We start from the raw sequence: 144,179 nt of genomic DNA on the forward strand, positions 1-144,179 counted from the left end.
CAACAAAGTCTTCATTCCATCAATTCCTAAGTGTCCGAGTCTAGCATGCCATTTAGAGGTGTCACTGAGTGTTTTGATCTGTAAGCATCTAGTAGTTTCAACCTCCATAGCTACTTTGTACAACCTGTTCTTTGATCTATTAGCTCTTACCAACAATCTTCCATCTCTATCATGTAAGATCAAATAATCTTTTCTCATTCTGACATCACAACCGGATTCTGTTGCTTGACCGAGACTAATGATATTACTTTTCAAATCTGGTATATAGTAAACTTCACTTAAGATCTTCTTTTCTCCATTAGCACACACAAACAGAATTGACCCTTTTCCCTTGATATCAATCCGCGAATCATCACCGAATCTAACCTTACCTGTGACAGTTTCATCAAGCTTGAAGAAGTAGCTATGATGTCCGCTCATGTGATTGCTCGCACCATTGTCCAAGTACCATATGTTATCTTCTGCAGGATGCTTCTCCAGCTGACTAGGTTTTATATTTCGCTCATTCAGATACACTACTTCGTGCATCATTAACTGGTCAGCTTCTTGAGTGTTGTCTTCGTTCTCCTCTGCTTCTTGAAGTTTTAACAATCTATCTGGACAATTCGATGCATAGTGGCCAGTTTTGTCACATCGATAGCATACAATCTTTGATTTATCCTTCTGTTGATAACCAAACCGACCTCGTCCCCTTCCTCTACCAAATCTGCCACCAAATCTTCCACCGCCTTGTCCTCGTCCTCTGTTATCACCGGAGTAACCTTGGACAGATTGAGAGTCCATGTTAGTATACATTAGCTTCCCTTGATCCTCTTCTTGCTGCTCATCTTCATCACATATTCTCTCCTCATAAACTTTGAGTCTACCGACAATTTCTCCAAAACTAGTTCTGTTGAGGTCTAAAACTTGTTCAAGAGCAGCGACAATATGTATATAACGTCTTCGGGGTAAGCTTTTGAGAAACTTCTTTACTAACTTCGGTTCTTCGATATCCTCTCCTAAAGCTGCAGATTGTGTAGAGATTTCAGATAATTTTCCAACAAAATCATCAATCTTGTCATTATCTTTCATCTTTAATCTATCAAAGTTGGCCATTAAAGTCTGTAGGCGTGCCTCTCGAACCCTATCCGCACCAACATGTCTTGATTTTACAGCTTCCCAAACATCTTTTGCAGAGGTAAGCTTTCCTACTTGAAGAATTAAAGCCTCCGGTATTGACTGAAACAACAAACCTTTGGCCATATCATTCTTTTCTTCATTCGCTGAACCTGGTTCTATAGCTTCCCAAACTTTGTGAATTCTTAGAGCAATCTCCATCCTCATGGACCAGACGGTGTAGTTTGTGGCGTTGAGCATCGGACATTGGATTGAGGAGGAGCCACTTTCTCGTACTGTATGTGGTATAGTGACTATAGCTCCTGCATCTTTCTCCGTATCTCCCATGGCTTAGATTGTAACAAACTAAGAACAACTTCTCTTGTATTCGTGTGAAAGAAACTTTGTTTGAAAAGAAACCGGATTCTCTCTTATGTTCGAAAGATACTAAATTTGCAAAATTCAATAATGCTCTGATACCAAATATTGAATTTAGACAACAAGAATCTTAAGAACACAACTCTCTCAAGAACACCTTTATTGCTTTAGAAACTAACTCAAAACTAAAGCCTTTCTCAAACTCTCTTATCTCTCACAAGTTGTGTCACACATTGACACCTCCTTATATATAGATAGAGAGCTTATAAAACCAAGTCCTAAACTGACTAGGAATACATTATTCAGATAACTCCTAAATAACTTTAGACTAATCCTATTCCATATCTCGGTAGGATTATCCTTGAGCCTTCTTGTCTTTACTTATCCCTCAAGCTTAAGCCAACAGATACAACTAACATCTAAAGAGGTTTTTGATCGTAGGTTGCTTCTGTAACTTCGCGAGCATGTTCGAAGAACATCAATTTCTCAATTTCACTCTGCTGCATATATCCATGGCTTCTCGAGAAAACTTTGATTCTTCTCCAAACAAATCACGAAATCAAAAAAGAGATGAAAGCAACAGATGGCTTAATGGGCCTCATGGGCTTATTTTAATGTTAGCCCAGTAAACATTACAAATGTAACAAGAACACAAATACTTTTTTTTTTCTGAAACTGAACATAAAATACTTTACGTCCATAAAATACTTTATTGATGACAAAATACTTTATTGAACATAAGATACTTTATTGAACATAACTCAATACTTTATGGAACATAAAATACTTTATTGATGATAAAACCAAATAAACGGGGGATACACAAACGTTTACGTCCAAACCACACCCAAGACGTAAACCAAGAAAAGATAAATCAAAATGCAAACAACTTATAGCATAAAAATCTATGCAAACATAACACAACAGTTACGAATGAAATGGTCGAACTGAACGTTGCCACTAGTAAAAAAAATATGTATAGCCACCAATATATTCGTGGCTGAGCCTAAATATTCGTGGCTATAAGTAAAAACTGTCACGAATAGTCACGAAAAAAAATCGTAGATATAGCTTCGTAACAAAATTATTGGCGTTGCATTTCGTGGCTGTTTAGTCACGAATTTGTCACTCCCCTTCGTGACTACATATAGCTACGAAATGATCACTCTTAATTCGTGGCTAAAGCTAGCTACGAAGGTATCACTGTTTGTCCGTGGCTAACATTAGCTACGAAATACTATGTAACGATGGTAACTTGTTTCGTAGCTGATTATTTGCCAAAAAAACAATAATATTAATTACTAAAAATAAAAACCTATAACAAAAAGCCAAATTCTCAAAACATGAAATCCAAATACCGATATTTTTCATTACCAGAAGTAGTTTGATGTTTACATATTACCAAAAAGTCTTGCTAAACAACAATTACTCTTATCTTACATACCAAAAAGAGTTACTAAATAACAATAAGTAGTAAACATCAAACTACTTACATTCTACCAAAAGATTTGCTAAATAACAGTCTATCCGTTAGAAAGTTTTAACAAAAAATGCTTAACAATCTTTGAAAGTTAAATACCAAATGATGCACACCAAGCATCTAAGTTGCCTTGGTGTGAAGCTGGAACATGAGTTGTAGAAGCTGGAGCAGGAGAAGCAGTAGCTGGAGAAGGAGCAGGAAAAGCAGTAGCTGGAGAAGAAGCAGGAGTTGTAGAAGCTGGAGCATGAGCAGCAGCAGAAGTTGTAGCAGGAGCAGCAACAGCAGCAGAGGGTTGTCTAATTCCAAGAGACTGCATGAACAGATTAAGTGCTTGTCGTGATGCAACCAGCTCTTCCATCACCGTTCCCAGTAGTAGTGTTGCTACAAAAAAAAAGGGAGAAGAGAGATTAGTAGTTTGTAAGTTAGTTGGAAAATATTGTTGACTTAGGGTATAGAAACATTAATTACCACAAAAGTTTGCCACCAAAGATCTGTCCTCTCATCAGGAACGTCTATTTGCTTTCCATGTTGTTCGAACAAACTTGTAGACAGAAGGGTCAACACCAAACCTGAGAGAAGAGAGAGTAAAATTAGATTCAGCCCATGAACAAACAAACACAATTGTAGTTCTTACAAACTAACCATAAAGCTCCATTGAGTTTACTTGGGTGGAGGTGTGGCTGGGATTCTCTTTCAGGAGCACTCAGCAATGCATCGAGAGCTTTGCTGGCTGTAGTAGTGTTGCCTGTGAAGATGCTGCGCTTGTAGAACGTGTGGCTCCTGGCGGTATGGCACTTAGTGGCATCCATCTTCGTTGCAGCTCTGCAGTTAGAAGCACAAAACAAACAAAAATAGCTGATGTTAATAACAAGTCAAGTAAACAAATCCACAAAATCTAGTTAAGTTTAAACATAGAACAAAGCCAAGTTTAGAATTCAAATCTACAAATCCTGTCCATCTAAAACATGTTCTTAAGAGAGTGAAATGAGTAAAAGTTAAGATTATAGACTCAAATTCAACAATCCCCGAAGACTTTTCTCAAAAACATTTCCAGGGAAGCAAAATAATTAAAAAAAAAAAAAGGATGAGTTGAATCTACCAGCTCAGTTCATTAATCTTTACTTCTTCCTTTTCCTTGTTTACAATAATCAATCAATTTTGTTGAATTGTTCCCTTTTTATGGCAGTAACCGAAGAACAACTCTCAATTATAAATCAATTTCGTTTGATATGTTGTAGAGTTACACACGATTAAAGCAAATACACAAGCTAACAAGAATAAAAAAAACCTCAATTGAACGCTTACTCAAAATCAAAATCAAAACAGTAAAGAACAATATGAACAAATCTAATCCTGAAAACCCTAAACAGAAACAAAAATAAAAGATCTAAACAACCTTATAGAAAAATAGAATAGAGCATGGAGACAAAGAGAGAAAGAGATAGAACAAGTAAGGAATGAAAGAAGAAGAAAAAGCAGAAGAAGAAGACAGATACCTGCTGGACCTGAATCGGAGGGCCCTGGGCGACGGTGGCTGAAGAGACTCTTTCTGTGGGTCAAGGAAGAGATCGATCAAATCGGATTTTGAGTTCGGCGACAGCAGCTTCAACGGAGGACAAGAAGAGGAGGGCTTTAGGTTTTTTTTTTTGCTTTTTTTCTCTGAGTGTCGATGATATGAACGAAGAAGCGGATAAGAAAAGGGTATATAATTAAAATTAAAATTACTATTTAGCAAAAATATTTCATTTTACCGGGAATTAACATTTGGGAAATTATTTAGTGGGATTGGTGGGAAAAATTATGGGTTTAGCCGCCTAAACCAAAAAAAATTGATGTAAAAAAATTATTTAATTTGGTGTAGTATAAATATAACAAACTAGATTAGGACCCGCCCGATGTGCGGGTTTAGATTTTTTAAAATGAAATCAAATTTAACAAAGAATTTAAAATAAATATTTTTAGTAAGTAAAAATTATCTATAAAAGTCAATAGATACACCGAAGTGTCCAATGCGATATTTGGTGTAAAAAGTGTGATTATGTGGTTGAGACTATTAATCACGTTTTGTTTGAATGTCCTCGCTCTTGTGAAGTTTGTGTTTTATCTCCGACTTCTGTCTCGTCAGAGGGTTTTCCAAATGAGTCGGTGTACTCGAATTTGAATTTTATTTTCTGGAGCGATAAGTTAGTCTGGGAAGAGGCGCTCTCTTTTATGGCGGTCATGTCAGCTCCATCTCTGTCTTCGGATGTCCAGATTTCTTCACCTTGTTGTCAGATTGATGGTTCTTTGAAAGCAACCAATATGCATTCAGGATTGGACTGGTGGTGTTGCGTTGGTGAAGAGCGAGCCTTGTTGTTGGGGGCCAAGTCTCTTAGATGGAGCCCCTCCCCCTGCATTCAGAGTTAGAAGCGTTGTATTGGACCATGGAGTGGATACGTGCTGAAGGGATCGCTTGTCAACATTTCGAGACTGATTGTGCTGAGTTACTCACTATGGTTCAGTCCCCTAAAGATTGGCCGTCCTTCTCCAACATGCTCGATGAGTTCAACTCGCTGGAATCCTTCCAACTATTCTCCATCTCTTGGTTTCCGCATGCGTCAAATACGAAGGTGAATTGTCTTGTCCGTGTTTCGCGTTCTCTTATCTCAGAAGTTTCTTTTGTAAACCCCTTCCCTCTGGCTTGGGCAACTAACCAAATAATTTTCTTTTAATTTATTGTTTGCATGAAAAAAAAGTAAACCTATACACTTTTAGTTAAGAAAATAGTTGTAGATGAGTTCAAATTTATTAAAATTAAATTAAATTTAACAAAGAATATATATTTATTTAATTATTCTCGTAAGTAAAAACAATGTATAAAAGTAAAGAGATAAACTTTTAGTTATAGAAAAAAGTTGTTTTTTCTTTCTATAATACAATAATGTATATCCATTTACAGAATCTACATTACCACTTGAAGTGTTTTTGTACACACAAATATATTTTACTGTTAAAATAGACTCATTATTCTTTACTACTACCAACAAATTGTCTTTATGAACATATTAAATAATCTATTGTATGTCTCTTCACTTTAACATTTTTATAGTTACAAAAATGCATACGTTAATCTTACATACTCCTATCTTATATGTTACAATAGCAGTCGTTTTAAATAAATTATTTGATTGGTGAAAAAAATATGAAACGATATATTTTTATTTTAAATCTTTTACTTCAAAAAACTCTTTCTTTATGTAAAGGTAATTTATTTACATTTTTCTAGAAACAGTAGTTAGTTGTATAATTTTTACAATCATATTTTTTTATCTTATATAAAAAATAATCATTTTTCTTGTAAAATTAACAACTTAAAATTAAAATAAGTAAACAATATTATAATTTCGAATTTATTTGATATATATATATATATATATATATATATATATATATATATAATTTCCTTATAATGATCTTTTTTTATGGTAGGTTTTGAATCAAATTGATTGACATATTTAAACAAAAAGACGTGGCCAATATCAAATTAAATAGGACTTACATATCTCCTACGGTTAGATATTAAAATTGCAAAATATCTCCTACTGTTAGATATTGAAATTGCAAAATCCAGTAAAAGTTTAGTAAAGATTTTGTTAGGTTTAGTACAGATTTTGTTTCTAATTCACGTAAATTAGTGAAATAGTAAAAATCAAATTTGTTTTTAATTCTTGTAGATTAGTAAAATAGTAAAAATCTACATGAATTTCAAACAATATTACAATTTCGAATTTTTTGATATATATATATATAATTTCCTTATAATGATTTTTTTTTATGGTAGGTTTTGAATCAAATTAATTGACATATTTAAACAAAAAGACGTGGCCAATATCAAATTAAATAGGACTTACATATCTCCTACGGTTAGATATTGAAATTGTAAAATATCTCCTACGGTTAGATATTGAAATTGCAAAATCCAGTAAAGGTTTAGTAAAGATTTTGTTTCTAATTCACGTAGATTAGTGAAATAGTAAAAATCAAATTTGTTTCTATATTTATTTTTGACACGTGTCAACATCTTATCAATATTTTTGACACGTGTCACGATCTCGTTAATAAGAAATTTTTTCATTGAACTTTATATAATAAGATATATATATGTAGATATTCATAACAAAAATATATACATATGTGTAAATATACGCATTACATCTGTATCATATTCATAAATATGAAGACTATTAATTTCAAATTAATATAATAGTGACAAAGTGTAAAATAAAAAATAAAGAAATTAACTTAATATATTATGAATAATCTATTATTCCAAATTTATAAAATAAAATTAATATAAACTACCAAATCTGCAATTCAACAAACAACCAATTCCACAATTCAACTAAAACAATGGAAAAGGCTCTCAAACTTCATTATAAATCAATATCATAAAACATTAATACTATTAAAAACATGCAAAAGAAAAAAAAAAATTGTATAAAGAAAAGAACTCATACATCTCATTCTTTGGAGAAGTCACGAATTTGTCACGGATTGATTCAGTGGCAACAATGTGTAGTCACGATTTTGTCACGAACCTTCTTCGTGGCAGAGTATTAGTCACGAGTTAGCTACCCGCATGATATCGTGGCTATAGAGTCTTCTTATTTTTCCATAGTACAGTGTGATGGGATGGATAGTTCTGTGGAATAACCACAAAACAGCCACGAAGTTATTCGTGTCTACTTAGCCACGAATTTTTTTGTGACATATCAGTGACAATATATTGTCACGTCGTTTATACGTGATTATTTCGTAGCTAACTTGTCACGAAGTTGTTACGAAATTTTTTCGTGGTTTATTCGTGGCAAATAAATTTTTAGTCACGATGCTGGGTGACGAAAACGTGGCTATACGGTTTTCTTTTACTAGTGTGCCATAGTTGGTATTTAGCTCTTCCCAAACTAGCTCATCCACGTCTGGAGACGGACGACGGCACGTGAAAGCTCTCATTTTCGCACACGAAGAATGAGGAGACGAGTTTCCAATCAACAAAAGCCTATTTCCAATTGACTTAAACGCCACGCCCCAACCTAAGCCCGCATTTGATATCACAGGTGCAACACCAAGTATCTTCCAACTGTTTGCGTTTACATCATAAACCCTCAGCTCGTTTGAGTATGCTTCAAGCGAGTAAAGGTTGTTGTTGGCCCCTGCGATGAGTGGCGGCGACTGGGAAGGCACGAACGTCATGCTTCCAAGCATGTCTAGGATGAGCGTCCAAGAATTTGTCACCTCATCGTAGCGTTCTCCACAAGTTAGGTATTCATTATACTCATTTCTACCGCCGATCACATAAAACTTGCCGCGCAAGAAACATCCTGAGCTGAATTTTCTTCTCTTGTGCATATCCGGGATCCGAGACCAGGTTTTGGTCTGAGCATTGTATTTCTCCACACTTCTCAAAACCTCGGGATTCCAGCTTCCATTTACTTTTAGACCACTGGCAAAATAAGCATCGAACCCACAGCTCGCCGAAGCGTACATGCAACGAGGTGTGATCATTGAAGGACCTTTTACCCACTCATGAATCCCTAGCTCGTAACGCCACACTGCCATACCTCCCAGCTCTTTTCCAATGACCATCAAATGTGTTCCCGCACAAACTGTTTCTTTATCACTTAGATAGAAGTAAACGTCAGAGGGAATTCTCGGAAGTGTCTCAAAATTCTCAAAAGTTTTTATCAAACATCGTCCAGCAAGCTTCACCGCTCGTAAGCATAAACACGTATGGTTCCACGATCCCGCATTCTCGCCTCATCTTAAAAACATCATACCTTTTTAGCAGCTGTAAGAACTGGCTATTGAGACCTTGCGTTTTCCAGTATGTCGAACACAAAACTCCGACAAAAATCTCAACCTCGAGCTTGTACAAAACCTGAGAAACGTCAGACTCGTCATCTTGAGGTTTAAGACTTGTCTGCTTTTCAAATTTCTGAATGATTTCTCCTTTTCTTGCTCCCAATTCCGAGTCAACAATCAAAAGCCTCCTTGTCGGAGACTGGCTCAAGCTTGCTCTGAGTCTTGAAATCCTTTCTTTTCCTAGCGATAGGATTGACATCTTCCTGAAAAAATAATTTAGAACAATTAATGAGCACGCAATTTATTTGTAAAATGTATTATAACATTTTCAAATACAAAGAAATCCTACTTTATATAGTTATAATGTTGGTTAGTCGATGTGTTATATAAAAACTAGATTGATATCCTTGTAAATGTTAGACGTGCTAGAAAAATTAAAGACCAAAAAGATATGGAGGGGGCCTAGGATTATAACATACTCCCTCTGTTTCAAAATGTAAGTTGTTTTGGTTGAATGCACACATATTAAGATAAATTTTGCTTTTTGTAGTCTCTAAAAAACCTCATGATTTTATCTCACCATTTAATTAAAAAAAAGAAAGATAAATAGTTTAAAAAAAGATAAACTTTACTTTTAGTTTGCTTTTTGTCTTGATAGTTGGAAAACAACTTATATTTTGAAACAAAACAAAATCTCCAAAACAACTTACATTTTGAAACAGAGGGAGTAATAACTAGATTAAGACCCGTGGTAGAGCACGGGTTGAAATTCATTTTATTTATTTTGTAATTTTTATATAAAATATAATTTATGTGATTGTTTTTAAAAGTTTTTTGGATAAAATATTTTACAATAAAATCATGTGTTAAATATAATGGCTTGAAAAAAGATACATATTTTGTAAGTTTTATATTGTTAATGATTCTAGATAAGTCTTTGTGCTATATCACTAGTTAAATTTTATTTCATACAAAATTTTGTATATTTTATATTTTAAAATTAAATCTTAATATGTTGTATTAGTTTATGTATATGAAGTTATTTCAACAATGTATGTTCTACATCATGACTTGAATGTCATTTATAAGACATAATTTTGTAAATTTGGTTTTTAAAAAGCAAGTTATTATATTATGAGTACTTTAATATATTATTATACTTTTTGTCTTAATATACTTGGTGCCTTGAAATTCTTTCATATTATAGTGACATATTATTGACATTGCTATAACAAATCAATTTAGAGTGTTTATAGTTTCTAACTTTTATATCAAGTTTCAATATTTTAAAAATACCTCAAAATACATTAAATTTTTTATATTATAAAATTATAAAATTCAACAAAAAATATGAAATTGAATTTAAATATTCAAATTTTGACCCGTTACTCAATAAATTTTTAATACAATAGATATTATTTTTACAGAATAATATTACTAAAGCTTGAAAGTTTTATAGATTGAACAATTTATATTTGTTTTTAAAAATTCAACTTATAGTATATCCGAAAATAAACTATTTTTTAATTATAATAAATAATATGATAATTTATTTGTTTCACAAAATGGACTCATATATAAAAATGAGAGGTGAAGTATAATAATAATTAACAAATTAATATGTTAAGTTAGATATCAAAAGATTTTATTTGATGAATAATTTAATAAAAGAAATTAATATGGTAAGTTAGATGATATCAAATGATTATTTGGAATATTTTCTTTTAAGATTTTTGGAAACTACGTGCTCTAGTAATAAAATCTTCCAAAAATAAATTAAGGTTGTACCAACTATCTAACTTGTAACCAATTAATCTATCAATTAATCTATAATCTATTTGTAACCAATTTATCAAAATTATGTAGTCTATAAAACAAAGTTGTGTACTTCTGTTTTATTATAAAGGGGATTTTTTTCTACATTTCTACTATGAATTATTGAGGCAGTAAAAATCATATTTTGACCCTGTAATCAACATACCATAGTAGTCACCAAAATAGCAATTTATTTTTTTTTTCTTCTAATAATATGGTAACAAGAGCATGTGCCGTGAGAGTCTCTCACCACCAAAAATAATAAAAACATAATTTTAAGAGAAATAAGTGAAAATCAATTTTCATATGAGAGACTTTCATAACTCATGAGAATCTCCCATGTCTGTCCCATGTATCTTTATAAATTGGTTTTATGATAAATCAATCTCGAATAGTTTTAAAAGTTAATTAAATAGTTTATATGTTATTATTTTATTTTTCTATAAATCATAAAATAAAAGTGTTTACATTATAAGTTCTATCATGCATAAGTTTAATTTAGATATTAATATTAGTTTTAGTTAATATTAATTAAATTAAAATAATTAATGAAATCATATTATGATTATTATGATTATTATTACTATTATATATTGTATAGAATATAACTAATTAATCCACATTTAAATATATTTAAAATGTAATTTGATTTGATTTAAAATATATCAACTAGAAGTATTTTAATTTATAACAAAATTAAAATAAGTATTTAGGTTATATTATATTATAAATATTAATCTACATTTAAAATACACTATTTTTAATGAGAGACTCAATCAGTCTCTCACCAGTGGAGGTATAAAAATGTCAAAACGATCTAAATCTAAAATATATTAAAAATAATTATATTATATTAGTGAAAGACCCATTGAATCTCTCACCACTACATATGCTCTAACAAAATATGATTGCTGAATTCAAAATAATCAATTATAAATTAAACTAGAGGATATGATGTGTGTATATTACCTTGAAACTTGAAAGGTATGACAGATGTCAACCTTGAAACTTAATATTGCAAAACAAGATTTGTTATCACAATTACAAAATAGGCAATATATATAGGTAAGATCTTACAGTTTCATTTGCCAGAACATCGCAAATCTCTTTGGCTTCAACTAAAAACTGACGTTTCCCTGGCTCGTCAGACTGTTGAACAACAACTTGTTTACCCAATTGTCGTAGTAGACAGTGCATCATTATCCACCCATTAGTAGATATATACACAAGAGATTTAGCGGCTAAGGTATTCAACCCATTTTTGACATCCAAAGTACTGTCAGCGAGCATGGCTGTCACATAATCAACACTTTTATGGTTGAAAAAGCATGCAATATGAAGAAACAGAGATTGATGTTTCTCTAACAATTTGTCATACCCCACTCTCAAGACATCCACAAGTTTTCTATCAAGATTAGTTTCTATCCCATATAATTGAAGCCTCCACTCATCCTCGCTCTCCCTATATAAAGAAGAACCCACAACCCTAAGGGCCAATGGAAGATTACCGCAAAGCTTTATTACTTTTCTTGCAAGCTCTTCGAAACCATCTTGTGGAGAATTCTGTTTGAAAGTAGATAGACATAACATCTCAAGAGCTTCTTCTTCGGATGGAAAATCCACATGGTAGATATCGTTGATCCCATGTGCCTTCAAAATCTTCTTATCTTTTAAGGTAACAATGATCCGACTTCCAGAACCAAACCAAGAAGTTTCTTTAGCCAAAACCTCTAATTGCTCTAGATCATCTACATCGTCAAGAATGATGAGCACTCGTTGGTTATGTAGCCACTCTTTTATTGCGCCTAACTGATGTATCTTTATATCCTTTTGGTTCAAAATTTTGGACAGAAGCTTATTTTGCAAATACAACTTCGAATCCCAGTCATCAACACCCTTGAGGTTCCTCATAAAACAACTAAGCCGAAAATTGGAAGAGAGTTGGTTAAATAAAGCTCTAGCAATGGTAGTCTTACCAATGCCCCCAGGACCCCAAATTCCAATCATCATCACATCATCACTTTCCAGGCATAACAAAGTGTTGAGTTCCGTCAGGTGAGCTTCAAGTCCCACCATCCCTTCAAAATCCCTTGAAGGTGTAACATTCAGTTTGTTTGAAATATCTATAGCAATCTTCTGGATCATCTCAGCTTCATTAGCCCTAACAAAAGGAAACAAAATCATGTTGTTGGGTCTTGTTTAAATGATAGAAACTCCTTCGCTAAAGCATGAATTAAGAAACATAAAACATTCTACCTCATAGAGCCAAGAGAAAAGACAAACCAGTTTAGAGAGTGTCTCCCAGCTACGGTTGCTATATATGCCAAAGCATTGCTCCATCTCTGCTTCACTTCATCGGTTTTCCCTTCACAAGTTTTCTTGAAAGTATTTCCAAAGTCTCCCCGCTGTTTCCGTACATCAGAAGGATCAACTTTGTAAAAAATAGTCAACACAGCCTGCCCTGAAGCTTCTTTGCACTTCAAGATTTCCACCAACTCATCTAAGCACCAGCCTGAAGAAGCGTACTTCTTCGAGAGCACCACAATCGAGACTCTAGATTCTTTAATCACTTGCACGAGCCCAGGCCCGATCGTATGGCCTCTCTCCATCTCTTGATCGTTGAACGTTGTGATCCCTTTGCTTGCAAAATAATTGTGTAAATGACTGAGAAATCCACTACGGACGTCTGGTCCATGGAAACTCGAAAAGACATGGTATCTCTTAAAGTCAGGCGACGAAGAAGAAGAAGAAGCAGCCATGAGAGATAGAGTAAAAATGAGGCTTGAGCCATGCAAATCAATATTAACCGCTTACCGTTAGCTCTCTAACTTCTAAGTTGATCATCGTGTCCATTTCTTAGAAATCTCCTCCTGCACAGCGCATTGTGCTTCTTTGGACTGATTAACACCGCCTCTCCCAGCTTCGAAATGACATCTACGCAAAAGTCATATATTATTAGTTACCAGTTTCAGTAATAAAATGTACATCTTAAATGGTAACAAAATAAACTATCCATTTTCCACAAAAGTATGCAATTTTAAAACCGTATAAGAAAAGATATAAGGCATCATAAATGAAGTAACACAAGCAGGCAAGCATGAGTTCCACTTTATGGCAATCTTGTGCAAGGGATCCTTCTTCCATCATTATCAGGATCCGCAATACACTTTGAGACAATGTGACAAAAAAAAGCAGTCTGGCCGTACTGTGATGCAACATGTGTTGGCTAGGATACAAGTGCAAAGTTTAGGGCACATAGAAGTTCCTAGAACAAATCTCAATATCTCCTGATTCAGAATAAAGGATACCAATGTTCTAGCCTACTCAAATATCAAATGCGATGCAGATAAAAGTTACTTGGAAAAGTTTAAAGCTTCTACAAAAAAAAACTGAATAAGATCAAACGTAGATGAAACTTGCATCTGTTTAGACGTGGGTCTGTTGTAGCTGATCTCACGTGGACCAAGAATGATTAACTAGACGGTCATTGTCCAAATATATAACACCAGAGGCAAAGAATGCAAAGCTAATTACCAACATTTTTACCTCAAAACACATCCCTCTTACTAAAACTGCAACACATGAAAAGGGGCACTACTACGTTTGAAATGAAGCAAGGTAAAAAGTGACATTATATACATAAAGACTATACTCTTTTTTTCCAAGTCACTGGAATTTTGAAAATTCTACCATAAGTGTTCACATTTCCAGGCAGGATCAATGACAGTTATGTTAGTAAATCGAATTTGAAAATTATCCAAGGAACCCAATTCGAATTCCGCAATGAAATCACTAGTTCATCATCAGATCTCGCATAAATTCTCCAAAAACAAACTATATAAATCAAAACACGAAATTAATGAACCAAGACAGAAAGAAACAACTAACATCTAAAGGGGCTTTTGACGTAGGTTGCTTCTGCTACTTCGCGAGCAAGTTCGGAGAACATCAATTTCACTCTGCTGCATATATCCATGGCATCTGGAGAAAACTTTGGGATTCTTCCCAAAACAAATCACGAAATCAAAAAAGAGATGAAAGCAACAGATGGCTTAATGGGCCTTATGGGCTTATTGCTAATATTAGCACAGTAAACATTACAAATGTAACAAGAACACACATACTGTTGTGAAACACTTAGTGGACTCACTAGACCGGCCCGTATCTTATCCATGGAGTCTCGGTCCATTGGTTATACTCAGTCCATATACCTTCGGCCCATTAGCCGAAGCCTTACTCGGCCATACTCTCTTTGTCGGTTTATACTAAGACTTGTAATCCACTATATATATACATGTAACATCAATGATAATCAATAAGAATCACAAGAGCTTTATCCCTAAACTCTCTATTCATAGCACGTTATCAGCACGATAGCCTCTAACCCTAAACCCTAAGGCAGCCGCCGATTTCTCCTTCTTCCCTAAAACCCTAAACCGCCTCTTGTTCTTCATCTCCTTCGAGATTCTCTCTTGATCTCGAAGTTCTTTCTGTTGATACACGAGCATCCTTAGCTCGTGATCGAGTTTTCTAAAAACCCTATCGAGGTTTGTGGTTACTTGGCTCGGGGGTGAGTTCGCGCGCAAGGAGCTGTTCGCGTGGAGGCTGTTCGTGGTTCGTGGAAGCTGTTCAAGGTTCGAGGTTCGTGAGATATCTGAGGTCTTTAGCTCCCAGATCCATACCGGTCAGACCCTAATTGGTGTTAAGGTAAACAAAGTTCGAACCTCCTCAAAACCCTATGATCGAACTTGAACTTAAAAATATTAAACCCTAAAACATCCAAGTACACAATCTAACAAAGTTTAAATTCCTTAAATCCTAAGACTTAAAATCGGATTGCTAGGTTGTTAGATTGATTGATTAATTGCACCATATTACATCAAGCTTAAAATCCGAATTGGTTGAGAAATTGTTTATGCTTGCTTGATTGTTTATGTTGCATAAAGAACCTAGAATTGTAATTGCTAGAATCATAAGAAAGAATTTGATTAAGCTGTTCTAGGATGATTATAAACTTTGATTGTTCATGCATATAGAAATCGAAAATTGTTTAAGGATGATTAAAATCGGCTGCATGAATTAGTCTTGTTCTAGGATTGAATCCGATCAAGAGGAATAATTTTGTTAAATTTCCATAATCATGAAAACATGAATTCGGAATTAAAAATATTGATTAGGATAAACATCTAAAATTATAGCAATTATCCAAAAGTTTTAAGAGATTAAATCCTAGGTTAAATAGGAAACTTAAGAAAAAGGAAATCCTATCTAAAATTGTTGCATGCATTAGCCTATTTGCTTTTGTTGTCTTGCATGCATGAATTTAAACCAAAAACCAAATATGGCAAGGCATGGTTCGATCTTAAATATCGCATGGCCTAAGGCATGGTTCGATCTCAAATATCGCATGTCCTATTGATTGAGTGCATGGGTCGATCTCAAATATCGCATGCTAATATTCGGATGTCTATTTCTGTGATATGCAGATGGCAAGACTTAAGAGCTTAGAATATGCTAGCCTGAAAGACTCTGGTGATAACTACTTGCAATGGGCATTGGACACCGAGATTAACCTGAAAGCAAAAGATCTTTTCAGATGCATTGAGAGTGAGAATGAGTGTTCCGAAAGGAGCAAGGCTACGACGTGTTTTTACATGCGTCGTCATATGGATGAAAGCCTCAAAGTGCAGTACCTCCATGTCGAAGATCCTCTTGAACTTTGGACAGAGTTGAAAGACAGATTTGGGTACAAAGAGATTGTACTACCAAAGGCTCAAGAGGATTGGAGAACAATAAGGATCCAAGATTTTGAATCCTTGTATGAATACCACTTGGAGCTATTTAAGATAGCAACAAATTTAAAGATATGTGGTCTCGAGGTTACTGAAGAGGACTTGATAGAGAAGACACTCTCAACCTTTCACACTAATGACGAACTGCTCCAGCAGCAAATTCGTGAAAGGAACTTCAAAACATATGTATGTATGTTTGAATGGCTATCTGAGCAAGAAATCTTGAAGAAAAACGCAGAAACAAACACGGTGCATCTCGATGATGAAGATAATGAGAATGATGACTCCCTAGAGACTTCCGATCTCCTTGAAGAGGATGAATGAATTTTTCGGTTTTTATTTTGGTTTAAGACTATGCTTTTTATGCTTTGATTGATTTCTATGTATTGGATAATTGATTTGGTTTAAATTCAAGGATTTATTTTATAAATCATTTGCCTTATTGAGTTAAAACACAAATGTTGTTTTATATAGAAATGGCTGAGGATATGAGTGAACTAGTGGTGGACAGTGGATCCAGCCACACTATTTTAATAGATAAAAGATATTTTATAAACCTCACCATGAAAAATGCCAATGTTAGTACAATTGCGGGTATAGCAAATCTTATAAAGGGCTACGGCCAGGCTCACGTGTTGTTGCCTAAGGGAACACACATTGAATTAAGTGATGCCTTATATTCACCCAGCTCCAAAAAAAATTTGTTGAGCTTTAAAGATATAAGATTGAATGGTTATCATGTGGAAACCAAGGGTGAAGGAACTAGAGAGTTCCCATACATTACAGAAAATGTAAATGGACAAAAGAAGGTCCTAGAGACTATACCTGCACTAGCCACTGGTTTATACCATGCTAAGATTAATATGATAGAGGCTAACTTGGCAAAGCATAGAATGTTTAATGAAGAGTTCACTTTATGACATGACCGGCTAGGCCACCTGGGTTCGAACATGATGCGTAAACTGATTAAGAGTTCGAATGGGCACAACCTAAGTGAAAGGAAAGTTATCCCTAAACATCTCACGTGTGTAGCATGCGCACAAGGGAAACTTGTTATAAGGCCTTCACCAGTAAAAGTCACAAGAGACACTTTAAACTTTCTGGAAAGGATACAAGGTGATATTTGCGGACCAATACACCCATTTAGTGGGTCGTTTAGATATTTTATGGTGATGATAGATGCATCAACCAGATGGTCGCATGTTTGCTTGTTATCTACAAGAAACCTTGCCTTTGCAAAGATGTTGGCTCAAATTATAAGGCTAAGAGCACACTTTCCAGACTTTCCACTTAAGACTATACGTCTAGATAATGCTGGTGAATTCACATCCCAAGCGTTTAATGATTATTGTATGTCCATGGGGGTGAGTGTGGAACATCCTGTGGCACATGTCCATACACAAAACGGACTGGCTGAGTCCTTCATTAAACGAATACAAATGATAGCTCGACCATTGTTAATGAGATCGAAGCTCCCTGTGTCGGCTTGGGGACATGCAGTATTGCATGCAGCAGAGCTCATACGCATCAGGCCATCTAGTGAACATAAGTATTCACCATCCCAACTATTAACGGGTCATGAGCCAGACATATCCCATCTCAAGACATTCGGTTGTGCCGTTTATGTACCGATTGCTCCACCACAGAGAACTAAGATGGGACCTCAGAGGAGGATGGGAATATATGTTGGATATGAGTCTCCCACCATCATAAAGTATCTCGAGCCACTGACAGGAGACCTGTTCAAGGCCAGATACACGGACTGTCAATTTATTGAGTCCGAATTCCCTATAATGGGTGGTGAGACTAGCAAGCTGGTCAAGGAATTAACATGGAATCAAACATACTTAAATTGGCAAGATCCTCGAACTCTAGCATGTGATGCAGAGGTTCAAAAGATTATACATTTACAGCAGCTAGCTAATCAATTTCCAGATTCCTTTGCTGACCCAAAGAGAGTGACAAAATCGTACATACCAGCTTGCAATGCACCAGTACGAATTGATGTTCAGAAGGTGTAACAACCCGTCCTGTGGACCCCGCTAGCCTCACTGCTAGCCCACTAGCCTCACTGCTAGCCGCCCAAACGGACCCCAAGCTGGCCCTGCAGGGCATCGATCCTAACCCATCACTGTGGATATCCCAATCCACCAGTAGGTTATTGGTGCGCCAGGCGTTCCTCGAACCCTGGTCCTCACCCTTTAACAACCTTCCCACAGGACAAGTTGCCACCAATTGACCTGCAGATCAATTGGTGGCAACTTGTCCTGTGGGAAGGTTGTTAAAGGGTGGGGACCAGGGTTCGAGGAACGCCTGGTACACCAATAACCTACTGTGGATTTGGATGAATATTTCCATTTGCCCAGTGAGGGGTTAGGATCGATGCCCTGCAGGGCCAGCTTGGAGTCTGTTGGGACGGCTAGCGGTGGGTTAGTGGGGTCCACGGATGGTCCGTTGGGGCAGCTAGCGGTGGGCTAGTGGGTTCCGCGGGACGGGTTGTCACAGAAGGAACACAATATTCAAGTTGCTACAGATTCTAAAACCCGTTTGAAACGAGGTAGACCATTAGGATCCAAAGATAAGAATCCTCGAAAGTCTAAGGGTGCAAAACAGACCGAGGTTCAGGGAACTACCGAGAGAACAGACATGGCCGCGGCAAATGATAAGGAGCCGGATGGGGTTCAGGACGCTGAACCTCTAGGTCCTGAGAATATTGATAATAATGAGATTTCAATAAATTAGATCATGTCTGGAATTACTTGGAACCGTAAGGATATCGACGTCGATGATATTTTCGCATACAAGTTAGCACTTGAACTAAATGAGGATCTAGAGCCCACATCTATATTAGAGTGCACTCAAAGAAAAGATTGGCTTATATGGAAAGAAGCTATTGATGTGGAGCTAAACTCTTTGAAGAATAGAAGTGTGTTTGGTCCGATCTTAAGGATAACACCTGAAATTAAACCAGTTGGACATAAGTGGGTCTTTGTAAGAAAGAGAAATGAGAAGAATGAAATCGTGAGATACAAAGCACGGCTTGTAACACAAGGATTCTCTCAAAGACCCGGCATAGATTATGAGGAGACATATTCCCCTGTGATGGATGCAACGACTTTTAGATATCTAATAAGTCTGGCTGTAAGGGAAAAACTGGATTTGCGGTTAATGGATGTTGTAACTGCTTACTTATATGGTCCAATGGATAATGAAATCTATATGAGATTACCAGAGGGAATAGAACTCAAAGATAAGAGTGGTTCTCGAGAACAGTACTGCATAAGGCTAGACAAATCGCTTTATGGACTGAAACAAAGTGGTCGAATGTGGTATAATAGACTTGGCTAGCCACACTAGACCAGACATAAGTTTTGCCGTGAACCTCCTAGCAAGATATAGTTCTTGTCCGACCATAAGGCACTGGAATGGTATAAAACATGTTCTGCGATACCTACAGGGTACGACAGACTATGGTCTATATTATACTAACTATAACAAAGATGGTTTAGTTGGTTTTGCTGATGCAGGTTATCTATCCGATCCACACAATGGGAAATCACAAACAGGCTATGTGTTTACACACGGTGGTACAGCAATCTCTTGGCGTTCTATGAAGCAAACTCTTGTAGCAACATCATCAAATCACGCAGAGATACTAGCAATGCACGAAGCCAGCCGAGAGTGTGTTTGGTTGCGGTCCATGACTCAGCATATTCGGACAGACAGTGGATTGGAGGACAGCAAAGAAGCAACCGTAATCTATGAAGATAACACAGCATGCATCGCACAGCTCAAGGAAGGTTACATCAAGGGAGATCGGACGAAGCACATATTACCAAAGTTCTTCCATACACATGATCTACAAAAGGCCGGAGAAGTTCTTATAGTGCAAGTTCAGTCAAGTGAAAATTCAGCCGATCTCTTCACCAAATCGCTACCGACAACAACGTTCAAGAAGCTCGCGCACCAGATTGGGATGCGGAGACTTAGGGACTTGGAGTGATGTTTGGAACAGGGGGAGCAATGTGTGCTGTACTCTTTTTCCTTCACCAAGGTTTTGTCCCAATGGGTTTTCCTGGTAAGGTTTTAATGAGGCAGCATCCCCTAAGCACATTGCAGCGATCCCATCCAACATAGGCACGGTCGTTCGTCCAAGGGGGAGTGTTGTGAAACACTTAGTGGACTCACTAGACCGGCCCGTATTTTATCCATGGAGTCTCGGTCCATTGGTTATACTCAGTCCATATACCTTCGGCCCATTAGCCAAAGCCTTACTCGGCCATACTCTCTTTGTCGGTTTATACTAAGACTTGTAATCCACTATATATATACATGTAACCTCAATGATAATCAATAAGAATCACAAGAGCTTTATCCCTAAACTCTCTATTCATAACACATACTTTTTTTTCCGAAACAGAACATAAAATACTTTATTGATGATAAAACCAAACAAACGGGGGATACACAAACGTTTACGTCCAAACCACCCAAGGCCAAGACGTAAACCAAGAAAACAGGAGAATTAATCAAAATGCAGACAACAGTTTTTGTTTTAAAAAAACTCTAAGCAAACATAACACAACAATTACGAATGAAATGGTCGAACTGAACATTGCCATAGTTGGTATTTAGCTCTTCCCAAACTAGCTCTTCCACGTCTGGAGACGGACGACGGCATGTGAAAGCTCTCATTTTTGCACACGAAGAATGAGGAGACGAGTTTCCAATCAACAAAAGCCTATCTCCAATTGACTTAAACGCCACGCCCCAACCTAAGCCCGCATTTGATATCACAGGTGCAACACCAAGTATCTTCCAACTGTTTGCGTTTACATCATAAACCCTCAGCTCGTTTGAGTATGCTTCAAGCGAGTAAAGGTTGTTGTTGGCCACTGCGATGAGGGGAGGCGACTGGGAAGGCATGAACGTCATGCTTCCAAGCATGTCTGGGACGAGCGTCCAAGAATTTGTCACCTCATCATAGCGTTCTCCACAAGTTAGGTATTCATTATACTCATTTCTACCGCCGATCACATAAAACTTGCCGCGCAAGAAACATCCTGAGCTGAATTTTCTTCTCTTATGCATCTCCGGAATCGTTGACCAGGTTTTGGTCTGAGCATTGTACTTCTCCACACTTCTCAAAACCTCGGGATGCCGATTTCCATTTACTTTTAGACCACCGGCAAAATAAGCATCGAACCCACAGCTCGCCGAAGCGTACATGCAACGAGGTGTGATCATTGAAGGATCTTTTACCCACTCATGCATCCCTAGCTCGTAACGCCACACTGCCATGCCTCCCAGCTCTCTTCCAATGACCATCAAATGTGTTCCCGCACAAACTGTTTCTTTATCACTTAGATAGAAGCAAACGTCAGAGGGAATTCTCGGAAGTGTCTCAAAATTCTCAAAGTTTTTATCAAACATCGTCCAGCAAGCTTCACCGCTCGTAAGCATAAACACGTATGGTTCCACGATCCCGCATTCTCGCCTCATCTTAAAAACATCATACCTTTTTAGCAGCTGTAAGAACTGGCTATTGAGACCTTGCGTTTTCCAGTATGTCGAACACAAAACTCCGACAAAAATCTCAACCTCGAGCTTGTACAAAACCTGAGAAACGTCAGACAACTCGTCATCTTGAGGTTTAAGACTTGTATGCTTTTGAAATTTCTGTATGATTTCTCCTTTTCTTTCTCCCAATTCCGAGTCAACAATCAAAAGCCTCCTTGCCGGAGACTGGCTCAAGCTTGCTCTGAGTCTTGAAATCCTTTCTTTTCCTAGCGATAGGATTGACATCTTCCTGAAAAAATAATTTAGATCAATCATGATGAGCACGCAACTTATTTGTAAAAATGTATTATAACATTTTCAAATACAAAGAATCCTACTTTATATAGTTAAAATGTTGGTTAGTCCATGAGTTTTTTAAAAACTAAATTGATATTATGGTAAATCATGTTAGACATGCTAGAAAACTTAAATTTTTTTTAGCATGTCATAGGATTATAACATATAAGAGCAAAAAGATATGGAAGGGGCAGCGCTGGGAGGGAGCCATAGGATTATAACATAATAATTTTTTTCCACTTTTCTACTATGAATTATTGAGGCAGTGAAAAACATATTTTGATCCTATAATCAACATACCACAATCACCAATATAACAATTGAATTTTTTTTATATAATAATACAGTAGTAAAAGCATGTACAGTCGGAGTCTTTCACCACTAAAAATAATAAAAACATAATTTTAAGAGAAAATAAGTGAGAATCTATTTTCATATGAGAAACTTTGAGAACCCTTGAGAATCTCTCATGTGTGTCCCAAATACAACACATGCATGTCTCTTTATAATTAGTTTAATGATTAGTGAAATCAAAACTAATGATTAAATAATCAATTATAAATTTAACTAGAGGATATAATGTGTGTATATACCTTGAAACCTGAAAGGTATGGCACATGTCAACCTTGAAACTTGAAAGGTATGACGCGTGTCAATCTTAAAACTTGAAAGAAAATATTTTGCTAGATCATACACTAGAATGCGGCGCTGCCAATAGATTAGAAAACGACTAAAGGTAGCTCTGGTATATATAACATTTCCTATGTTCAATTATCTGTACCATAGTAATGAAATGTTTATATTTAATCAACTACCATAGTATGTTACAAGTTTGACTATTTTTGTTTTTTTTGGTAATTTAATAACAAAAATTTATGATATATAATTGAACAAAATGTTTTGACTATCTATGTAATCAATAATTTATTATACATTATTTAAGAAGTAAAATTATTAGCATTTAATGATGTGCTTCCTTCACCATATTCAACTTAAGCATGTGATTTTATTTCTTGGATATGCACTTTTTATTTTACCAAATTAAAGAGAAAATCCCAAAAAAGAAAAAAAATACTAACTTTCAGTTTATGTAAAAAAAAAATAATTTATGTCCAAAGGAAAAATACTTGACTAAAAAAAAAAATACTTGAAATAGAACTAATTATTTAACATTTAAAGATATTTAAAATGTTAGTTAATTTGATTTAAAATATATTAATTATAAGTATTTTAATTTATAACAAAATTAAAATAAATATTTAGGTTATATTATTACAAATATTAATCTATATTTAAAATAAATTATTTTAATGAGAGACTCAGTCGGTCTCTAACTAATGGAGGTATAAAAATATTAATAATAATTTAAATCTTAAATACATAAAAGATAATAATATTATATTAGTGAGAGATCCATTGAGTCTCTCACCACTGCATATGCTCTAACAAAATATGATTGCTGAAAACAAAATTAAAGGTTAAATAATCAGTTAGAAATTTAACTAGAGGATACGATGTATGTATATTACCTTGAAATTTGAAAGGTATGACTGGTGTCAACCTTTAAACTTGATAGGTATGACGTGTGTCAATCTTTAAAACTTGAAAGAAAAGATTTTGTTAGATCTATAATAGAATGCGGCGCCGCCAATCGATTAGAAAACGACTAAAGCTCTGGTATGTATATATAACATTTTCTATTTTTAATTATCTACCATAGTGGTGAAATGTAATCAACTATCATAGTATGTTACAAGTTTGACTGATTCTTTTTTTTTTGACTATTTTTTGGTAATTTAGTAAAGAAATTTATTAATTTATAATTAACAAAACTGTTTTGACTATGAATCTAATCAGTAACTTATTATACATTATTTAAGAAGTAAAATTGATAGCATTTAATGATATGTTTCACTATATTCAACTTAAGCAAGTGATTTTCTTTATTGGATATGCACTTTTATTTTACCTAAATGAAAGAGAAAAAATCCCCAAGAAAAAAGAATTAAAAAAAATATTAGCTTTCAATTTTCGTCCAAAGAAAATATACTTGACTTAAAAAAAAAAAAAATACTTGACTACACTAATTGTCTTTCGATCTTATTAGGAAGTAAACAATCTTTGTCCAAATGAACGTTGTGTTTCCTTGTGTAATTTGGGCGGCGATTTTAAAATTAATCTTACTTGCGTATACATGACTTTTATGTACATTGGAAAAACCAAAAGAGTAAAATACATAAAAGTAGTTGTGTTGTGACAAAAGAAATCGATTTCTATTTCCACACGTAAGTTAAAACCAAGTTCTTCTCCACACGTTAGTTCTTTCTTCAACATTAACAACAGTCAGAAAGGAATCCATTTTGTTACATGTATGTACTATATATGATGAGAATGTCAAAGAATCAAGAACATTGAGGAATGAGTTAACAAACTTATTACCAATTGATAGTGTCTTCTTCCCAAGCAAATCGAACATTAACATGTGATGTTTTCATCCTTAGAGAGTTGAACAGCTTCAGCAGGCTCATAGTCCCCTCATGAAGATTCTCAAGTTTCATAATAACTGGATCCTGAGAGTGGTCTTGAACTACGCTACGCTCTGTCACTTTATTCATTTAAATCTTCTTCTTCCCTAGACGAAGCTTCCTAAGCCAACTCCAGTGACCCGTATGTTTGCTGTTTTGGATGTTTACAACTTGACAGACCTTAAAAGCTTCTGCGTCTCCATCTATGTGGTCGCCTCCAGTTTCAGAGTAGCCTACTTCGATTCTACTACTACCATGTCCTTCTTCTGCCAAGATCTTTACACCACATTCCATAATCTCGACATCACTGGAGCTGAAATCAAACAAAATCTCGTCCATAAGGCATCTGCTTCCTTTAGGAAATAAGTCGCCACAAAACATAAACAGATGTTCTGATAAAGATCCAAGTGGCATAAATGAATATCGGCACACACTAGTTTTGTTTATTTCGACACCTTCTTTGCTTCTTACAAGACATTTTATCCTGTCATTATATATGAAATTCTTGATTGGTGAAAGCAAAAGGCAAGCCTTAAATCTTGAGAACGCGGAAAAAACCTTCTCACAACCTGGAGCCAGAGAGATGGTTATGGACTTCCCTGTAGTTTGGTGAGTGAACTCTCCAGGGATTTCTTTACCTGGCAAGAATATATACCTGTAAACCAATTGTTGAATGATTCCTCTTTTTGATTCTTTATCGAGTTTCAGACAGTTGTAGAAATTCAAATCCGAGATTGGTCCGAGGAAAGAGCAGCATACACTCTTAAGTGATATACAGTGGTCTGCATACAGAGCGACCAACGAACGAAAATGACCACGAATTGACACGAGGTTTCTGCAGTTTTCAATGGATAGATATAGTAGACGCGGGAGACCAATGACGTAATCTGGATTCATCTTTATATCATTGTTGGTTAGGACTAGACGTGTTACACTCTGTGGGACATGTGTTAATCTCTTGAGGCTTCTGCTGCCTATCTGAAGAATATCAAGATGAGACCAGTGTCCAACAATGGACGCAGGAAATTCTTTAATCTTTGTGCCTGCTACAGAGAGATGCTCGATGTTTCTAGAAATATATGGAAAACTTCTTAGTCGTTAGCAATTATTCATGTCGACCACCTCAAGAGATGCTAAGTTGATGTTGGTGGGAATAACTTGTAGCTTAGAGCACCTTGATGCATACAACTTCTTCAGTCTGTGTAGATAACTAATAGACGAGGGAAGCACTACCAAACTCTCACAACATGTAAGTGTCAACGACTCGAGATTAGTGGCTTTCGAAAGATTTGAGATTTCTATCAAATTCAAGGAATCACTCAAATCTATTTTCTTCAGATTTGTAAGGGGCTGCATGCCAAACAAAAAACGATGAGGAACATCATACTTAGGTTAAATCAATCATTAGTAACATATCCAAAAAAATATCAAATACCAACCTGGATTCCTCCCCATAGCTTCTCCAACTTGCTAGATCGCATTTGGAGTTCGACAAGACATTCTGGCTGAAATGTAGTAACCTTAGACGAGGTAGATATTCCATGTCCTCTAGCAAGCTAACATGTCCATACTTGAATCTTAAGTATTTGAGATTACGCAATCTTTTAAAGGCGCGGTTACTCATCGAGAACGCCCAATCTTGGACATATCAAATGATATACCTATGACGGATCCAATACCCTACCAAATATTGCAAAACAAGATTTGTTATCACAATTACAAAATAGGCAATACATATAGGTAAGATCTTACAGTTTCATTTGCCAGAACATCGCAAATCTCTTTGGCTTTAACTAAAAACTGACGTTTCCCTGGCTCGTCAGACTGTTGAACAACAAATTGTCTACCCAATTGTTGTAGTAGACAGTGCATCGTTATCGGCTAAGGAATTGAACCCATTTTTGACATCCAAAGTACTGTCAGCGAGCATGGCTGTCACATAATCAACACTTTTATGGTTGTAAAAGCATGCAATATGAAGAAACAGAGATTGATGTTTCTCTAACAATTTGTCATACCCCACTCTCAAGACATCCTCAAGTTTCTATCCCATATAATTGAAGCCTCCACTCATCCTCGCTCTCCCTATATAAAGAAGAACCCACAACCCTAAGTGTAACGCCCCCGAACCGTCCTATGACCACCCGTCGGACAGCCACGGGACGCCACTTGCGGAATTGCGCCGAGGTGATCCGGTCGAGGGACGGAAGCTGCAGACTTCCCGACCGGTCCTCCCTAGCACAATCCCACCTGCAGCCGAGGTTACCTAGGCTTTGCAACCCTCACAGCCTGGTGCGTTGTGTTAGCCCGGACAAGGCCGAGTATCGTTTGCAACTTGCCATGTTTTCCTGAAAACCGAATATATTACTTTAACAAAATATTACATCGTAAATAAGTTATTAAAGCAATATATAAAGATAGTCGGAAAACTTTACGCTTATTTGTTTGAGAAAATATAGGGTTTTACAAGAAACACAAGAAAATCCTATCCGGTACCCTAACGTTTGCTCCGGCTCTAGACTCAATTAGGCTTCCCTGCAAGACCACCACAAATAAAACATGAGTAATCTAAGATTACTCAGTGAGCCTGGGTACCCCATTATCCTAAACAGGATTCTACTTTCCCTCGACCCGACTACCCCGTCCACAAGAAAACAAGCAAGTAAACAAACTTGACAAGCTATCAAAGCAACGCAACAAAAGCTTAGCGGAAGCAATTTCAAACAATAAACTTGCAAGAGAGGTTAGATCACTACGACTTAATTCGTACGACCCAAACTTGCTACCTTTCGAGAAAGATAACCTAAGGAAACAAGGGATTACTTGAACCTTAGACTCTTACCTCCCACACACCACTTACTATGACGTCTAGCGTATGACAAGGAAACTTGAAATACCATAGACTCTTCGACAACACGCAACATGCAAAGACGACTAGACATAAACAAGGGACGCTTGAATACTCTAGACTCTTTACACCTAGGGCCCTTCGACAATCTGTTCCGTTCCAACACCTCCCATGCTGAGACCACAAAGGTCACCAACATGCACCTACAAATAAGCTACATCGTCATGTAGCGGTCACGGTAGTAGCTAGATAGCCGTGACAGTGTCCCCGCGTGAGTGGTCGTCGGGAACTCACGCGTGACAACCGCTTTTGGAACAGAGAGGTCGACTCACTATTCTAGCTAAGACTCGAGAAACAAAATTCAAGAGACTAAGCTAAAATAAACACACAACTATAATTCAAGCCTTGATGAATCAAGCACCATAGCAAGAAATCAAGCAAGAATACCGCACTGATTAATCAACAAGAAGCAAGAAATATGTTTCAAGCAACTTAAGATTATTTTACATGCATGCAACGGAATTAAGAGACTTAAGCAAAAGAATGCAACAAGTCTTAATATCCATGCAACCGTTTGATTTAACCATTTAAATCCTTCAGTCCAAATTATGCATGCAACGCCATTTAATCTGTTAAATTCTCAAGTTCGATTAAGCATGCATGTTCATTTGAGTTAACCCCTTTTAATCCTTTAAAATTCGTTTAAGCATTTAAGCTAACCTCACACGAATTTATTCAATAACATTTCAAATGAACTTTATCAATCATGCATGCAATCCTTTTTTTCAACCACATTTTAAGTGTTCTTCTTACTTAAAATGCATCCAAATTCATTCGCATGGTGATTCATGTTAGATGTGCATTTAAACATTTCACTAGCATGAATCCTACCAAAACTACGCATGCAACCAATTTAAACCACAATTTTTCATGCGTATATCCTACATGCATTACCACAGAACTCACCTCCTTCACGCGCCGATGGCTACGGGATCTCACTGCACCACTTGATCAGACAGTCTTCACGTCGATCAGCTTCCCGCCTCTTCGACCGCAACCGCTTATCTCCTCAATCTCTCTTCGACACAGCCGTCGACCTTCCTTGGTCTTTTCTAGACGCAACGTCGATGATTTCTCCTCTTGATCTCCCTCTCGATCGTTCTTGATCCTTCTCTCGATCTTCCTCGACAACTCCCTCTTTTCCGCCTCTTTCTTTCTCTCAAAAAGCTTAAGTGTTTTGAGTGTTTTTGAGCTAAACACAAAAATGAGGTTGAGTATCCTCTATTTATAGGCTCCAAGAGTTCCTTCTTTCCCTTAGTGCTTCTTGACAAATGGCTCTCTCCCTCCTTGCATGTTGAGCGTGCATCTCACCCCCAATGGCTGCTCGCCATTAAGCCACTAATTTCTCTTGTATTAGTGCATGTAAACCCTTCCATTAGTGCATGTCAATTAACACTTAATTGTGTTTAACTTTGGCCAATAGGATTCCGCTATCCTCCTTAATCTCCTTGATTAAGTTAATCCTCCACTATCTCTCTTAATCTTCTTGAATTTTTAATTCTTCCACTAACTCCTCCTTAATTAAATTAATCCTCCCACTTTCCTTGATTCCTATTGGTCGAACTTTTGAGAGAGTGATAATTTTCCCAAAATACTCAATCCTTCGACTGGCAACTTCAATGTTCCTTCTGGCAATTCTCGTCCCATTCAGACCATTTTCTCGATCGTTCGGACGCTCCGTTCGGCAACACTCGGCAATCTTTCGGGCAATACGGACAGTACGCCTCGGCGATACGGCTCGGACAACTTCGACTACTTTCTCGGGTACTCGGCAACTTCCTCGGGCTCTCGACCATTTTCTCGAGTACTCGGCAACTTCCTCGGGCTCTCGACCATTTTCTCGAGTACTCGGCAACTTTCCTCGGGCTCTCGACAATTCTTTCGAGTACTCGGCAACTTTCCTCGAGTCCTCGACAATTCTCTCGAGTACTCGGCCACTTTCCTCGAGTCCTCGACAATTCTCTCGAGTACTTGGCAACTTTCCTCGAGTCCTCGACAATTCTCTCGAGTCTCCTCAACAGCTTCCCTCGACGAGTTTTCTCGACCTTCTCGACAATTTCTTCGACCAATTTTTCTCGACACTCTTGACGAATTTTAGGGTCTCGACCGTGCATCCGGTACTCCTGCCTTGGCTTGGTCATCCTCCGACTCACAAATATTTCCTCGGACTTCCTTGGGTCATTCTTCTTTATTTTCCTTCCTCTTCTTTCTTAGGTCTTTTCCGGTTCGTTTCCTCGATCTTTTATTTTGAGATTTCTACTCTTGGTGAGGGTCATTACATTCTCTTCCCCTTATAAGAATTTGTCCCCGAATTCTCACGCCTTCCTTTCTCTTTGGGTGACGTCGACACTCCTTGAAAAAGGTTTCATTGCCTTGTGATTACTATCACGTCAACATCTTTAACGAATTCTTCCTTCCCTTGGCTGCTTCCTCCCGTCATCTCACTTCCCCATTTATACCACCGTTTCTCTTAAACACTCGAACATCGATTGCTGATGCTTCTTGGAAAGCTTCTTCATCTCCAGCATACACTTGGCTCCTCTTAATCCTTATGTTCTTCAAACACTAAGGTTTTTGCCTCGTTGCACCACCGCTTGCTCACTACTTTAACTTTTTAATTCAATGCTTCTCTTTCTTCAGCTTGTTCCTGACTCTTTTTTTTTCCTCCAATTATAGCTCGATCCTCTCCAATGTCTTGATAACTTCATTGTACAACCTCATACTCTCCTTAACTCATTAATCGCTGTGCTTTGCTCCTCTGGCTCCTCCAGCTTCTTTAACAACGATCTTCTTTCTATCCTCTCCAATTCTTTTACTCCACACTCCTTAGGATTTTAACTTCTCCAATACCTTTAGCTTCGCGCTCCTTTGGATTTTAACTTCTCCGATGCCTTTAGCTCCATATAACCTCTTCCCCAGATTACTTTGAACTCCACTACAAACTTCTTCTTCAACTCCCATAATTTTGATTTAATACTCTTGCCCATATCTCGCCTCTTAGCATAGAAATGCTGCTTCTTTTGCCGCCTATTATTTTCTTGCACCTTCTTTGTCCATTCATAGACCACTCTCTTCTTTCACATATTATCTTCTTGCATCCTCTTTGTCCTACTCCTTGGACCATGCACTATTTTCTCTCACTTTCTTGGTCATATTTATTTTGACCTCTTTAGTTTGCCATTGTCAATTGGTTTGCACTACTCTTTCTCTCTTTGATTTCTTTGCGTTCGCCTCAACCTTCCTCATCATTCCTCTTCTTTTCTCTTCTCCATCTTTTTAAGTCATTATCCCAAACTGACTATCTTATCTTGGTCGAATTTTCTTGAGCTTTCTTGAGCTTCTTTTCTTCTGTCTGATTGCGCTTTGTGGTGACTTATGTGAATCCTCATCGACCGTGTTGAAATATTGCAAGGTAATTATGCAATATAATTAACTATGCAACCTATAAAACTCAAGCAACAATCAAGGCAAGTAATAAAACAAGCAAAGATTAGCAAGGAGTTATATAGCAACAAACACCACAAACACGGCTAGAGAACATAAGGTACTTTTACAAACCGATTGAAAAAGCTACACAAGTTCTACACCAACCTAGCCGAAAATACCAAGGGTTCGGATCCTAGACAACACAACAAGGTTAGGTCTAGAAGCAACCAAAAAGAAATTATCCAACCTTTACACATATTCCCAAAAGAACTTCCCTTACTCCCAAAGTCCTACTGGTTCTTGAGCCTAGTACACATTTCGCACGTGCACACCCACTCCCTAGCTGGCTCATCAGGTGGCGGTTTGGCGGGAGACTCGGTTGAGGTAGAGGCAGCAGACATCGAGGTTCCAGCTTGGTTTGTCGGGCTTACTTCAACTCTGTCGATTCGGCCTAACGGGTTCTCTCCCGTTTCCTCCATTCGACTGATTGGGCTCATCCTTTCTCGCACCATTCGATATGGACAACTATGGACATAGTGTCCTCTTCCACCACACACGGTACACACAACCCACTCAGGGTCCGGAAAATGCTGAGGTCTTGTCCTCCAGCAATGATTGTTCGGATGCCCTGGTTCTCCACACGCCTCACACCGCCTCCAGTATCTCATGCGGTCTGGGTTTGGGAAGCGATAGGCAAAGTGCCCTCGCACTCCGCACCATTCACAATCTTCGTTCGTCGGGTCACATATGCGTCTCAACGCCGGCCTCCAACAGTTTCTCGTCCAATGCCCGATGCCTTCACACAGCTCGCAATAGAGCGTGTTTCTCATGTGAACCTGGTTCGGGTAGACTACCCTCTTCCGGGCAGTTCCTCTCACTCTCAGCTGGCCTCTCTGTTGAAAAGTCACGGAACACACTTCAAACTCCCCTTTCGCCTGTAACTCTTGGTAGTACTCTCTCGATCTCTTCAAACTCGAACTACTTTCTCCAATCTCGAACCTTATTTGCTCTCGGTTCTGCCTTCTTAACTCATACGTCTTAGCAAGCATCTCCAAATCTCGGTCCATCGGTTCCTCTTCTTGTTCTGGTAATACCATCCGCAATGGTACAGCTCGAATGGGACTATTGCGCCTTAGCACAATTTGATTCGGTTCCGCTTGATCTGGTACAACTTGGTCTGGCATTAGGAGATCTGGCTCCCCTCGGTTTCGTGCAACTTGGCTCGAACTAGCTCTTGTTCTCGCATCATCCCTCGGTTCCACACTCGTATCAGCTTCTCGGTCTCAGTCTCTCGGCGTCAGGTCTCGGTCATTCCTTGGTTCCACTATAAAAGTCGAAATCCTTCATCGTCACTTGACACAAGGTCGATCACCTCTACTTCCCTGGTCGTTGTTTCCCCAATCTTAGAGTCTCCATCGATCGGATTCTCTTCTTCCTCGACTTCCGGTACAATAACTTCTCCGTTACCCTCATTTACTGGCTCCGGCGAGCGCATCTCGTCGAGCGTTAATAAAATCCTCGCAACCGTCTCGGGTCTCTCCTCTGCGGGTTGCTCTGCACCGCTAGTGCCTCCGGTCTCGGGCACCACTCCCGCACCACTAGCATTGCCTCCTTCCTCCGGCACATACACGTCGGTCAAGAAATTTATAATCTTTTCAACGGCCTCCGGGTATTCCCTCAAGTAATCCTCGGGACTAACATCGTCGGACTGATCCTCCACTAGGTTTAATAGCAATTTCTGTAGCCTATCGGCTAACTCCACCTCCGCCTCTCCATGGTCTCCAACAGGTAGAGTTTCAAACTTTCCTTGTGCGTCCATTCGAACCTGTAGACGACTTGGTTCTCCAATCTCCAACACAATAGTCTGGTCATCTCGATCAGTCTCCACTTCCTCCGTCTCCACTAAACACTCGGACGGATCGGTCTCGATAGACCAGTTGGTGTCATCGGCGTCAAACACCCCGTCCTCATCCCAGTCATTCGAATCACTCGGCCCTTGACTGTTTTCTGATTCTGTCGACAAATACCCATTATGATGCCCACAATCCTCATGTCTCGGCCCCTCATCCCCTGAACCATCCCCGCAACCTGAATCACCTGAATACATCTAAAACCCACAAGAAACAAGGTTAGATGCTTAATTCATTCTAAGGTTCCACTTAGACTAGACAAGTAAACGGCCGGATAAAATTTCATGTTCTTGCAACACATTACTCGATAAAACTTTGAAATGCACAAGTGCTCGCGGGTTCGAAAACACCGCTCTGATACCACCGTTGTAACGCCCCCGAACCGTCCTATGACCACAGAGGCCGTCGGACAGCCACGGGATGCCACTTGCAGAATTGTGCCGAGGTGATCCGGTCCCGACCGGTCCTCCCTAGCACAATCCCACCCGCAGCCGAGGTTACTTAGGCTTTGCAACCCTCGCAGCCTGGTGCGTTGTGTTAGCCCGGACAAGGCCGAGTATCGTTTGCAACTTGCCATGTTTTCCTGAAAACCGAATATATTACTTTAACAAAATATTACATCGTAAATAAGTTATTAAAGCAATATATAAAGATAGTCGGAAAACTTTACGCTTATTTGTTTGAGAAAAATATAGGGTTTTACAAGAAACACAAGAAAACCCTATCCGGTACCCTAACGTTTGCTCCGGCTCTAGACTCACTTAGGCTTCCCTGCAAGACCACCACAAATAAAACATGAGTAATCTAAGATTACTTAGTGAGCCTGGGTACCCCATTATCCTAAACAGGATTCTACTTTCCCTCGACCCGACTACCCCGTCCACAAGAAAACAAGCAAGTAAACAAACTTGACAAGCTATCAAAGCAACGCAACAAAAGCTTAGCGGAAGCAATTTCAAACAATAAACTTGCAAGAGAGGTTAGATCACTACGACTTAATTCGTACGACCCAAACTTGCTACCTTTCGAGAAAGACAACCTAAGGAAACAAGGGATTACTTGAACCTTAGACTCTTACCTCCCACACACCACTTACTATGACGTCTAGTGTATGACAAGGAAACTTGAAATACCATAGACTCTTTGACAACACGCAACACGCAAAGACGACTAGACATAAACAAGGGACGCTTGAATACTCTAGACTCTTTACACCTAGGGCCCTTCGACAATCTGTTCCGTTCCAACACCTCCCATGTTGAGACCACAAAGGTCACCAACATGCACCCACAAATAAGCTACATCGTCATGTAGCGGTCACGCTAGTAGCTAGCTAGCCGTGACAGTGTCCCCGCGTGAGTGGTCGTCGGGAACTCACGCGTGACAACCGCTTTTGGAACAGAGAGGTCGACTCACTATTCTAGCTAAGACTCGAGAAACGAAATTCAAGAGACTAAGCTAAAATAAACACACAACCATAATTCAAGCCTTGATGAATCAAGCACCATAGCAAGAAATCAAGCAAGAATACCGCACTGATTAATCAACAAGAAGCAAGAAATATGTTTCAAGCAACTTAAGATTATTTTACATGCATGCAACCGAATTAAGAGACTTAAGCAAAAGAATGCAACAAGTCTTAATATCCATGCAACCGTTTGATTTAACCATTTAAATCCTTCAGTCCAAATTATGCATGCAACGCCATTTAATCTCTTAAATTCTCAAGTTCGATTAAGCATGCAAGTTCATTTGAGTTAACCCCTTTTAATCCTTTAAAATTCGTTTAAGCATTTAAGCTAACCTCACACGAATTTATTCAATAACATTTCAAATGAACTTTATCAATTTAATCATGCATGCAATCCTTTTTTTCAACCACATTTTAAGTGTTCTTCTTACTTAAAATGCATCCAAATTCATTCGCATGGTGATTCATGTTAGATGTGCATTTAAACATTTCACTAGCATGAATCCTACCAAACTACGCATGCAACCAATTTAAACCACAATTTTTCATGCGTATATCCTACATGCATTACCACAGAACTACCCTCCTTCACGCGTTGATGGCTACGGGATCTCACTGCACCACTTGATCAGACAGTCTTCACGTTGATCAGCTTCCCGCCTCTTCAACCGCAACCGCTTATCTCCTCAATCACTCTTCGACACAGCCGTCGACCTTTCTTGGTCTTTTCTAGACGCAACGTTGATGATTTCTCCTCTTGATCTCCCTCTCGATCGTTCTTGATCCTTCTCTCGATCTTCCTCGACAACTACCTCTTTTCCGCCTCTTTCTTTCTCTCAAAAAGCTTAAGTGTTTTGAGTGTTTTTGAGCTAAACACAAAAATGAGGTTGAGTATCCTCTATTTATAGGCTCCAAGAGTTCCTTCTTTCCCTTAGTGCTTCTTGACAAATGGCTCTCTCCCTCCTTGCATGTTGAGCGTGCATCTCACCCCCAATGGCTGCTCGCCATTAAGCCACTAATTTCTCTTGTATTAGTGCATGTAAACCCTTCCATTAGTGCATGTCAATTAACACTTAATTGTGTTTAACTTTGGCCAATAGGATTCCGCTATCCTCCTTAATCTCCTTGATTAAGTTAATCCTCCACTATCTCTCTTAATCTTCTTGAATTTTTAATTCTTCCACTAACTCCTCCTTAATTAAATTAATCCTCCCACTTTCCTTGATTCCTATTGGTCGAACTTTTGAGAAAGTGATAATTTTCCCAAAATACCCAATCCTTCGACTGGCAACTTCAATGTTCCTTCTGGCAATTCTCGTCCCATTCAGACCATTTTCTCGATCGTTCGGACGCTCCGTTCGGCAACACTCGGCAATCTTTCGGGCAATACGGACAGTATGCCTCGGCGATACGGCTCGGACAACTTCGACTACTTTCTCGGGTACTCGGCAACTTCCTCGGGCTCTTGACCATTTTCTCGAGTACTCAGCAACTTCCTCGGGCTCTCGACCATTTTCTCGAGTACTCGGCAACTTTCCTCGGGCTCTCGACAATTCTTTCGAGTACTCGGCAACTTTCCTCGAGTCCTCGACAATTCTCTCGAGTACTCGGCCACTTTCCTCGAGTCCTCGACAATTCTCTCGAGTACTTGGCAACTTTCCTCGAGTCCTCAACAATTCTCTCGAGTCTCCTCGACAGCTTCCCTCGACGAGTTTTCTCGACCTTCTCGACAATTTCTTCGACCAATTTTTCTCGACACTCTTGACAAATTTTAGGGTCTCGACCGTGCATCCGGTACTCTTGCCTTGGCTTGGTCATCCTCCGACTCACAAATATTACCTCGGACTTCCTTGGGTCATTCTTCTTTATTTTCCTTCCTCTTCTTTCTTAGGTCTTTTCCGGTTCGTTTCCTCGATCTTTTATTTTGAGATTTCTACTCTTGGTGAGGGTCATTACACTAAGGGCCAATGGAAGATTACCGCAAAGCTTTATTACTTTTCTTGCAATCTCTTCGAAACCATCTTGTGGAGAATTCTGTTTGAAAGCAGATAGACATAGCATCTCAAGAGCTTCTTCTTCGGATGGAAAATCCACATGGTAGATATCGTTAATCCCATGTGCCTTCAAAATCTTTGTATCTTTTAAGGTATCCGACTTCCGGAACCAAACCAAGAAGTTTCTTTAGCCTAAATCTCTAACTGCTTTAGGTCATCTACATCGTCAAGAATGATGAGCACTCGTTAGTTATGTAGCCACTCTTTTATTGCGCCTAAATGATGTATCATTACATCCTTTTGGTTCAAATTTTGGACATAAGTTTATTCTGCAAATACAACTTCGAATCCCAGTCATCAACACCCTTAAGGTTCCTCATAAAACAACTAAGCTGAAAAATTGTAGAGAGTTGGTTAAATAAAGCTCTAGCAATGGTAGTCTTACCAATGCCCCCAAGACCCCAAACGCCAATCATCTTCACATCATCACTTTCCAGGCATAACAAAGTGTTGAGTTCCGTCAGGTGAGCTTCAAGTCCCACCATCCATTCAAAATCCCTTGAAGGTGTAACATTCAATTTGTTTGAAACATCTATAGTAATCTTCTGGATCATCTCAGCTTCATTAGCCCTAACTAAAGCAAACAAAATCGTCTTGTTGGGTCTTGTTTAGATGATAGAAACTCCTTCGCTAAAGCATGGATTAAGAAACATAAAACATTCTAACTCATAGATCCAAGAGAAAAAAAAACAAACCAGTTTAGAGAGTGTTCTCCAGCTATGGTTGCTACATCACTCAACGCATTGCTCCATCTCTGCTTCACTTCTTCGGTTTTCCCTTCACAAATTTTCTTGAAAGTATTTCCGAAATCTCCCCGCTGTTTCCACAAAAGTATGCAATTTTAAAACCGTATAAGAAAAGATATAAGGCATCATAAATGAAGTAACAGAAGCAGACAAGCATGAGTTCCACTTTATGGCAACCTTGTGCAAGGGATCCTTCTTCCATCATTATCAGGATCCGCAATACACTTTGAGACAATGTGACAGAAAAAAGCAGTCTGGCCGTACTGTGCTGCAACATGTGTTGGCTAGGATACAAGTGCAAAGTCTAGGGCACAGAGAAGGTCGTAGAACAAATCTCAATATCTCCTGATTCAGAATAAAGGATACCAATGTTCTAACCTACTCAAATATCAAATGCGGTGCAGATAAAAGTTACTTGGAAAAGTTTAAAGCTTCTATAAAAAAACTGAATAAGATCAAACGTAGATGAAACTTGCATCTGTTTAGACGTGGGTCTGTTGTAGCTGATCTCACATGGACCAAGAATGATTAACTAGACGGTCATTGTCCAAATATATAACACCAGTGGCAAAGAATGCAAAGCTAATTACCAACATTTTTACCACAAAACACATTCCTCTTACTAAAACTGCAACACAAAAGTGGCACTACTACGTTTGAAATGAAGCAAGGTACAAAGTGACACTAGACCAGACATAAGTTTTGCCGTGAACCTCCTAGCAAGATATAGTTATTGTCCGACCATAAGGCACTGGAATGGTATAAAACATGTTCTGCGATACCTACAGGGTACGACAGACTATGGTCTATATTATACTAACTATAACAAAGATGGTTTAGTTGGTTTTGCTGATGCAGGTTATCTATCCGATCCACACAATGGGAAATCACAAACAGGCTATGTGATTACACACGGTGGTACAGCAATCTCTTGGCGTTCTATGAAGCAAACTCTTGTAGCAACATCATCAAATCACGCAGAGATTCTAGCAATGTACGAAGCCAGCCGTGAGTGTGTTTGGTTGCGGTCCATGACTCAGCATATTCGGACAGACAGTGGATTGGAGGACAGCAAAGAAGCAACCGTAATCTATGAAGATAACACAGCATGCATCGCACAGCTCAAGGAAGGTTACATCAAGGGAGATCGGATGAAGCACATATTACCAAAGTTCTTCCATACACATGATCTACAAAAGGCCGGAGAAGTTCTTATAGTGCAAGTTCAGTGAAGTGAAAATTCAGCCGATCTCTTCCACAAATCGCTACCGACAACAACGTTCAAGAAGCTCGCGCACCAGATTGGGATGCGGAGACTTAGGAACTTGGAGTGATGTTTGGAACAGGGGGAGCAATGTGTGCTGTACTCTTTTTCCTTCACCAAGGTTTTGTCCCAATGGGTTTTCCTGGTAAGGTTTTAATGAGGCAGCATCCCCTAAGCACATTCCAGCGATCCCATCCAACATAGGCACGGTCGTTCGTCCAAGGGGGAGTGTTGTGAAACACTTAGTGGACTCACTAGACCGGCCCATATCTTATCCATGGAGTCTCGGTCCATTAGTTATACTCAGTCCATATACCTTCGGCCCATTAGCCGAAGCCTTACTCGGCCATACTCTCTTTGTCGGTTTATACTAAGACTTGTAATCCACTATATATATACATGTAACCTCAATGATAATCAATAAGAATCACAAGAGCTTTATCCCTAAACTCTCTATTCATAACACATATTTTTTTTTCTGAAACAGAACATAAAATACTTTATTGATGATAAAACCAAACAAACGGGGGATACACAAATGTTTACGTCCAAACCACCCAAGGCCAAGACGTAAACCAAGAAAACAGGAGAATTAATCAAAATGCAGACAACAGTTTTTGTTTTAAAAAAACTCTAAGCAAACATAACACAGCAATTACGAATGAAATGGTCGAACTGAACATTGCCATAGTTGGTATTTAGCTCTTCCACGTCTGGAGACGGACGACGGCATGTGAAAGCTCTCATTTTTGCACACGAAGAATGAGGAGACGAGTTTCCAATCAACAAAAGCCTATCTCCAATTGACTTAAACGCCACGCCCCAACCTAAGCCCGCATTTGATATCACAGGTGCAACACCAAGTATCTTCCAACTGTTTGCGTTTACATCATAAACCCTCAGCTCGTTTGAGTATGCTTCAAGCGAGTAAAGGTTGTTGTTGGCCACTGCGATGAGGGGAGGCGACTGGGAAGGCATGAACGTCATGCTTCCAAGCATGTCTGGGACGAGCGTCCAAGAATTTGTCACCTCATCGTAGCGTTCTCCACAAGTTAGGTATTCATTATACTCATTTCTACCGCCGATCACATAAAACTTGCCGCGCAAGAAACATCCTGAGCTGAATTTTCTTCTCTTATGCATCTCCGGAAGGGTTGACCAGGTTTTGGTCTGAGCATTGTACTTCTCCACACTTCTCAAAACCTCGGGATACCGATTTCCATTTACTTTTAGACCACCGGCAAAATAAGCATCGAACCCACAGCTCGCCGAAGCGTACATGCAACGAGGTGTGATCATTGAAGGACCTTTTACCCACTCATGCATCCCTAGCTCGTAACGCCACACTGCCATGCCTCCCAGCTCTCTTCCAATGACCATCAAATGTGTTCCCGCACAAACTGTTTCTTTATCACTTAGATAGAAGCAAACGTCAGAGGGAATTCTCGGAAGTGTCTCAAAATTCTCAAAGTTTTTATCAAACATCGTCCAGCAAGCTTCACCGCTCGTAAGCATAAACACGTATGGTTCCACGATCCCGCATTCTCGCCTCATCTTAAAAACATCATACCTTTCTAGCAGCTGTAAGAACTGGCTATTGAGACCTTGCGTTTTCCAGTATGTCGAACACAAAACTCCGACAAAAATCTCAACCTCGAGCTTGTACAAAACCTGAGAAACGTCAGACAACTCGTCATCTTGAGGTTTAAGACTTGTATGCTTTTGAAATTTCTGTATGATTTCTCCTTTTCTTTCTCCCAATTCCGAGTCAACAATCAAAAGCCTCCTTGCCGGAGACTGGCTCAAGCTTGCTCTGAGTCTTGAAATCCTTTCTTTTCCTAGCGATAGGATTGACATCTTCCTGAAAAAATAATTTAGATAAATCATGATGAGCACGCAACTTATTTGTAAAAATGTATTATAACATTTTCAAATACAAAGAATCCTACTTTATATAGTTAAAATGTTGGTTAGTCCATGAGTTTTTTAAAAACTAAATTGATATTATGGTAAATCATGTTAGACATGCTAGAAAACTTAATTTTTTTTTAGCATGTCATAGGTTTATAACATATAAGAGAAAAAAGATATGGAAGGGGCAGCGCTGGGAGGGAGCCATAGGATTATAACATAATAATTTTTTTCCACATTTCTACTATAAATTATTGAGGCAGTGAAAAACATATTTTGATCCTATAATCAACATACCACAATCACCAATATAACAATTGAATTTTTTTTAATATAATAATACAGTAGTAAAAGCATGTACTCGGAGTCTTTCACCACTAAAAATAATAAAAATATAATTTTAAGAGAAAATAAATGAGAATCTATTTTCATATGACATATTTTGAGAACCCTTGAGAATCTCTCATGTGTGTCCCAAATACAACACATGCATGTCTCTTTATAATTAGTTTAATGATTAGTGAGATCAAAACTAATGATTAAATAATCAGTTATAAATTTAACTAGAGGATATAATGTGTGTATATACCTTGAAACCTGAAAGGTATGGCACGTGTCAACCTTGAAACTTGAAAGGTATGACGTGTGTCAATCTTAAAACTTGAAAGAAAATTTTTTGTTAGATTATACACTAGAATGCGGCGCCGCCAATAGATTAGAAAACGACTAAAGGTAGCTATGGTATATATAACATTTCCTATGTTTAATTATCTGTACCATAGTAATAAAATGTTTATATTTAATCAACTACCATAGTGTGTTACAAGTTTGACTATTTTTGTTTTTTTGGTAATTTAATAACGAAAATTTATGATATATAATTGAACAAAATGTGTTGACTATCTATGTAATCAATAATTTATTATACATTATTTAAGAAGTAAAATTGTTAGCATTTAATGATGTGCTTCCTTCACCATATTCAACTTAAGCATGTGATTTTATTTCTTGGATATGCACTTTTTATTTTACCAAATTAAAGAGAAAATCCCAAAAAAGAAAAAAAAAAAATACTAACTTTCAGTTTATGTAAAAAAGAAAATTATGTCCAAAGGAAAAATACTTGACTAAAAAAAAATAAAAAAATACTTGAAATAGAACTAATTATTTAATATTTAAAGATATTTAAAATGTTAGTTAATTTGATTTAAAATATATTAATTATAAGTATTTTAATTTATAAAAAATTAAAATAAATATTTAGGTTATATTATTACAAATATTAATCTATATTTAAAATAAATTATTTTAATGAGAGACTCAGTCGGTCTCTAACTAATGGAGGTATAAAAATATTATATTAGTGAGAGATCCATTGAGTCTCTCACCACTGCATATGCTCTAACAAAATATAATTGCTGAAAACAAAATTAAAGGTTAAATAATCAGTTAGAAATTTAACTAGAGGATACGATGTATGTATATTACCTTGAAATTTAAAAGGTATGACTGGTGTCAACCTTGAAACTTGATAGGTATGACGTGTGTCAATCTTAAAACTTGAAAGATAAGATTTTGTTAGATCTATAATAGAATGCGGCGCCACCAATCGATTAGAAAACGACTAAAGCTATGGTATGTATATATAATATTTTCTATTTTTAATTATCTACCATAGTGGTGAAATGTAATCAACTATCATAGTATGTTACAAGTTTGACTGATTTTGTTTTGACTATTTTTTGGTAATTTAATAAAGAAATTTATTGATATATAATTAACAAAACTGTTTTGACTATGTATCTAATCAGTAATTTATTATACATTATTTAAGAAGTAAAATTGATAGCATTTAATGATATGTTCACTATATTCAACTTAAACATGTGATTTTTTTAATTGGATATGCACTTTTATTTTACCTAAATGAAAGAGAAAAAAATCCCCAATAAAAAAGAATGAAAAAAAATATTAGCTTTCAATTTATGTCCAAAAGAAATATACTTGACTTTAAAAAAAAATACTTGACTACATCACTAATTGTCTTTCGATCTTATTAGGGAGTAAACAATCTTTGTTCAAATGAACGTTGTGTTTCCTTGTGTAATTTGGGCGGCGATTTTAAAATTAATCTTACTTGCGTATACATGACTTTTATGTACATTGGAAAGACCAAAAGAGTAAAATACATAAAAGTAGTTATGTTGTGACAAAAGAAATCGATTTCTATTTCCACACGTAAGTTAAAACCAAGTTCATCTGATCATCTCTACACGTTAGTTTACTTTCTCCAACATTAACAACAATCAGAAAGAAATCCATTTTGTTACATGTATGTACTATATATGATGAGAATGTCAAAGAATCAAGAACTTTGAGGAATGAGTTAACAAACTTATTACCAATTGATAGTGTATTCTTCCCAAGCAAAATCCTACATTAACATGTGACGTTTTCATCTTTCGAGAGCTGAACAGCTTCAGGTTTACCCAATTGTCTGACAGTGCATCGTTATGAAGATTGTCAGGTATCACCATCACTCGTCTTGAACTACGCTCTGTCACTTATTCATCTAAATCTTCTTCTTCCACGGACGAAGCTTCCTAAGCCAACTCCAATGACCTGTATGTTTGCTGTTTTTGATGTTTTCAACTTGAGATACCTTAAAAGCTTCTGCGTCTCCATCTATGACGTTGCCTTCCAGTTTCAGAGTAGCCTACTTCGATTCTACTACTACCATGTCCTTCTTCTGCCAAGATCTTTACACCACATTCCATAATCTCGACATCACTGGAGCTAAAATCAAACAGAATCTCGTCCATAAGGCATTTGTTTCCTTTTAGGAAATAAGTTGCCACAAAACATAAACAGATGTTCTGATAAAGATCCAAGTGGCATAAATATATATCGGGACACTCTAGTTTTGTTTATTTCGACACCTTCTTTGCTTCTTACAAGACATTTTATCCTGTCATTATATCTGAAATTCTTGATTGGTGAAAGCAAAAGGCAAGCCATAAATCTTGAGAACGCGGAAAAAGGCTTCTCACAACCTCGAGCCAGAGAGATGGTTATAGAGTACCCTGTAATTTGGTGCAGGGATTTCTTTACCTGGCAAGAATTTATACCTGTAAACCGATTGTTGAATGATTCCTCTTTTTGATTCTTTATCGAGTTTCATACAATTGTAGAAATTCAAATCCGAGATTGGTCCGTGGAAAGAGCAGCATACACTCTTAAGTGATATACAGTGGTCTACATATAGAGCGACCAGCGAACAGGAATGACCATGAATTGAGACGAGGTTTCAGCAGTTTTCGATGGATAGATATAGTAGATGCGAGAGACCAATAATGTAATCTGGAATCATCTTTATATCACTGTTGGTTAGGACTAGACGTGTTACACTCTGTGGGACATGTGCTAATCTCTTGAGGCTTCTGCTGCCTATCTGAAGAATATCAAGATGAGACCAATGTCCAACAATGGACGCAGAAAATTCTTTAACCTTTGTGCCTGCTACAGAGATATGCTCGATGTTTCTGGAAATATTTGGAAAACTTCTCAGTCGTGAGCAATAATTCATGTCGACCACCTCAAGAGATGCTAAGTTGATGTTGGTGGGAATAACTTGTAGCTTAGAGCACCTTGACGCATACAGCTTCTTTAGTTTGTGTAGATATCTAATAGACGAGGGAAGCACTACCAAACTCTCACAACAGGTAAGTGTCAACGACTCGAGATTAGTGGCTTTCGAAAGATTTGGGATTTCTTTCAAATTCAAGGAATCACCCAAATCTATTTTCTTGAGATTTGTAAGGGGCTGCATGCCAAACACAAAACGATGAGGAACATCATACTTAGGTTAAATCAATCATTAGTAACGTATCCACAAAATATCAAATACCAACCTGGATTCCTCCCCATAGCTTCTCCAACTTGCTAGATCGCATTTGGAGTTCGACGAGACATTCTAGCTGAAATGTCAGAGGAAGACTTTTTCTTGGGTATGAATCCCAATGTAGTAACTGTAGAAACTGAGGTTTCTCACAATGAATTTGTTTAGAAGAGAAACAAATTCAGTAACAATCTCTCAAAGGATTTGGATCAAAGTAAGCAAGAAAATAAGAAATGAAATCTCTTGAGGAACAAGTTAGGTTTTGCTCAAGAACAGGGAAGAATTTAGGGTTTTGTATTAATGATTGGATGATTTTACAATGAGAGAATCGGCCTCTATTTATAGGTATTCGAAGATCTACAGAATATCTTCGAATATATTGGATATATTGACTTTCCTAACTGGATGGCGAGCTAATAAGGAAAGTCTTCCTCTTTTTTGCTAGGTCAGCCGCTGGGCGAGTTGAAGTGCCGAATTCGTCACCTCGTCCATGGGCTTTTCAGTGTTATTGGGCCTTCAGGGATGAAATCCAAACCTAGGCCGAATTCCCGGTTTAGATAACCTGTTCTTTAGCGGGCCTAGATCGGTATGCTGGGGGTGCTAATTCCCGCACCAACAATTAGTCCCCCCTCAGTTCGGTTCATTCAGAAGTTAATTCGAATGACCGGACTTAAAGAGAGAATATCCGATTTAGTCCGCAAAGAGATCCGAATCTAGATACTCCTGGATCGTCGCGCCGCTTCGCCCTCCTCTAGTCAGGCGACACGTGTCCGATACGTCACATCTGTCAACCCGGATTCCGAAGCGTCGCGTAGGCTACGGTAGGTAATTATGACTCCGCGTATGGTTGCCGCCCACTGCCGTCTATAAATACTTAATATCCACCAAGTGATTTCACTTTTCGCCGTTTCGTCCAAAAAGGTAATTGCTTTACTCTTTCTCTCTTCGCCTTTCATTACTTTGTTATTCATCAGTTTTCCTACACTCTTCGGCGATCTGCATCGTTTTTCACCTCGGTCATGGTTTCTTCATCGGCTACCACAAGCGAACCGTTGATTCGCAAGAACGTCAGCAGGAAATCTCCGAACGTTGTCAGATCGGTCCGAGGCGAGATGTCGAATAGACCAGAAGAAGCCGAATGCTCTTCAAGGCGCAGATCCAACGAGATTCCGATCCCATTCTTGATCGACGAAGATGATCGTGAAGGTCACGGAAATGCTACACCAGATTCCGATCTCCCCCCTGACAACCTGGGTGGCGAAACGGCGCGACTTGCTCCCGACAACGTTATGATCAACGACCTCTCACCTCTTCGAGATCACCGAGGTGACATCGGGGGCGAGAAGACGACCAGTTCTAGTGATACGGTTGGCGAGTTGTTGAACTCGTGTGGCCTGTCCAATTCTGGTGTGCATATTATTATTCCCGGAGAGCACCAGCGTCCGTGGACTCCGCCTCTCGGTTATATTTGCCTATATGAGGGATTCTTTTCCCAATGCCGGTTGTTCTTCCCTCTTCCTAACTTGCTCACCCAGTACGCCCATCGCCGAAAAATTCCGATATGTCAACTCACCCCGGGAAGTATCTGCAACTTCGTCGCCGCCCTCACTCTCGCGGCCAAAGCTGAGGTGTTCCTCGAAGTCGAATGCTTCGAGCAGTTGACAAACTTCAAGAACAGCCAGGGCAGCAAATTGTGGATGGTTAATGCAAAGCCAGCTCATAACTTCCTTCCGGGGGAAAAAGTTAGTAACTTCAAAAAGTTGAGGGCTCGCTACTTCTTCGTCCGAGTTGACGACAGCTCTTTTGAAAATCCGAAACGCGGTCGTCGAAGAGTGTGGAACGATTCGCCGGGTATCATCTCGTTCCTTATTCTGTTAAATCGGACAATATCGTGCTGACCTGATTTCATATTTTCATATGTGTTGCAGACCGTAGCTGGGCTCAAATCTCACGACGCCGCGTGGAAGCAGCGATGGGTAAGGCAAGAACACAGTTCGCCAGTTTTGCAAGTTCACTGGGTCAAACTTCCGAGGTCCCGCCAACCACAATTGTCGCTGACGAGATGCTCCGATCCATGGATCGAAACGATGAATCGACCGTCAACCCCGAGCCAGAGCTGACGGAGAATGAATTCGTCGATATTGAAGACGAGGACGAGCTCCCGGCTGCTGAAGAAGACGAGGACGAGCTCCCGGCTGCTGATGAAGAAGACGAAGACGTGGCTCCCAATGACTCATCTCTTCCTCCACCGACTGAACCGATCGTCTCAGTGCGGATTGCTGCCGAACAAGGTGACGGTTCGAAGAAGAAGAAGTCCAAGAAGGACAAAAACAAAGAGAAAGGTAAAGGAAAAGCCTCCGCCCAAGGGAAAGGTCGGAAACGCTCCGCGGAAGAGGCTGGTTTCGAATCACATGACCGCTTCCGGGTTGAACGTGCGGCTGGTCGAACTGACCGATTTCCTTATGACTATTTCGGGGAGACGCCTCTTGTGTGCAACAGAGAAGCCGCCGCGGAGTTGTGCAGGCAACTTACGCTATCTTCGGTCATGTTACCGCCGGTCGAGAAGCTTGAATTCAGAGACCAGTACATCCAAGCCGGCCAATCTGCTCTTCAGGTTTGAATCGCATCGCCCTCCTTATTACTGATTTACAAAACTCGATTCTCATTTCACCTTGTTCCGAAACGCAGACCGCCGCCTATATGTCGTCACTCACTCTGATGTACGATAGGCGCGTCAAATCGATGACCTCGGTAGAGGCCGAATTTGACAAGATGAAGGAGTGTTTGGAGAACCTCCGAGAAGCGGACAAGTCGAAGAACGAGAGGATCAAGGAGCTAAAGGATCTTCTTGCAAAGAAAGAGCAGGACTGCGAAAATTTGGAAGGCAGGGTTGCTGAACTGGAGTTGCAGGGAAAGACTCTGGGGGAAGAGAAAACCAAGCTGACAAGGCAGTTCGATGATCTTGGGGCGAAACTCGAGTCCGAGATGAGACGGCTTCGCCTAGATCGCCAAGCCAAGGTCGATGGCACCACGAAGAAAGCGCAGCACCGTCTTGACAAGGTAAAGGACTATCTGCGTGACCAGGAGATGGCCCGCCCGAAAGAAGATGTTCTCAACCAGGCGAACGGATTTGGGCAGATTATGGACTATCTTCTGAAGAATGGTGCATCCATCCAGGACAACCTTGTCGCCGAGATCAAAGAAAAGCGGGAAGTCGCCCAGGCTGAAGTGGAAGCGCTTGATCTCGTAGAGCTCGAGGAAGGCGATCTCGACATGTCTCCAGATCAGCTCGGCTTCGGACTGCTTCAGTCTGGGGATGCGGCTCCAGACTCCGTTCCGCATCCGTACGGCTCCAACGTTGGGCTTCTCCAGGCCGGTCTACCCGAAAACGTCCTCTAAGAACACTCCCTGTTATCTCTTCTTTTAGTTCTTTTTGTATTGTCCTTGTTAAAGTTCTGTGACATTGCTACCCGACCGACTTCTATTTTTTGGAAATTTCCCTTTGTTTTGCATGGAATATCGCCTTTTTTATCCATCAGCGGAAATGGTAGTTTTCTAATATCGAAATTGGAAATATTTCGTCCAAGATTAGTATAAATATGATTGCTCCATGTATGATTTTACCGTAACTTCGGCGAAATAACTCCAAGATGCCGAGTTCTGTTGGCAGCACCGCGTCCTTAGTCGAAGTTAAGAGCGATGTCCCGACGTTTTCAAACACGGAAGCCATTGAGCGGGGGATGCAGTTCTACCCACATATCCGAGCTCCCTGGATGTTAATGTTTCGTGTTAGTCCGGAAAAGAGGTTGGAATTAGAGATTTTTTTCTCCCGCATTGAAGAACGCCATTCCGAGTATCGCGAGCGATTAGCTGTAATAGAGCAGTCGCGAAGTGAACTGCTTTTCAAACTTAAGTTGCTTGAATCTCACCCAAGGTTCTGGATCGGGAATGGTCTGGACAGAGTGGCGGACATGCCGCAGTGCTTGATCGATTACTGCAACGAGTGCTACCAATCGAAGAACTCGACTCCCAACGAGCCAAGTTTTTCTTTGAGCGGCGAGTTCATGCCTTCCAAGGTGAAGACGTTTTATGTGAGCAATCGCGCCAACAATATCGAGGCTGCTGCTGCTCATGCCTTCGTTCGTCAGGTAACAAACTTTAGCTACGTCCGTGCAAAATTATTATAGCAACTTGTTTATTGACCGATGACCTTGTGCGTAGGTTGAATATGTGCATCGCGAACAATGCCACAAGCTGTTTTATCACCGCATGAAGGCGAATGAGATCGACGACCGTCTGGCGACACTGGATGCCGAGATCAGCTCTTTAAAGGCGAAGAGAGGGAAAAACATCGCTCGTATGGATGAGGCCGAGCAGAAGATCAGGGCATTGGAGTCGCATCCTGCTGATTGGGAGAAAACGGGACTTCAACTCCTATGGCCCATGCCGAAGCGTCTTCAAGCTGACACCAGGAAGGTCGCCGCCGGTCTCGATCTTTGACGGATGACGTGCTTTGGCGATCTGATCCCTTCGTTTTATTTCTTAATTCTCTGTCGAATTTATCTTGTGATGACAATTCAACCATGCAATAAAGCTTCTTTTTTGTTTTAATTGGAAATTGAAATGAGGCGAGACGTCTCTCGGCTTACACTGAATAATCTTTTGTGAGGGTAGTTTACCCCAAGCGTAAATGTGCGAAGGGCGAGGTATGGTGCCTCGGCTTACTTTCTTTGCCCCATTTCGGAAAACGGAAAAGCGAAATTTACAACTCTGGGTTCGGCTTACATTCGTCCGACCTGGGACTTACGAAACAATTCAAAAGAATTCTCTGAGTTCGGTTTATCTCTCGTCAAAGAGTTATCGAGACAATTCTGAAAGAATTCTCTGGGCTCGATGTGTCTCGCATTGGAGACTTAGAATCGAAACAATTCCGACGGAATTTTCTGGGTCCGATTTATCTCCCGCTGGAGAGTAGGTCGATCACCTGGCCGAGATGTCGAGTAGTTCGGTTCCGAACTGGGTAGACGTAGTAGTCCCCTTTTTTTTTTTTTTTTTTTTTTTTTTTTTTTCTTTGCTCATTCCCGAGGCGTAACCGCTGCATTAAATACAGACGCGGTTTCATACTGGAATTTGATTGGCGGAAGAGTCTCGGGACGCAGCGCGTATCTTCCCTCGATCTGATTAGTGCGAGATTTTCGGGACGCAGCATTTATCTCCCCCGTCCCCGCCTATAAATAGGTGAAGAGAAGGTTTGCTGAGCATCTCTCATCCAAACTTCAGAAAGATCAACTGCAAAGTATGCCTACCACGACACAATCTGCATGGTTAAGGCGAGCTCGAGAGTTGACCGCTGCCGGGGTTAGCGGATTCGACTCGGAAGCGTCGAATATCGCCCTTCCCATAGAAGAGGCGATTCCGTCTCCGTCTCACGAGCTCACCGTGGGGACTGAGGAGGATCCCCTACAAAGAGTGATACTTATCTACCGAGCTCGTTGTCAGCGGATGAGTTCGTATATCAAGGCGTTTCGTCTGAAAAGCGACCTCGTCTATCAGCTCTGCCGCTTGGAAGGAACCATCGCGGTTCTCGACGAGCTCATTGCCGGAGGCCTCTATTTGGCGGGCTGGCGCATGACCCGACTACTCGCCGACCGCGATCGATGCGAAGGGGAGGTCGTCAGGACCTTGTTACCCGACCTGCCGGAGAGTGATTACGAGCCGCTGGGCAAATCGGAGAATCTGCATGTTGCGGAAATCCCGATCTACAGGGGCCGTATAGAGAGGTTACGTCGGTACATCCTCCACCTGGAGGCCACAGATCGTTATTTTCGAGAGAGTCATACCGTGGAGGGTCCGCTTGCGTTCCTGGAGGAAATGGCGAACAGGGGGGCAGAGATGCCAGCAGGCCGGCTAGAAGGGCTGAGGCGGGAGTGTCAACAGTGGCGGGCATATCTGGAAGGTATAGCTGTCGAGGAGCCATTGGAGTCTGACCTCTCGAGCTCTGCGCCTGTGAATCGCCGAGGAGGTTGAGATCACAGGAGGGAGGTCGCACTTCGCATCTGCTTCCCGGGACTAGAGACCTATCGTAGCATTAGATCGCCACCCCTTTTTTATTGCTTGTAGTTCCTTCTCTTTGTTTTATGCTCCATCTTTCTTAGGCGATACGCCGATGTCGAATACTCTTTGTATGTGGCGAGATGGCAGGAATGAAATGGAATAAAGGAATCATATTATTTTTTCTAGCTGTGCCCTCGAAATCTCGTGAGAGAAACCAAGGGCTGCCTACGTACCCGAAATCCGGGATCAAGCCAGTCGTAGTTCGTAGTGTACATACTTTCATAACCAGATTTTAAGCAAAAGGTCTAATAGTAGTAACGTTTGAGGTGAGCCGCATTCCAAGAATTTTTGATCTACTTGCCTTCCATGGTCAGGAGCTCGTACACTCCTGGGTGAATTACCTTGGAAATGAGATACGGCTCCTCCCAGCGAGCACCAAGTTTGCCAGCGTTGACCTCCTTTGTATGCTTCGAGCAGTTGACAAACTTCAAGAACAGCCAGGGCAGCAAATTGTGGATGGTTAATGCAAAGCCAGCTCATAACTTCCTTCCGGGGGAAAAAGTTAGTAACTTCAAAAAGTTGAGGGCTCGCTACTTCTTCGTCCGAGTTGACGACCGCTCTTTTGAAAATCCGAAACGCGGTCGTCGAAGAGTGTGGAACGATTCGCCGGGTATCATCTCGTTCCTTATTCTGTTAAATCGGACAATATCGTGCTGACCTGATTTCATATTTTCATATGTTTTGCAGATCGCCCTTCCTCAGTTCGGAAATTATCTTCCAGATTCGAACGCATCAAGAACGCTCTCCTCGGTGTTGCAGACCGTAGCTGGGCTCAAATCTCACGACGCCGCGTGGAAGCAGCGATGGGTAAGGCAAGAACACAGTTCGCCAGTTTTGCAAGTTCACTGGGTCAAACTTCCGAGGTCCCGCCAACCACAATTGTCGCTGACGAGATGCTCCGATCCACGGATCGAAACAATGAATCGACCGTCAACCCCGAGCCAGAGCTGACGGAGAATGAATTCGTCGATATTGAAGACGAGGACGAGCTCCCGGCTGCTGAAGAAGACGAGGACGAGCTCCCGGCTGCTGATGAAGAAGACGAAGACGTGGCTCCCAATGACTCATCTCTTCCTCCACCGACTGAACCGATCGTCTCAGTGCGGATTGCTGCCGAACAAGGTGACGGTTCGAAGAAGAAGAAGTCCAAGAAGGACAAAAACAAAGAGAAAGGTAAAGGAAAAGCCTCCGCCCAAGGGAAAGGTCGGAAACGCTCCGCGGAAGAGGCTGGTTTCGAATCACATGACCGCTTCCGGGTTGAACGTGCGGCTGGTCGAACTGACCGATTTCGTTATGACTATTTCGGGGAGACGCCTCTTGTGTGCAACAGAGAAGCCGCCGCGGAGTTGTGCAGGCAACTTACGCTATCTTCGGTCATGTTACCGCCGGTCGAGAAGCTTGAATTCAGAGACCAGTACATCCAAGCCGGCCAATCTGCCCTTCAGGTTTGAATCGCATCGCCCTCCTTATTACTGATTTACAAAACTCGATTCTCATTTCACCTTGTTCCGAAACGCAGACCGCCGCCTATATGTCGTCACTCACTCTGATGTACGATAGGCGCGTCAAATCGATGACCTCGGCAGAGGCCGAATTTGACAAGATGAAGGAGTGTTTGGAGAACCTCCGAGAAGCGGACAAGTCGAAGAACGAGAGGATCAAGGAGCTAAAGGATCTTCTTGCAAAGAAAGAGCAGGACTGCGAAAATTTGGAAGGCAGGGTTGCTGAACTGGAGTTGCAGGGAAAGACTCTGGGGGAAGAGAAAACCAAGCTGACAAGGCAGTTCGATGATCTTGGGGCGAAACTCGAGTCCGAGATGAGACGACTTCGCCTAGATCACCAAGCCAAGGTCGGTGGCACCACGAAGAAAGCGCAGCACCGTCTTGACAAGGTAAAGGACTATCTGCGTGACCAGGAGATGGCCCGCCCGAAAGAAGATGTTCTCAACCAGGCAAACGGATTTGGGCAGATTATGGACTATCTTCTGAAGAATGGTGCATCCATCCAGGACAACCTTGTCGCCGAGATCAAAGAAAAGCGGGAAGTCGCCCAGGCTGAAGTGGAAGCGCTTGATCTCGTAGAGCTCGAGGAAGGCGATCTCGACATGTCTCCAGATCAGCTCGGCTTCGGACTGCTTCAGTCTGGGGATGCGGCTCCAGACTCCGTTCCGCATCCGTACGGCTCCAACGTTGGGCTTCTCCAGGCCGGTCTACCCGAAAACGTCCTCTAAGAACACTCCCTATTATCTCTTCTTTTAGTTCTTTTTGTATTGTCCTTGTTAAAGTTCTGTGACATTGCTACCCGACCGACTTCTATTTTTTGGAAATTTCCCTTTGTTTTGCATGGAATATCGCCTTTTTTATCCATCAGCGGAAATGGTGGTTTTCTAATATCGAAATTGGAAATATTTCGTCCAAGATTAGTATAAATATGATTGCTCCATGTATGATTTTACCGTAACTTCGACGAAATAACTCCAAGATGCCGAGTTCTGTTGGCAGCACCGCGTCCTTAGTCGAAGTTAAGAGCGATGTCCCGACGTTTTCAAACGCGGAAGCCATTGAGCGGGGGATGCAGTTCTACCCACATATCCGAGCTCCCTGGATGTTAATGTTTCGTGTTAGTCCGGAAAAGAGGTTGGAATTAGAGATTTTTTTCTCCCGCATTGAAGAACGCCATTCTGAGTATCGCGAGCGATTAGCTGTAATAGAGCAGTCGCGAAGTGAACTGCTTTTCAAACTTAAGTTGCTTGAATCTCACCCAAGGTTCTGGATCGGGAATGGTCTGGACAGAGTGGCGGACATGCCGCAGTGCTTGATCGATTACTGCAACGAGTGCTACCAATCGGAGAACTCGACTCCCAACGAGCCAAGTTTTTCTTTGAGCGGCGAGTTCATGCCTTCCAAGGTGAAGACGTTTTATGTGAGCAATCGCGCCAACAATATCGAGGCTGCTGCTGCTCATGCCTTCGTTCGTCAGGTAACAAACTTTAGCTACGTCCGTGCAAAATTATTATAGCAACTTGTTTATTGACCGATGACCTTGTGCGTAGGTTGAATATGTGCATCGCGAACAATGCCACAAGCTGTTTTATCACCGCATGAAGGCGAATGAGATCGACGACCGTCTGGCGACACTGGATGCCGAGATCAGCTCTTTAAAGGCGAAGAGAGGGAAAACCATCGCTCGTATGGATGAGGCCGAGCAGAAGATCAGGGCATTGGAGTCGCATCCTGCTGATTGGGAGAAAACGGGACTTCAACTCCTATGGCCCATGCCGAAGCGTCTTCAAGCTGACACCAGGAAGGTCGCCGCCGGTCTCGATCTTTGACGGATGACGTGCTTTGGCGATCTGATCCCTTCGTTTTATTTCTTAATTCTCTGTCGAATTTATCTTGTGATGACAATTCAACCATGCAATAAAGCTTCTTTTTTGTTTTAATTGGAAATTGAAATGAGGCGAGACGTCTCTCGGCTTACACTGAATAATCTTTTGTGAGGGTAGTTTACCCCAAGCGTAAATGTGCGAAGGGCGAGGTATGGTGCCTCGGCTTACTTTCTTTGCCCCATTTCGGAAAACGGAAAAGCGAAATTTACAACTCTGGGTTCGGCTTACATTCGTCCGACCTGGGACTTACGAAACAATTCAAAAGAATTCTCTGAGTTCGGTTTATCTCTCGTCAAAGAGTTATCGAGACAATTCTGAAAGAATTCTCTGGGCTCGATGTGTCTCGCATTGGAGACTTAGAATCGAAACAATTCCGACGGAATTTTCTGGGTCCAATTTATCTCCCGCTGGAGAGTAGGTCGATCACCTGGCCGAGATGTCTTTGCCCCCTTTTTTTTTTTTTTTTTTTTTTTTTTTTTTTGCTCATTCCCGAGGCGTAACCGCTGCATTAAATACAGACGCGGTTTCATACTGGAATTAGATTGGCGGAAGAGTCTCGGGACGCAGCGCGTATCTTCCCTCGATCTGATTGGTGCGAGATTTTCGGGACGCAGCATTTATCTCCCCCGTCCCCGCCTATAAATAGGTGAAGAGAAGGTTTGCTGAGCATCTCTCATCCAAACTTCAGAAAGAGCAACTGCAAAGTATGCCTACCACGACACAATCTGCATGGTTAAGGCGAGCTCGAGAGTTGACCGCTGCCGGGGTTAGCGGATTCGACTCGGAAGCGTCGAATATCGCCCTTCCCATAGAAGAGGCGATTCCGTCTCCGTCTCACGAGCTCACCGTGGGGACTGAGGAGGATCCCCTACAAAGAGTGATACTTATCTACCGAGCTCGTTGTCAGCGGATGAGTTCGTATATCAAGGCGTTTCGTCTGAAAAGCGACCTCGTCTATCAGCTCTGCCGCTTGGAAGGAACCATCGCGGTTCTCGACGAGCTCATTGCCGGAGGCCTCTATTTGGCGGGCTGGCGCATGACCCGACTACTCGCCGACCGCGATCGATGCGAAGGGGAGGTCGTCAGGACCTTGTTACCCGACCTGCCGGAGAGTGATTACGAGCCGCTGGGCAAATCGGAGAATCTGCATGTTGCGGAAATCCCGATCTACAGGGGCCGTATAGAGAGGTTACGTCGGTACATCCTCCACCTGGAGGCCACGGATCGTTATTTTCGAGAGAGTCATACCGTGGAGGGTCCGCTTGCGTTCCTGGAGGAAATGGCGAACAGGGGGGCAGAGATGCCAGCAGGCCGGCTAGAAGGGCTGAGGCGGGAGTGTCAACAGTGGCGGGCATATCTGGAAGGTATAGCTGTCGAGGAGCCGTTGGAGTCTGACCTCTCGAGCTCTGCGCCTGTGAATCGCCGAGGAGGTTGAGATCACAGGAGGGAGGTCGCACTTCGCATCTGCTTCCCGGGACTAGAGACCTATCGTAGCATTAGATCGCCACCCCTTTTTTATTGCTTGTAGTTCCTTCTCTTTGTTTTATGCTCCATCTTTCTTAGGCGATACGCCGATGTCGAATACTCTTTGTATGTGGCGAGATGGCAGGAATGAAATGGAATAAAGGAATCATATTATTTTTTCTAGCTGTGCCCTCGAAATCTCGTGAGAGAAACCAAGGGCTGCCTACGTACCCGAAATCCGGGATCAAGCCAGTCGTAGTTCGTAGTGTACATACTTTCATAACCAGATTTTAAGCAAAAGGTCTAATAGTAGTAACGTTTGAGGTGAGCCGCATTCCAAGAATTTTTGATCTACTTGCCTTCCATGGTCAGGAGCTCGTACACTCCTGGGTGAATTACCTTGGAAATGAGATACGGCCCCTCCCAGCGAGCACCAAGTTTGCCAGCGTTGACCTCCTTTGTATTCTCGTACACTTCACGTAATACCAGGTCGCCCTCATTAAACCTACGCTGGCGGACAGCTTTGTTGTAGTATTTAGATGCAGCATTTTGGTAGTTCTGGATCCGGACGAGAGCTTGGTCGCGCAGCTCCTCGGCGAAATCGATGTTATCTAGCATCATGCTGTCGTTGAGCGCGGAATCGTTGACTAGCATAGCGCGGCGCAAAGTAGGCACTCCGGCCTTGGCTGGAGCCAGGGCTTCGATGCCGTATGCTAACGAAAACGGGGACTGCCCCGTGGCCCTGCGAGGTGTAGTCCGGTAGGACCACAGCACGCCGTCGAGTTGGTCTGCCCACGCTCCTTTCTTGAGTCCGAGACGTTTTTTCAGCCCGTCTATGATGGTTTTGTTGGTCGCCACGGCTTGGCCGTTTCCCTGGGGATATCGGGGGGTCGAGGTGCTCAAGCGTATTCCCCATTTGCCTAAGAAGCGTCTGGTGATCATCGAGGTGAACTGTGTCCCGTTGTCGGTGACGATCTCGTAAGGGAGCCCATGACGACAGATAATGTTTTTCCAGATGAAATTGGTGACGTCGAGCGATTGTATCTTGCTGAACGACTCCGCTTCCACCCATTTGGTGAAGTAATCGGTCAAGACCAAGAGGAACTTCTTTGACCTCGATGGGGGTAATGGGCTGACGAGATCCATCGCCCAACGCATAAAGGGGTACGGCGCGGTGACTGTGTTTAGCAGCTCGGGTGGTACATGTTTCATCTGCCCATGGCGCTGGCAAGGCTCGCATTTCGCCGAAAATGCCTCACAATCGGTGACCATGGTTGGCCAGTAATGACCATCCTTCTTGATTTTCAGTGCGAGTGCACGCCCTCCGGAGTGGTTTCCGCCATCGCCTTCGTGGACCTCCATCATTATTCGTTCTGCTTCCTCTCGATCGACGCAGGTGAGAAGGACTCCGGACGAACTGCATCGAAAGAGGCTTCCTCCCATCATGGCGTAGTGTGCGCATCGAGCTTTCAAACGGCGAGCTTGCCATCGATCCTCTGGGACCTTGCCGTCTTCGATGTATTTCTTTATTTCGAGCTGCCAATCGTCTCGTGGTTGCACCGCTTCCACGGGCTCCTGGACGGGTGGATCGACTGCCATTGGGTCCATGGCGGTGATGATGGCGTATGTCATCTCGGAGTGGTCGATGCTAGGAGCTTCGATACACTCGATCGGGATTGTCCGTCGTAGACTTGGGTCGGGACAATTTGCCAGGGCGGCGAGAGCGTCTGCTGACGCGTTTTCGCTCCTCGGAACTTTGGTTAACGCGAACGAGGCGAACTGTGCGGAGAGAGTCCAGAGTAACTGGCGATATGCCTCCATGCGCCCGTTCTTAGCGCCGTACTCCCCGCTAAACTGGCTAACCACTAACTGGGAGTCGGAGAACACTTGGATGCTAGTTACCCCCATGCCCTGAGCTAACCGTAGTCCAGCCAGGACGGCTTCATACTCGGTCTCGTTGTTTGATGCCTTGAAGCCAAGTTTTATTGCTTGCTCGAGGACTTCGCCCGTCGGAGATCGGAGTATAATCCCGACGCCAGATCCTTGGTTGGAGGAGGAGCCGTCAGTGAACAAAGTCCAGGGTTCCTCCTTTGGTATGGTCTCCTCGAGGTCGGGGGACAGTTCGGTGATGAAGTCCGCAAGCACTTGCGACTTTAGGCTCGGGTGAGAACGATATTCGATATCGTACTCGCTTAGTTCAACCGCCCACTTCGCCATTCGCCCGGACTGAAGGGGACTATGAAGGACCGTTCGGAGCGGCTGGTCGGTTAACACGACAACGGAGTGTGACTGGAAGTAAGGTCGTAGCTTCCGTGCGGCGACGATCAAGGCGAGGGCGAGCTTTTCCAAGGTTGGGTAGCGCGTTTCCGCGTCATTGAGGGCTTTGCTTGTGTAGAATATTGGGCGCTGATCACCGCGGTCATCTCGGACTAGCACCCCACTTACCGCCGAGCTGGACACTGAGACGTAGAGGTATAGCGTTTCGCCTTCTTCGGGCTTCACGAGCACTGGCTGATTGGTCAGGTACTGCTTAAGCTGTCCGAAGGCAGCTTCACAGGCGTCGTCCCAAGGAAAGTCTTTATTGCCCCGAAGAAGCTGATAAAATGGGAGACACTTGTCCGTCGACCGGGCGATGAAACGGTTTAGCGCGGCAACCCGACCTGTTAAGCGCTGTACCTTTCGTTTATTGGTTGGCGATGGAAGTCCCAGCACTGCTTCGATCTGTTTTGGATTCGCCTCGATTCCGCGCTCTGTGACGATATATCCCAAGAATTCGCCCGAGGTAACCTCGAAAGTGCACTTGGTGGGATTCAACTTCATCTGGAATCGGTCCAGGATGTCGAAGCATTCGGCGAGGTGCTGGATGTGTTGGTCTGCTATAAGGGATTTGACCAGCATGTCGTCGATGTAGACTTCCATTGTTTTCCCTAACAGGTCAGCGAACATCGTGTTGACCAGGCGCTTGTAGGTCGCCCCTTCGTTTTTCAGGCCGAATGGCATCACCTTGTAGCAGTAGGTTCCTCTATCCGTGATGAATGCGGTTTTCTCGCGATCTGCTGGGCTTATTGCGATCTGGTTATATCCGGAGAATGCGTCCATGAGCGAGAGGAGTTGGTTGCCTGCTGTGGCCTCCACGAGTCGATCAATATGAGGTAACGGGAAGCAGTCCTTGGGACATGCCTTATTGAGGTCGGTGAAGTCGACACAAACTCGCCATTTGCCGTTCTTTTTCTTGACCACCACCGGATTGGCTAGCCAGTCGGGGTACTGTACCTCCATTATCTGATCGGCCTTCAAGAGTCGCTCGACTTCGTCCTGCACCGCTTTTGCTCGTTCGTTGCCGAGACGTCGTCGTTTCTGCCGAACTGGTTTGAAGGTGGGATCGATATTCAGTTTATGGCATGTGACTGAAGGATCGATGCCTACCATATCCTTAGTGGACCAGGCGAACGTTGAGGATCGCGATTTCAGAAACGCGACTAGTTCGGTCTTGAGTTTTTCATCGAGTTCAGCCCCGATCCCGACCGTCCGAGAGGGGTCTACTCCGTCAATGTTGACTTGTATGATCTGTCACCCTGTGGCCTTTAGCCGATCTCGCTCTGGTTTGTGAGGATCAACGATGTGATCCTCAGCCTATAATTGCTAGGCGTCGTCCTTCCGCCTTTGCTTCTTCTCGAGGACGGAGCAGGTCCTGGCCATCTTCTGGTCGTCATACAGCGTATAAATTCCCGCGGCCGTTGGGAATTTCAGGCAGAGATGGTAGGTGGAAGGAACTGCTTGCATAGAGTAGATCCAGGGCGAACCCAAGATGGCATTGTAGATTGGTGGGGCGTCTATGACCACGAACTTGGTCTTGCGCGCTACGCCACCGGCTTGGACTTGTAGTTTCACGTCGCCCATCGATGCTTTAGCGATGCCGTCGTACCCGGTCAGCGTTCTGCCTCCTGGTTTGACTTGCTCTGGTGTGACGCCCATCTTCTCCAATGTTTGCGAGAACAGGACGTTAACCGTGCTACCGGTGTCCACTTTAGACGAGGTAGATATTCCATGTCCTCTAGCAAGCTAACATGTCCATACTTGAATCTTAAGTATATGAGATTAAGCAATCTTTTAAAGGCGCGCTTACTCATCGAGAACGTCCCAATATTGGACATATCAAATGATATACCTATGACGGATCCAGTACCCTACCAAATATTGCAAAATAAGATTTGTTATCACAATTACAAAAAATAGGCAATATATATAGGTAAGATCTTACAGTTTCATTTGCCAGAACATCGCAAATCTCTTTGGCTTCAACTAAAAACTGACGTTTCCCTGGCTCGTCAGACTGTTGAACAACAACTTGTTTACCCAATTGTTGTAGTAGACAGTGCATCATTATCCACCCATTAGTAGATATATACACAAGAGATTTAGCGGCTAAGGTATTCAACCCATTTTTGACATCCAAAGTACTGTCAGCGAGCATGGCTATCACATAATCAACACTTTTATGGTTGAAAAAGCATTCAATATGAAGAAACAGAGTTTGATGTTTCTCTAAGAATTTGTCATACCCCACTCTCAAGACATCCACAAGTTTTCTATTAAGATTAGTTTCTATCCCATATAATTGAAGCCTCCACTCATCCTCGCTCTTCCTATATAAAGAAGAACCCACAACCCTAAGGGCCAATGGAAGATTACCGCAAAGCTTTATTACTTTTCTTGCAAGCTCTTCGAAACCATCTTGTAGAGAATTCTGTTTGAAAGCAGATAGACATAACATCTCAAGAGCTTCTTCTTCGGATGGAAAATCCACATGGTAGATATCGTTGATCCCATGTGCCTTCAAAATCTTCTTATCTTTTAAGGTAACAATGATCCGACTTCCAGAACCAAACCAAGAAGTTTCTTTAGCCAAGACCTCTAATTGCTCTAGATCATCTACATCGTCAAGAATGATGAGCACTCGTTGGTTATGTAGCCACTCTTTTATTGCGCCTGAGTGATGTATCTTTATATCCTTTTGGTTCAAAATTTTGGACAGAAGCTTATTTTGCAAATACAACTTCGAATCCCAGTCATCAACACCCTTGAGGTTCCTCATAAAACAACTAAGCCGAAAATTGGTAGAGAGTTAGTTAAATAAAGCTCTAGCAATGGTAGTCTTACCAATGCCCCCAGGATCCCAAATTCCAATCATCATCACATCATCACTTTCCAGGCATAACAAAGTGTTGAGTTCCGTCAGGTGAGCTTCAAGTCCCACCATCCCTTCAAAATCCCTTGAAGGTGTAACATTCTGTTTGTTTGAAACATCTATAGCAATCTTCTGGATCATCTCAGCTTCATTAGCCCTAACAAAAGTAAACAAAATCATGTTGTTGGGTCTTGTTTAAATGATAGAAACTCCTTCGCTAAAGCATGAATTAAGAAACATAAAACATTCTACCTCATAGAGCCAAGAGAAAAGACAAATCAGTTTAGAGAGTGTCTCCCAGCTACGGTTGCTATATATGCCAAAGCTTTGCTCCATCTCTGCTTCACTTCATCGGTTTTCCCTTCACAAGTTTTCTTGAAAGTATTTCCAAAGTCTCCCCGCTGTTTCCGTACATCCGAAGGATCAACTTTGTAAAAAATAGTCAACACAGCCTGCCCTGAAGCTTCTTTGCACTTCAAGATTTCCACCAACTCATCTAAGCACCAGCCTGAAGAAGCGTACTTCTTTGAGAGCACCACAATCGAGACTCTAGATTCTTTAATCGCTTGCACGAGCTCAGGCCCGATCGTATGGCCTCTCTCCATCTCTTGATCGTTGAACGTTGTGATCCCTTTGCTTGCGAAATAATTGTGTAAATGACTGAGAAATCCACTACGGACGTCTGGTCCATGGTATCTCTTAAAGTCAGGCGACGAAGAAGAAGAAGAAGCAGCCATGAGAGATAGAGTAAAAATGAGGCTAGAGCCATGCAAATTAATATTAACCGCTTACCGTTAGCTCTTTAACTTCTAAGTTGATCATCGTGTCCATTTCTTAGAAATCTCCTCCTGCACAGCGCATTGTGCTTCTTTGGACTGATTAACACCGCCTCTCCCAGCTTCGAAATGGCATCCACGCAAAAGTCATATATTATTAGTTACCAGTTTCAGTAATAAAATGTACATCTTAAATGGTAACAAAATAAACTATCCATTTTCCACAAAAGTATGCAATTTTAAAACCGTATAAGAAAAGATATAAGGCATCATAAATGAAGTAACACAAGCAGGCAAGCATGAGTTCCACTTTATGGCAATCTCGTGCAAGGGATCCTTCTTCCATCATTATCAGGATCCGTAATACACTTTGAGACAATGTGACAGAAAAAAGCAGTCTGGCCATACTGTGCTGCAACATGTGTTGGCTAGGATACAAGTTTAAAGTCTAGGGCACAGAGAAGTTCCTAGAACAAATCTCAATATCTCCTGATTCAGAATAAAGGATACCAATGTTCTAACCTACTCAAATATCAAATGCGGTGCAGATAAAAGTTACTTGGAAAAGTTTAAAGCTTCTACAAAAAAAACTGAATAAGATCAAACGTAGATGAAACTTGCATCTGTTTAGACGTGGGTCTGTTGTAGCTGATCTCACGTGGACCAAGAATGATTAACTAGACGGTCATTGTCCAAATATATAACACTAGTGGCAAAGAATGCAAAGCTAATTACCAACATTTTTACCTCAAAACACATCCCTCTTACTAAAACTGCAACACATGAAAAGTGGCACTACTACGTTTGAAATGAAGCAAGGTAAAAAGTGACACTATATACATAAAGACTACACTCTCTTTTTCCAAGTCACTGGAATTTTGAAAATTCTACCATAAGTGTTCACATTTCCAGGCAGAATCAATGACAGTTTTGTTCGTAAATCGAATTTGAAAATTATCCATGGAACCCAATTCGAATTCCGCAATGAAATCACTAGTTCATCATCAGATCTCGCATAAATTCTCCAAAAACAAACTATATAAATCAAAACACGAAATTAATGAACCAGGACAGAAAGAAACAACTAACATCTAAAGGGGCTTTTGACGTAGGTTGGTTCTGCTACTTCGCGAGCAAGTTCGGAGAACATCAATTGTACTCTGCTTCATATATCCATGGCATCTCGAGAAAACTTTGGGATTCTTCCCAAAACAAATCACGAAATAAAAAAAGAGATGAAAGCAACAGATGGCTTAATGGGTCTTATGGGCTTATTGCTAATATTAGCACAGTAAACATTACAAATGTAACAAGAACACACATACTTTTTTTTTCCGAAACAGAACATAAAATACTTTATTGATGATAAAACCAAACAAACGGGGGATACACAAACGTTTACGTCCAAACCACCCAAGGCCAAGACGTAAACCAAGAAAAGAGGAGAATTAATCAAAATGCAGACAACAGTTTTTGTTTTAAAAAAATTCTAAGCAAACATAACACAACAATTACGAATGAAATGGTCGAACTGAACATTGCCATAGTTGGTATTTAGCTCTTCCCAAACTAGCTCTTCCACGTCTGGAGACGGACGACGGCATGTGAAAGCTCTCATCTTTGCACGCGAAGAATGAGGAGACGAGTTTCCAATCAACAAAAGCCTATCTCCAATTGACTTAAACGCCACGCCCCAACCTAAGCCCGCATTTGATATCACAGGTGCAACACCAAGTATCTTCCAACTGTTTGCGTTTACATCATAAACCCTCAGCTCGTTTGAGTATGCTTCAAGCGAGTAAAGGTTGCTGTTGGCCACTGCGATGAGGGGAGGCGACTGGGAAGGCATGAACGTCATGCTTCCAAGCATGTCTGGGACGAGCGTCCAAGAATTTGTCACCTCATCGTAGCGTTCTCCACAAGTTAGGTATTCATTATACTCATTTCTACCGCCGATCACATAAAACTTGCCGCGCAAGAAACATCCTGAGCTGAATTTTCTTCTCTTATGCATCTCCGGAATCGTTGACCAGGTTTTGGTCTGAGCATTGTACTTCTCCACACTTCTCAAAACCTCGGGATACCGATTTCCATTTACTTTTAGACCACCGGCAAAATAAGCATCGAACCCACAGCTCGCCGAAGCGTACATGCAACGAGGTGTGATCATTGAAGGACCTTTTACCCACTCATGCAGCCCTAGCTCGTAACGCCACACTGCCATGCCTCCCAGCTCTCTTCCAATGACCATCAAATGTGTTCCCGCACAAACTGTTTCTTTATCACTTAGATAGAAGCAAACGTCAGAGGGAATTCTCGGAAGTGTCTCAAAATTCTCAAAGATTTTGTCAAACATCGTCCAGCAAGCTTCACCGCTCGTAAGCATAAACACGTATGGTTCCACGATCCCGCATTCTCGCCTCATCTTAAAAACATCATACCTTTTTAGCAGCTGTAAGAACTGGCTATTGAGACCTTGCGGGATCGTGGTATGGCAACTGAAAGGTATGGCACGTGTCAACCTTGAAACTTGAAAGGTGTGACGTGTGTCAATCTTAAAACTTGAAAGAAAATATTTTGTTAGATCATGCACTAGAATGCGGCGCCGCCAATAGATTAGAAAACGACTAAAGGTAGCTCTGGTATATATAACACTAGGTGCTTCCCCACGCAACGCGTGGGTTGTGGTGTAGTTGGCACTTTCTTGTTTTTTTTTTGGTCTTTTTTGTTTTCTCTTTTTTTTTTATTTCGTTTTAATTAGGCATATACGGGCTTTGCCGTCACTTTTATTAATACACTATATGTTTATATCATTTCGTTCAGATGTGTATAATTGTGGCGTTTACTTTTTATGAATTATGAAGATGTTGTTTCTTGCTTTTGAGGATCCAATCTTATCATTGACTGATATTGTTTCCAATACATTTATTGTATTATAGATTTTCTAATTAACTGCTTATGTACATCCTTCATACGTTGATGTTGCAATAATAAGTTATTTTTTAAAAATATCTTCCGTGTAAGTGATTATGTTTGTATGCTCATGTTTTGGTCTAATATCAGTAATATCGTTTCTGTTTTTCTTTAGTTCGCTTTGAAACCATTATTGAGTTAAACAAATAATGGGTCGAATTATGGTGTTAATAAGTAATATAAATTCTTATGTATATATATTGTATATATGTGACTATAAATTTAGCTAACTAAAAAATTATGTAATATTTAAATACAATCTTGAACATATATTTGTGGGAGTAATGTATGAAATTATTGGATAGAAGTTATTTTTGAGTTAAATGACCTTTAATGTCTTTAAAGTGAGTTAAATATTAATTAATTTTTATATGTGTCTTGACTTTTTTAAAAAGGAATACCAAGTGTTTCCTTCCAAATTTGAAGTGATATAGTATTTTAGTTTTCTTATATGATTTTATTAACTTCAATGTAAAAGTTTTTCAAAGTAATAAGTACACTCACTGATTGAATTATAAAATTTGGAGAAATGTTTATTTCGTTTAATTTCTGCTCTTTTAAATAAATTAAATAAGTATGTTGTTATTCCTACAAATAGGACAACATATATTATAGTTTAACCATGGAGTTAAGCAATGGAAATGGAACTTGTGATTGCAAGACAAAATGCTTATATGTTACACATTGATCGTTTAAAAATGAATAGGAACATCTAATTCTCAAATAGAGTTGATTGTTTTGTTAAAACCAACATATGTGAATTTAAATTTAACTATGCAAATTAAAAAAATAAATATGAATAGATTAGAAAGGCAAGAAATATAAAAGAAATATTTTTTATATAAATAAAATAAAAATTGAAAACAATGTTAAATATATATAATACTTTCTACATTAAAATATAGAATCAAACTCTTACAAGTTACAACACATATGAGATATAACAACATTTGATATTGGTAGGAGAGGAGGAGAGAATGTTTACTATAAGATGGTAATCCAAATTAGATAATGGAGATGAATCTTTAAAAAATAGAACAATGTAATATCTATATATATACAATACTTTCTAAATTAAAATATAGAATCAAACTCTTACAACACATATGAGATATAACAACATTTGATATTGGTGGGAGAGGAAGAGAGAATGATTACTTATAAGATAATAATCCAAATTAGATAAAAGAGATAAATCTTTTAAAATAAAAACAATGTAAAATATATATCATGTAGTCTCTAAAATTAAAATTTAGCATTAACAATTTACAATGATATTTCATTTTTTTTTTGCAACCCATACAACAAAAATAAGAAATCAAAAATAACAAAAAAAAAAACGAAAAATGATTTGAGGTATTGTAGAAGAGAATGAGAGAATGTGAAAATGAGATAGTAAAAGAATGTCAATATGAGAGAATGATAGATTGTAAGAATGCTTATTTATATGATAAGAAATGATGGAAGTTATATTTAGAACTATGGAGTTACAATAGTAATTTATTGTGTTTGAATAGAATTGAGTGGTAGAATATGATTAATGCATAATTTATTTTATTTTCAGTTATAATTTTATTTTAATGAGTGAGTTAAATGTATTGTGTTTATTGGATCTTAAATATTGTTTAAAGCAATTAGAAAACAAATAAAAAAATTTAAAAAAATTAGAAAACATTAAATGAAAATCAACCAATAAGGAGAGACCAAAACCTTACTTTTATATATATGATATATTGCTTTAAACTTTGAAATGAGAAATATATTATAAACAATAATTTTACATGAGAAATATATTAATTTAGCCAACCAAAATATGAATATAAGTTTAACCAACCAAAATAAATAAAAAATATTAAAATTTAACCAAAAATAATTTCTCTTGAAAGATAATAAGTTAGTAGGAGGAATGAATTAATGTACAATTATTGGATAGGAGTTACATTTGAGTTAAATGGAGTTACATGTCTTTAATTATAAATAAATATTTTAATTTTTTATAACCTAAAATAAAAAGAATACCAAGTGGCTGAATCAAAATTCACATGATTTGGTTGTTTGTTGATATAAACTCAACACTTACACATAATATTTCAAAATAAAAAATATTACTTTTTAAGTGACAAACTAAATTAGTTTTCTTATAAAATTATATGAATTCTTCAATCTCAATAATTTTTAAAATCCCAAGGATAACTTATATATTTTTTTGTTTTCACTCATCAATTTAATTTATAGTGCTAGATTTCATACTAATGGTTTCATCTTTAGAGAATTTAGTGAAATGATATTTTTAAAATTATATTTTATTTTTATATTTAAGTTCCAGTTGAATATGTTTTGTTTTTTGGATCATTTTTTATTTTGATTAAAGACACAAAAAACCAATTGTTTAATTATGTTCTTTTTGTTTTCAAAAACCTCAAATCATAAAAAAAATATATATCTTATATTGATCTCTGCAGATTTAACAATTGGATCACAAAATAAAATAGTCTTTATAAATGGATAAATGGATAATTATATTGATCTTTAAATATTATATTGATCTTTATAAATTTATTTAAAATGATACAAGAATATGTGAGATAACCAGAGACATAATAGATAATTACATATGGATCATTTCAACTTTATGATCTTATTGTGTGATGAATATTGTAAGGAAGTATGAAAATAATGACTTATAAGATGTTAATATAAAATAGAAAATGGAGATAAACATTTTTAAAGATTAAAATAAATATATAAGATATACATATCATACAAACTCTAAAACTAAGCTTTTACAATGATATTTGATTTGATTTTTTTTAACCCATACAACAACAACAACAAAAAAAAATACAAAACAAAACAAAACAAAACAAAAAAGAGATTTGAGAGTAGTGGAAGAAGATGAGAGAATGAAAGAGTGATAGATTAAGAGAATAAGATAATGAGTATTTATAGGAAGAGAAATGATGAAAAATTACATTTAGAAAAATGAGAGTTACAATTCTAATTTATTGTTTTCTTTTAATACAATTGATTAATACAACTTAGTGGAGAAATAAAGTTAATGCATAATTTATAGGGAGAAGCTATAAAGATTTCAGTTTTATATTATGTGAGTTAAATGTGAAAATTAATTGTTTTAAATTTATGTTTTAATATAATTTTTTTTTGTTAAAATTGCATTTCCAAGTGGACCAATAAGGAGAGACTGAAACTCTACTTTTATATATATGATTTCCTATGTGTAATTATCTGTACCATAGTGATGAAATGTTTATATTTAATCAACTACCATAGTATGTTACAAGTTTGACTATTTTTGTTTTTTTTGGTAATTTAATAACGAAAATTTATGATATATAATTGAACAAAATGTTTTGACTATCTATGTAATCAATAATTTATTATACATTATTTAAGAAGTAAAATTATTAGCATTTAATGATGTGCTTCCTTCACCATATTCAACTTTTTTTTTTTCAACCAAACATTAATAATTAATTAAAAGAGAACTCCAAGATTGGTTGCCCAAACAGGAGGATAAGAGTTTACAAATAATGATTCGGACGGTAAAGATCTTGAAGACCGAGCAAGACAATCTGCTCTTACGTTGACGTCGCGGAGAATCTTGACGAGGGAGAAGGATGGATAGAAGGAGCGAAGCTGCGAGAAATCCTCCAATAAATTCGTGAAAGCGGGCCAATCATCTGGCGACTGCACCATCGCAACAAGCTCTGCACAATCCGTCTCGAAGGCCTGACAACTCACTCCAGCCGCCAGTAAAGACTCCATAGCCCAGATCAGCGCTTGCAATTCTGTATGTAGGGGACAAAGGCCACGTCTGAGGCTCCGAGCTCCTAAAAGAAGCGTAATATCATCACCATTACAGCACCACCAACTCAAACCCTGAAAAGGGTCGGTCCCTTTCCATGAACCATCAACCTGACAGAAAATAGAAAAATCCCTCACCTCCACTATGGGTGGAGGGAGGGGATTGTTCACTGAATAAGATTTGGCATCCTCCCAAATTAGCTTATCAGTTGCCGCTTGATTTATAATCTCAATTGGCTCTAGTTCAATACCCGGGAAAACCTTTTTATTCCTGTCTTTCCAAAGTGACCATAAAATCCAGGGGAGAGAAGAGATGATATCAGAAGCCCCGCCTTGAGAAGACGCCCTCCAAAATATGAAATCTAAATTCGCATAAATCGAGGCAAATGGGAAACCTCCCGGTTCCAACAGCATCGGGACCAACTCCCAAATACTGCGCGACCGGGAGCAAACAAACAGTGCGTGGTTAATAGTTTCCATTTCCGTCGCCAAACCGCACCGCTTACACAAAACATCACAACGAACACCCCGATACGCGAGCCGTTCTAACACTGGAAGAGTACCCGAGGCAATTTGCCAGAAAAAATGTTGAATCTTCGGAGGTACATCTAATTTCCAGGACTGAGCCCGCAGAGAACTGCACGATGGCCCATACTCCACTTCCGCTATTAATTCCCGGGCTAACCGATAACCTGACTTTACCGAATACCTGCCTGACTTAGTATAATGCCATAACAATCTATCGGGTTGAAAAGTTTTACTAACTGGCAAACTCCGAATAAGTGGTATATCCACCGGATCAAAGAACTCCTCTAGAATAGGCAAATGCCAATCCTTTGTAACTGGATTAATTAAATGATTAACCATCAAACTCGGGAGCAAAAACCTCCCCCTACCATTTGCAGATCTTGGATGAATATCCGGTAACCATGGATCCCGCCAAACCGAAATGGAACAACCAGAACCTACAGCCCATCGCGCACCCTGTTCCACCAATCCCTTAGTTTAAAAAATGCTCCGCCAGGCAAAAGAAGGATTATTCGGTTTCTTTGCCATAAGAGGATGTTTGTTCCTGAAATACCGTCCTCTCATCACCCGGGCCATTAAAGATGATGGATTGTGAATTAATCGCCAAAACTGTTTGGCCAGCATAGTGTCATTAAATTGTTCCAAAGCTCGGAAATCCAAACCCCCTTCACTTTTATCTTTGCATAGTTTGTCCCATGCAACCCAGTGCAAACCTCGAGCCTTATCATTAGATTTCCACCAAAAAGTGGAGATAGCACTCGTTAATTTAGATGTCAACTCCTGTGGTAATTTATAACATGACATAACATGTGTTGGAAGTGCCAAAGCCACTGATTTAATCATAATTTCCTTACCACATTTCGATAAATGCTTTGCAGACCAGCCATTTACTCGATCATCCAATCGATCCTTGACATAACTAAAAACCTTAGTTTTTGAACCCTGCAGGTTTTCAGGAATACCCAAATAGGAGCCCATACCGCCCTCCTTCGAAATACCAATAACGGATTTCAATTGAGATCGTATATCCTCCGGGACCTTCTTCCCAAACATGATAGATGACTTTTCCAGATTAACTTCTTGACCTGAGGCTCTACCATAATTACCTATTATATCCATTACCGTCCTACATTCCGTTGCCTCTGCCTTACAAAAGAACAAACTATCATCAGCGAACAACAGGTGCGAGATAGTAGGACTACTATGGGCAATGGAAATACCCGTTAATTTCTGCTCCCTCTCAGCCTTTTTGATATTAGCTATCAATACCTCTGTACAAAGTATAAATAGATAAGGCGACAGAGGATCTCCTTGCCGTAATCCTCTCTGTGGCATAATAAAACCCCGGGGTTGACCATTCAGGAGAACTTGGTACGACACTGACGAGACACACCACATAATCCATGAAATCTATTTTCTATCAAATCCTAATTGGACCATAACCGCCTCCAAAAAATCCCACTCAACCCGATCATATGCCTTACTCATATCCGTTTTGAAAGCCAAAAACTCCGAATTACACCGACGATTAGTATTTAGCCCATGGAACATCTCCTGAGCTACCAAAATATTATCTGTAATTAAACGACCAGAAACAAAGGCTGATTGTGTTTCTGAAACCAAGGCGGGCAATAAACGCTTCAGCCGAAAACACAAAACTTTGGAAATAATTTTGTAGCTCACGTTGCAAAGGCTAATTGGCCTAAACTCAGCCATCCGCTGCGTCGATCCACTTTTGGAATGAGACATATATTAGTCTCATTAAGAAGCAGATCAAAATTACCAGTTCGAAAAAATTCTCTAACCAGGGCCACCAAATCCCCTTTAAGAGAGGACCAGAACCGTTGGAAGAACAGTGCCGCCATCCCGTCCGGTCTTGGGGTTTTTTCCGGGTGCATGGCGAATAAAGCTTTTCGGACTTCCGCTTCCGAAATATCCCGAGTCAGAGCTATATTCATACTATCCGTAATAGTCGGAGTAACTGCTTGAAGCATCTCTGAAATACCCCTACTATCCGATTTCTTAAAAAGATCCTCAAAATATGATGTAGCAATCCTCTCCATACCGGAACTTGATTCATTCCAAACGTTATTGGCATCAAATAAGCCAACAATCCTATTACGCACTCGCCGTTGTTTGGTAGATGCGTGAAAATATGATGTATTTTTGTCCCCCACCCTTAGCCAGAATTTTCTACTTTTCTGTTGCCAATAAATTTCCTCATCACGATACGCCTCTTTTAGTTTCCTCTCAATGTCCCTAATTTCCGCCTGTGGAATCGAATCATCCATTTTCGCCTCTTGAAGCGCCGTCTTCAAGGAAGCAATGACAGACGGACCAGAACTAACATTATTTTTCTGCCACCAGGAGATCGAATTCCTACAATTCCTTATCTTATCGATGAAACCCGGAATCCGAAAGTTCCTTGTCCGGTTCCACCCTGACTCAACCGCCCCAACTAAGCCTTCCTTGCCCAACCATCGTTTATCAAACCTAAACTGCCTTTGCCGTCTCCGAATCGTCGTCAAACAGGTTGCTAAAATGGGACTATGATCCGACCCAATCATCTCCAGATAGTCCACTTTCGAATTTGTAAAAAACCCATGCCAATCCTCATTACCCAAGGCTCGATCCAATCGACATCTAACCACTTGATTATTACAACGGTTCCCTCGCCAGGATAATTGTTCTCCATAACAAGGAAATTCAAGCATCCCGCAATGCCGAAGCATTGAAATAAAAGGCTGAAATGAAGATGCTGGTCGCAAGGCACCACCCTGCTTCTCGTGGTTTCCAACTAACTCATTAAAATCACCAATAATAAACCAGGGATCAATTCGAAAAGACCCAATATCTATTAATTTATCCCAAACTTTTTCGCGATGTTGAGGGACTGGATCCCCATAAACAAAAGACAAAAATATCAATTGTTGCCCAACCAAGGCTTGTGTGTCAATAATACGATCATTATCAAAGAGAATAGATAAATTTAACTCATTTTTAAAAAATAAAGCCAAACCACCACTTGCCCCTCGGGGTTCAACAGTATACAATTTTTCATAACCAAATTTATTCTGAAATTTTTGTAAATAAGAAAAACATTATTCACTTAAGCATGTGATTTTATTCAACTTAAGCATGTGATTTTATTCAACTTAAGCATGTGATTTTATTTCTTGGATATGCACTTTTTATTTTACCAAATTAAAGAGAAAATCCCAAAAAAGAAAAAAAAAACTAGCTTTCAGTTTATGTAAAAAAAAATAATTTATGTCGAAAGGAAAAATACTTGACTAAAAAAAATAAAAAAAAAATACTTGAAATAGAACTAATTATTTAACATTTGAAGATATTTAAAATGTTAGTTAATTTGATTTAAAATATATTAATTATAAGTATTTTAATTTATAACAAAATTAAAATAAATATTTAGGTTATATTATTACAAATATTAATCTATATTTAAAATAAATTATTTTAATGAGAGACTCAGTCGGTCTCTAACTAATCGAGGTATAAAAATATTAATAATAATTTAAATCTTAAATACATAAAAAATAATAATATTATATTAGTGAGAGATCCATTGAGTCTCTCACCACTGCATATGCTCTAACAAAATATGATTGCTGAAAAAAAAATTAAAGGTTAAATAATCAGTTAGAAATTTAACTAGAGGATACGATGTATGTATATTACCTTGAAATTTGAAAGGTATGAATGGTGTCAACCTTGAAACTTGATAGGTATGACGTGTGTCAATCTTAGAAAGAAAAGATTTTGTTAGATCTATAATAGAATGCGGCGCCGCCAATCGATTAGAAAACGACTAAAGCTATGGTATGTATATATAATATTTTCTATTTTTAATTATCTACCATAGTGGTGAAATGTAATCAACTATCATAGTATGTTACAAGTTTGACTGATTTTTTTTGACTATTTTTTGGTAATTTAATAAAGAAATTTATTTATATGTAATTAACAAAACTGTTTTGACTATGTATCTAATCAGTAATTTATTATACATTATTTAAGAAGTAAAATTGATAGCACTTAATGATATGTTTCACTATATTCAACTTAAGCATGTGATTTTTTTTATTGGATATGCACTTTTATTTTACCTAAATGAAAGAGAAAAAATCCCCAAGAAAAAAGAATGAAAAAAAATATTAGCTTTCAATTTATGTCCAAAGGAAATATACTTGACTTAAAAAAATAAAAATACTTGACTACATCACTAATTTTCTTTCGATCTTATTAGGGAGTAAACAATCTTTGTTCAAATGAACGTTGTGTTTCCTTGTGTAATTTGGGCGGCGATTTTAAAATTAATCTTACTTGCGTATACATGACTTTTATGTACATTGGAAAGAACAAAAGAGTAAAATACATAAAAGTAGTTGTGTTGTGACAAAAGAAATCGATTTTTATTTCCACACGTAAGTTAAAACCAAGTTCATCTCTACACGTTAGTTTACTTTCTCCAACATTAACAACAATCAGAAAGAAATCCATTTTGTTACATGTATGTACTATATATGATGAGAATGTCAAAGAATCAAGAACTTTGAGGAATGAGTTAACAAACTTATTACCAATTGATAGTGTCTTCTTCCCAAGCAAAATCCTACATTAACATGTGACGTTTTCATCTTTAGAGAGCTGAACAGCTTCAGGTTTACCCAATTATCTGACAGTGCATCGTTATGAAGATTCTCAGGTATCACCATCACTCGTCTTGAACTACGCTCTGTCACTTATTCATCTAAATCTTCTTCTTCCACAGACGAAGCTTCCTAAGCCAACTCCAGTGACCTGTATGTTTGTTGTTTTTGATGTTTTCAACTTAAGATACCTTAAAAGCTTCTGCGTCTCCATCTATGACGTTGCCTTCCTGTTTCGGAGTAGCCTACTTCGATTCTACTACTACCATGTCCTTCTTCTGCCAAGATCTTTACACCACATTCCATAATCTCGACATCACTGGAGCTAAAATCAAACAGAATCTCGTCCATAAGGCATCTGTTTCCTTTAGGAAATAAGTCGCCACAAAACATAAACATATGTTCTGATAAAGATCCAAGTGGCATAAATGAATATCGGGACACTCTAGTTTTGTTTATTTCGACACCTTCTTTGCTTCTTACAAGACATTTTATCCTGTCATAATATCTGAAATTCTTAATTGGTGAAAGCAAAAGGCAAGCCTTAAATCTTGAGAACGCGGAAAAAGGCTTCTCACAACCTGGAGCCAGAGAGATGGTTATAGAGTTCCCTGTAATTTGGTGCAGGGATTTCTTTACCTGGCAAGAATATATACTTGTACACCGATTGTTGAATGATTCCTCTTTTTGATTCTTTATCGAGTTTCATACAGTTGTAGAAATTCAAATCCGAGATTGGTCCGTGGAAAGAGCAGCATACACTTGTAACATCCGCGAACCAATTTTTAAGATTTTGGTGTGGGTGTCGATCGACACCCTTGGTGTATCAATCGACACCTTTGGTGTATCGATCGGCACCCTTGGTGTATCGATCGACACCATGTTTTCCGGTTTGGTACGGTTTGTTTTAATTGATGTTTGGTTCGGTTTGGTTCAATTAAAATCCCTAATCGTGTTTATAAGTGCTAAACGACAAATTGAGGGTTTTGGGAAAGAGTTGTGTCGCCGTTGAAGTGAGAAAAGAGAGAAAAAGGAGAGAAATTGTTTCTGTGAATTCCTGGGCTTGTTCTTGGTGTTTTGGGAGAGATCTGAGGCTGTAGAAGGGATAGCTGTTGCTGGGAACGAAGAAGAAGCTCCTTGAGGTGTTGTTCCATCGATTCCTCAACCCCAATCTTCTGTTCTTGAGGTGAGTGCTTGACCATGGTTGATCTAAGCATAAGATCTCTCTTGTTTTGGCTGTTTTCTTGTCTTTTGTGGTGTTTGTTTGCTTGGGTTCGTTGTATTTGTGTTTCCCAGTGATTTCCGAGGTGTTTGGATGTGTTTGGGGTCAAAATCGTGTTGATTGGAGTCGGAGTTCGTCGCTCGTTTTCGCGCAGATCGTGTCTGCAGAAGAGGCATCGATCGACACCATGTGTCATCGGTCGGCACCATATTGAGTAGCATCGATCGGCACCTTTCAGCATCGGTCGACACCAGTCCCTGCAGCATCGATCGAAACCGGTTTAAGCGTCGGTCGACACCAGTCTCAACCGAGACTTGGTTTCCTGGTTTGATGTATTGCTTGTGTTCTGTTTGCTTGCTTAACTTGAGGGTCTCATATGCTTGTGTGTATAACCTAGTAGATGGGAGGACGGCCTCACTAAGTATTTATGATAATACTTACGCATCTCAATTGTCGTTTGTGGTGTGCAGGTAAAGGAAAAGTGTGATCGTGGAATCAAAAGCGATGAGGAGGAGGATGTTCTAGAGGCTTGATTGACTGTGGTCTAGCTATTGTTAGGTTGCTAGAATTAGGTTGATAGAGCATTGTAGGATGTTGGAACTTTGCTATTCATTGTTGGTTTGGATTATTGCATTATTGGTTATTGGTTCATTTATGTTGGAATTTTATTGGATTAATGGAATGTTTTCTTTGGTTATCCGCGGTCGTTGATTGTTGCTAGAATGTTAGTGGGTATGGGACCACTAGCGAATTATATGTTATATAAAAAAAAAAAGGGTTGTTTCATTTTGGTATCAGAGCTCTTACGGTTCTAGGTCTAGGGTTCATTGTGCTTTTGCTGTTGATGTTTAGGATTCCATGCTATGGTTGATTGTGTGAGTTGGTCAATTGTGTGTGGCATGAAGTCCTAGAACATCCTCTTCGAGGCTGTTTTGTGATTCCACGGTAAGTTGTGTTCTTGTTTTATTAGAACTATTGGTTGCTTAGCCTTCTGTTCTTGTTGATACAGATGGTTAGAGGTGAGGATGATGTTGGCCGCGGTCGTGGTCGTGGTCGTGGGCGTGGTCGTAGTCATGGTCGGGGACGAGGTCAGGTTCCTGAGGCCAGTGTGAGTGTGACCCAGAGCATGGCCAGTGAGGAGGTGGCGGAGTCACAGGTTCATCCTAGTCTGTCTGGAGACCAGGCTGGTTTGGGTGACGGCAGGGCAGATGGGCCCGGTGTCGGTCACAGTGTTGCCCCGGGTGTGAGGGTTGCAGCTGAGGGTGCTCCGGGCAGGGAGGATGTCTTGATGGACTTGCTAGCTCGCGTTTTGCAGTGACTTCCAGCAGTAGCGCCGCCAGTGGTTGGTGGGCAGGATCCAGTAGTGCCGCCAGTGGTTGGTGGGCAGGATCCAGTAGTGCCGCCAGTGGGTGGTGGGCAGGTTCCAGCGGTGCAGCCTGTGGCGGGTTTGCAGGCAGGTGTGCAGCCGGGGGCCGAGGTAGTGGATGCTCAGTATGTATAGATGATGGTGCAGCTGCAGCGAGTGGGAGCGGGGTATTTCTCAGGAGGTACCGATCCGAGTGTAGCGGATGAGTGGAGAGAGCGGATGGAGGATCTTTTCCTTTCGCTTAGGTGTCCCGACCAGTTCAGGGTGGATCTGGCAGTGTATTACTTGTCAGGAGATGCCCGTGTGTGGTGGAGGTCGGTGACAGCTCGGAGGGTGCAGCGGGGTATGTCTTGGGGAGATTTTGTGAGGGAGTTTAACTCCAAGTATTTTCCTCAGGAGGCTCTTGATCGTATGGAGGCACGATTCTTGGGGTTGACTCAGGGGGACCGTACAGTGCGGGAGATGGATGAAGAGTTCAGTCGGCTTGTGGGGTATGCAGGCCGGGCATGGGAGCCAGAGTCGGCTCAGCTGCGGAGGTTCTTGTTGGCTCTGCGGGATGATCTGAGGACTCGGTGCAGAGTGAGGAGCTATGCTATGAGAGCGGAGCTGGTTGAGGTTGCAGCTGGGATAGAGGATGACTTGAGGTCATAGGTGGTTATGGTCAGTTCTTCGGTGCAGCCACAGCGGTCTCAGCCGCATTCTGTTCCTAGCAAGGGCGGCAAGCCTGCGCATGGGCAGAAGCGGAAGTTTGATGATATGCAGAGATCGAGGCATGGAGGTGCGAGATGCTTTGGGTGTGGTAGCAGGGACCACAAGGTGACCAACTATCCTCAGAGAGGTGAGCAGCGGGCAGTGACTGAGCAGCGGGCGGTGATGGAGCCGCGGACAGATACTCGGGTGTGTTACTACTGTTGAGAGACGGGGCATATCAAGCCTCGTTGTCCCAAGTTGCAGCAGATGGCAGTAGCAGCGGTGCAGGCTGGTGGTCAGTCAGGAGTGCAGCAGGGTGTGCAGCCGGTGGGTTGGATCGAGCCGACATCAAAGGTGTACTCGACTAGGGAGCCCGGTGGCACTAGTGCAGGAGCGATCACAGGTATAACTTCTGAGATTCAAACTTGGTCAATTCAATAATTCATATTATTTTTGTTTTTGCTTGTGGTCAAGTGTTAGGTTCTCAACACATGAGGTTTATGTAGGGACCTTGTTGGTGGGCGGGTTTAAGTCCCATGTCATGTTTGATTCTAAAGCTTATCATAGCTTCATTACTCCGGAGTGTGCTGAGAGTGCGGGGATCAGAGGGGATCCTGGAGAGCGTACAGGAGTTGTCAGAGTTGCGGGAGGCAAGTTCCTGAGAGTCAGTGGACGAGCTGGAGGGGTTGATATCCAGATCGTAGGAGAGTCGTGGCCAGCGGATTTTCTTATCAGTCCAGTGGAGTTGTATGATGTTATTCTCGGGATGGATTGGTTGCATCGGCATAGGGTGCATTTGGATTGCTATCGGGGTAGAGTGGAGTTTGAGCGTCCAGGAGGGAAATTGGTTTTTCAGGGTATTAGACCAACTTCGGGGAGTCTCGTGATCTCAGCCGTTCAGGCTGGGAAAATGATCGAGAAGGGCCGTGAGGCTTATCTGGTTACTATATCTATGCAAGAGTCAGTGGGGAAGTCTACGGTTAGCGGTATTCCAGTTGTGGAGGACTTTGAAGATGTGTTCCAGTCATTGCAGGGATTACCACCATCTCGGTCGGATCCTTTTACTATTGAGCTGGAACCGGGGACGATGCCGTTATCCAAGACCCCTTACAGGATGGCTCCAGCAGAGATGGCAGAGCTGAAGAAGCAGCTGGAGGATTTGTTGAGTAAGGGTTTTATCCGTCCTAGTTGTTCACCGTGGGGAGCTCCGGTGCTGTTTGTTAAGAAGAAGGATGGGAGTTTTCGGTTGTGTATTGACTATCGGGGTTTGAACCGAGTTACTGTGAAGAACAAGTACCCTCTCCCGAGGATTGATGAGTTGTTGGATCAGTTGAGGGGTGCTACTTGGTTCTCCAAGATCGACTTAGCATCAGGTTATCATCAGATTCCGATACATGAGGCAGGTGTGAGGAAGACGGCTTTCAGGACGAGATATGGGCATTATGAGTTTGTAGTGATGCCTTTCGGGTTGACTAACGCACCAGCTGCGTTTATGAGATTGATGAACAGCGTGTTTCAGGAGTTTCTGGACGAGTCAGTCATCATTTTCATCGACAACATCCTGGTATTTTCCAAGAGTTCTGAGAAGCATGCAGTACATCTGAGAGCAGTTTTTGGAGAAGCTGCGGGAGCAGAAGTTGTTTGCTAAGCTGAGTAAGTGCAGTTTCTGGCAGCGTGAGGTGGGATTCTTGGGTCATATTGTTTCAGCTGAGGGAGTTTCAGTGGATCCAGAGAAGATTCAGTCCATCAGGGAGTGGCCGAGGCCGCAGAGTGCCACTGAGATTCGGAGTTTCCTGGGTTCCTACAGGAGGTTTGTTCGGGGTTTTGCGAGTATGGCACAGCCAATGACTAAGCTTACAGGGAAGGATGTTCCATTTGTATGGTCACCGGAGTGTGAGGCGAGTTTTGCTAGCCTCAAGCAGATGTTGACTACCATGCCGGTGTTAGCACTGCCTGAGCAGGACGAGCCTTATGTTGTGTATACAGATGCTTCTGGAGTGGGGTTGGGTTGTGTGCTTATGCAGCAGGGGAAGGTTATAGCCTATGCTTCGCAGCAGTTGCGGAAGCACGAAGCTAATTATCCTACTCATGATTTGGAGATGGCAGCAGTGATTTTTGCTCTGAAGATTTGGAGATCTTATCTGTATGGTGGGAAGGTACAGGTATTTACAGATCACAAGAGTCTGAAGTACATTTTTACTCAGCCTGAGCTGAATTTGAGGCAGAGGCGTTGGATGGAGCTAGTAGCGGATTATGATCTGGACATAGCTTACCATCCTGGTAAAGCTAACCTAGTTGCAGATGCCTTGAGTCGGAAGCGGGCGGCTTCGGCTTAGGAGCAGGATATGGAGGCGTTGGTAGGTGAGATTAGTGCATTGAGTTTGTGTGCTATCTCACAGGAGCCTTTGGGTTTGGAGGCAGCTGATCGAGCAGATCTGTTGAGTAGAGTGCGGTTAGCTCAGGAGAGCGATGAGGGGCTGGTGAATGCCTCTAAGGCTGCGGGTTCAGAGTATCAGGTTTCTGCTAATGGTACTATCCTTGTGCATGGTGGGGTTTGTGTGCCCAAGGGTGAGGAGTTGAGGCAGGAGATACTGAGGGAGGCTCATTCGAGCAAGTTCTCTATTCATCCAGGGGCGACCAAGATGTACCGTGACCTCAAGCGGTATTATCACTGGGTCGGGATGAAGAAGGACGTAGCTGACTGGGTGGCGAAGTGTGATACTTGCCAGCTGGTGAAGGCGGAGCATCAAGTTCCTCGTGGTTTATTACAGAGTTTGCCCATTCCAGAGTGGAAGTGGGATTTGATCATGATGGACTTCGTGGTGGGTTTGCCTGTGTTGAGGACGTTTGATGCGATATGGGTCATTGTGGACCGTTTGTGTTTTTGGCCATCAAGAAAACTGATGGAGCAGCGGTTTTGGCCAGGAAGTACGTCAGGGAGATAGTCAGATTGCATGGGGTACCTGCTAGTATTGTGTCTGATAGAGATTCCAAGTTCACTTCAGTGTTCTGGAGGGCGTTTCAGGCAGAGATGGGCACGAAGGTGCATATGAGTACAGCCTATCATCCTCAGACGGACGGTCAGTCAGAGAGGACGATCCAGATTTTGGAGGATTTGCTGAGGATGTGCGTGTTAGACTGGGGTGGTCATTGGGCAGATCATTTGAGCTTGGTGGAGTTTGCTTACAACAAGAGCTACCAGGCTAGTATTGGGATGGCTCCTTATGAGGCTTTGTATGGGAGGCCGTGTCGTACACCGTTATGTTGGACTCAGGTGGGGGAGAGGAGCATATATGGTGCGGATTTTGTTCAGGAGACCTCGGAGAAGATTCGGGTTCTGAGGTCGAACATGAGGGAGGCTCAGGATCGGCAGAAGAGCTATGCTGATAAGAGGAGGAAGGATCTTGAGTTTCAGGTTGGTGATAGAGTGTATCTCAAGATGGCCATGTTGCGGGGTCCGAACAGGTCATTGACAGAGACTAAGTTGAGTCCGAGGTACATGGGTCCGTTCAGAGTGGTTGAGCGGGTGGGACCAGTGGCATATCGGCTGGAGTTGCCTGAGGTTATGCGTGCGTTCCACAAGGTATTTCATGTGTCGATGCTGAGGAAGTGTCTTCACGAGGGTGACCGGTTGTTGCCTAAGATTCCTGAGGATCTTCAGCCCAACATGACGTTGGAGGCGAGACCATTGAGGGTACTCGGGAGGAGAGTCAAGGAACTTCAGAAGAAGAAGATTCCTTTGATGAGAGTCCTGTGGGACTGTGATGGAGTAGAGGAGCAGACTTGGGAGCCCGAGGCGAGGATGAAGGCAAGGTTTAAGAAGTGGTTTGAGAAGCAGGCCGCGACTTGAGCTTGTCTAGCCGGGTCCGAGTTGTAGTCCGTGGCTAGAGCGGGTACGGAGTATTCCAGCCCATCTCTCTTGATACTTGGTCGCTTAGGGGTGGTTGGTTGCGTGACTAAGTACCAAGATGAGGTGGTGCTCGGGATGCGGGTTGATGAATTGGATTGTTGTATCTTATTTTACTGTTGTATTTTCGTTGAGGTTGTAACGATTATGACATTTTTGAGATTAATAAGATGAGTATTTTTTTCTTTATGTTGACTGTTGTTGTCATGGGAAGAAGAGAAATAGCTCGGGTTTCTATTTTTGGAAGTTTTCATAAATATGAAGTTTCCACAAAAGGAAGGTTTCCAGAATTAAAAAGTTTCTAAAAAGGGAATTTTTGTGGGAAGTGTTGAGGTAGATCTAGCCGGGAGATACTCGATGGCATCAGATTTGTTTTGCTCAAGGCCGTGTGGGCCCAACTCATGTGATACCGATAGCTCGATGGACTTTGTGGCCAGAGAGTGGGAGTGGTATGAGGCTTCGGATGACTATCCGAGAGCGCGCTCGAGGGTGACAACCCAAGAGCGGGATATTTGAGACTCCCTGGATACCGTAGCTGTGAGCCGCGGCTTGGCAGTGAGTCAGTATGTCTCGAGGGTTACAACCCGAGAGTGGGTGACTTCCTGGATGCCGTAGCTTAAGGCGGATGGCCTGATAGCGAGCCGGCATGATTCGTTGGTTGCGACCACGGACGGGGGAAGCACTGAGTTGTGAGCAAATAGTGTTTTTGATGCGAGTATATTGGCTAGAGGGAGACCTCATGGTTCAGTCGGCGGTGTGCGGGCTGTTACAACAGTGCACGGAAAACCTTGGCTGACGGTATTTAGTCCGGTCGGGGACGTGCGGGCCATGTTGACGGTGGCACGGAGGTCCTTGACGGATGGACGGTGTGGCGGGATTGGAGGACGAATCCTTGTTGGTGGGGGAGAATTGTAACATCCGCGAACCAATTTTTAAGGTTTTGGTGTGGGTGTCGATTGACACCCTTGGTGTATCGATCGACACCATGTTTTCCGGTTTGGTCCGGTTTGTTTTAATTGTTGTTTGGTTCGGTTTGGTTCAGTTCAAATCCCTAATCGTGTTTATAAGTGCTAAACGACAAATTGAGGGTTTTGGGAAAGAGTTGTGTCGCCGTTGAAGTGAGAAAAGAGAGAAAAAGGAGAGAAATTGTTTTTGTGAATTCCTGGGCTTGTTCTTGGTGTTTTGGGAGAGATCTGCGGCTGTAGAAGGGATAGCTGTTGCTAGGAACGAAGAAGAAGCTCCTGGAGGTGTTGTTCCATTGATTTCTCAACCCCAATCTTCTGTTTTTGAGGTGAGTGCTTGACCATGGTTGATCTAAGCATGAGATCTCTCTTGTTTTGGCTGTTTTCTTGTCTTTTGTGGTGTTTGTTTGCTTGGGTTCGTTGTATTTGTGTTTCCCAGTGATTTCCGAGGTGTTTGGATGTGTTTGGGGTCGAAATCGTGTTGATTGGAGTCGGAGTTCATCGCTCATTTTCGCGCAGATCGTGTCTGCAGAAGAGGCATCGATCGACACCATGTGTCATCGGTCGGCACCATATTGAGTAGCATCGATCGGCACCTTTCAGCATCGGTCGACACCAGTCCCTGCAGCATCGATCGACACCGGTTTAAGCGTCGGTCGACACCAGTCTCAACCGAGACTTGTTTTCCCTGTTTGATGTATTGCTTGTGTTCTGGGAGGACGACCTCACTAAGTATTTATGATAATACTTACGCATCTCAATTGTTGTTTGTGGTGTGCAGGTAAAGGAAAAGTGTGATCGTAGAATCAAAGGCGATGAGGAGGAGGATGTTCTAGAGGCTTGATTGACTGTGGTCTAGCTATTGTTAGGTTGCTAGAATTAGGTTGATAGAGCATTGTAGGATGTTGGAACTTTGCTATTCATTGTTGGTTTGGATTATTGCATTATTGGTTATTGGTTCATTTATGTTTGAATTTTATTGGATTAATGGAATGTTTTCTTTGGTTATCCGCGGTCGTTGTTTGTTGCTAGAATGTTAGTGGGTATGGGACCACTAGCGAATTATATGTTATATAAAAAAAAAGAGAAGGGTTGTTTCAACACTCTTAAGTGATATATAGTGGTCTGCATATAGAGCGACCAGCGAACGGGAATGACCATGAATTGAGACGAGGTTTCAGCAGTTTTCGATGGATAGATATAGTAGATGCAAGAGAACAATGACGTAATCTGGAATCATCTTTATATCACTGTTGGTTAGGACTAGACGTGTTACACTCTGTGGGACATGTGCTAATCTCTTGAGGCTTCTGCTGCCTATCTGAAGCATATCAAGATGAGACCTGTGTCCAACAATGGACGCAGGAAATTCTTTAACCTTTGTGCCTGCTACAGAGAGATGCTCGATGTTTCTGGAAATATCTGGAAAACTTCTCAGTCGTGAGCAATAATTCATGTCGACCACCTCAAGAGATGCTAAGTTGATGTTGGTGGGAATAACTTGTAGCTTAGAGCACCTTGACGCATACATCTTCTTTAGTTTGTGTAGATATCTAATAGACGAGGGAAGCACTACCAAACTCTCACAACAGGTAAGTGTCAACGACTCGAGATGAGTGGCTTTTGAAAGATTTGGGATTTCTTTCAAATTCAAGGAATCACCCAAATCTATTTTCTTGAGATTTGTAAGGGGCTGCATGCCAAACACAAAACGATGAGGAACATCATACTTAGGTTAAATCAATCATTAGTAACGTATCCACAAAATATCAAATACCAACCTGGATTCCTCCCCATAGCTTCTCCAACTTGCTAGATCGCATTTGGAGTTCGACGAGACATTCTAGCTGAAATGTCAGAGGAAGACTTTTTCTTGGGTATAAATCCCAATGTAGTAACCTTAGACGAGGTAGATATTCCATGTCCTCTAGCAAGCTTACATGTCCATACTTGAATCTTAAGTATTTGCGATTACGCAATCTTTTAAAGGCGCGCTTACTCATCGAGAACGTCCCAATCTTGGACATATCAAATGATATACCTATGACGGATCCAGTACCCTACCAAATATTGCAAAACAAGATTTGTTATCACAATTACAAAATAGGCAATATATATAGGTAAGATCTTACAGTTTCATTTGCCAGAACATCGCAAATCTCTTTGGCTTCAACTAAAAACTGACGTTTCCCTGGCTCGTCAGACTGTTGAACAACAACTTGTTTACCCAATTGTTGTAGTAGACAGTGCATTGTTATCCACCCATTAGTAGATATATACACAAGAGATTTAGCGGCTAAGGTATTCAACCCATTTTTGACATCCAAAGTACTGTCAGCGAGCATGGCTGTCACATAATCAACACTTTTATGGTTGAAAAAGCATGCAATATGAAGAAACAGAGATTGATGTTTCTCTAACAATTTGTCATACCCCACTCTCAAGACATCCACAAGTTTTCTATCAAGATTAGTTTCTATCCCATATAATTGAAGCCTCCACTCATCCTCGCTCTTCCTATATAAAGAAGAACCCACAACCCTAAGGGCCAATGGAAGATTACCGCAAAGCTTTATTACTTTTCTTGCAAGCTCTTCGAAACCATCTTGTAGAGAATTCTGTTTGAAAGCAGATAGACATAACATCTCAAGAGCTTCTTCTTCGGATGGAAAATCCACATGGTAGATATCGTTGATCCCATGTGCCTTCAAAATCTTCTTATCTTTTAAGGTAACAATGATCCGACTTCCAGAACCAAACCAAGAAGTTTCTTTAGCCAAGACCTCTAATTGCTCTAGATCATCTACATCATCAAGAATGATGAGCACTCGTTGGTTATGTAGCCACTCTTTTATTGCGCCTAACTGATGTATCTTTATATCCTTTTGGTTCAAAATTTTGGACAGAAGCTTATTTTGCAAATACAACTTCGAATCCCAGTCATCAACACCCTTGACGTTCCTCATAAAACAACTAAGCCGAAAATTGGTAGAGAGCTGGTTAAATAAAGCTCTAGCAATGGTAGTCTTACCAATGCCCCCAGGACCCCAAATTCCAATCATCATCACATCATCACTTTCCAGGCATAACAAAGTGTTGAATTCCGTCAGGTGAGCTTCAAGTCCCACCATCCCTTCAAAATCCCTTGAAGGTGTAACATTCAGTTTGTTTGAAATATCTATAGCAATCTTCTGGATCATCTCAGCTTCATTAGCCCTAACAAGAGGAAACAAAATCATGTTGTTGGGTCTTGTTTAAATGATAGAAACTCCTTCGCTAAAGCATGAATTAAGAAACATAAAACATTCTACCTCATAGAGCCAAGAGAAAAGACAAACCAGTTTAGAGAGTGTCTCCCAGCTACGGTTGTTACTTCTTCGAGAGCACCACAATCGAGACTCTAGATTCTTTAATCGCTTACACGAGCTTAGGCCCTATCGTATGGCCTCTCTCCATCTCTTGATCGTTGAACGTTGTGATCCCTTTGCTTGCAAAATAATTGTGTAAATGACTAAGAAATCCACTACGGATGTCTGGTCCATGGAAACTCGAAAAGACATGGTATCTCTTAAAGTCAGGCGACGAAGAAGAAGAAGAAGCAGCCATGAGAGATAGAGTAAAAATGAGGCTTGAGCCATGCAAATCAATATTAACCGCTTACCGTTAGCTCTTTAACTTCTAAGTTGATCATCGTGTCCATTTCTTAGAAATCTCCTCCTGCACAGCGCATTGTGCTTCTTTGGACTGATTAACACCGCCTCTCCCAGCTTCGAAATGGCATCTACGCAAAAGTCATATATTATTAGTTACCAGTTTCAGTAATAAAATGTACATCTTAAATGGTAACAAAATAAACTATCCATTTTTCACAAAAGTATGCAATTTTAAAACCGTATAAGAAAAGATATAAGGCATCATAAATGAAGTAACACAAGCAAGCAAGCATGAGTTCCACTTTATAGCAACCTTGTGCAAGGGATCCTTCTTCCATCATTATCAGGATCCGCAATACACTTTGAGACAATGTGACAGAAAAAAGCAGTCTGGCCGTACTGTGCTGCAACATGTGTTGGCTAGGATACAAGTGCAAACTCTAAGGCACAGAGAAGTTCCTAGAACAAATCTCAATATCTCCTGATTCAGAATAAAGGATACCAATGTTCTAACCTACTCAAATATCAAATGCGGTGCAGATAAAAGTTACTTGGAAACGTTTAAAGCTTCTACAAAAAAAAACTGTATAAGATCAAACGTAGATGAAACTTGCATCTGTTTAGACGTGGGTCTGTCGTAGCTGATCTCACGTGAACCAAGAATGATTAACTAGACGGTCATTGTCCAAATATATAACACCAGTGGCAAAGAATTCAAAGCTAATTACCAACATTTTTACATCAAAACACATCCCTCTTACTAAAACTGCAACACATGAAAAGTGGCACTACTACGTTTGAAATGAAGCAAGGTAAAAAGTGACACTATATACATAAAGACTACACTCTCTTTTTCCAAGTCACTGGAATTTTGAAAATTCTACCATAAGTGTTCATATTTCCAGGCAGAATCAATGACAGTTTTGTTCGTAAATCGAATTTGAAAATTATCCAAGGAACCCAATTCGAATTCCGCAATGAAATCACTAGTTCATCATCAGATCTCGCATAAATTCTCCAAAAACAAACTGTATAAATCAAAACACAAAATTAATGACAGAAAGAAACAACTAACATCTAAAGGGGGTTTTGACGTAGGTTGCTTATGCTACTTCGCGAGCAAGTTCGGAGAACATCAATTTCACTCTGCTGCATATATCCATGGCATCTCGAGAAAACTTTGGGATTCTTCCCAAAAAAAATCACGAAATAAAAAAAGAGATGAAAGCAACAGATGGCTTAATGAGCCTTATGGGCTTATTGCTAATATTAGCACAGTAAACATTACAAATGTAACAAAAACACACATACTTTTTTTTCCGGAACAGAACATAAAATACTTTATTGATGATAAAACCAAACAAACGGGGGATACACAAACGTTTACGTCCAAACCACCCAAGGCCAAGACGTAAACCAAGAAAACAGGAGAATTAATCAAAATGCAGACAACAGTTTTTGTTTTAAGAAAACTCTAAGCAAACATAACACAACAATTACGAATGAAATGGTCGAACTGAACATTGCCATAGTTGGTATTTAGCTCTTCCCAAACTAGCTCTTCCACGTCTGGAGACGGACGACGGCATGTGAAAGCTCTCATTTTTGCACACGAAGAATGAGGAGACGAGTTTCCAATCAACAGAAGCCTATCTCCAATTGACTTAAACGCCACGCCCCAACCTAAGCCCGCATTTGATATCACAGGTGCAACACCAAGTATCTTCCAACTGTTTGCGTTTACATCATAAACCCTCAGCTCGTTTGAGTATGCTTCAAGCGAGTAAAGGTTGTTGTTGGCCACTGCGATGAGGGGAGGCGACTGGGAAGGCATGAACGTCATGCTTCCAAGCATGTCTGGGACGAGCGTCCAAGAATTTGTCACCTCATCGTAGCGTTCTCCACAAGTTAGGTATTCATTATACTCATTTCTACCGCCGATCACATAAAACTTGCCGCGCAAGAAACATCCTGAGCTGAATTTTCTTCTCTTATGCATCTCCGGAATCGTTGACCAGGTTTTGGTCTGAGCATTGTACTTCTCCACACTTCTCAAAACCTCGGGATGCCGATTTCCATTTACTTTTAGACCACCGGCAAAATAAGCATCGAACCCACAGCTCGCCGAAGCGTACATGCAACGAGGTGTGATCATTGAAGGATCTTTTACCCACTCATGCATCCCTAGCTCGTAACGCCACACTGCCATGCCTCCCAGCTCTCTTCCAATGACCATCAAATGTGTTCCCGCACAAACTGTTTCTTTATCACTTAGATAGAAGCAAACGTCAGAGGGAATTCTCGGAAGTGTCTCAAAATTCTCAAAGATTTTGTCAAACATCGTCCAGCAAGCTTCACCGCTCGTAAGCATAAACACGTATGGTTCCACGATCCCGCATTCTCGCCTCATCTTAAAAACATCATACCTTTTTAGCAGCTGTAAGAACTGGCTATTGAGACCTTGCATTTTCCAGTATGTCGAACACAAAACTCCGACAAAAATCTCAACCTCGAGCTTGTACAAAACCTGAGAAACGTCAGACAACTCGTCATCTTGAGGTTTAAGACTTGTATGCTTTTGAAATTTCTGTATGATTTCTCCTTTTCTTTCTCCCAATTCCGAGTCAACAATCAAAAGCCTCCTTGCCGGAGACTGGCTCAAGCTTGCTCTGAGTCTTGAAATCCTTTCTTTTCCTAGCGATAGGATTGACATCTTCCTGAAAAAATAATTTAGATCAATCATGATGAGCACGCAACTTATTTGTAAAAATGTATTATAACATTTTCAAATACAAAGAATCCTACTTTATATCGTTAAAATGTTGGTTAGTCCATGAGTTTTTTAAAAACTAAATTGATATTATGGTAAATCATGTTAGACATGCTAGAAAACTTAAATTTTTTTTAGCATGTCATAGGATTATAACATATAAGAGCAAAAAGATATGGAAGGGGCAGCGCTGGGAGGGAGCCATAGGATTATAACATAATAATTTTTTTCCACTTTTCTACTATGAATTATTGAGGCAGTGAAAAACATATTTTGATCCTATAATCAACATACCACAATCACCAATATAACAATTGAATTCTTTCACCACTAAAAATAATAAAAACATAATTTTAAGAGAAAATAAGTGAGAATCTATTTTCATATGAGAAACTTTGAGAACCCTTGAGAATCTCTCATGTGTGTCCCAAATACAACACATGCATGTCTCTTTATAATTAGTTTAATGATTAGTGAAATCAAAACTAATGATTAAATAATCAGTTATAAATTTAACTAGAGGATATAATTTGTGTATATACCTTGAAACCTGAAAGGTATGGCACGTGTCAACCTTGAAACTTGAAAGGTATGACGTGTATAAATCTTAAAACTTGAAAGAAAATAGATTGTTAGATCATACACTAGAATGCGGCGCCGCCAATAGATTAGAAAACGACTAAAGGTAGCTCTGGTATATATAACATTTTCTATGTGTAATTATCTGTACCATAATGATGAAATGTTTAGATTTAATCAATTACCATAGTATGTTACAAGATTGACTATTTTTGTTTTTTTTGGTAATTTAATAACGAAAATTTATGATATATAATTGAACAAAATGTTTTGACTATCTATGTAATCAATAATTTATTATACATTATTTAAGAAGTAAAATTATTAGCATTTAATGATGTGCTTCCTTCACCATATTCAACTTAAGCATGTGATTTTATTTCTTGGATATGCACTTTTTATTTTACCAAATTAAAGAGAAAATCCCAAAAAAGAAAAACCAAATACTAACTTTCAGTTTATGTAAAAAAAAAATAATTTATGTCCAAAGGAAAAATACTTGACTAAAAAAAAATAAAAAAAAAATACTTAAAATAGAACTAATTATTTAACATTTAAAGATATTTAAAAAGTTAGTTAATTTTATTTAAAATATATTAATTATAAGTATTTTAATTTATAACAAAACTAAAATAAATATTTAGGTTATATTATTACAAATATTAATCTATATTTAATATAAATTATTTTAATGAGAGACTCAGTCGGTCTCTAACTAATCGAGATATAAAAATATTAATAATAATTTAAATCTTAAATACATAAAAAATAATAATATTATATTAGTGAGAGATCCATTGAGTCTCTCACCACTACATATGCTCTAACAAAATATGATTGCTGAAAAAAAAATTAAAGGTTAAATAATCAGTTAGAAATTTAACTAGAGGATACGATGTATGTATATTACCTTGAAATTTGAAAGGTATGACTGGTGTCAACCTTGAAACTTGATAGGTATGCCGTGTGTCAATCTTAAAACTTGAAAAAAAAGATTTTGTTAGATCTATAATAGAATGCGGCGCCGCCAATCGATTAGAAAACGACTAAAGCTATGGTATGTATATATAATATTTTCTATTTTTAATTATCTACCATAGTAGTGAAATGTAATCAACTATCATAGTATGTTACAAGTTTGACTGATTTTTTTGACTATTTTTTGGTAATTTAATAAAGAAATTTATTGATATATAATTAACAAAACTGTTTTGACTATGTATCTAATCAGTAATTTATTATACATTATTTAAGAAGTAAAATTGATAGCATTTAATGATATGTTTCACTATATTCAACTTAAGCATGTGATTTTTTTTATTGGATATGCACTTTTATTTTACCTAAATGAAAGAGAAAAAATCCCCAAGAAAAAAGAATGAAAAAAAATATTAGCTTTCAATTTATGTCCAAAGGAAATATAATTGACTTTAAAAAAAAAAAAAAATACTTGACTACATCACTAATTGTCTTTCGATCTTATTAGGGAGTAAACAATCTTTGTTCAAATGAACGTTGTGTTTCCTTGTGTAATTTGGGCGGCGATTTTAAAATTAATCTTACTTGCGTATACATGACTTTTATGTACATTGGAAAGACCAAAAGAGTAAAATACATAAAAGTAGTTGTGTTGTGACAAAAGAAATCGATTTCTATTTCCACACGTAAGTTAAAACCAAGTTCATCTCTACACGTTAGTTTACTTTCTCCAACATTAACAACAATCAGAAAGAAATCCATTTTGTTACATGTATGTACTATATATGATGAGAATGTCAAAGAATCAAGAACTTTGAGGAATGAGTTAACAAACTTATTACCAATTGATAGTGTCTTCTTCCCAAGCAAAATCCTACATTAACATGTGACGTTTTCATCTTTCGAGAGCTGAACAGCTTCAGGTTTACCCAATTGTCTGACAGTGCATCGTTATGAAGATTGTCAGGTATCACCATCACTCGTCTTGAACTACGCTCTGTCACTTATTCATCTAAATCTTCTTCTTCCACAGACGAAGCTTCCTAAGCCAACTCCAGTGACCTGTATGTTTGCTGTTTTTGATGTTTTCAACTTGAGATACCTTAAAAGCTTCTGCGTCTCCATCTATGACGTTGCCTTCCAGTTTCGGAGTAGCCTACTTCGATTCTACTACTACCATGTCCTTCTTCTGCCAAGATCTTTACAACACATTCCATAATCTCGACATCACTAGAGCTAAAATCAAACAGAATCTCGTCCATAAGGCATATGTTTCCTTTAGGAAATAAGTTGCCACAAAACATAAACAGATGTTCTGATAAAGATCCAAGTGGCATAAATGAATATCGGGACACTCTAGTTTTGTTTATTTCGACACCTTCTTTGCTTCTTACAAGACATTTTATCCTGTCATTATATCTGAAACTCTTGATTGGTGAAAGCAAAAGGCAAGCCTTAAATCTTGAGAACGCGGAAAAAGGCTTCTCACAACCTGGAGCCAGAGAGATGGTTATAGAGTTCCCTGTAATTTGGTGCAGGGATTTCTTTACCTGGCAAGAATATATACCTGTAAACCGATTGTTGAATGATTCCTCTTTTTGATTCTTTATCGAGTTTCATACAAAGAGCAGCATACACTCTTAAGTGATATACAGTGGTGTGCATATAGAGCGACCAGCGAACATGAATGACCATGAATTGAGACGAGGTTTCAGCAGTTTTCGATGGATAGATATAGTAGATGCGAGAGACCAATGACGTAATCTGGAATCATCTTTATATCACTGTTGGTTAGGACTAGACGTGTTACACTCTGTGGGACATGTGCTAATCTCTTGAGGCTTCTGCTGCCTATCTGAAGAATATCAAGATGAGACCAGTGTCCAACAATGGACGCAGGAAATTCTTTAACCTTTGTGCCTGCTACAGAGAGATGCTCGATGTTTCTGGAAATATCTGGAAAACTTCTCAGTCGTGAGCAATAATTCATGTCGACCACCTCAAGAGATGCTAAGTTGATGTTGGTGGGAATAACTTGTAGCTTAGAGCACCTTGACGCATACATCTTCTTTAGTTTGTGTAGATATCTAATAGACGAGGGAAGCACTACCAAACTCTCACTACAGGTAAGTGTCAACGACTCGAGATTAGTGGCTTTCGAAAGATTTGGGATTTCTTTCAAATTCAAGGAATCATCCAAATCTATTTTCTTGAGATTTGTAAGGGGCTGCATGCCAAACACAAAACGATGAGGAACATCATACTTAGGTTAAATCAATCATTAGTAACGTATCCACAAAATATCAAATACCAACCTGGATTCCTCCCCATAGCTTCTCCAACTTGCTAGATCGCATTTGGAGTTCGACGAGACATTCTAGCTGAAATGTCAGTGGAAGACTTTTTCTTGGGTATGAATCCCAATGTAGTAACCTTAGACGAGGTAGATATTCCATGTCCTCTAGCAAACTAACATGTCCATACTTGAATCTTAAGTATTTGAGATTACGCAATCTTTTAAAGGCGCGCTTACTCATCAAGAACGTCCCAATCTTGGACATATCAAATGATATACCTATGACGGATCCAGTACCCTACCAAATATTGCAAAGCAAGATTTGTCATCACAATTACAAAATAGGCAATATATATAGGTAAGATCTTACAGTTTCATTTGCCAGAACATCGCAAATCTCTTTGGCTTCAACTAAAAACTGACGTTTCCCTGGCTCGTCAGACTGTTGAACAACAACTTGTTTACCCAATTGTTGTAGTAGACAGTGCATCGTAATCCACCCATTAGTAGATATATACACAAGAGATTTAGCGGCTAAGGTATTCAACCCATTTTTGACATCCAAAGTACTGTCAGCGAGCATGGCTGTCATATAATCAACACTTTTATGGTTGAAAAAGCATGCAATATGAAGAAACAGAGATTGATGTTTCTCTAACAATTTGTCATACCCCACTCTCAAGACATCCACAAGTTTTCTATCAAGATTAGTTTCTATCCCATATAATTGAAGCCTCCACTCATCCTCGCTCTCCCTATATAAAGAAGAACCCACAACCCTAAGGGCCAATGGAAGATTACCGCAAAGCTTTATTACTTTTCTTGCAAGCTCTTCGAAACCATCTTGTGGAGAATTCTGTTTGAAAGCAGATAGACATAACATCTCAAGAGCTTCTTCTTCGGATGGAAAATCCACATGGTAGATATCATTGATCCCATGTGCCTTCAAAATCTTCTTATCTTTTAAGGTAACAATGATCCGACTTCCAGAACCAAACCAAGAAGTTTCTTTAGCCAAAACCTCTAATTGCTCTAGATCATCTACATCGTCAAGAATGATGAGCACTCGTTGGTTATGTAGCCACTCTTTTATTGCGCCTAAGTGATGTATCTTTATATCCTTTTGGTTCAAAATTTTGGACAGAAGCTTATTTTGCAAATACAACTTCGAATCCCAATCATTAACACCGTTGAGGTTCCTCATAAAAAAACTAAGCCGAAAATTGGTAGAGAGTTGGTTAAATAAAGCTCTAGCAATGGTAGTCTTACCAATGCCCCCAGGACCCCAAATTCCAATCATCATCACATCATCACTTTCCAGGCATAACAAAGTGTTGAGTTCCGTCAGGTGAGCTTCAAGTCCCACCATCCCTTCAAAATCCCTTGAAGGTGTAACATTCTGTTTGTTTGAAATATCTATAGCAATCTTCTGGATCATCTCAGCTTCATTAGCCCTAACAAAAGGAAACAAAATCATGTTGTTGGGTCTTGTTTAAATGATAGAAACTCCTTCGCTAAAGCATGAATTAAGAAACATAAAACATTCTACCTCATAGAGCCAAGAGAAAAGACAAACCAGTTTAGAGAGTGTCTCCCAGCTACGGTTGCTATATATGCCAAAGCTTTGCTCCATCTCTGCTTCACTTCATCGGTTTTCCCTTCACAAGTTTTCTTGAAAGTATTTCCAAAGTCTCCCCGCTGTTTCCGTACATCAGAAGGATCAACTATGTAAAAAATAGTCAACACAGCCTGCCCTAAAGCTTCTTTGCACTTCAAGATTTCCACCAACTCATCTAAGCACCAGCCTGAAGAAGCGTACTTCTTCGAGAGCACCACAATCGAGACTCTAGATTCTTTAATCGCTCGCACGAGCTCAGACCCTATCGTATGGCCTCTCTCCATCTCTTGATCGTTGAACGTTGTGATCCCTTTGCTTGCAAAATAATTGTGTAAATGACTGAGAAATCCACTACGGACGTCTGGTCCATGGAAACACGAAAAGACATGGTATCTCTTAAAGTCAGGCGACGAAGAAGAAGAAGAAGCAGCCATGAGAGATAGAGTAAAAATGAGGCTTGAGCCATGCAAATCAATATTAACCGCTTACCGTTAGCTCTTTAACTTCTGAGTTGATCATCGTGTCCATTTCTTAGAAATCTCCTCCTGCACAGCACATTGTGCTTCTTTGGACTGATTAACACCGCCTCTCCCAGCTTCGAAATGGCATCTACGCAAAAGTCATATATTATTAGTTACCAGTTTCAGTAATAAAATGTACATCTGAAATGGTAACAAAATAAACTATCCATTTTCCACAAAAGTATGCAATTTTAAAACCGTATAAGAAAAGATATAAGGCATCAAAAATGAAGTAACACAAGCAGGCAAGCATGAGTTCCACTTTATGGCAACCTTGTGCAAGGGATCCTTCTTCCATCATTATCAGGATCAGCAATACACTTTGAGACAATGTGACAGAAAGAAGCAGTCTGGCCGTACTGTGCTGCAACATGTGTTGGCTAGGATACAAGTTCAAAGTCTAGGGCACAGAGAAGTTCCTAGAACAAATCTCAATATCTCCTGATTCAGAATAAAGGATACCAATGTTCTAACCTACTCAAATATCAAATGCGGTGCAGATAAAAGTTACTTGGAAAAGTTTAAAGCTTCTATAAAAAAAACTAAATAAGATCAAACGTAGATGAAACTTGCATCTGTTTAGACGTGGGTCTGTTGTAGCTGCTCTCACGTGGACCAAGAATGATTAACTAGACGGTCATTGTCCAATATATAACACCAGTGGCAAAGAATGCAAAGCTAATTACCAACATTTTTACCTCAAAACACATCCTTCTTATTAAAACTGCAACACATGAAAAGTGGCACTACTACGTTTGAAATGAAGCAAGGTAAAAAGTGACACTATATACATAAAGACTACACTCTCTTTTTCCAAGTCACTAGAATTTTGAAAATTCTATCATAAGTGTTCACATTTCCAGGCAGGATCAATGACAGTTTTGTTCGTAAATCGAATTTGAAAATTATCCAAGGAACCCAATTCAAATTCCGCAATGAAATCACTAGTTCATCATCAGATCTCGCATAAATTCTCCAAAAACAAACTATATAAATCAAAACACGAAATTAATGAACCAGGACAGAAAGAAACAACTAACATCTAAAGGGGCCTTTGACGTAGGTTGCTTCTGCTACTTCGCAAGCAAGTTCGGAGAACATCAATTTCACTCTGCTGCATATATCCATGGCATCTGGAGAAAACTTTGGGATTCTTCCCAAAACAAATCACGAAATAAAAAAAGAGATGAAAGCAACAGATGGCTTAATGGGCCTTATGGGCTTATTGCTAATATTAGCACAGTAAACATTAGACTATCCTCATCGGCACAATTATGTTGTTTCTTAGTTTGTTTCTTAGGGGTAGATAATATTAATTATTGAAACCTAAGCTAAGAAATGCAAGATTCGTTTCTTATTTTAGGATTGCAAGAAACGTCTCTTGCTGGACAAGTGTCACAAAATCAGTGGGTCGAGTTTTATTTGGGACGAAGGGGTTTAATTTTTTTTTTCATCTCTCTTTCACTTTCCTTTTTTCTCTTTTCTCTCTCTCTCTCTCTCTCGAGACTTTTCGCGATTTCAGCTTGAATCTCTTCTTCCTTCGATTCCGGAAACTGATTGCTTCTCTTCCAGTTGATTCCCACGGCTATTGGACTAGGATTTGGCCGCGATTTGGTTCCGGTGAAGCAGGGGGCATGTGATTCCGGTGGTGAGCGATCCGTCGAAACCCTAATATTTGGGGAAGATTCAAGCCATTCGATTTGTTCAGGTAATTGTTCTTGCATGTCTAGTAATTGTTATTTGTTTATTTGAAAATTGTCTCAATTTTAATTTAATTATGTCTTTTGTTTGTGAGACAATTTCGGTTGATCTGGGAAACTTAGATTAATTTTCGGTGAAGTGTTTGTAACACTTCTTAATCTCCTCATCTTATTATTCACTGATGAAGTTGTTGTTGGTGAATTTTGATTAATCTCTTTGTTAGATTCTCATAATAGGTTGAATTGGGTTTGTGTATCTGAAACCGATTGAATCAAAGTTTCTTCCTTTACGTTTTGGATGCCAAGGAGTTTTTCCCTTCTTACTACAACCCTAAGAAGAACAATCAGGTTGGGAAACCTAATCAATTTCTCTCTGCTGACGATTTTGCTACAGCCAAGAAGCAATCAGGTGAAGAATTTGAATCTGATGCCAAGAAGGATGATAATACCAGGAAGGTAAAAATAATTCTGTTTGTTGTTAAAGCTTTAAACTTTGGTTAAATGTGCTTGCTTTATATTCTGTTTTATTGATGTTTTTGTTATTACAGAGAAGAAACAATTATAGCCAAGGGAGGAGGAGGTTGACTGGGAGGATTTCTAAGGCTCAAAGATAGGATAGTATTAGAAGAACAGTGTATGTTTCTGACATTGACCAGAGTGTAAGTTTTTATTAGTACTCTCTGTTAAGGTTGTGTGGAACGGATTCTAGTTAAGTTGCATCAATGTATAACAAATCTGTTTTGTGATTTTAGGTGACTGAGGAGGGTCTTGCTGCCTTGTTTAGTAACTGTGGACAAGTAAGCTTTAAATTAATGTTTGTTATATATCTTTCAACTTAAAATATAGTATTTTTTAGGTTGTGTGACAAAAAGCTCTATAGGGATACTGATCAGAAGTTATACTAATCATTTTGGTTTCAGTTTTGAGTTTTGAATTTTACTTTGGATATCTACTGTGTTTTGGTTAATTCAGTCAGAAGATGAAAGGGAGATGTGCACAAGGACAATCTACTGCACAAATATCGACAAGAAGGTAAATGCTGAACTATCTACATAGAATGTATACATAATTTTATTACTGTCTCCTGTTTAAAGATTTTTTCCTACGAGTGCAGGTTTCTCAAGCTGATGTGAGAACCTTCTTTGAGTCTGCATGTGGTGAGGTCAGAACAGAACCTATACTACCTCATCTCTCTCTCTTATTTGTATAATTAACCTGAAATTTTCTTCTAAGGAGTGAATGTGATGATTAACTTGTTAGATTCTCATAATAGGTTGAATTGGGTTTGTGTATCTGAAACCGATTGAATCAACTCTTTTCTCTCCTATCACATTGTAAGTTGGTTGTTGGTTGTTGTGTCTTTAATGAATCTTTACACAGTTGGTATTAGTTAAGACTCATGTACTTGTAGTTATGCTTTAATGGATGTCATGTCTTTACATAGTTACTAAAACCATTTCTTGTTTCTTGTTTTGTGAGTTTCTTTTAGTTGAGCTCAAACCAATCACAATTAAGGCGACAAGGAAACAACATTTCAACCAAATCTCCGAAAGAGGTAAATATACACCTAACTTGTTTATATTTAAATTGATTGCTTTGTTTGTTTGGTAGTTTCTTTTTTCGGATAGTGAGTTATAGCATGTCATATCAGATTTGTGCTCCTATGTGTACTTCTTTGTGACTAGGTAGTAATTATTCTTAATTGGTGGTTGTTCTTTCATTAATGGAAGTGACTAGGTTGTGTATTCATTGTGTGTTTGGTGTCGAGAATTAATTGTAACTCCAATATGCTTCACTTTAAAAACTAAGCTTTTCTTGATCTTAAACCACAAACCCGAGTATCTTCCAACCATAAACCATTCTTCGTTTCTACACCTCTCAAGCATAAACCACTCTTCTTTTCTTCTTTGCTACTATGGAGTCAGACCATGAGCTAAACCAGTCCACAAATTTTGTGGGACTTATGAATAGTCAAACCATTTCTTTTGATTCCCTCTACCCAAATATACCTACTCTGTCGTCTCCACTTCCTCTCTTTAGTTCCCAAGTCAGTTCCGCAGCTTCCCCAAGTGAAGACACAACACCTTCCCCAAGTCAGTTCCGTAGGGAGAGAAGGAAATGGACACCTTCTGATGACCGGATTCTCATTAGCGGGTGGTTAAACACCAGCAAGGATGCTGTGAAAGGCAATGATCAGAAGGGCAAGACCTTCTGGAATAGGGTTGCTAAGTATTTTTCAGATAGTCCTCTTTCTGATGGCAATGAGAAGATAGGGCCAGTTCAGTGTAAACAGAGATGGTCTAAGATCCAAGATACGGTGGGGAAGTTTTGTGGAACATATGCTGCTGCGGTAAGGGCTAAAACTAGTGGTCAGAATGAAGATGATATACTGAGGACAGCATATGATATGTACTATAACATTTATCAGAAAAAATTCGTTCTTGAGCATTGTTGGTTAGAGTTACGCTACGACCAGAAATGGTGTGAGAGTGTTAATGGTAAAGCACCTGAAGTAACCAACAGGAAAAGACTCTTTGATGATCCTACACAAGCTTCAGCTTCTCAGACCGGCGGTAATATAGATGAGCCAACAAACACAAGGCCTATTGGCAGAGACGCAAGTAAGGCCAAACAGAGGAAGACTCATACAGAAGCGAAAGAAGAGAAGGCTTTGAAGGAGTACCAAGGCATGTGGGAAATCAAGAGGGAAGAATTGCTGCTGAAAGAGAGATTGTCAAAAATGCAAATTCTTGACAGTTTGCTGGCCAAAACTGGACCGCTTACTCCGAAAGAAGAAGCTATGAAAGAGAAGCTGCTTGACTTAGTGGATGATTAGTATTGTTGAGTCTTGTTGAGTCTTGTTGTGTCTTCTTGAGTCTTGTTGTGTCTTGTTGTGTCTTGTTGAGTCTTGTTGAGTATTGTTGAGTCTTGTTGAGTCTTGTTGTGTCTTCTTGAGTCTTGTTGTGTCTTCTTGAGTCTTGTTGTGTCTTGTTGAGTCTTGTTGTGTCTTGTTGAGTCTTGTTGTGTCTTGTTGTGTAACGGATGTCTAATTATAATTATAAGTTGATGTTTTATGTGTACTGCTTATCTGTCTATTAATTTCTTAATTATAATTTGCTTTTGTTAACAGAACAAGGAACACATGGGGCGATATAGGAACAGTGGAGTTGTCAATTTCTTTGGCGATGAATATCTAAGAAGACCCACACCAGAGGATCTTCAGAGATTACTATATGTTGCAGAAGAACGTGGATTTCCCGGGATGGTTGGAAGCATCGACTGTATGCATTGGGTTTGGAAGAATTGCCCAACAGCTTGGAAAGGCATGTATACACGAGGATCCGGCAAACCAACAATTGTTTTAGAGGCGGTCGCGTCGTATGATCTCTGGATATGGCACGCGTTTTTTGGGTCTCCAGGTACTTTTAACGATATCAATGTTCTTGATCGATCTCCTGTCTTTGATGATATACTTTATGGTCAAGCTCCACAAGTTACTTACTACGTTAACGGCAGAGAGTACAATTTGACTTACTATCTGACAGACGGTATTTATCCAAAATGGCCAACGTTTATTCAATCCATACCACTACCACAGACTCCAAAAGCATCTTTATTTGCTGACCGCCAAGAAAGCTACCGAAAAGATGTTGAGCGTGCGTTCGGTGTCCTACAAGCTAGATTCGCGGTCATTAAAAATCCATGTCTTTTATGGGATAAAGACCAAGTGGGATTGATTATGAGGGCGTGTATCATACTCCACAATACGATTGTCGAAAATGAACGAGATGGATACAGTCAAGCTGAGGTTTCTGATTTCCCACAAGCAGAGGGTGTGGATCTTTCATATTCTATCAATATGAATTCAAATATTAGCAACGTGTTGAATGGTCAAATAATAATCCGTGATAGAGAAGTGCATGACCAATTGAAACTTGATTTAATTGAACATTTGTGGACTAAATTTGGATATTAATTATGTTTCATGTTTTAATTAAATATGTTTCTATATTTTATTTCATGGTGTGTTTTATGTTTTTGTTTTTTAATGTTTTGTGTAATAATTTAAAATGTTGTATGTTATTTTATGTTTTTCTTAATAAAATATGTTTCTTTGATATATAAAATAATTTTGAATATTTTAAGATATTAATTATTATTTTACTATATTTATTATTAAGAAACCCTTAAATTTGGTTCTACCAATAATCAACAAAATTTTCCTTAACTCTTAGCAAAGTTTCTTCTCTTTTTTTTTTCTTATTAAATATGCCTTAAGAAACAACTAAGAAACTAAACCAATGAGGATAGTCTTACAAATGTAACAAGAACACACATACTTTTTTTTCCGAAACAGAACATAAAATACTTTATTGATGATAAAACCAAACAAACGGGGGATACACAAACGTTTACTCCAAACCACCCAAGGCCAAGACGTAAACCAAGAAAACAGCGGAGAATTAATCAAAATGCAGACAACAGTTTTTGTTTTAAAAAAACTCTAAGCAAACATAACACAACAATTACGAATGAAATGGTCGAACTGAACATTGCCATAGTTGGTATTTAGCTCTTCCCAAACTAGCTCTTCCACGTCTGGAGACGGACGACGGCATTTGAAAGCTCTCATTTTTGCACACGAAGAATGAGGAGACGAGTTTCCAATCAACAAAAGCCTATCTCCAATTGACTTAAACGCCACGCCCCAACCTAAGCCCGCATTTGATATCACAGGTGCAACACCAAGTATCTTCCAACTGTTTGCGTTTACATCATAAACCCTCAGCTCGTTTGAGTATGCTTCAAGCGAGTAAAGGTTGTTGTTGGCCACTGCGATGAGGGGAGGCGACTGGGAAGGCATGAACGTCATGCTTCCAAGCATGTCTGGGACGAGCGTCCAAGAATTTGTCACCTCATCGTAGCGTTCTCCACAAGTTAGGTATTCATTATACTCATTTCTACCGCCGATCACATAAAACTTGCCGCGCAAGAAACATCCTGAGCTGAATTTTCTTCTCTTATGCATCTCCGGAATCGTTGACCAGGTTTTGGTCTGAGCATTGTACTTCTCCACACTTCTCAAAACCTCGGGATACCGATTTCCATTTACTTTTAGACCACCGGCAAAATAAGCATCGAACCCACAGCTCGCCGAAGCGTACATGCAACGAGGTGTGATCATTGAAGGACCTTTTACCCACTCATGCATCCCTAGCTCGTAACGCCACACTGCCATGCCTCCCAGCTCTCTTCCAATGACCATCAAATGTGTTCCCGCACAAACTGTTTCTTTATCACTTAGATAGAAGCAAACGTCAGAGGGAATTCTCGGAAGTGTCTCAAAATTCTCAAAGTTTTTATCAAACATCGTCCAGCAAGCTTCACCGCTCGTAAGCATAAACACGTATGGTTCCACGATCCCGCATTCTCGCCTCATCTTAAAAACATCATACCTTTTTAGCAGCTGTAAGAACTGGCTATTGCGACCTTGCGTTTTCCAGTATGTCGAACACAAAACTCCGACAAAAATCTAAACCTCGAGCTTGTACAAAACCTGAGAAACGTCAGACTCATCATCTTGAGGTTTAAGACTTGTCTGCTTTTGAAATTTCTGAATGATTTCTCCTTTTCTTGCTCCCAATTCCGAGTCAACAATCAAAAGCCTACTTGCCGGAGACTGGCTCAAGCTTGCTCTGAGTCTTGAAATCCTTTCTTTTCCTAGCGATAGGATTGACATCTTCCTGAAAAAATAATTTAGAACAATTAATGAGCACGCAATTTATTTGTAAAATGTATTATACCATTTTCAAATACAAAGAAATCCTACTGTATATTGTTATAATGTTGGTTAGTCGATGTGTTATATAAAAATTAGATTGATATTATGGTAAATCATGTTAGACATGCTAGAAAAATTAACAGCAAAAAGATATCGAGGGAGCCACAGGATGGAAAAAGTATCATAGCATTTTTTTTTTCACATTTCTACTATGAATGATTGAGGCAGTGAAAATCATATTTTGACCCTATAATCAACATACAATAATAAGAGCACGTGGAGTGGAGTCTCTCACCACCAAATATAATAAAAGGACCATGAAAATTATTTTTCAGAGAAAATAAGGGAGAATCGATTTTCATATGAGAGAAAATCCATGAATTGAAAATAATATTATATACCTTGAAACTTTTTTTCGATTTGAAAATATTATGATGGTGAAAAATCGATTTTCATAGGATACAATGTGTATATACCTTGAAACTTGAAAGTTATGGCACTTGTCAAGCACGTCAATCTTTAAACTTGAAAGCAAAGATTTTGTTAGATTTAAACTAGAATGCGGCGCCGCCAGTCGATTAGAAAACGATTAAAGCTCTAGCATGTATATATAACATTTCTTATTTTTAATTATCTTCCATAGTGATGAATGCTTATATTTAATCAACTATTATAGTATGTTACAAGTTTGACTGATTTTTGTTTTTTTTTGACTATTTTTTGGTAGTTTAATAAAGAGATTTATTGATATACAGTTAATAAAAACTGTTTTGACTATGTATGTAATCAATAATCTATTATACATTATTTTAGTAAGTAAAATTAATAGCATTTAATAATGTGCTTCACTATATTCAACTTAAGCATGTGGTTTTCTTTATTGGATATGGAATTTTAATTTACCTAAATAAAAGAAAAAATCCTAAAAAAAAAAACTATTCTTGGGTTCAGCCCTAGGGCGAACCCCTTCGTTCACCTCTATTTTAATTATCCAACTAGGGGATAACCCGTGCTACAGCACGGGGTTAAATATTTTTTAACCTTTTTCTTGTCTAAGTTAGGTTATCTATCTTATTTTCGAAGTTAAAATATAAACGTAATCGGTAATAAACTAATTCAGTTGCTTTATATAATCTCATACTTTGCATAATATAGCTGCTTACAAAATCAGACAGACAAAGAGTATATTGAATAGTAGCTATGTAAGAGGGTATATATTCGACAATATCGGATCGTAGGTTCGTAATCGATTATGCACAAAGCAATATTGGACTATAGTTTTGTTGGTTTGTGTTCTAAGATTCTAATGAATAATAATAATTTGTGTTTTATGAATGTTTAATATCCAAAGTAAACAATAATAAAATAAAATAAAAATAATAGTAACAGTAGAAATGACTCATATAGTCATGAAAATACCATATTCCTTCATTAACCCATTCAACCGTGTCGTGTATTTTTCCTGTAGACCAAATTAGAAGAAATATAGAGTTAGTAGCATATATATTAATCAAACGAAATTATAATATACCAAGAATTTAGGGATTAAGTACCATTCCATTTCCTAGTGAAGATTTTGGAAAACTTCTTTAAAAACAACATTGGTTGTCTTTGTTTGAGGTTTTCCCTCACTATCTGTTATCAACATCTTCAATCCAGACTTTGATTTAACTCTTGACATTGCTACATATAACTGACCATGTGAGAAAACGGGTCTAGGCAAGTATATACCAACATTTTCAAGAGATTGACCTTGACTCTTATTGATAGTCATTGCAAAAGCAACTGACACAGGGAACTGTCTTCGACGCATTTTGAAAGGCAACCTAGCATCTGATGGTGATATCAACATTCTAGGGATGAGAACTATCTTACCAACTCGCGTACCAGTTAAAATTCGAGCTTGCAAAACATGGTCGCCATTTGGGTGATCTGCAGTCTTGTACCATTCAGTTTCATAAGGCTCTGATATGTATATATTTTACACCTTTTCATCATGCATTTGTCATTCATTTTGTTCTCTTAACTCATTGTTTTGTATTGATTTTAGTCCTTTTTGCATAATATGCATATCTAGGTAGTCTTTGCATTGGTCTTGCACGCATCTTGCATTTTGGAGTTGTTTCAGGTGTTTTAGGAGGTATCCAAACCATCAAATGCAAACAAGGATCAGGAAAGCAGTTAAGCGACTCGATCTACACTACCCAGCGACGCAAGCCTCCACGTCTTTGATCGAGTCGAGTGAAGATTGTACTTTGGGATTCAGCTTTTGACGTCTGCATTAAAGTTATAGAGAATTGAGTCATCTTTCCAATGCAGTTTATTTCAAACCAATCGGAGTCGTGGTTCATGAGTTATCTCCGTTTTAGTGGATGCATGTACGTTCAGAAACCCGACTCGACCCGCATGCAAAGGAGAGCTCCCACTCGATCGGATGTTAGCAGCGACTCGACCAAGACGTCCCAGGATAGCTCCCGAGCACCCTCAAGACGCGACTCGACCCGCATGCAAAGGAGAGCTCCCACTCGATCGGATGTTAGCAACGACTCGACCAAGACGTCCCAGGATAGCTCCCGAGCACCCTCAAGACGCGACTCGACCAAGACGTCCCAGGATGGCTCCCGAGCACCCTCAAGATGCGACTCGATCAGCAGCTCCTGAGCACCCTCACGTCGCGACTCGATCGACAGTTTCTGAGCACGCTCACGTCGCGACTCGATCGACAGTTTCTGAGCACCCTCACGTCGCGACTCGATCGACACTCTTACGTCGCGACTCGATTAACACTCTCACGATGCGACTCTATCGATGCTCTGAAACCGATGTCCTGGTTATGTCCTGAAGACGCATCCGAGAAGGATTCCCGAACCGACGTTCTACATTGTCGTTTTATGTTTTAGAGATTTCCATGTTTTTCCTATAAATACGTTTTGTTAAGTTTTCACTCGGGATATCTTAGCTTTTATCTCGTTTTTGTTCTTTCCCTTAAGGTTTACCCTAGCCACCTAAAACGCTTGACACTTTGTATCCCGATACCTTTGAATTTATTCAGTATTTTGATTCGATTTCTTCTACAAACTTGTTCATCTCATTTGTACCTATCTAAGAATGCTTGTTTCGATGTTTTCTGAGTTTGTATCTTTGATGATGATTTTCGGATCTGAGTAGTGTGGTAGTTCTTGAGGATGGGATAGATTAGGTGGAGGATCTTAGGATGTAGTGTGTTTAAGCTTTGATTGTATGATTCCCTTCTGGACTAGAGTTAGAAATACTAGTTTCTCTCTGATCAATTGGAACTGGGTTTTAGACATTTTCGCATCCAAAAGGTGTTCGATGAAATGTCTGACCAACTAGTGTTAGAGACTTACGTTCCTATCCTAAGAGATTAGTTGTCTAGGATGTTTGTTGACGTGAATGAACTTGTTTTTCATGCCATGCTCGATTATGTTTCTCTAGCGAGAGCTAGGTTTGGAAGTGATAGAGTTTGAGTAGCTTCTGTCAAGAGATTGGATTAGCTAAGAAGTGATGTTCATTGTTTAGGGATGGTTTGCTTGTGGCATGTTAAATACTCTATAGACTAGGATACTCCACCAACATCAATTACTCCCATCCTTAGGACCTCTTTCTTTCTGATTTTTATTACATTCTTGAGACTGTTTCGTTTGTTCATGCTTAGAATCGTTTTCGGTTTCACTTATTCTTGTTCGCTTCATGTCATACATTTTCGTTTCTGTTTCTGTGACTCATTTCCGTTTTGTATTTTGACCATTCTAGGATTGTTAGAAAAACACTCTTTTTGAATTGGCTTAACTTGTGACTTCTTGATTGCATCTTGATTGCTAGCAACATCCCATTTGGATTGACACCTTAAGTACTACAACTACCAAAGGTTAATTGAGACATGCTAGGACGCACAAAAATCCTAGTATCAGGCTCAGTGCCATTAGTAATCATCAGTGATGCCTGCACGTAAAAGAGTATATACATTAGATGTTTCTGATAGTACTATATAGATATATAGAAACTATATCTAATAAATAAAGGCAAACCTGTTCAGAGGTGAGACTAATTCTGTCAATAGTATTTTCAGATGCTTCATTACTTATTTCCATGAATTTATTGCCTTCCCAGACATTAGCAACCTTGTAACTATCATTAGCACCAGAAATATTGTCCCCAGCAATACATATCAGAAATTGAAAGGTCTTCCCACACACAGCCTTAATCTGATCAGGGATCATAGTAGGATCCGTAATCTGCATATTCGATATTGTGAATGATTCCATATTTTGTTAAAAATCTAACCAAGGAATTTAAAAATATACCTCTTCAAATGAACCATTTAGGATTTCAGCTGCGGAAACACCCACAATTTTTGATGCCCAACTATCAAACATGAAAATTTTGGTTTCACCACTCTTGTCCCAAACGTGGACATGTAATTTGTACCTAAAGAGGAATTAATCATCTAATAGATCAACCAACAAATATTCATATTTCAAAATATATGACAAATAATTAGAAGACTTACTTAGGCTCAATCAACGTGGCCCACTCGTTACAGGTTTCACACCTCCACCTTGGTTTTCTTGGTTTCTTGACATCTTCCACTTTAATTGTCAGGTCCTCTTTATCAACCTTCTTATTACACTTTCGACAGCTAATGTAGAACCAACCCCAATCTGTATCGATTGCTGAAATAGTACATGCGATTCTACATTTTCCTACCTATCAAAATAATATTACATCCTTAAGCTTATAACTCATACATTTTCCAAAACAGATTATGTTAATATATTGTTAGACTATTAATAAATGTAAAATACCTCTGTTTCAGCAAGTACGTCAGCGATCATTTGCAAAGGAAAGTCAAGACCACTCTTGGAGAGAGACGGGTTATAAACTCTCTTTCCACCAGAATTGGTAATTGTTAAAGCCAATCGATCCGCAGGAAGACTAAAATGAAAAAGAGGAATAGTAAATCATAATGAAACATATTGTTGATTAATAATTTTAATGCTATTTGAATTTACATGTTTTGAAAAGCCTCCATCTCTGGTAACTGAGGATTGATCATCAAGATAGAAGAATCGAAAGCATTCTCAATGTATCGTTTTTCTGAAATAAAATATAAATATGATACAGTAGTTAATATAAAAATAGCTTTTGGTAAATATTATGTGCCATACAAATTAAATGTATAAATATTATGCGTACTGTTACCTTTATAGCTATTTTGTTTAACAAAGTGTAGGAAACACATAACCATTCCATCACTTGAATCATTGATAGCACGATCTAAAGCTTCAGCATAGGATTCCCATAGAGTACATGATAATCGTTTATCCCTAAATAAGAATTGTAACAAACATAGATTATATTAAAATAGTATAACGTATAAGCATGAAAATCTATATCTCTTAGATTTTAAATAGTATAACGTATAAGCATGAAAATATATATATATTTTTTTGTTATGAACAAAGGAAATCTAAAAATGTATATTTAGATTTATAATATTACTCAGTGTCTCTTATCTCAAACTCAATTTTCTTCCTGGTAATGTTGTTACGACTTGTGATTTCTTCTAAACCTCCAGAACTGACTACTTGACCAATAACGTCTGTAAATATAAATAATACAACTATTAATAAAATCATCCTTCTATATTAGTAACAAAATATATGTATTATGAAATTACCTAGCAGGAGATTTTTGTCAAGATTTCCAGCAAGTATACTATCAAACGATGTGAATGATAAGTAATGATCATCAGATACATTTTCAGAAGGAAAAATTGTGGTACCATATCTGGTACTGATCTTATACTTTATAAGAGAAGGACGCAAGTAGGCTGTACAGAGATTCAAACCAAAAGTTGATATAACTTTCCAAGATCCCGGCTTCAATTCAGATTCAAACTTATTGATATGATCCTTTCTGACAGTAGCTCCTATTTTGTCACCCTATATAAAACAAAAAAATACTCTTAGAATGAATTGATATTAATCTATTAGCAAAAGAATAATAAATTGATATTTAAAATACATACTGTTTCGTCAGCCAGAATTAGTTCGAGTGATTCACCAAGTTTAGCGGTATTCATTTTCCAACTGTGGAGAATTTTTACTTGAATACGCCAAGCGTTTTTGTATGGTTTTAGATCTTTCAAAGGAGTGTAAGAAAGGGGTAGAGCCATCATTTGGTGTAACAAAGTAAAAATGTATTATTTTAGTATAATAATCCAATAGAAAGTTCTCAATATATTTATAGTGAAATTCTTTGATTTAGGTTATCACTTATAAGTTAAGATTTGACATCAGGAATATACGAAAAATATATTTACTTGCTTGATTCGTTTTTCCTTTTAAACAAATATTCCTATGAAAATTTGATCGTAAAAGATTAGTTCATAATTGTAACCTCGGAAATCAAGGAATTAAACAAAATCTGGTAACATGAATATTCGTTTTATAAGATTTTAAAAGGAAATTTGTTATGATATGTTTCGGTAATTAAGTAAATATTCAAATTTTTCGGTATTAAAATTTATGAAATCAGAGTGTTTGCCTATAACGAATGGGTTTGTTTGGGATCTTAATTAACTATTCTTGAATGAAATAATAGACTGGATCCGAAAAATATTATTCTCGAGTACAAACAGATCCGCTGGTTATTTTCTTTCTATTCTCGGTTTTTTTAAGGATCCGCGTCCCGACCCGTTTTTTTTAAAGTGATCCACTGAGGGCATTTTCGTCATTTGTCAAAAACGAAACTATAGGTTAATTAGATTAAATTTTGTGATTCTCTAATCATTTTTAATGAAAAACCTACCAAAACCAAGTCATGGTCCATTTTCACTCTAGGGAGTACTTCTGCTTTAATAGTATAGATAAGTATATGTCAAGTAATGTTTTTACATTTTAGTGATAAATAAAAACTAAAATCAAATAAAAAAAATTAAAACTAAACAAATAATAATAAAATATCTTAACGGTTTGTTAACGTCCTACACCTTCCCGTTAATACTCGTCTCTTACAAACAGATTTTAGAGCTTGGATATTGCTAGGAAGGAGATGACTTTGATACTTATTTGATCATATTTTAGTTAATTTAATTCAATTAAAGAAGAATTGATGGATTTAATGATTAACCCATTACCCATTACAACTCAACTTATTTGATCCATTAAACCATTTGATCCACTAACCCTTTTATTCATGAATTCATTAGGATAAATTTTGTTAACTCATTAGGATTCATTAGTTGGATTAATTCATGAAACTTGACCCATTTTGATACCACTAGGTTTCGGTGGTATGTTATTTATTTTAGTCAAATATATATGTTTTTAAAAATCGACATAATTGTCAACCTCTGGTTTTAATTTTGATTAAAAATTTACAGATCAATTTTCCACTTAATAACACAACTGATAAATTTGGGTTTATCTTGGGTTTCCAATTAAAAATCAATTGGCAATTAGTGGATTAGCCCTAACCTTTTATATATTAAAGATAGTCCCTTCAAACTTCCAATGTGGGACTTGGATTGTATCCCAACAATCTCCCCTACAAGCCAAGGACCACATGTGGGATCTTAACACGTCTCCTCGAGATGATAACTCCAACTCGAACCGATCCCACTTGGACCGATAATAAAATCCCTTCTTGGGTTAACAAGAGGCATGTTCGTATCCACTTTTCTAGATCCACCAGAACTTGAACTTTGGGCTCTGATACCATATTAAATTTAAGCTTATCTTGGGTTTCCAACTAAAAATCAATTGGCAATTAGTGGATTGTATATTAATGATAGTCCCTTCAAACTTCCGATGTGGGACTTGGATTGTATCCCACCAACAACCTCCTTTAATCTGAAGATACATCTATTGACATATGTGATGTACTAAAGACTATGGTAGTTCAAGAGATGGATCAGCAGGTCAGAGTTCAAGAAGTGTAAAAGGAAATCTATTCAGGCGGTCAAGCAAAGACATGAGTTACAAAAAGAAAATTCTCGAAGCATAAAGTTTTTCCTATTGTGGAGATAAAAGGAAGTTTTACAAAGATTGTTAATTTTCTAATTTTTTAAGGAAAAGAAAATTAACAATTCATAGTTTATTTAGAATTGGGAATTAGCCTGTTGTATGGCTGAATCCAATAAGTATAAATAGGGTAATGGGTCTTAAGAGATTGGCAGCACTTCATAGATTAGAAATCCTAGCAGTTGAATCTTAAGTTTTAAGAAAGAATAGCTTGAAGATTCAAAAAAGGCTAAACGGTTTTGTAAGCTTCTTACGGTTTTGTAAGCTTCTTAGATCAAAGTTTTGATCTAAGAACTTGAGAGAGAGTTAGAAAATAGAGTTAAGGAAAAACTTTGTAAAACTTGAAAGTGTAAGAGCTATTGGTACAGAAACTAAATCAACAATTAAAATAGGAGTTTTCTCAAAAACTCTTTTAATTAATAGAAAATATGTTTTACAACTCTTTCTTTTAAAACTACTTTCTATTCTCTCAATCTCAAGTTCTTAGATCACAAACTTGATCAAGCACCTCTCTCAAAAACCCCTCAGCCCTCTTTGAACCTCTAAGCTATTTTTCTTAAGCTTAAGATTCAATTGTTAGGAATTCTTAAACTCTAAATCTCTGCCTCTACCCTGAGGCCAATGTCCCCTATTTATACTAAACAGGGTGTGCCATACAACATGCTTTTTTCCTATTCTAATGCTAATAGGAATTGACAATTTCATTGTTCTTTGAGGAATAGGAAATTGTCCATTTTCTCTAAATTTCCTTTTTCCAAGCTTCTCTAAGTTTCTTTACAAACTTCAAGCTTCTAGACTTTTATCCAAGCTTCCAGCTCTTGTAATCTTCCTTATCGATTAGTACTTTAACCGTCATGACTTATTTCCATATTCTGGTTCTCCAGTGTTTTGCTTGTATTACTTCTTGTCCTACTTGCACCTAGGAAAACGACTGTATCATAGGTTTGCATCATCAGTCTCCCCCTTTTTAACATTGTGTCTCTCAAGCACCTGTTTGTATAATTCAAAAAGATCCCATACATCCATAACAAACATTTAAGCAAATGAAAGAGTTCCCATATACACAAGATCTTCACTAAACAAGATAATCGGTTCGTTAGCAGGTTTATTAATAGAGATTAATCGTTTATTTCCGGATGCATTAACATTTCCCTTTTTTAATTCTAGTTATTAACATCAGAAAGGGGTGAAAAGTTTAGAGATACAATCAACGACCGGGGACTCTCCCCCTTTTTCTAATTAATTAGCAACCCTCTCAACAACTAAGAGATCCATTCGAGGAACACAGGGGACTAGTTGACGTAATCAGCCTCCATAGCTATATTTCTGGGAGCGAACTCCATGCGATGTGTTTTAAAGCTCCCCCAAAAACCTACAACCGAAATTTGTAATGTCAAATCAAAATAAACAACAAAGTTGTGTTTTAAAGCTCCCCCAAAAACCTATAACCGAAAATTGAAATGTCAAAGAAAGCTCCCCCAAAAATCCTACAATCAGAACTTCCAATGAAAAAGAAAGAAAGCTCCCCCAAAATCCTACAATCGGAACTTCCAATGAAAAATATAAACTCCCCTAGAAACTCACACCATCTCCCCCAGCTTGAGAACACATGTTAAAAACAGAGCTTAAATCATCTTTGACAAGGGATGATTTTGAATAATGCGATGAACAACATCTGTGATAGTCTGAACAACATCTGTGATAGTCTGAACAACAACTCGATCCATATGCTTTTGAATAGAGACTTTGGTTGAATAGATTTTATTTTCAGAAGATGAAATTTCTTGTTCGTTTTCTCCCTTGTCTCCTTTGCTTTCTTTGGATTCGGCGTTTTTTCCTTCTGAAGATGCTTCAGATTTTGTTGCTTCTTCAATTTATTTCTCGGTCGCATCACCATCAGATCTACTCCTTTTCTCTTCAGTTGATTCTTTGTCTCCTTCGAACAGAACAAGATCCGTCCCAACTTCAGTGTCACTCTGTTCATCAACAAGTTGTGGCCGATTTTCATCCCCGTCTAATCGGAATTCACGTGTAATCCATCTTCCTCCAATAGGTCCTCTACGAGTAGCTCTCACCATGATCGACGATTCCTAAGCTTTTCCTCTGATTTTTGTTTTTGTTGTTTTTTTTTGATCTTCGAGAATTCCAAAGTCCTTCCTTCCCTTTTTTTTTTAACAACCTAAAAACCACAAAACCCTTAAAACAATTTACGGTCCATTATGTCCTAGACTAAGTCCATTATAAGCTTTGGTACCACTTGTAAGTGTTTTCACCCGATTAGTCTAACTCCGTATGAGTGCGAAAACAAGAACTAATCAACACCAGAATTTAACGAGTTCCCCTCCAAACCGGAGAGTACGTCTCGTGCAAGGAGATAAGATTTCTGTCCATCGTAGGCATGTATCTTACCTCTGTAAGTGTTACAATAGAACCATCCGGGTTTAGTATCTTCAGCTTGCCAATTCCTTTCACTTCACTGTAAGTGTTGTTACCCATCAAGACCTTCCCTCCATCAATCTGCTTGAGATCAAACAAAGCGTCTTTCTCTGGTGTAATGTGGAAAGTACAACCATAATCCATAACCCACTTATCTCTTGTGTTTTGTGGGCTTGCTGTTAGGACCATAGGCTGCTCCTTTTCCTGAGCAACGTTTGCAGCACTAGTAGTTTTCCTTTCTGGACAATCTACTTTAAAGTGACCTTCCTTCCCGCAAACCCAGCATTCTCTTGCCTTAGGCTGATTCTTCTATCTTGACTTTGATCTCTTATCCTTACTCTTTGACCTGCTGCCTCCTTGACCACTGTTCCTGTTCTCAGACCTCCCTCTGCTCACAAACAGACCTTCTGAGTTTGCCTTTGACTTGACTTTCTACTTTAGCTCAATTTCCTTAGAGTAAGCAGCGCTTGTAACATCATCAATGGTTAAGGATTGTGTTTTATTGGCTCCATACCTAAGAGTGTCCCTTAGAGATTCATATGGCTCTCGTAGAGCAGACAAAATATGAATAGCATGATCTTCATTAGAGATGTTGATGTTTAAACTGGCCAAGTCATCCACCAGTTTAAGAAACACATCCAAGTTGTCTTCTATACTCTTCTATTCTTCAAAATTGAAACATGAAAACCTCTGTTTCAAGTAGATGCGGTTAGGTAGGGATTTTGATTGATAATCCCTTTCCAAGGCCTTCCAAACTCCCAAAGCCGTGAGTTCATTCATGACCTTACGCAGTGGCACATCGCCTAATCTCATGTCTTTAGCTGGATCAAACTCAACCTTCTTCGTTCCACTCTTCACTCCTGCTATTGCCTTGCCACCTTCTGCAGGAGCTTTAGACGAACTGGTATGTTCTGTCGTGGTAACGGTCTCTGGTTCCTTGAGAGTGTGCTCTAACCCCTGTAACTCCAGTTGACATCGGATCTTGAATTTACACAGTCCAAAGTCTCCTTTACCGTCGAACTTTGCAACCTCAAACTTTTGCGTGTTTGATTCCATGACTGTTTCATGATCCTCCTTTTCTAGTTGATTTCCTTTAGTGCAATCACCCGCAGAACCTGAAGATCGCCTTCTGCTTAACCTTGGTGCTCTGATACCACTTGTCAAGCTTTGATACCACTTATAAGCTCTGATACCACTTGTAAGTGTTTTCACCCGATTAGTCTATATCTGTATGAGTACGGAAACAAGAACTAATCAACACCAGAATTTAACGAGTTCCCCTACAAACCGGAGAGTACGTCTCGTGCAAGGACCGACCCTTGCAAATATACACTAAAGAAATCCACGTATAAGTTTCAGTACAATTCTCTCTTGTCTTTCAATCTAACACTCTCTCTGTTTCTCTCTTATGGTACCCTAGATAGAAACACGACCCTGAAGCTTATTCATCTATGCTTCTTAGTGTAAGAACAACCCAGAGAACAATAACAAGAACAATAAGAAACCTATCTAACCCGAAGCACTTAAAGACAATAGATTACCAAGAGGCTCTCTTAACCCGAAAACTCTCTCTCTGTAACTTGTCTCTCCCTTGCTTCTATATTGGTGATTTTTCTCTCTTGCTTTCAATTGTGAACCCTTGCCTCTCTTTATATATAACCTTGAAGCCGCCTTATTCCAATTAGGTTTAAGGGTTGCAACTCCTCCTTTTTGGAAACTTGCCTTTCTTCCTTATAAAGAAACACAAACCAACCGACTTGGTTCTGGTCCACATCCGAAAGTCCTTCACGGCCCAATCTCGGCCCTGTAACAGCGACAGCCCAGTTCGTAACCTGAACCGGTCGGTCTTCTGAACCCGATGACAATAATCCATAAAAATCCTTTAGATTGTTCCACATAAACCTCTTCTTTTACATCCATTTGATACACTTTGAAATTTAGTATGCATGACATCTCAAGAAACAGTATAATGGATTCCAACCTTGCTACTAGAGCAAATGTCTCTTCAAAATCAACACCTTCGATCTGAGTATACCATTGCGCCACCAACCTTTCCTTATTGCGTACTTCAACACCATGTTCATCAGATTTATTTTTAAAATTCCATTATTTTCCTATAACGTTTACTCCTTTTGGTCGTGGAACTAACTCCCTTACATCGTTTCTTACAAATTGTTCAAGTTCTTCCTCCATAGCTATAATCCAGAAATCATCATCAAGAGCTTCAACATGATTTCCTGGCTCAATTGCTGATACAAAACACTCACATTGAACTGTCTCCCATATAGCCATATTACTAGCCATTTTCTTTAAATCAATCTGTATGCATGTGGTCTTCAACCCATCATTAATATCTCCAATGATATATGCTGCTGAGTGATTTCGATGAACTTGTTGTACCCAGTCCTGAACGATTTTCTGATCTGATGTTGTTTTCTTAACAACCGAGTCTTTTTCCTCTGTTTTGCTAAAATCATCTTGTTTTGTATCACTCTCAGAACTTTCTTCACTCCATTTTCTAAGTGAATTGTCATCAAACACCACATTGACTGATTCCATAATTGCACATGTCCTCTTGTTGTAAATTCTTAAAGTTGTACTACTCTCTGAATATCCCAAAAATATTCCTTCATCACTCTTAGAATCAAACTTTCCAAGATAATCTTTATCATTGAGGATGTAGCACTTGCACCCAAACACATGAAAATAACTCAGATTTGGTGTCTTCCCCTTCCACATCTCATAAGGAGTCTTCAATGAATCGCTTCTCACATAAACTCTATTTATAATGTAGCAAGCTGTGTTTAGTGCTTCAGCCCAAAATCTTTCTGAAACTTGATTTCCATGTATCATTGCTCTAGCCATTTCTTGAACTGTTTTGTTTTTCCTCTCTACCACCCCATTTTGTTGTGGAGTTCTAGGTGTTGAAAACTGATGAGAAATTCCATGATCTTCACAAAAAACCTTCATAGTCTCATTTTGAAATTCTCTACCATGATCATTTCGTATTCTCTTGATTCGTCCTCTCTCATTTATCAATTGCAACGCCCATATTCTGAAACTGTCTGATGTATCAGATTTCTCACGATGAAACCTAACCCATGTGTATCTTGAAAAATCATCCACTAATACAAAGACATATCTTTTCCCAGCCAAGCTTTCAACTTGTGATAACTCTCTCATTTATATGTTTTTAGCATCCTTTTTTGTCCATATTTTGCATTGTTCATACCTCTAACTTAGCATTTTTAGGTCATTAACTGTCGGAATTAACTTTTAGACCATTTAGGGTGTTGTATTTCTGCATTTGCATATTTTGGATGAAAACAGGTGCTAAAGAGCCAAAAATGGGAAAAAACAAGGACAACTCAAGCATGTACCCGAAGGAGCCATCGAGCTGCAAGAACAAGTCCGAACCCCAACACGATCGAGGAGGATCCAAGAGCATGAAGAGCAACCCAAAGATCCACCCGAGGAGTAACCCGACTACACCCTCGTGTACCCCATCGAATAGACCATCGGGCAAGTCTGGGAAGCTAGGTCAAAAGGGTTTCCATATATAAACCCCCTCCTCTCCTAGCTCTCAAACGAGCACGCCGCAGACCCTCAAACCAGAGAGCGAGAGCTTATGTGAGAGAACTGAGCGACTCAAACATTTTCCTTTTTGTTTTGCATTTTTATTTTGTAGTTTTCTTAGATTTCTATCTTGTACTCTTTCTACTTTACTCTATCCTTTAATACAATGCAATTTTCATTCATTTTTGTTGCTTTATTTCTTGTTATCATGTCCGAGTAGTGTAGTAAAGTTTCTAGGGATGGGATAGATGATTTTGTGTTCTTGATCGGTTAGGATGCCTTAGTTTGATTGTAAATGATTGATAGATTTCCTTCTAAATTGGTGTTCTTAATGCTATCAACAGACTGAGAGGTTGAAATTAGATCTAGAGCGTTTACCAATGCTACAGGCCGAAAGGAGTAGATAAAATGCTTGATTTAGCCAATGCTAGAGGTTTACTTGACTCTGAGTAAGAAATTAGATGATTTCGAGTTTACTGACAATAATGAATCGATCTTAATGCCTGCTTGTTCATATTGCTAGTGCGAGAGTGTGGTGATGTGTTCAAGGTTGATTGTTGCTAGTACGAGAGTGTGGTGACAAAGTTTTAGAGATTCATTGTCTAGGAAATAATTGCTTGAGGCATGTAAGGCATCTGTATTGGTCAAGAATACTTAGGATTCGATTACCCCATCCTTAGGAACTTTTTTATTTTAATTGTTTACATTTTCTTTACTTACTCGATCACTTACCGGATCAGGTACACGATAACCTGCATCGAGTGATACCTCAAGCTGTTCATATCTCACTTGCTTACTCGATCACCCCACTTGATCATGTACTCGATTGCTTGCATCGAGTGCTTAGGTCGTGTGGTTTCTTTGTTCATATTCTTTTCTTTATTTATTTTAGGACTGTTAGAATCAAAACCCTATCTGCTTGGTTTGACTTGTATTGTACTGATCATATCCTTCCTGCTAGCAATAGACAACCATTTGGACTGATAACCCTTTGTACTACAACTACATAGGGAATTGATACCCTGGGTGAAAACTTGTCTATCAACTTGCATATGTCCCATTTAAATCCATATGCACCAAGTCTAATTTTCTTTTGTCTGAACATCTGGAACTTTCTTGTGTTGAATTTTTACTTGTTTCCCCTTATTACATAGACCACACATCATCTTGTCTTCTCCTTTGATTTTTGGTATTTGATGTGTGTGGTTTTTCACTTCAAAATCTTTTACCTTAAAAGACCACACGGCGGCTGAAAGTGCACAGCTAATCGGTAGTAGTATTTAAGGATCGATCCCACAGAGAGAGATTTGATGTTTAGAGAATCCGTCGGAGGAGATGTAAGGCTAGGACTCAATAAAAATGGGGGTTTTGGTTGTCACGGTAAGTAAGCAAATAAACGTAAATAAAAGTGCAAGTAAAATAATAAAACAAGTGTTGGGCATCAAGGGGAATCGCAGGGGTTCAATGATCTACCTATCTAGGAAAGTTTAGGGTTAGTTTGTTTATCTAAAACTCGGAATACGAAACACGAATGAACCGTTAACTTATAGTTCAAAAGCTAACCGTCTAAGATCTCTACACTCTGTTACTCAGCTGTCGCATGCAACGACGCATAGATCAAAGCATTTAAAACAGGTTTGATTCTAATCCATGGAATTCCATAGGTAAGGGGTATGTGCTTCCTATGTCTCCCCACACATCTAAGCTAGGTCAAGCACACATGCAAGTTTTTGGCAAAGCATACACACTTTAGATCATAGTTAGTTCATGAGGCTAACTTAAAGTATTAAGCAAAGACTTAGAATTAAAGCCTAGAATAAACAGAATTTAAATCTAACAAACCCTAAAAATTGCCACCTAAACTAAGATCATCTCCCCCTTTGATTATCCCTTTAAACCCAACTAGAAAACTACTCTAGCATGTTTAAGGAAATCATCAAAGCAAGGTTTAATAAACTCATAAACATAAAAGAATAAATAGAGAAAAGAGATTTAGATATTACTTCATGGTTGACAAACAAAGTTGTAGAATCTTCTCCTTTAGAAAACTACAACAAAGCAAATAGAAAACGAAAGAGTTTGGTGATCTCCAAGGCTTCAAGAGAGGGACGAGAGAGAGAGAGAGCTTCAGGACGTCGGCACAATGAAGGCACTTTTTGGGCACACCCTAAACCCTAGGGCTTAGAAGAGTATTTATAGGGTTTTGTCTAGGTTTAGGGTTTTATAAGGGTAGAAACGTCTTCTCTTGTTTAAGTGCATGGAAAGGGACGGAGTAGGAAGGTTCTAGAACTTGGCGAAGACTTGTACTGGGCCGCCGTGGTGGTCGCTGGTCAGGCCTCCAATAAAAGCCCATTGGCTTGATGGTTCTCCTTACGTCGGTTTAAGATACGTCTTCAGAAAATCGAGCATAATTTCCTGGTGAGTGACCGGATTGACTTGATTCCACTTTGAGGAGAAAGAAGACTCTTCCAGCTTTCCATAGACACAAAGTACGTCGAAATGTGAGTTCAGGAAGTTCTTCAAACGTTGCCCGTACTGTAAAGCTCTGAATCTTTCCTAAAACGTATTTTCCTTGCCTTTAGGTCATTTTTTCTATAAAACCTGTAAACCTTTTTGAAACCTAAAATACTTGATAATAGACATTATAGCGTTGAAATCATACTAAACTCTTCCTAAATGCATACTAAAACTATAGCTAAAATGGATAAAATTATGATATTATCAACTCCCCTAGACTTAGACTTTACTTGTCCTCAAGCAAATAATCAGAATAAATCATGGAAAAAAGGTTTTGAAAAATGGGAATTCACTTATCTTTGGGGATATTGTCTTTGCACTCTTTCGCCTTGACATTAGGAACTTCCATTTGTAATCCACCATGAGAATCATCAACGCTCCTTGATCCCACAATTCTTTAGAGTCTCCAGAATCTCCATTGTCATCTCTTTACATAAATTAAGCAATAATAAAAAGTGAAATCTTACCAAGAAAAAATCGATCAAAGGCTTGTAGACTCTCTTCAAGCCAAGACTTTCTTCGTATGATTCTTTTCCTCTCCCTATTCTCACTTCTTCTTTTTTTTTTTTTTAATCAAAGGTGTAGGTGAATACTGGGGTCATCGGTAATTTACCTACCCCTCGCTTCCAAGCTTTGTGTGATCATTTGACTCAAAAGTAGAATAATGAGGTCACAGGTAATTTACCTACCTCTCTAAACTGATCAAAATCATCTCATCTTTTATTCTCTATATTTTTTTTTTTTTCTTTTCTTTTCTCTTTTTTTTTTTAGTATTTAAGGGAAGAGAGAGGGGAACATACTTTTGAAGAAGTGCAATGTCTTGTATGGCTTAAATGTAGAGATCTAATCCAATCTATACCAATTCCCATGGCTTGAAAATTAAGTCCGGTTTAGGTCCTATAAAAGTTAAAGACAACGTTAGATCATTTGAATATCCATCGAATAGAGACTTTTGGGATTGTTGAGTTGGCTCACAGTCTTTCCAAACTTTGGTTCTGTTGTCAAGCATAATCAAGAGTTATGAGAGTGTTAATCCAAATCAAATAAACCGTTAGAATAAGATCATAATCCCCTACTAGTTTTGACTCAATAAAAAAAAATGTGACTCGATAAAAATGTCAAAACTATTGATGTAAAAAGTGGAAAAAGGTCTCAAGTCAACAAAATAGAAAATAGCATTAGTATAGGATGGAACATCCTTCCCCACAGACTTAAATCATACCGTCCTCGGTGGGAAAAAAAGAAAGAGTTGAGGATTAAAAATCATAAGGAAAAGTGTAGGGTTTAAGAACAATGTCACCTTGATGGAATGATGTGTGTCGACTCTAGCCGTTTTATGGTTGCCCAAAAGTTGTCTAGAAGTTGGCTGTGGTATGAATATGTGGTGACAAACCATGTGTACTTCCTTTGGTTGCTTGACATCGAGTTTGAACTAGGCTAAGTTCATTTGAATTATGTTTGATATATCTCTAAATGCATCCTCCTTGAAACCAAAACCTAAAACCATCAATAATAATGAGAAAATCAAAATAATAAAAACATACCTAAATGATAGAATGGTGATGGTTGGTGGTAGGATGGTGTTGGTTCAGTATTGTCTCACGGTACACGGGTGAACGGTCGCGGACATAGCAGCAGGTAGTGAGTATGGTACGCGGTACATGGGACATGGTACACGGTATACATGACAGGACATGGCATTGGCTACGGTTGGTATGGCTGGTGGGGACTCTCGGCATCATTCACATGAGCATTGTGATGATCCGTCGCCTTCGGCTTGCATCGGTCAGGTTGAACATGGCCGGTCAGTAGGTGGTACTTGCCACTAGACATAGTGTGTTGCCAATCCATTGGGAACTTCTTCTTCCTTCTCTTCTTTTTTGGCTTTTCTATTTTCTATTTTTTTGTGTTTTTTTTTTTAATTTATGAAAACCTAAAGCTAAAATGCAAAAATATCAATAGTAAAAGAAAATAATTCCTAAAAATAAAAACTTACTAGACATGGGTTGCCTCCCAAGTAGCGCTCTTGTTTAACGTCGTTGGCTCGACGTTAGCTTGCTTTCTCAAGCAGGGTGAGGAGATTCGGTTGCCCTTAGACAAGCTCTCTTGGATCTTCCTCCATCAAAGTTATCAGGTGGCTCCCTAAGTTCATCTTCTTCTCTTGTTTTGGCAATACAGTTCGCGGTTGGCAGCTCCACTTCTCCCTTTGCTAGACCTTCTAGGTCTCGTGGTGGTGGAGCACAGAGGGTTGTAATAGCAAGACAATCCTTGGTAAGGTTTGCTTGTCCTTCTTCTCGAGAGTGCTTAAGTGAGTTGGGGTTGAAACCTTGTAACTTGTCTCCCACGGCTTCTACTTCAAGTTCTTTGGCTCCTAAGGTTGCTTCTCCTTGTTGATTGGTCTCGTATGGGTTGAGGTTGAAGGTTTCGACCTCCATGGAGCCTTGCAGCTTGTGTTGAATTAAAAGAAAATTTTCCTTTTTCTAAAAGGAAACATGAATGTTTTCCTTTTTCGAGTTGGATTTCCTTTTCCTCCTCTTCTTCCTCATCGGATCGAGCTTCTTCTTCCTTGTGTCCAGCAACACGTGAGGTTAGATCCTCAATCTTATCAGCAAGATCTTGGTTCATCTCCTTTTGTTCAGCTTCAATCTCCTTAAGCAGCTTATGGTTCTCCTTGGTGAATGTAAACTTTTCGGACATAGCTTCTCCAAAACGTTTTTGTTCAAACTCGAGACCAAACATCTTGCTCTCAGCTTCATAGGCTCGGTTCTCAAGCTTCTGCACGCGCCTCCTTGTGTCTAAATCCTTGTTGAATAAAGCTCCAAACTTGGACTCATGGTCCTTTGTTAAGTTCGAAACTTCATTGCCCAAGTCTCTAATATTGATAGCGTTGTCTTGAGCACTCTTGAGATGTCTCTCTTGTTCTTCTTCAAGACAATGGAGTCTTCTCTCCATGGTTGCAGCATCTTTAGATCTTTGATCCTCTATGCTTCTAACTCTAACAACAATGTCATAGATTTTTCTTGAAAGATTAGAATCGATTTTGTCAAGCTTCTCATGTAGCATCTTCATGGTCTCATCTTGAAGATCAGCTAATTGACTTATTAGGTTTAGCATCTTTTCTTCTTCAGCTCTTTGTTGTGTAGACTCACGAAAATTGTCTTCAAATACTTGGTGAGGGAATCAAATATAATCAGGTTCTCGGCGTGAATATGGGCGGTTTAAATTGGTGTCGGCCCTCCTTGAATAAGGCCTTTGAAAACAACTTGGCCGGTGACTTGGGACAGGTTCCCAATCTTCATAAACTTCAAATGGTGCTGGAGATGGTCGAGTTCTAGGGTTAACTCGGTAGAAAGCTTCTTCTTTGGGTTGAAATTGTCGAAAATTGTGGTTCTCAGTAATCTCTTCTCTAGGGACCTGATATGTCATGCAACAGTAGAAGTCTTTGAGCTCTTCTTCTCCATCTTCTTTAGTAGATGATATATCAAAAGACTCATCATTCTCTCTTGGCAAGTCTTCATATTCTATAGCTCTCTCCTTGAAATAATCTTCTTCCTCATCGGTTGGGTAATCTTTTTCTCTAGTCGACTCCTTGACTTGTTAGGATCGGTTGGATCATCAAGTGAGGCTCCATGTTCCTCTTCAGCATCAGCAGGTTGATATAGTTGATCATCACTCCAGTTTTTGCATTCACCGGATTTGTTGAACAGGGCTTCTACTTTCAACTCTAGGCGGCTCTCAATGGTGACGATGGTGTAGCCCATGTTGATAATCTTTGTTCCTTGATCTTGTAAATCTTCAAAGTTGTTTAAAACTTGATTGTTGATGGAATTGATTGATTCCTGCAAGCGTGTGACATCCTTGGTGATTGTCTCTAGTTTAGCTCCAAACTCAATTCTCTTCTTATCCAATTTAGCATTAAGAACTTTATCAGCCTCCTCTTGACTTGATATGAGTTCATCCATCATCTTCATGAGCTTGTCTTCATTGTAAGAGCTCCTTGAAGCAATTGGTTTTCGATTGTCATAGAAAAAGTTTTCATTGACATCGACATTCATGACTTCTTGCGGATCAAGGTAATGGTCTATGGCAAAGCATGGCACGTCCATGTGGTACGGCGTATATGAATGGTCAGCTCGGCAGTGAGCTGGTCCCAGTGGTGCTCAGCCTCCAGATGGTCGAGTGAAAGAACTGCGACAAGGTCGCCTAAGTAACGGTACAATGCTTAATCGAGAGTGACCAATGCGTGAACCTTGCAACGAGTGGGCTTACGGACCGGATGGCTGTCCGTCCGTGGCTCGGTAACGTGAAATGAGATGTGCGATTGTAAGACTCTAAAAATCTCTTGGGAGAGCGTCGAGGTTCATCCTCAAGGTCTCCTGAAACAAGTGAAAATCAAAAAGAAAAATTAAAAAGCAAGGCGTCCTAGACGTTACTCTAGTTCCTAGACTCTTGTAAACAACAATCTCTCCCCGGCAACGGCGCCAAAAAGCTTTGATGTGTGTGGTTTTTCACTTCAAAATCTTTTACCTTAAAAGACCACACGACGGCTGAAAGTGCACAACTAATCGGTAGTAGTATTTAAGGATCGATCCCACAGAGAGAGTTGATGTTTAGAGAATCCGTCGGAAGAGATGTAAGGCTAGGACTCAATAAAAATGGGGGTTTTGGTTGTCATAAGCAAATAAACGTAAATAAAAGTGCAAGTAAAATATTAAAACAAGCGTTGGGCATCACGGGAAATTGCAGGGGTTCAATGATCTATCTATTTAGGAAAGTTTAGATTAGTTTGTTTATCTAAAACTCGGACTACGAAACACGAATGAACCGTTAACTTATAGTTCACAAGCTAACCGTCTAAGATCTCTACACTCCGTTACTCAACTTTCGCAGGCAAAGACGCATATATCAAAGCATTTAAAACAGGTTTGATTCTAATCCATAGAATTCCATAGGTAAGGGGTATGTGTTTCCTATGTCTCCCCACACATCTAAGCTAGGTCAAGCACACATGCAAGTTTTTGGCAAAGCATACACACTTTAGATCATAGTTAGTTCATGAGGCTAACTTAAAGCATTAAGCAAAGACTTAGAATTAAAGCCTAGAATAAACAGAATTTAAATCTAACAAACCCTAAAAATTGCCACCTAAACTAAGATCATCTCCCCCCTTTGATTATCCCTTTAAACCCAACTAGAAAACTACTCTAGCATGTTTAAGGGTTTAATAAACTCATAAACATAAAAGAATAAATAGAGAAAAGAGATTTAGATATTACTTCAATGGTTGTCAAACAAAGTTGTAGGATCTTCTCCTTTAGAAAATTAGAACAAAGCAAATAGAAAACTAAAGAGTTTGGTGATCTCCAAGGCTTCAAGAGAGGGACGAGAGAGAGAGAGAGAGCTTCAGGACGTCGCTTGCTCCTCTGGTCGGCACAATGAAGGCACTTTTTGGGCACACCCTAAACCCTAGGGCTTAGAAGAGTATTTATAGGGTTTTGTCTATGTTTAGTGTTTTGTAAGGGTAGAAACGTCTTCTCTTGTTTAAGTGCATGGCAAGGGATGGCGTAGGAAGGTTCTAGAACATGGCGAAGACTTGGACTGGGCCGCCGTGGTGGTCGCAGATCAGGCCTCCAATAAAAGCCCATTGGCTTGATGGTTCTCCTTACGTTGGTTTAAGATACGTCTTCATTATCGGGAATAACTTCCTGGTGAGTGACCGGATTGACTTGATTTAACTTTGAGGAGAAAGATGACTCTTCCAGTTTTCCATAGACACCAAGTACGTCGAAATGTGAGTTTTGAAAGTTCTTCAAACGTTTCCCGCACTGTAAAACTCTTAATCTTTCCTAAAACGTATTTTCCTTGCCTTTTGGTCCTTTTTGCTATAAAATCTGTAAAACCTTCTTGAAACCTAAAATACTTGATAATGGAAATTATAGTCCTGAAATCATACTAAACTCTTCCTAAATGCATACTAAAACTATAGCTAAAATGAGTAAAATTATGATGTTATCAGTATTCCTCGCACAATCTCTTTGTTGACAAGAGTTGTGAGGTTTCTTGTATTCATATGCCCAAGACATTGATGTCATAAATTCAAACTGAGCTCATCTCTTGCTAAAAAACAGAAGTTTGTATTGTTCTTCCACATGTAACAATTATTTCCAGATCTTCTTACTCTTAGAATAACATCATTGATTTCATTAGTGGCTTTGCAATCAATTTTAGTGAAAATAACTTATAGACCTTCATCACACAGCTAACTAATGCTTATCAAATTTTCCTTTAAACCTTGAACTAGATAAACGTTCATTAATTGTGGAAGTTCTGCTACTAGTTCTCCCCTTGGCTTGTATAGCTCTGTATCCTCCATCGCCGAAAGTCATCTTTCTTCCTTTATTTTTTTTTAATATTCTGCAGATTGTTACGCATACCAGTCATATGACGTGAACATCCGCTGTCAAAATACCATGGACCAGTATCCTCATGTTTCTCAGTTAAAAACGCCATATTGCATCTGAATCCAGCTTCTGATTTACTTCATGATGTAGTTTGATATAAATCAGACTTCTTTACCCATATCTGATTTTGATATCCGTTCCAAAAGAACTTCCCTAGATGCTTGAATTTCCTTATTTTATCTTGAAACTTGTAGCAGAAAGCTCTTATATGCCCATCTTTTCTACAAAAATAACACTCTGTTTTTCTCGTAGGTCCACTTGATGTAATGTCTTGATCTTGATGAGATAAACCACCATATACGAACTTAATGTGCCCTGAGTTGGACCCATCTATTCCAGTATATCCTAACCCTCTGTTAGACTTCTCTGTTCTTCCATAGCTTAGAATTTTATCAAGTTGTTTGGTTCCTGCAAACATACTAATCTTCTGATGTTGCTGATCCAGCTCAACTTGTAAATTGACTACTATCTTCCTTTCAGAATATAATTATTTTTCCAGATTGTCTGCTTTTAAAGATAAACCCAGTTTTTCTTTCATTAGGCTCAACTCTCAGTGTTAATCTTCTTCTCATCTTCCAACATGATGCAGCGCATCTCGATATCCGACTATCACCGCCTCTGTTTGTGGGCTCTGTTTTTATTTTTGGCTTTTATTTTTGACTTGGGATTTAAGTTACTTTTGTTTTTTCGTTAACTTTTACTCTTAGAACCTAGGGTTCTCGTTTCTTTCTTTTACTATTTAAGGTGCCTCTTGTGTTTGTGAGAGGACACACGTTTATGAATTAAAAACCCTAAAGCTTTTCAAGCTTCTTATTCCTCTTGATTATCGGTCATTCTTTGAATCAACGATCCTCAAGGTAGTCTTTGTTCGGTCATTCAAGCGAATAAACGAACTTAAGACCCTCCTCTTGTTCGGCTATTCTGTGGAATCAACAAGCAGAAGGTTTATCTTGTGTTGGGCTGCGCCAGTTTGGTATCAGAGACAAAGACGATCGTGTTCTTGTTGGTGATTCTTCCAATTATGGCTCCTGCACATAACACAAAAAAAGGCTGATGGTGGTGACGAGGGGACGTTCAATGAGTGGACGGAGCTTCGTAAAACTCTATTAGCGATGCAAGAAAACATTCAAGCAACAATTACCAATTCAATCCATGAATTGGCGGAGACAGTGCTACACAACCAATTTCCTCCACAAGATTTGGATTATGAAAGTTTTGATAATGGAGATGGAAACCTTTTTGGCCAAGGTCGACCTCAACGTCACCAGCGACAGACCAATTCGCGTGATGGAGAGCGGGGCGACGACCGGCGATGGGAATCTGGCTTTAAACTCGACATCCCTGAATTTCATGGAAGAGTGTGCGGCGATGAGCTGTTAGATTGGCTTGTGGCGGTGGAGGAAGTCATGGAATTTAAACAGGTGCCTGAGGATAGAAAGGTGGCTTTAGTAGCAACCAAGTTTCGAGGAAGAGCGGCTGCTTGGTGGATGCAACTTAAGACGACACGGACTCGTACGGGAAAGGGGAAGATTACGACTTGGTCACAACTTCAAAAACACTTGAGGCGATCGTTTCTACCCCAGAATTATGATCGTACCATGTTCACCAAGCTACAAAATCTGCGTCAAGGACCCCGTTCAGTCGATGAATATGCTGATGAATTTTATCTTCTGATCACACGCAATGAGATTTTTGATAGTGAAATTCAATTGGTGTCCCGTTTTATTGGAGGTTTGCGACCACAACTTCAGAATGCATTGGTTCAGTTTGATCCCTCAACCTTAGCAGAAGCTCATCGCAGGGCTGTGGCATTCAAACAGCAATTTAAGACCAATTCATCTTGGAATTATGTGAGTCGTATGAAGCAAGTAAGCACAACGGCGGGAGAGGCTCAAGTTTCTCTTTCACGGGAAGGTAGTGACATCGTTAAGAGCCCCATCTTACCATCCGAGAACCAGCCTCTACGACGCTCGACGCGTCCCAATTCTCTACGATGCTTCCCTTGTGGCGAGTCTAGACACCTTATGACTGCGTGCCCCCAAAAACACCGACGCGGGCTGTTGGTAAGTGACACTAAGTGGGATGAATATGAAGACAAAGTTGTTGATGATGGTGTTGATTTACCGGAAGAACGTCACCAAGGAGATCAAGGGCACTTGTTGGTCTCACGGGTTTGTTTGGCTCCGATGGTGCGTGAAGAACCCTGGCTGCGGACAAACATTTTTCACTCGACCTGTACGATTAAGGGAAAAGTTTGTCGTTATGTTATTAATTCGGGTAGCTGCTGTAATGTCGTCTCGGAGGAGGCGTGTCAGAAACTGGGTCTTCAACGTGAAAGAGGGAACAGATATCCGCATTAACCAGCGAGCATTGGTTTTGTTTTCAATTGGACAACATTATAAGGATAAGATCTTTTGCGATATTGTGCCTATGGATGTGAGTCATTTGTTGTTAGGGCGTCCATGGCAGTATGATCGTGATGTCTCACATAGCGCGAAGAGTAACGAGTATAGCTTCGTGTTTGCAAACCGCAAAATTGTGCTGCTACCAAATCATGAATCGGTGATAATTCGTTCGGCGGGCCTTCCTAGCGCTCCGCCTGATCGTACGAGTGTGTTGTTGTGTTCTCACACTGTTTTTGAAACTGAATTTCAAGATCGTGGGTTCGCTGTGGTCCTCTTAGCAGCTCAAGAATCTCAGTGCTCGACTATGCAGCCTCACCCATGGATTTCACGTCTACTCGAGGACTTTGTGGATGTATTTCCACAAGAGCTCCCACCCGGTTTACCTCCGCTACGTGATATTCAACACCAAATTGATTTAGTACCAGGTGCTAGCCTTCCTAACCGTCCCCATTATCGGATGAGTCCACAAGAGAATGAGGAGTTGCGTCGACAAGTGGAAGAACTAGTTGCTAATGGTCACGTTCGAGAGAGCCTTAGTCCTTGTGCGGTTCCCGCTTTACTTATTCCAAAGAAAGACGGCTCTTGGCATATGTGTGTTGATAGTAGGGCTATCAACAAGATAACGGTGCGATATCGATTTCCTATTCCGCGACTTGATGATTTACTTGACCAGATTAGGAAGGCCGTGATATTTTCCAAGCTGGATCTTAAGAGTGGGTACCATCAGATCCGCATACGCCCAGGTGATGAATGGAAAACAGCGTTTAAAACGCGAGAAGGGTTGTTTGAGTGGATGGTGATGCCGTTTGGTTTGTCCAATGCACCAAGTACTTTCATGAGAGTGATGAATCAAGCTCTTTGGCCGTTTATTGGTAAGTTTGTTGTGGTCTACTTTGATGATATTTTGATTTTTAGTTCGTCTGTGGACGCACACAAGGACCATTTGCGACAGATCTTGTTGGTTTTACGGCGTGAAACCTTGTTTGTTGCTCGTCAGAAGTGTGAGCTGGGAGTGGATCGAGTTCTGTTTCTTGGATATGTGGTCTCCACAAGCGGTTTATCTATGGATTTGAGCAAGGTGGAAGCAGTTCGCTCTTGGCCTGAACCGCGGTCGGTATCAGACGTCCGAAGTTTCCATGGTCTTGCTTCATTTTATCGCCGTTTTGTGCCGCATTTCAGTTCCATTATGGCACCATTGACGGATTGTATGAAGGATAATAAGTTTGTTTGGTCGGAGGAGGCTCAAGGAGCATTTGAACAGATTAAACACAAACTCACGACCGCTCCTATTTTGGTTCTGCCCGATTTTGAGCAGCCATTTGAGCTTCATTGTGATGCTTCTAAATTGGGGGTTGGTGCGGTGCTCAGTCAACAGTCACGTCCTGTGGCGTATTTTAGCGAAAAACTGTCAGGGGAAAGAAGTCGTTATAGCACATATGATATAGAGTTTTATGCGGTGGTTCAAGCTGTAAAGCATTGGAGACACTATCTTGTTCACCGTGACTTCATTTTATTAACTGATCACGATTCCCTTAAACACCTTGAGAGCCAAGTCAAGGTCTCTTCTCGCCATGCTTCATGGATAGCATATTTGCAGCAATTTACGTTATCTATTCGTCATAAGTCTGGTAAATTAAACCGTGTGGCCGATGCTTTGAGTAGACGACATTCTTTGTTGACGATGTTGCATGTTGCGGTTCCGGGTTTTGCTTCCTTTTCAGAGCTCTATAGTTCGGATCCCTTCTTTAGTCCGATTTTGACAGCTGTGAAAGATGGGACGCATACAGACTATACATTGACGGATGGGTTCCTGTTCCGCGGTGTTCAGCTTTGTGTGCCATATTGTAGTTTACGTTTGAAACTGATCGAGGAGCTACATGCTGAGGTTCATGTGGGTCGTGACCGTACGCTACAGCTTGTCGCAGCGGTTTACTTTTGGCCGTCGCTTCGTCGCGATGTTGAGAGATTTGTGGAGCGTTGTCGGGCTTGTCAATTGGCGAAGGGTTCGGCTTCTAATGTGGGACTTTATCTTCCATTGCCGATTCCTACTCAACCATGGACGGATCTTAGCATGGATTTTGTCTTGGGGCTTCCTCGCACTCAACGGGGTAACGATTCTATTTTTGTTGTTGTTGACCGTTTTTCTAAAATGGCTCATTTTGTTCCTTCTAAGCGCACAACAGATGCTGTCCGTGTGGCTCAGCTGTTCTTCCAAGAGGTTTACCGGCTTCATGGTCTTCCTACCTCTATTGTCTCGGATCGTGATACGAGATTTTTAAGTCACTTCTGGCATTCTCTTTGGCGATTGTTACATACACGTTTGGACATGAGTACGGCGTATCACCCGCAAACGGATGGGCAAACCGAAGTTACTAATCGTGCATTGGGAAACATGTTGCGCAGCCTAGTGGGTGATAATATTTGTTCTTGGGAGGCACGTTTGTGTCAAGCCGAGTTTGCTCACAATCACGCTACCAACTGCAGTTCCGGCTTTAGCCCTTTCGAGGTTGTCTACAGTTTGCTTCCTCAGGGTCCCCTAGACCTCACAGTTGTTCCTGATCCGCGTCGCCTTCATGGTCGTGCTTTGGAGTTTGTCGAAGCTTTGCAGGGGACTCATTGACAAACGCATGCCCAGTTAGAACAATCTGCGAGTCGGTACAAGATTCACGCAGATTCTTCATGACGTGAGTTGCTTTTTGAACCTGGCGATATGGTTTGGGTGGTGTTAACCAAGGATCGTATGCCTTCACATGAGTATAATAAGCTTCGTTCGCAGAAGATTGGACCAGTGGAGGTCCTTGAGCGCATTCATCCCAATGCTTCTCGCCTCCGTCTTCCACCTCATCTCAAGACATCTAATGTGTTCAACGTCAAATATCTTTCCAAGTTTCGGGGTGACAACAATGTTCCAGATTCAGAGACGAATCTTCTCCTACCCAGGGGAACCTGATGCAGCGCATCTCGACATCCGACTATCACCGCCTCTATTCGTGGGCTTTGTTTTTATTTTTGGCTTTTATTTTTGACTTGGGCTTTAAGTTACTTTTTTTTTTCGTTAACTTTTACTCTTTGAACCTAGGGTTCTCGTTTCTTTCTTTTACTATTTAAGGTGCCTCTTGTGTTTGTGAGAGGACACACGTTTATATATTAAAAACCCTAAAGCTTTTCAAGCTTCTTATTCCTCTTGATTATCGGTCATTCTTTGAATCAACGATCCTTAAGGTAGTCTTTGTTCGGTCATTCAAGCGAATCAACAAACTTAAGACCCTCCTCTTGTTCGGCTATTCTGTGGAATCAACGAGCAGAAGGTTTATCTTGTGTTGGGCTGCACCAGTTCTTTAGTTGTGTATCAAGTGCTTCAAGAAGACATTTTTCTTTGGTTAGACCTTGATTTTCTCTACTAATTTTAATGAGCGTCTCTCGAACCTCCTTGTAACTCAAAATCAATTTCTAATTCTTCTTCAGATTCAAAATCAGTGACTTCTTCTCCATCCACAAACTTTGTGATACCTACCAAGGCAATAAAGTTTGAAATCTCTTCTTCATCTTCACTAATCTCATATGAACCTTCCTCCATACTCAGCATTGATTTTTCTTTTCTATCAACACATTCATGCTAAGAATGTTCCATCCCTTTGCAACCTGAACACTTAAGTTCTCGTCTCTTGATAGTTGGAATTCTCGGATAAAATGTCCAAAGCCTTTACACTCATGGCACTGCATCTCAGCTTTTCTTAAAACACGATCAAATCTCCGAACAAGTAGACTCACAAGATCTTCCCCTTCGTCTATTTGATCATTGCTTTCACATGATGTTAATGCCAGACCTTTTGGTTTTTTAATTCCTCCGAGTTCTATCTTGTGTGCTTGCAACATCCCTACTACTTCTCCAAAACTGAGGTTGTCAGTGTTATGAGACACATTCAAAGCAGTTTTATAGGCCATGAATCTATGTGGCAAGCATCTCAAGAATGTTTTAAGCAATTTTTTTATCTTTGTACTTCTTTTTAAGCGTTAGAGCCTCTTGTGCCAAAGAACTTAACTTAGAATTGAAATCAGAGATCAATTCATGTTCTTCCATCTTTAAGTTTTCAAATTTTGAAGCCAACTTATCCTTCCTTGAGCTTTGAACTTTAGTTGTTCCTTCGTAATGAGTCTTTAAGATATCCCATGCTTCTTTTGCAGTTTCACAACCTTGAATCAAATCGAATTGTTTTCTTCCAATGTTACAGTGTATGGTAGTCCTGGGAAGATTAACCGAACCGAATGGACCGAACTGAAATTAAACCAAAATTTTTGTTCTGGTTCGGGTTTGGTTAGAAGGTAATAACCGAATGGATAGCTTTTTCAGATATCCATAGATATCGGTTAGTAACCGAACCAAACCGATATCCATTTGGTTACCCGAACATACCTGAATCAAACCAAACTCATATTAAAAACGGCGTTGGGGAGTGAATGTAACCACTACACCACAAAGACATTTTAATGAGTAGGTGCATTTTGGATTAATAAGGGGATAACGTTTAAACTAAAAAAACTGAACCGATATCATATAAATTTAGACCAAAATATTAAAATATTTTCAATATTGTCAAAATTTTATCACATTTTTATTCAAATTTAACGATATTTAAAAAAATTATCTAGGATAACCTTATTATTGTTGACAAGATCTCCATAGCTCTCCATCTTCTCCACAGGATCTCACCTGTATGCAATCCTTACAGATGACTGCTCTAATAACAATTGAAAGTGTAAGAGCTATTGGTACAGAAACTAAATCAACAATTAAAACAGGGGTTTTCTCAAAAACTTTTTTGTTTAATAGAAAATACGTTTTACAATCTTTCTTTTAAAACTACTTTCTATTAGTACTTTAACCGCCATGACTTATTTTCATATTCTGGTTCTTCAATGTTTTGCTTGTATTACTTCTTGTCCTACTTGCACCTAGGACAGCGACTGTATTATATGTTTGCATCTTCAAAACTTATTTTCTAATAAATCAAAAGAGAGTTTTTGAATCCTTGTGTGCTATGTTGCATAAAAGATCCAAATTGCACAGCACTTGCGTTTTCAAAATCATCAGCTTGATAACATAAGCAAGAACAGTTAAGATCCAAACTTTTTTGTTCCGGAACATGTGAATGGTCGTAGGTCGTGGGTCAGTGGGTGGCAAACGCTGTCATAGCCGTGGAACTCGGGTCCCAAACATTAGACCTTATACCTGCTTTTATACAATGTTTATCCGTATGATTTGCTTCTTCTCTACTGTGAAAAATTATATGGCCCAAATGTCATATTTTACTTGTCATATTTTACTTATCACTTTTTGCCAATGATGGTAGGAGCCAAACCCTAAAGACATGTATCTATTCTTCAAGAGGAGTAAAAATCTGACTAAGTTTCTTGCTGGACCTGAACCTTGAAATTATTTTATATTGATTTCAATTTTCATCTTCGTGTGTTGATCTTTAATTTGTTTTTACCTTATAGAAGAATCAAGAAAAAAGTTAGATATGAGTTGTCTACATCTACCCCAGAACTTAATATATTTTTCGGGTTCATTTTTATTTTTTTACTCAAATGTTATGCAAAAGTTGGTTTATTCCTCATATTTAACAATCTTTTGAAAATTACTCAAATGTTTAGTGTACTGGGCGTAATTATAATTTACCCCTTGGGTTTAGTTTTTCGATTTTGAGTAAAAAAATTAAAAGAAAAAAATACACATCAGCAAATTAAAATACACATCATTTTCGATTTTCCACGTCACAACCCGAAAAAAAAAACTTAACGGCTGAGTTCTAGTATTTACAGGAAGACGAAAGGTCTCGTCGATTCATATGACGGCTGAGTTATAATGTTTTGTGGCTGAGTTATCACAAGAAATAATCTGAAAGCAAACAGTTGATTTATATTACTTGACGGCTGAGTTATAGTATTTACGGGAAAATGAAAGGTCTCGTCGATTCATATGACGGATGAGTTATAATGCTTTGTGGCTGAGGTATTACACAAGGAATAATCTGAAAGCGGAAAACGAAAGGTCTCGTCGATTAATATGACGGCTGAGTTATAATGCTTGACGTCTGAGTTATTGCAAAAAATAAAACAAATGTATTACAATAATACTGCATCAGACAAGTTTTCGCATTGTGCCCAACTTGTTTACATCGAGAGCATGCATTTAGCTCATGGCTAAACGCGTCCAATCCGTAGTCTTCAAGAACAAGCTTCACAAGCTTTTCGTGTGTTGTGCCTCCATCTATCTGCACAACTATACACCCTCTATTGTCGGTGTTAAATACATATCTCTGTGTCTTACCCCAATTACCGGAAACAACTAATATCGGAACTGGATCCATGAAAGATAATGAAGAACAAGGTGAAAAAGAAGTAGAAGAACAAGGTGAAGAAGAAAGTGAAGAAGAAGTAGAAGAACAAGTAGAATAAGAACGTAAATAGTTCACTTATTAACCAGTTGAAGAACAAGAGTCAAACGACGTTTCGTATTTCCGGAGAAAAAACAAATGATGACATGGAATGCTGACATGGATGCTGCGTCCGACGTGGCAAGTCAGCCATCAAACAAATAATAACTCAGCTTAAATAAAACTCAGCCATCAAACAAATTATAACTCAGTCACAACATGAATAACATTACAGTAATTAAAAAGCAAAACAATTGCTGCCAAATTCAGCCGCTTCATCAACTGAAAATATGTAACTCAGCCGTATCGTTTAATAATTCAGCCGTAACTAAATAACATTCTAGTAATTAATCTTTTGCTACTAAATCAGCCGTGAAATGGTAATAACATTATAGTTTTTAACCATAACTCTAGTAATAACATTATGGTTTTTAACCATAACTCAGCCGTAACAACATCTTATAAGTCAGCCATTTTTCATAACTCAGCCAGTCGAAAAATGGTAATTCAGCCGTGTCGTAATGATAACTCAGCCAAAATTTTGACAACTCAACCATCGGGTGAAAACTCAGCCATAAGTACGGCTGAGTTAGAGCATAACTCAACCAGATTTTAACAAGTCAGCTGTAACGCTTGGCTGAGTTATGCTCTAAGTCAGCCGTCTGCTCTTACTCAAATGTTTTTTCCATAACTCAGCCGCAACATACCTTTGTAATGCGTTACGGCTGAGTTATGGTTACACGTCAGTGATTTCTGACGTGGCGTCTGACGTGGCAATGACATTTTTGTAAGTACATTTTTTCCGGTAACATAAAACAAGGGCAAGCTGGATATTTTGAAAATAACCGAAATATTCTAGTAATAAAAATTTTTTTGTAGATTCTTGTAATATTACCTAAAATGTATAACATTTGAGTAAATCTCCCTTTTTTTTTTTACATCTTTCCCAGAAATTAATTTGTGTTTCATATCGCTTACCTAGTGACAAATTAACAATATGAAACAGAGCAATTGACTACTAGGTAAGCGATAGTGTATACGAATCATTCAACTATATTTTAATAAGAGCAACAAATGATGGAGTAATGGCGAGAAGACATCATCGGCGTTAACATAAAAGCTTAGAGATTTATTTTATTAATTTTCATTTTTATTGTTTAAGTTAAATTTTGATTTACCAAAAATTATTAAAGAAAGATGTAACATCCGTCCCGCCTTATTGGCTAAGATAACGTGTTATTCAAATGGTCCTGCCAAAATGGTTATTTCTTAAAAATAAAACTCTTCAATCATAAAATTTGTTCCACAACTTACAAAACTTTTAACCTGAGGGAAAAGATAAAAGAGTGAACACAATGACGACATTCTGATCACATTCAACAATTAGTGCGTACCATAGAATCATACTCCACATTCTTAACATACATCCAACAAGCGTAACTGTTTCACATAATTCTTTACCTAGCATATATAATCATAATATTACTTCAACCATATTTAAACACCACATTCTCATCATTACACACATTCATCATCAATATCGCTAAACCGAAATCTCTTCAGCTTAGCATGGCACGAAACAAATCTCATGTTCGTCCAATCGCCAGGTACAAAACAAATCTCATGTTCGTCAAATTACGGTACAAACCAATCTCAGGTCCGCCTCTCACGAATCACGAAACAAATCTCATGTTCGTATCCCCAACACACAATCTTATATCATCTCATTCATTCAACAATTATCATGTTACACATCAACTCATTCTACCTTGCATCATATCAGCATATCATGTCATCATGCATTATAATCATACATCTATCATCATATCACTCATACCACACAATATCAAACAATATACATATTTAATCACATAGTTTCTAAGCCTATACAAGCAATTCATGAAGAACATGCTTAGAAAGTAACCATTGTGTTTCCGCGATTACCATCCTCACCTTTGCCACTTAAATGTTGAAACTCATTTCTCCTTTCCCATGTCAGACTCAATATTAAAGAACGCTCATACAGGCTGCAGCTCCATCCAACCTCAATTTGCCAACCAAACATTACAATGTCCCCATTTATTCTATACAAACGAGCCTCATAAACACACAGATAAAACCACAACTAACCGTTAAAATCACGATCCCACCGTTGAATACTTAAGTTGTAGTACTGTGAAGCTTCTCACCAAATCTCAGCTCGATCAGGTAAGTTTTGGACCACCAAACGCTGTTCCAAGGAGATAACCTCGAATCTGATTTCTAGGGTTGCAGGTTCAGACTGTTTCAGATATTTCTTGCGCAGGAAGCAACAAACATAACTTCTTGATTATAACTCCGATCTGACTTTCGTCAGTTGCTACGAGTTCATGGCTTGATGGTGATCACGTCGGTGTTTTTAGATTCCTAAACGGATTTCACCTCCAGCACCGACGAACCTCCAAAGATACCTCCTCCAAACTGTTTTCCCTCTCTCCTTCCTCTTTCTTATTTTCTTTTCTGAAACTTACTAATAAAATTGGCCCAACTTCCAATTACAAAATTGGGGATGTTACAAAAGAAAAAGGAGAGAAAGATGTCGATGGTGAGACCATAAGTCAATGACAACGTTAATTTACTTTTAATTTTGTTTAATACTAATATTTTTTTTTTTAATTTTGGCTAAATGTATATGTGACACATATGAAAAGGAAGCTAACCCTAAAGTAACACGTCTATATCACTGTTGCTTAGGTCGAGACGTGTTAACGTTACACTCTATGGGAAATGTGTTAATCGAGGCTTATGTGATACAAGACTATAGTTAAGTTGATTAGGATATGGTTAGGACATTATAATTAATTAGTGGTTTATTTATGAGTTTGGTTTTCATAATATCTTTTATACGTTAGAGTAGATTCTTTTATGCATTAGGCAGTAGCTGAACTAGGAATTCAGTTCAGCAGGATCAAATATAAAAATAAGAGGTCAGTTGTGTTACTAAAATTTTTTACAGGGGTCAATTATGCTATTTTACTAGGGTCATTTTGATTTTTTCCATAAAAAATTAACTAAATTTAAATTTTTACCAGGATCAATTGACCTACATGCTTCTAACCTAGCTCCACCCATAGCATTAGATTAGAGTTATGAATAAGTTGTATGAAACCTATATATAGGGTCTCTATCAATTAATAAAAGGACAAGCCCCAAGAATGAATTTAAGAGAAAATTAGAGTTAAGAGGGAGCTAAGCTTGAGATGAGACCAGCGTCCAACAATGGACGCAGGCAGTGCCGGCCCAACATTCATGAAGGCCCTACGCAAAAATCTAAAAATGTGTCTTTTTCACCTATGACAAAAATTATAGGTTTTCTATAGAGGCCATAACTTGATATTTTAAGGCCTTTTACATATCCTAAAAAGGAAAAAAGGCCTTTTACATGTAAATAAAAAAGTCCTTATACATATCTTTAAAATAAAAAAGGCCTTTTGTTTAAGTGAAAAAGGCTTTTAAAAATTTAGGCCCGAATCCTTGGCTTCACTTGCTTCCCCAGTGAGCCGGGCCTGGACGCAGGAAATTATTTTAACCTTTGTGCCTGCTACACAGAGACACTTTATGTTACTAGAAATATTTGGAAAACTTCTCAGTCGTGAGCAATCATTCATGTTTACTCTTCAAGAGATGCTAAGTTAATGTTGGTGGGAATAACTTGTAGCTTAATTACAGCACCCTGAGCAACCAGAATTTCCATGCTTAGATATCTTATAGAAGAAGGAAGCATCACCAAACTCTTACAACCGGCAACTGTCAACGTCTTGCGGTTACTGGCTTTCGAAAAATATGGGATTTCTTTCAAATTAGCTAAAGGAATATCCCAAATCTATTTTCTTAAGATTTGGAAGCGGCTGCATGTCAAACGTAACACACACAAAATGAGGAATTATGTCATATTTGGGTTAACTCAATCGTTAGTAACGTATTCACAAATATCAAATACCAACCTGGATTCCTCCCCATAGCTTCTTTAACTTGCTGGATCACATATTAAGTTCTACGTACAACACATTCTAGCTGAAGTGACAGACGAAGACTTTTTCTCGGATATGAATCCCAATGAAATAACCTTAGACGAGGTAGATATTTCATGTCCTCTGACAAGCTAACTTTTCAAATTGTAGAATTTTAAGAATTTGAGATTACGCATTCCTTCAAAGACTTGTTTCCTTATAGAGAACTCCCCAATTGTGGACTTATATCAAATGATGTACCTATGAAGGATCCAGTACCCGACCAAATACTGCAAAAGAAGACTGTTGAAATTGTTATCACAAACAAAAGTAGGCAATATTAATTGTAAGAACTTACTGTTTCAATTGTTAGCACATTACGAATCTCTTTGGCCTCCACTCAGAACTAACGTTTCGCTGGCTCGTCAGACATTTGAACAACTGCTTGTCTACCCAATTGTTGTAGTAGACAATGCATTGATGATATCCACCCATCATTATATGTATATTGCACAAGAGACTTAGCCGCTAAGGTATTCGACCCATTTTTGACATCCAAAGTATTGTCAGCGACTCAGCGAGCATGGGTGTCACATAATCAACACTTTTATGGTTGAAAAACATGCAGTATGAAGAAACAAAGTTTGATGTTTCTCCAATAACTTGTCATACCCCACTCTCAAGACATGTTCAATTTTTCTCACAAGATTATTTTCTATCCAATATGATTGAAGCCATCCACTCATCCTCACTCTCCCCATAAAAAGAACAACCCACAACATAAAGGGCCAGTGGATGAGTACCGCAAAGCTCTACTACTTGTTTTGCAAGTTCTTCGAAACCATCTTGTGGATCTCAATAGTTTCTTCTTTGGATGGAAAATCCACATGTATGGTAGATATCATTGATCCGGCCATGTGCCTTCAAAATCTTTTTATCTTCTGTGGTATCGATGATCCGAATTCCTGAACCAAACCAAGAAAGTTCTTTTAGCCAAGGGCTTTAATTTCTCTAGATCATGTACATCATCAAGAATGATAAGCACTCGGTTGATCTTGGAGCCAGTCTTTTATTGCACCTAAATGATGTATATTCACATCCCTTTGGTTCAATATCTTACACAGAAGTTAGTTTTGCAAACACAACTTCGAATCATAGTCATCAACACCCATTTGCTCTTATAATTTCCCTCAAGCGATTTGGTTTTCTTACCAGTTCCCACAGTGGTTCCCCATAAAGCAACTAAGCCAAAAACCGGTAGAGAGTTGGTTAAATAAAGTTCTAGCAATGGTTGTCTTACCAATTCTCGCAGGACCCCAAATTCCAATCATTATCACAGAATCATACTCGAGGCATAACAAAGAGTCCAGTTTCGTCAGATGAGCTTCAAGGCCCACCATCCCCTCAAAATCCTTCCACGGAGTAATATTAATATTCAGTGTCTTCGAAATATGTGTAGCAATCTTTTGGATCATCTCACCTTCATTAGCCCTAACAAAAGCAAAAGAAAGCGTTGGTGGGTCTTATTAAATAATAGAAACTCCTCCACTAGAGCATTTTATAACTCATTGACCCAAAAGAAAGAACAAACCAGTTAAGAGAGTGTTCTCCAGCTATGACTGCTACATCAATTAAAGCATTGCTCCATCTCTGCTTTGTTAGGGTATAGAGACACACAAAAAGATACACCGCTTGGAAACGCGTCAAGCTAACGCTTCTTATTCAATCTTATAAAAAAATAGTCTTTTTACAAAACTAACACAACACCCTGTGTAGATCTAAAAAAAATAAACACACTCACTTTCTAAGCCTTTTTGTGATTGCTTGAAGGTTACAAATCTCACAACTTTATCCCCACGAGTGCTAGCTCTTATTGTGTCTAGCCCTAGTCTATTTATACTTGAATCAAAGATCTCTAACCAAATCTTTGTGCATCCTAACAAAAAGGAAATATTCTTTATCTCCAAAAATATTACTTCCTTATCTCCTTTGTAAAATATTCTCTCAATCTTCTATGTATCTTCGAGTATGCCAAGCTTGCTCATCCATCCATATCCTGCGACTCGTCACCTCGTCCAACAAGCTTTTGCCACATCATCATCTCGTGCCACGTCAGCAAATCAGACCTCTGATACTTTTCACAACGTTCTGCCTTATCCATAGCTCTGATCCGGAATATGCACTTTCAATCTCCCATTTTTGACTGAACTTGACGAACAAGCATCTCTTGCACCATTCCTGAATATCACAAACAGCAACAGCCAAAAACACACAACCGTACCAACAAAGCAGTGCATCTCACATAATAAACAGAGAATTAATTGATCAAGAGGCAGATGTTAAAGCAAATTAAATCATCCTACATATCCAAATCATAACCAAAATCCAAATCAAAACCAAAGTACTCAACAACTCAAAAGTCTGAAAAATCCAACAGCCAACAAAACAAAAGGAACAAAAACAGAGAGTACACAACAGCTCCCCCACAACTCAAACTCCCCCTCAAGCATTAGAATCCGACTGATCTCCCCCTGCTTGTTTGGCACAGATTAGTCAAAAATATCAAAAGAATGTTAATAGGAAAGCAAACTACTTACCAGCTTCCAAGACACGTTGTAGGACCTTGATGGCCACCCGGATGGCTTTGCGCTCTTCAAACAATCCGCTCTTAAGTACAGGCTTTGCAGGTCGTGAAGCACTCTTCTTTCCCTTGGACTTCTTAGCGTCATGAGTTCGGATACTCGGAACAGGGCGCTGAGCTTCCAAAAGCTGGTAGATGAGGCTGGGAAATGGCACCCGGAACTCAGATTGAGCTTGCAAACCCAACTGAATGATCTAATCATAGACCATTCTCCCAAAATCAAACGAGATGTGCTGCATGATCATGTAGATCACCATTGCTTTGTTCGTCGAGATATAGCCCGTGTTTACAATGGGAGACCAGTTGCTGCAGCAAATCTTATGCAGATCCTTAATCACCGGGTTCTTGATTGTTGTCGACACCAGCTGCTTGCAGGATTTAACCTTGCCATATGACAAGAAAAGAGCCAGGTCCTCCTCCAAAATTGTAGTTGTTTCCAACCGTTGCTCACGAACATCAACGGGCTGTAGACTTAACAAGGCATTGATCCGTCCTGGAGAAAACTCATACACCCAGTCTCTAACAAGGAATCAACAGACTCCCCCTCAACCTTAACCGCAGGGAGATTTGCCCAAAACTTGTAGACCACATCCGAATCATAGGACCCTCACTGAGTGACGGTTTTCAACAGACCGGCCCTATCTATCAACTCCTTAGCCTGATCATTAACCCTTAGAGAGTAGCAAGCTTCTGAGGCAAGAGTTTGCCTCGGAGGACTCGAAACGTTTGGAGTCGAAATCTTGGAATTTGCCCCTCGGGAAGTAGAGACCCCTTTCTCCTTAGCGAGGTAAGGACGCTTGGGATCCCGGCTGTCAGCATCGGCAGGCAGTTGTCTCTCGTGCAGCCATGAGGAGACTCCCTGAATTGACATAATAGGTCCCAATGCATCATCAGAAAGATCGACCACAGAGGACGGAAACTGATGTGAGCGCCGGACGCGGTCGTCTACGGAGTCACTCGGACAGACGGTCGCTACGGACGGACGGACAGACGCTGTGGTCGAAGAGATGCTGCAGATGGTTGAACGATCGTTGCGGACGGTCGGACGCGGATCTCTGGTGGCGGAACGACGATCGGCCTTTGAACTTGTCGGTTCTCTTCAAGGCTTGATGGGACGGAGGGGATCGACCGATAAAAAACTCGACTCGGCGATCTCTTGAATTGATGGACGGAAGTGGGACGAGATTTGCCGATGATTAACTCGACTCGGCAATCTCCGGGAAGGATGGTCGGATGGGAGAACGTCTCGGTAAGAAACTCGACCCGTTCGGTTCTCAAGGAAATGGTCGAATGGGACGCTGCGTATGGATGGGCGACGGACGCTGCGGATAGAAGGGTGGATTGTTGCGACAACACACGAGAAATGGTTCGGCTCGTGATACGGTCGAACTAGGGGATTACAAACCCGGTTCATGAATCTCCTAGGGTTTCTCAAGAGCCAAGTCCCGGAATTAGGCTAAGGAGAGAGGTGAGACAAGAAACAAAGATCCTCTCTTTGGAAATTAATTCAATCTTCAAGTCTGCCTTTTACAATGAAGGTTTAGGCCTTTTTATGGGGAGGCTTACATAACACTTAACCCTAGAAAACGTGGCCATGATCTAAACCATACACATGGCCATAAAGTAAAAGCAAAAGTAAAAGAAAACAAAGACCAATCCAACGGTCAAGAGAGAGTTCAAAAAGATAAAGGAAAAGAAGGAAGGAGATAGGATTGCCACGTCATTGGCTGGACGCGGTGGATAGGATCTTCACTTCCTTGGCTCCTAAGCATGTGAATGAATGTTTCCAAGTCGTGAGCCAAGCGGGAACAAAGTGGAGATGCACTAGAGTTCGCTACTTCGTTAAAACTCCTTCGGTAAACCCATTGGGACAAACCCGATGTAGGAAAAAGAGTACAGCTCCTTCTAATGACTTAGAGGTGTCTTCACACTAGCGCTATGGTAAAAACACGCGAATCAAGCTTCCCGAAGCTGGTTGCACCCAAGGCTCTTCTTTGGTGATGCTAGCCATGAGTCCTTGGTGTAATGGTTGGAGCTTGGCCTGGAACTGCCCATTGGATAACCTTGTCTTGCTCCTCCTTGATGATCCTTGGGGACTGAATGATGCCACGTTGGTGTTACGGGTCAGATACTTGCCGCCTACGCTAGCTGTTGGACGCTAGTACTGATTGTCCGAGCGTCCCAAAGGTGTCCGAGTGCGGCTCGAGCGGTCCTGGCCGAGTGTCCGAGAGGTGTCTGATCCCGTGCTCACATCATTCCCTCCCTCTTCTAGAATTTTTGACCTCAAAACTCGACTCAACACCTGGATCAAAAAGGAAAACCAAATCAGCAGCATCAAGAGTTCAACCGCGGTTTAATTTACCGAGATCAAAAGGAAACAGTAAGGCCTTAAGAGAACAGGATAAGACTTCCCCGGTAAGGCCAGTGGCATTGGTCGCTCCGATCCCTTCATGTACCGTGGTTGGTTGCTGAAGCTCTCCAAGATGCCACACAAAAGTTTGATCTGCACCAAAGTTGCAAAAATACCTCGCCATATGACCTTGTGCGGTAACGGTCTTGGCGCTAAGAGTGGAGAAGGGTGGCACGGTACTGGCAACTCCCAGCTGGAGCATACTACTTGAAGTAGTCAAGAATAATACCGAATGAAAAGACCCTTCAATGGCCGTCTTCGGTGGCCCAACTTGCTTGAAACTCCCCATTACAGAGTGAGTACCAGATAGAGAACTAATCACACGGCCAATGTCTTCTTTAGCGTCACCTAAAGACTCGGTACGCGTCTCGGATGAGGATTCACGTACCATGGTCGGCTCCAGACGCGGCGGTCGAGTGTTGGTTCGGTCGTCAAGAGCGGTAACGAGTTGACCATGGTCCGCGTAATGGCTGGAACTTGTGTCTCCGAGTACGCGAGCTTGGTGGTCAGGAGGCTCGGCTGGCGTCTCTATGATTCCTCTCGGGCCAATGACTTCCTTAGGACTGATTTGCTGATAAAAATCAAGCCCTACGTTCACCTCACGGTCTTGTTGCGTCCTTGACACGGGTCCTTCGGCTAGCTTGCTCCACTGCGTGGTACTTGTCCCTGGCACTTCCAGACTTGGTATGATCTTGTCGTGGGGTTCTCCTCGAGCCGGTTCCTTGTACCGTGTTGGCAGCTCTCGGTACTGGGCTGGGGGACCATACGTCCTTCTTGATCGCTCAACATAGGCCGAGTTATGACTTGATCGCAGAGCCATCGTACGGGATGGTTCACGGTACTGGCGCCGTGGTACCAGATCAAAAGTGGCTGCGCGTGGAGACCAACTAGGAATTCCTTGGTTCCGGTTGACACTCGATTGCATCTCAATCCGTCTAGGAGTGGGTGCCCTTGGAGACCAACTAGGCAATCCTTGGTTCCGGCTGCGGCCAACTCTCGGTAAGATCTCCTCAAGTGGTCGCTCGGTACATGGTTGGAGCATAGCGCCTATGACTTTGTCCATGGAACGGCTGGCAATCTCGTCTAGGTGGTACGCGGGTAGGCACCATCCTTCGTGCAGCTAGGTGCCTTGTATCCGGGTAGTAAGGATCCAAATCATCACTGTCGGAATCATCGTTGCGGTTCACCCTTGGCTCGCTATGACGTGTAGCTCATGACATAGACGGCCAATAATAACTCGGTGGTCGATGCTCGTGTTCCACTTTATCCGGCCCTTCTTCATAGTCCTATTCGTACCATGATGCGTCCTTGGTAGCCTCTGGTTCCGGATCGGTACCATAGTGTTCGTCGTACCATGGCTCGTCTTTGGTGGCCTCTTGTTCCGGATCAGTACCATGGTGTTCTCCGTACCATGTTTCATGATCGTAGTAAGGATCCTCGTACTCCATACTTGATCAATGTTAGATCAAACATTGGCTATTGATCGCGGTCTTGGAACTAGGTACGGTCAACGGTACGGACGGCCAATTATGATCGGCGACGGTACGGACGGCGGGTACATGGTGGTCGGACGTTGGTACGGACGATTGGTGCGAGTAACGGTACGGACGGCTGGTGCGATCGGCTGGTACGGATGGCCGGTGATGTATGGACGACCGACGGGGGTTAGTCGATGGTACAGACGGCTGGTGCAGCAAAGGACTGACACGCGTCTAAGGACCACCACTAACAAGGAAAACAAGATAAAGCAAAGAACTTTAACGATCTACACCCTAAAACAACCTAAAACAAAAGCAACGCAACCTAAAACAAATCTAGCACAAACAACTCAAGAACACTAAAGAGCACAAGATAGAACAAGCAAGAACACATGATGAAAACTAACAACCTAAGGCACAAAAAGAATGCAACGAATGATA

The 144,179-nt window shown here is 39.6% G+C and overlaps 5 protein-coding genes, 2 long non-coding RNA genes and 9 pseudogenes across 19 annotated transcripts; 3 read left to right on the plus strand and 13 right to left on the minus strand.

The window, feature by feature from the left end:
• Positions 1–2,806: 2,806 nt before the first annotated feature.
• Positions 2,807–4,636, minus strand: LOC104732705 (uncharacterized). The gene is made up of 4 exons (XR_015575183.1): positions 4,450–4,636; positions 3,618–3,775; positions 3,422–3,522; positions 2,807–3,334 (listed from the first exon to the last, which is right to left on the minus strand). It is a non-coding gene; the product is annotated as an uncharacterized LOC104732705 (long non-coding RNA).
• A 2,920-nt stretch (positions 4,637–7,556) lies between these two features.
• On the minus strand, positions 7,557–9,058 carry LOC104733910 (F-box/kelch-repeat protein At3g27150 pseudogene; annotated as a pseudogene).
• A 2,503-nt stretch (positions 9,059–11,561) lies between these two features.
• LOC104732706 (disease resistance protein RML1A-like) lies at positions 11,562–14,645 on the minus strand. 6 transcript variants are annotated; one of them, XM_087479485.1, is made up of 4 exons: positions 14,498–14,645; positions 13,424–13,543; positions 12,893–13,244; positions 11,562–12,770 (listed from the first exon to the last, which is right to left on the minus strand). In XM_087479485.1, exons 3-4 carry the CDS (start codon positions 13,216–13,218, stop codon positions 11,651–11,653), a joined length of 1,446 nt encoding a protein of 481 aa, XP_087335611.1. In that variant the 5' UTR covers positions 13,219–13,244; positions 13,424–13,543; positions 14,498–14,645; the 3' UTR covers positions 11,562–11,650. The 6 variants fall into 6 exon arrangements, with proteins under 6 accessions (XP_087335611.1, XP_087335610.1, XP_010450584.2 ...); XM_087479484.1 differs by having other exon boundaries at positions 12,893–13,329; positions 14,498–14,628; XM_010452282.3 differs by having other exon boundaries at positions 12,866–13,329; positions 14,498–14,628.
• A 1,450-nt stretch (positions 14,646–16,095) lies between these two features.
• Positions 16,096–16,725, plus strand: LOC147933286 (uncharacterized). The gene has a single exon (XM_087477379.1). It carries the CDS (start codon positions 16,096–16,098, stop codon positions 16,723–16,725), a length of 630 nt encoding a protein of 209 aa, XP_087333505.1.
• Positions 16,726–20,804: 4,079 nt separating this feature from the next.
• On the minus strand, positions 20,805–23,032 carry LOC104733911 (F-box/kelch-repeat protein At3g27150-like). The gene is made up of 2 exons (XM_010453435.2): positions 22,851–23,032; positions 20,805–22,210 (listed from the first exon to the last, which is right to left on the minus strand). Exons 1-2 carry the CDS (start codon positions 22,874–22,876, stop codon positions 20,968–20,970), a joined length of 1,269 nt encoding a protein of 422 aa, XP_010451737.2. The 5' UTR covers positions 22,877–23,032; the 3' UTR covers positions 20,805–20,967.
• A 1,632-nt stretch (positions 23,033–24,664) lies between these two features.
• On the minus strand, positions 24,665–37,499 carry LOC104733912 (disease resistance protein RML1A-like; annotated as a pseudogene). The gene is made up of 6 exons (XR_015573745.1): positions 37,449–37,499; positions 37,247–37,368; positions 36,454–37,121; positions 26,535–26,890; positions 26,222–26,462; positions 24,665–26,132 (listed from the first exon to the last, which is right to left on the minus strand). The product of XR_015573745.1 is annotated as a disease resistance protein RML1A-like (transcript).
• Positions 37,500–39,030: 1,531 nt separating this feature from the next.
• LOC104733914 (F-box/kelch-repeat protein At3g27150 pseudogene) lies at positions 39,031–40,423 on the minus strand (annotated as a pseudogene).
• A 2,621-nt stretch (positions 40,424–43,044) lies between these two features.
• On the minus strand, positions 43,045–61,297 carry LOC104733915 (disease resistance protein RML1A-like; annotated as a pseudogene). The gene is made up of 5 exons (XR_015573746.1): positions 60,805–61,297; positions 59,598–60,682; positions 59,353–59,523; positions 44,384–44,500; positions 43,045–44,295 (listed from the first exon to the last, which is right to left on the minus strand). The product of XR_015573746.1 is annotated as a disease resistance protein RML1A-like (transcript).
• A 1,492-nt stretch (positions 61,298–62,789) lies between these two features.
• Positions 62,790–71,193, minus strand: LOC147933287 (uncharacterized). Its single transcript, XM_087477380.1, has 5 exons — positions 70,432–71,193; positions 69,340–69,952; positions 69,180–69,235; positions 67,877–69,082; positions 62,790–63,854 (listed from the first exon to the last, which is right to left on the minus strand). The coding sequence occupies exons 1-5, from the start codon at positions 71,191–71,193 to the stop codon at positions 62,790–62,792; spliced, it is 3,702 nt and encodes a 1,233-aa protein (XP_087333506.1).
• Positions 71,194–73,201: 2,008 nt separating this feature from the next.
• On the plus strand, positions 73,202–82,451 carry LOC147933288 (uncharacterized). Its single transcript, XR_015573835.1, has 3 exons — positions 73,202–73,352; positions 73,484–76,977; positions 82,225–82,451. It is a non-coding gene; the product is annotated as an uncharacterized LOC147933288 (long non-coding RNA).
• A 61-nt stretch (positions 82,452–82,512) lies between these two features.
• On the minus strand, positions 82,513–83,142 carry LOC147933289 (disease resistance protein ADR2-like; annotated as a pseudogene).
• A 51-nt stretch (positions 83,143–83,193) lies between these two features.
• Positions 83,194–84,805, minus strand: LOC104733917 (disease resistance protein RML1A-like). Of its 2 annotated transcripts, none has more exons than XM_087477553.1 (3): positions 84,782–84,805; positions 83,576–84,659; positions 83,194–83,503 (listed from the first exon to the last, which is right to left on the minus strand). In XM_087477553.1, exons 2-3 carry the CDS (start codon positions 84,641–84,643, stop codon positions 83,213–83,215), a joined length of 1,359 nt encoding a protein of 452 aa, XP_087333679.1. In that variant the 5' UTR covers positions 84,644–84,659; positions 84,782–84,805; the 3' UTR covers positions 83,194–83,212. The 2 variants fall into 2 exon arrangements, with proteins under 2 accessions (XP_087333679.1, XP_087333678.1); XM_087477552.1 differs by having other exon boundaries at positions 84,755–84,802.
• A 1,638-nt stretch (positions 84,806–86,443) lies between these two features.
• On the minus strand, positions 86,444–88,521 carry LOC104733918 (F-box/kelch-repeat protein At3g27150 pseudogene; annotated as a pseudogene). The gene is made up of 2 exons (XR_015575208.1): positions 88,409–88,521; positions 86,444–87,813 (listed from the first exon to the last, which is right to left on the minus strand). The product of XR_015575208.1 is annotated as an F-box/kelch-repeat protein At3g27150 pseudogene (transcript).
• Positions 88,522–90,078: 1,557 nt separating this feature from the next.
• Positions 90,079–93,771, minus strand: LOC104732707 (disease resistance protein RML1A-like; annotated as a pseudogene). The gene is made up of 4 exons (XR_015575207.1): positions 93,296–93,771; positions 92,090–93,173; positions 91,739–92,017; positions 90,079–91,650 (listed from the first exon to the last, which is right to left on the minus strand). The product of XR_015575207.1 is annotated as a disease resistance protein RML1A-like (transcript).
• Positions 93,772–95,819: 2,048 nt separating this feature from the next.
• LOC147933290 (uncharacterized) lies at positions 95,820–99,577 on the plus strand (annotated as a pseudogene). The gene is made up of 6 exons (XR_015573747.1): positions 95,820–96,014; positions 96,107–96,217; positions 96,311–96,590; positions 96,673–96,720; positions 97,048–97,113; positions 98,689–99,577. The product of XR_015573747.1 is annotated as an uncharacterized LOC147933290 (transcript).
• A 321-nt stretch (positions 99,578–99,898) lies between these two features.
• LOC104733919 (F-box/kelch-repeat protein At3g27150 pseudogene) lies at positions 99,899–101,972 on the minus strand (annotated as a pseudogene). Its single transcript, XR_015575431.1, has 2 exons — positions 101,817–101,972; positions 99,899–101,302 (listed from the first exon to the last, which is right to left on the minus strand). The product of XR_015575431.1 is annotated as an F-box/kelch-repeat protein At3g27150 pseudogene (transcript).
• Between the last annotated feature and the right edge of the window lie 42,207 nt (positions 101,973–144,179).

The sequence above is a fragment of the Camelina sativa genome, chromosome 12 (assembly GCF_030686135.1).
Source record: "Camelina sativa cultivar CO46 ecotype springtype chromosome 12, ASM3068613v1".
Lineage (NCBI taxonomy): Eukaryota > Viridiplantae > Streptophyta > Magnoliopsida > Brassicales > Brassicaceae > Camelina > Camelina sativa.

Coding starts and splice junctions, on each gene's coding strand:
- LOC104732706 (XM_010452282.3), bottom strand. CDS start 13,462: ATGGACACGATGATCAACTTAGAAGTTAGAGAGCTAACG. Junction 13,330..13,423: donor TAGAAGTTAGAGAGCTAACG/GTAAGCGGTTAA, acceptor CCTGACTTTAAG/AGATACCATGTCTTTTCGAG. Junction 12,771..12,865: donor TTTTCTCTTGGCTCTATGAG/GTAGAATGTTTT, acceptor TCCTTTTGTTAG/GGCTAATGAAGCTGAGATGA.
- LOC147933286 (XM_087477379.1), top strand. CDS start 16,096: ATGGCAAGACTTAAGAGCTTAGAATATGCTAGCCTGAAAGACTCTGGT.
- LOC104733911 (XM_010453435.2), bottom strand. CDS start 22,876: ATGTGCCATACCTTTCAGGTTTCAAG. Junction 22,211..22,850: donor CATACCTTTCAGGTTTCAAG/GTATATACACAC, acceptor TTATTTTTTCAG/GAAGATGTCAATCCTATCGC.
- LOC147933287 (XM_087477380.1), bottom strand. CDS start 71,193: ATGATTGGGTCGGATCATAGTCCCATTTTAGCAACCTGTTTGACGACG. Junction 69,236..69,339: donor ATCTAATGATAAGGCTCGAG/GTTTGCACTGGG, acceptor CTGGCCAAACAG/TTTTGGCGATTAATTCACAA. Junction 69,083..69,179: donor GCCCGGGTGATGAGAGGACG/GTATTTCAGGAA, acceptor TTGGTGGAACAG/GGTGCGCGATGGGCTGTAGG.
- LOC104733917 (XM_087477552.1), bottom strand. Junction 83,504..83,575: donor ATGTTCTGGCAAATGAAACT/GTAAGATCTTAC, acceptor AATATTTGGTAG/GGTACTGGATCCGTCATAGG.